Source organism: Cyprinus carpio, chromosome A7, assembly GCF_018340385.1.
Source record: "Cyprinus carpio isolate SPL01 chromosome A7, ASM1834038v1, whole genome shotgun sequence".
NCBI lineage: Eukaryota > Metazoa > Chordata > Actinopteri > Cypriniformes > Cyprinidae > Cyprinus > Cyprinus carpio.
Genome location: NC_056578.1, coordinates 37,442,890 through 37,587,068, shown reverse-complemented (window position 1 = coordinate 37,587,068; position 144,179 = coordinate 37,442,890). Strand labels below are relative to the sequence as shown.

Genomic DNA, 144,179 nt, shown 5'->3' with positions numbered 1-144,179 from the left:
TATTATTGTCTTGCTGCATGACCCAGATGTCCTGACATTTTCTTCAGAATTTGCTGGTATAATTCAGAATTAATTAATTTTTCCATCAATGATGGCAAGCCATCCTGAACCAGATGCAGCAAAAAAGGGCCCAAACCATGATATTACCACCACCATGTTTTACAGATGGTATAAGGTTCTTATGCTGGAATGCAGTGTTTTCTTTCTCCAAACATAACGCTGCTTATTTAAACCAAATCCATCCACAAAACATTTCTCCAGTATTCCTCTGGCTTGTCCACATGATCTTTAGCAAACTGCAGATGGGCAGCAGCTCTTTTTGGAGAGCAGTGGCTTACTTCTTGCGACTCTGCCATGGACTTGTTCAGTGTTCTTCTGATGATGGGCTCATAAACATTAACATTAGCCAATGTGAGAAAGGCCTTTAGTTGCTTACAAGTTAGCCTGCAGTCCTTTGAAACCTAGTGGACTTTTGCACGTCTTGCTTTTAGAGTGATCTTTGTTGGTGGACCACTCCTGGGAGGTTAAAGTGTTAGGTCACCCAAAAATGAAAATTAGCCCATAAATTACTCACCCTCAAGTCAACCTAGATGTATATGACTTTATCTTTCAGACAAATCCAGTCAGAGTTAAATTAAAAATGGTCTTTGATCTTTCAAGCTGTTTAATGGCACTCAGCAGGTGTTGCAGTACATCAGTCCAAAAGAAGTGAAATAAAAAGTGTCCATCTATAAAAAAAAAGTATCTCACACGGCTCGGGGGGGGGGGGGGGGGGATGTATGGGTGGATGGGGGGGATGGGGTGGATGGGGTGAACAAAGGCCTCCTATAGCAAATCAATGTGTTTATGTAAGAAAAAAATCCATATTCAAAACGTAATAATCATTTTAATGTAGCTTGCACTCACTGTTGTACACGGAAGCAGTTGTGGGAGCATTACGTTGCGCATGCGCCGGTGAGTCTCGTGAAAACCAATGTTTGTTTACAGGAGCAAAGGAAGCAAAGTTTCCTTACTTTAGCAAAGGAAAACCAGTCTCCTCTTGGCTTATATCGAAATCTTCAGACATTCTTCTTTACAAATTCTTGTTTTGTACTTCTAATTAGTGACCGTTGTTTAGTTTTGATCTCTTCCCTGCGTTTCCTTGTGCATCACTTCTGAGCAGCGCATGAGCAAAGCCGACCTCGTACGTCATGCTCCCGGAACTGCTTCCATGTACAACAGTGAGCGCAAGCTAGATTAAATTGATTATTATGCTTTAAATATGATTATTTTTCTTACAAAAATGCATTAAAATTAAAATGATTATTGCGTTTTGAATATGGATTTTTTTATTACATGAACACATCAGTTCGCTACAGGAGGCCTTTGTTCACCCCCGGAGCCATGTGAGACCCTTTTTTTATATACTGATGGGTGCTTTTTATTTAACTTCTTTTGGACTGATGCATGCAACACCCACTGAGTGCCATTAAACAACTTAAAAATCAAAGACTATTTTTAATATAACTCCGACTGGATTCGTCTGAAAGAAGAAAGTCATATACACCTAGGATGACTTGAGGGTGAGTAATGTATGGGCTAATTTTTATTTTTGGGTGAACTAACCCTTTAACAGTGGTCTTGAATTTCCTCCATTTGTACACAGTCTGTTTGACTGTGGATTGGTGGAGTCCAAACTCTTTAGAGATGGCTTTGTAACCTTTTCAAGCCTGATGAACAACATCAACTCTTTTTCTGAGGTCCTCAGAGATCTCATTTGTTTGTGCCATGATACACTTCCACAAACATGACCAAACATTTATAGACCCCTGTTCTTTAAATAAAACAGGGCACACACTGACACCTCTGAACAGATGGACTCTAATTTCACCTTCAAATGAACAGCTTATCCTGGAGATTCACATACTTTTGCCGCTCATAGATATGCAATATTGGATCATTTTCCTGAATAAATAAACGACAAAGTATATATTTTCATCTCATTTGTTTGATTGGGTTCTCTTTACCAACTTTCAGGACTTGCATGAAAATCTGATGATTTTGGGGGTTATATTTATGCAGAAATATAAACAAATTTAAAGGGTTCACAAACTTTCAAGCAGCGCTGTATATATATATAATACTGTCATCATCATTTGTGTCAGAAAGTTACATTTAAAAAATGTATTTCATAATGTTGTTTTAGATTTTATTTTAAGAACAGCAGCGACATGATGCATGAACTCCGGTTGGTGTAAAACCTGATGCTACAGTTAAACAGAGCACAATACTTCTTATTCATGTTAGGTCATAATTTCTTTCAAAAGAGATTTTTAAAAATCCTTTAAAAAGCCAAACACAAAAAATGTTATACTTTTGTCACAAAATGTATCCGCACACTCTCATACTACGTGCACTGTCTAAAGCGTAAGCAAACACATGAATTGCCTAAGATTTTACAGTTTCCCCATAAATCTCCTGTAAAACAGGTTTGTGTTTTCCGCAGATAACAGCCATAGCCACAAAATCTGTGGGTGTGCTGCTTGTTCAAAGAAATTAGCAGCTTGCTTAATGTTCACAGATGTTTAGATAGCCACATCTAACTGTACTGTGTAAAACGTCCTGCAATCAAATATTTCCAATTATTTCATTAAGGCAAAGAGCCATTTTGAAAAGATACTTTTGATAATTGTTTTGGGGTATATCCAGGTGAAACAGGAAATTCGAAGAAAAAATATATAGGACACGACTTGTTTAAATAAGTGTTTATGAAAATGGAAATTTGTTTCAAAGGAAGAGCAAGTTATTTTACGTAATTTCAAATGCAGATAAAAAAAAAATGGAATAACATGCTCTTTAAAGGCAAAGAACATGCAAAAAAAAAAAATGACAAAATAACACAGTAACGTGCAAGAAAGTCTTGTAAATATTTAGATTTTTTTAAGTTATTAGTTAAAGTTATTAAAATGGTATAAAAACCTATACTCACATAACATCTCAGATGTTCTCCTTTCAGAAGTGGATTAAATTATGTCTCTGATTCTGCGTCTGACCTGAAACATCATTAGGTCCAGGGAAGCTGTGTTCACACTAAAGTTAAGTAAATCTCAAGCTTAAATAATTGCCACTTGTCACATTAAAACAAAAGGAGTCATGGTGTCTCATTTTCAGGAAGACGAAAATTGGATGCATTAGATCAAGCAAGATAACTTGGCTCATTTGATTGTCATGCATGTGGGTAACAATAGTTAAAAACAGTATTAGTTAATAAATGAATTCCATGCTGTCTTGAATCGTAAGAGATATAAATCTAGAGAGCATCCGTCCAAACCTCAAAATCACCTCCATAGGCTCAGAAACTATAAGATAGAAGATACAGTTATAGATCCACGGAGCCTATATGCTCCTAAATCTGTGCATGGAGAATCTACATCAGTATTTGTATTATCTGGACTGTTTCAGCTTTAGAGGGGAGATCTGGCAATGTAGGGTAAATGTGGAAGTGCATCATTAAAACCCTACAATCTGAATGAAACCCGCTGGAATATGTACATGAAAGTGCCCTACACAGAATGGAATTGAGCTCATTTCAATCCATAGTTGGAGTTAAACTTGAGCAAAACATTGGAATAACGCATTAAACATTTTCAGGTTTTCATACTATGAGTTTAGGAGAACAATATCTTAAGTTTTGGGGAAACTGGTGCAAAGTATAATAAATAATAAAAAGTTAATGCTTCTGGGGAAGCCTGTGAATCCTTTTCCTGTTTAAATTATTTGCACTTCAGAACACGCAGAAGAAATGCAATAAAAAACACTGTCATGTTATCTTGTGTTCAGAGACAGATGCCTGATATTTGTAAATGTAATTGCATGAGACAGTTCTGGTAAGAAATTATAACAAATTATTTGGATGACAGAAGCTCAGACATTCTATAAATTAAATATAAATCTATTGTTTTTTCAATTAAATAAAAATATCTGCCTCAATTATTTATGTGTGCATGTTAAGATTTTATGCAGATCTTGGCTTTTCTATTCAGCATTTTTATGCAATATCACAAAATGTGTATAAAAATAAGTGGACAGTGACAAAGTTAGGCCATTAAGGCAAAGTCACATGAGTTTTTCGTTGTGTATCCAGGGATTTATTCAGTAAATGTGTTCCCATAAGAGTTTATTCACGTTTTCTTATAAAAAAATAAATAAATAAAATAAATAAAAATCTGCCTTGAATGAGTGCTAAATTTTTTATGCACATTTTACTGTATGTGCATCTTGGTGTTTCCAGTTTTTTTAAAGGGGTCATATGATTGCTAAAAAGAACATTATTTTGTGTATTTGGTGTAATGAAATGGGTTTATGCGATTTAAGTTTCAAAAAACATTATTTTCCACATACTGTACATACTGACGCATTACTAAAACACGTTGATTTTTACAAGTCTCATCGTTCTGAAAAGCGAGGTGTGCTGTGATTGGCCAGCTATCCAGCGCTTTGTGATTGGCCGAATACCTCAAGCGTGTGATGGAAATGTTACGTCCTTTACTATACTGTGATGCTGTGTGTCCTGGAGTGCCGAGACAAAATCAATAAAACCTATTACAAACGAGGTATTTGTTCTATCTAGTGGGGACATAATTACTGATTACTGATCACGCCACGTAAACATAAAACCATGTCTGCATTTTTGATCGGAGAAACGACAAACAACAAGCGCTACTCTACACAAGTGGTTCTCAATTTCAGTCCTCGCGCCCCCCAGCTCTGCATATTTAGCATGTCTTTCTTTGTTAACACACCTGATTCAGATAATCAGCTCGTCAGAAGTGAGCTCCGTGTATGAACTGTGTTCCCATTGACATGGTCCCTACACAGTGTTCATTGCTCCCTACTCTCCATTACTCAGTGCTCCCTACTCCCTAAACAGGGGAAATCTGTTGAAGTTTACTTAACTTCGGAACATTCATTCACGGATATGTGCTGCACAACGTATTCACACACGGACAAGTGTGACATCATATACCACTGTAAATAAATACAATTTAAACTGACATCTCGCACACTTCAATGCACTTTGAATGGAACATATATATGTTTGCATCAAACTGGAATCATGGCAGAATATCCCTGTGATGTCCACTTTGCAGGGCACTTATGTTCGAATAGAACAAATGTCTGAAGCCATAAGAGAAACATACAAAATGTGCAGAGCACGGGGGCGTGAGGACTGGAATTGAGAACTGCTGACTTATACTGTCTTTTTACATGTTGCGTTGCATCACGCCGCGTAAACACTACACTACACTGCTCAAAACTCACGTTTGAATCATCACTGTGAGTCAGAACAGCCGGCATTGTAGTCTTCTCTCCCAGGATCAGGAAACAGTGCTCCATAAAATGTGCTGCACACATCTGAATATTTGGATTGAACTGTTCTGGAACAGTGTTGTAAATACAACTGATTTCTAGTCATGTCCTCTTTTTGGAAGTAGTTTCGCTTTCACAAGGAAACACACAGTGTTTCCACAACATGGCGGCGGCGGCAACGGTGAGAATAATAGTTACGCCTTCTTTCTTTGTGTGAACATTTGGGGCAGTGTTAGGCAAATCTTCCCACATTGTGACATAAACATGTGGGGACGTGTTAGAATGAGCTGTTTTAGGAGGACGTGGTTGACTCTTAACTTTAATAAAGAATATCTCTTTGGATTTGAGACTTTAGTCTGTGCAACTTTACAGATCTTTTTTATGTACCAAGAGTTTGTTATACTCCAAAGAGAAAGGAAAAGTTGAAATCGCATCATATGACCCCTTTAATGCAATATTGCAAAATTTGCATAAAAATATGTGGATGCTAACTATATGTGGATGGTCATTAGTCATTATGACAACTGCATGGATGGTAATTAATGTGATTATGTAACCAGTTTTCAGAGAAGCCTTTATTTTACACTTGTTGCGTTAACGCTGGGAGGAATAAAGTAGTTATCCACCTTGAGTTTTACAAGGTAACACCCATTTAGTGCAAACAAAGCCTGGAACATTAAGAATGTCAACCAACAGCCCCAAACTGATTTTTCTAGTTTCTGATATCAAACTGAAGCTATAAATCACACAAGAACAAATAAAAGAAAAAACCACAGCCTTGTGCAGTTCATCGGGTGGAGTGAGGTTGTTGAATTTTTTTTTTTTTAAAGGCCATTGTGTGTTTTCTGTTTTGCTGTGTTTACTTTGAGTTTAAGAGCTAACTGACATGATAAAACACACACCTGATTCACCTGATTCAATCAATTGATATATGAAAAATCTAATGCAATATATGAAAGGAGCTCTTAACTGTGTTATACAACAGGCAGCTGGAGAGATGGGACATACATTTTGTGTATATGTCAAACATCTCTTAGTTTAGCAGACTGTTTATTGTGCTGCTGCAGTCTCTGATTCTGACAGGATCATCTGATTGTGTTTCTCTGATCAAAGCCCTGTGCTCTTATCACAGAGCAGTCAGGCTTCAGCTGAGGGCTGGATAAAGTGAGAAGGATCTTTCATCACTGGCTGTTGGGCATGTCTTGTACTCTCTTTGAAATTCTAGAGAGCAATGTGGTTTTGGTCCAGTGCTCTAAGGCATGACATGCATGCCTCCTAAAAAAAAAAAAAAAAAAAAAAAAAACCTGCAGAATTTTTACTTTATCTCATTTTAAATGGCCCCAAAATCAGCTGTTACAATAATTCGCTAAGTAGAGGTGCAGAGTGACAATTCACTTAATGACTGTTACAAGTTTCTTTGTATGATTAGAAAATGACCAGATGCAATATCTTGAATGGCCCTTCTCTTAGTTTTGAGAAGTTATTATATTGAATAGTACACTACCATTCAAAAGTTTGTAGTCAATGTCACATGTTGTGTTGAACTTTTATGTTGAAGCGCTGATCTTTTATTTTCCTGTTCTAGACTTGTAGTCTATTGTAGTTTCTATTAGCTCCTTGATTGTTCCTGTGTCTTGTTTCCCTGAAACAAAAAAATTAAAAGCAAATTAAACTAAAGAAAAGCAAACTAACTCTATGACAATAGATGGTGCTAATAGAAAAGCTAATTATCAAATAACACCAAACACAAGATTAAAGAGACGAGAAAGTCAGTTCCAGATTCTTCCTCTGCTGTTCACTGCTGCTTTGCAAATTGCTCTGTTCGTGAATGCCACCAAGTCATAGTTTTATGTAACATCAATGACTCTGGTCATGTGACATAAAGCACAAATCGTATTGGGTTATTCGCAAACATTGACAAAAGAGATGAGTTTTCAGCTGTCACTTAAAAATTGTCAGGGATTCAGTTCAGGAATATAAAGACAGGGGTAATGTGGGCCCTTTTGGGTTTTTTGAAGATCAGTCGTGCTGCTGCATTCTGAATCTTTTGAAGAGGTTTAATTGCACATGATGGAAGTCCAGCCAGAAGAGCATTGCAATACTCCAGCATGGCCTGGACAAGATGTTTTGCATCATGCTCAGTTGAGAAGAGCCTGATATTTCTGATGTTGTGCAATGCCGACCTGCAAGATCGAGTGGTTTTTGCAATGTGGTCTTTGAAAGTCATCTGGATGGTGAAATCATGCTGTAGAGTTGAAGAAAGATGAGAAGCTTTTTTTTGCCAGTTTGAGCTGTAGGTGATATTCTTTCATCCATGCCGAAATGTCTGCCAGGCAACCTGAGATCCATGCAGCTACCGTTGGATCATCTGGTTGAAATGAAAGATAGAGCTGTGTTTCGTCAGCATAGCAATGGTAGGAGAAACCATGTGCCTGTATGATGGATCCAAGTGATGAAGTGTATATGGAGAAGAGGAGGGGTCCAAGAACTGATCCCTGAGGAACCCCAGTCACCAGTTTTAATGTGCTTTGGATACCTCCCCTCCCCAGACTACCCTGAAAGTCCTACTTGTGAGATAGTATTCAAACCAGCGAAGTGGAATGTGATGCCCAGTGATGAGAGGGTGGACAGAAGGATCTGATGATTCACAGTGTCAAAAGCGTCAGATAGATCCTGCAGAATGAGAACTAATTATTTGGAATCAGCTTTTGGAATTTGCATGGCTGTGAGAGAAGCTTAAAAAAAATCTAATTTCCCTTTAAATAACTATTATGCCCCACACCTAGGGATAGTAAAAAGAAACTCTTAACAGGGCATTATAAAACTGGGTTGTGGTAATGGAATCCCAAGTATGAAACACTCCGGTCGATAATCAAACAAATACACAATGTTAATCAGGAAAAAAATTATTAGATTTATTTTAAAATAAACAAGTGGAATAAAAGGGCATTTCTTCAGGGTGTCACAAAGGCCAAAATAATGAACAAAACAAATCTAGAAAGCAAAAAGGGGAAATAAATAACCTAATCCAATAACAAAATAAAAGTACATTTTACTTCCATAACTGCCTAACGCAAAACAAAAACCAAACAAAGTAGCTAAAATAAACAGGCAGAACACCCCTACGCTTCACGTTCTTAAAACACGACATTGAGAGTGAATAAACGTGATCAACAGGTTTAGCACTTCACTTGAATTTAACAAACTTTGATCATCGGCCGAAGGAGGGATCCAGGAGCTCTCAACCCACAGACCGAACAAACAATGAGCTCTTCGCTAAATGCTGGCGATTTCGTTATAAAGACCACACCTCATCTACACCACCAATGGTGATCGTAACACCCCATCAGTGAACATACTATCAGAGATCAGACAGAACAAGAGGGAGAAGAAAGAACATAACACAGCAAATACAAGAAACGTAGGTTGTAACAATAACTTTTCCCGAAGATGGTTTCTGTCATTTTAGGTCATTTTTGCTTTTAGTTAGCTATTTGATGCTATAAAAAAAGTGTGTGGCATCAGGATTGTGTGCTTGTGATTGGGTCTGCGGGTGTTTGGGCGGGACTTTGATACCGTGACTCCACCTCATGATCACAACTGTACAGACTCAGGCTCCAAATGACATAATCAGCACAAGATGACAGTGGCCATTTCTGGGACATTTTGGCTTCACTTTTTTTCTCTTTTAACAGTGTAAGGAAATGCATCATCCATCTTTTTTACAGTTGCATGAGCAGCATGCAAATGTTCATGTTTGTCTGAACAGAAACATTATCAGTTCAATTAAATTTAAATATTTATTACACTGACATTTACTTGCTTATTTTGAATTTAAATGTTTATTGTTTTTAATTTGTACAGCTCTGCATGCAGTCAGCCACAGCCTCTCAAACATTCAGAAGACTTTACTTGCGCATGAGTACTAAGTGAAAATGGCTCATCATTCCAAAATATCACTGACAGTAGTAAGGTCTGGATATTGACATGGTAAAAAAAGGATACAGTATTTTTTAACACATTTTATTTTTCATATCATGAGCAAAAAATAAATATTCTTTTAAAGCACTTATTTAATCCATGCAATTAATAAATACACTACTGTTCACTGATAATTCCTTACTAACTCTTTATTGTGATTATAGATCTTTAAAGGGTTAGTTCACCCAAAAAGCATGAGTAATTACAGAATTTTCATTTTTGGGTGAACTAACCCTTTAACAATTGAAAGTCAAGGCCCATTCTTATCTTTATTCCTGGTCCTCTTAGTTATTACGGAGTGCAAGGTCAGTTCCAGCATCGGCTGAAGTGTTGAGGAGTAATTTTTAAAGTTGCATTTTTCAGCAGTACTGTAGAGGTGCAGTGTGACAAATTGCTAAATGACTCACATTTTGTGCCATACTGCTCTGATTGTGAAAATAAATTCTCTAATACTTTATTGGTTAAAATGTACATATTTAAATTATACTGGATAGTACACCATTCAAAGGTTTGGAGTCAAAATTATTATTATTATTATTATTATTATTATTATTACTTAGATAAATTAATACAAATATTCAGCAAATGGATTATTAGTGAAAGTAGAGACATTGCTAATAAATGCTGTTCTTGTCGACTTTCGATTCATTCATGATTTCTAAAGGATCATGTGACGCTGAAGACTGGAGTTTAAATTTAGCTTTGCCATAACATGAGTAAAATGCTTATTAAAATAGAAAATATTCATTTTAAATTGCAATATGTCTTGGTTAGTAATAACAAACTTTTCTTTCAAAATATATATATAAAAACAAAATCTTTCTTATTTCAAAAATTTGAATGGTATTGTATAAATCTACATAAAAGCTACTGCCCTGCTGAATAGCTTCAGTTTCAGCCACATTTCCTTCGGACAGAATGCTGGATCAAATTAGGTTTTTAGTAACATTTCCTTTTTTCACCAATGCCTGACTATAAACCTAGTGAGGAAGAGAAAGCTAAATTCAGAAAAAGCTTCAGTCTGGTTTCCTGATCTGACAGAGGAACACCTGACAGTACCCAAACCTGAGAAAAAATAACTCTACCTTTCCATTTATATATTTTTTCTTTCTATCCTGTATTGTATCATTTCTGTTATTTTACCATATTACGCTTTCATGTGTTTATAACACACTGAAGTACAGTTTTACTTTAAACATACATTTTAAGTCATTCTTTTAATATTCTTTTTCATACTTTAAAGAAGCATACATACTTGATTATAATTTTACTTGTATTGTGCTATTCACTATTACATTTTAAATTATTAGATTTTATAATATATAGTCCTCCTGAACTGGGTCAAAAAACATTCTAAAGTTCAAATGAGTGAAATTAAAATAAATTTAAATATAACATTTTTATTTATTTTCAATTAACATGCAATTAAGTTTTGTTCAGTTAACGCTTAAGCATATTTTTAAAGCATATTATTTTTGTAGTAATACCTTTTTTTTAATCATATTTCCCTGTCCAAGGAATACAAAATAAATAAATAATAATAAATAAAGTGAATAAATACTTTTTACTTTTTACATTTCTATCCTATGTCCGCTTTTCCATGAATTGACAATGCTTTGTGGGTTCCATTCAATATGACTATACAACAACAACAATAAAAATAATAAAATCTTTTGGAAATATGGATGAGGTGCTGCTGTGTTCCTGGGGGAATTTCTGTGACTTTTAGTCCAATAAACTTTATAATGTTTTCAACATCTTTTCTCTGCAGTTCTGCTATTTCCTTTAACTGTGCCATTATGTAGAAGTTTTGAGGTGAGCAGATGGATCCACGTGCAGTATGGAAAGCTGATGGAAAGCATCCATATACAGCATGCCCAATTTAAACTCAAGTGGACTTTCCTTTGTTTCAATGACGTTTCACAATTTGCCAACATAACATTAACATGATTTTCCCAAACTCTGCTCAATAGCCTCTTACAAGTGTTTAATTTACTAGCCAAACCAGGCACGCTTAATGAAAGTCTGTTGAGTCCACAGTCATTTCTGAGACACAAGAGGCCAGTATTGCCTCAAGGGCACCACATCCTTCAGTTGCAGTGTTTAGACCTCACTTTTCAGTATTAGGCATTGGTCCATGACCTTCCTGACACCATCCTTTGTTATAGCATCTCTATTCAGCCTCCTAGTTTGAGTGGGATTAGGTCTAATGAAGGTCCTCTCCCATTGGCCACAGGTCAAATCAGCAGCCTGTTGTCCTACAGCCTACAGAGAACTTAAAAACAGTATAATGATTTTTTTTTTTTCTTAGTGGTTTTGTTATGTTTAGTTTTCATTATAGATATAATTAATTAAGATACTTCAGATTCAAAGGCTGCTTTCTTAAAATTAGATTTTAGGGTATATTCAGTAAGGAAATATATTGGGTGAGATGGGGTAAGATGCCCCTGGGGCAAGATGACCTCCCCACCTACATTTTTTCTGTTGACCACAGACCACACAAAATCTCATCTCAACACTTCAGATGAATGACTAAGCTATTCCATCTGAATATCAACATTTGTGTTGTCAGTCAGTTAAAGCAGTTTTGAGGTTGATTTATTTATTTATTTGAATACTTATTGTAATTAATGGGGTTATAATTGAATATTTCCATGAATTAGATGTACATTTCAGACATCTTCACTTTCATTAAAACCTATAGGTTAAATGAGTGAAATCATTAAATTTGCTTTCATATGGTTGTTATTATCACATATCTTCAATTAAAATATGGGCAATTAAATATGTAAATATTCATATGCCTGTATATCAGTCATAGAATAAGTTTACCTTTCAGATAAACCTGTTTTACTGGGATTTTTGCTTTGTCTATCATCAGTTATTCAATTACTCAACTAAACTGTCAAGATACAATTTTAAATAGATAAGTTGATTTAATAGTTTACATTAATGACACTTATATTTAAAAAAATATAAATATTAATAAGAATTATTATCAGGGTGGGGGGAGAGGCTTCTTGCATATGCATCATGCATACCTAAGATTAATAAATGCTGTATAAATATATATATTTTTTTCATTTCGAAGCTTGAAATCTCTAAATCATGCAGTTTATTGTAACCATGTGGAAAAGAGTGACAAGTACAATCCTCAAAATTTCTTGTTTTGCATTCCACAAAAAAAAAAAAAAAAAAAAAAAAAAAAAAAAAAAAAAAATTGGAATTATAGTGAGTAAATGCTGACAGAATTATCAGTTTGGAGTGAGTAAATTAAGTTAGAATCACTAGTTTAGTATATATATATATATATATATATATATATATATATATATATATAAAATGTGTTTAAGATTGAGTCTTAAATGAATAGCTGCATCACTGCAGACAACACACCAAAAACTGTGGGGGAAAAAATTAAATATTATTGTCCCTCCCCTTGCCAGAATAAACCTCTTCATATGCTATATAATTTTTATATTTATCTTAAGAGCAGCAAATCTTGAATCAGACTGGGTCTGAGTAGGAGGCATGTTCATTTGATGCATTACTGCATCAGAATGGCTCTCCATGCCCTCCAGATACAAACATACAGACAATACTGAGGCTGACTCACTGTGTGCTTAGAGCCAATCAGATGAGAAAGCTTTCTTTGCGGTTTTTCTGCAGTGTGGGTCCCACATACTCCTTACACATTGTGTCAAGCCCAAGTGTGATTATTTTCATTTCAGAGATGGGATGCACAGACGGTGTGTGTATAGGCGTGTGCTTAACAATTAAGTGTCTGTGTAAGTAAGGGAGTCTATTCTATGACAGAGGAGTGGTGGATTATCTATTGAGAAAACTGAGATAGTCTAGACAGATAAATGTGAATTCATACCACAAATCATAACACAAACCTTTGTTATACACAAATAACATACTATATGATGTTTCCTTAGATCTTAAAACTTTTTTAAAGCATTTTTAAATGTAATGTTTTCCTCACTGTTTTCTATGGAAGCTTGTTTCTACCATTAAATTAAATTAAATTAAATGGGTGATTGTTAAGTTTTTATTTCACAATTTTGACTTTTTCTCATAATTATGAGTTTATATTTCACAATTTGAACTTCTTTCTTACATTTGTAAATTTATATATCTTACCATGTGGACTTTTTTTCTCTCAAAGTTATAAGGTCAGTTATAAAGTTTATTATTTATAATAAGAAGAGTTATAAAGTCAGAATCACAAAATCTTAACTTGATATTTCACACTTTTGGCGGAAAAAAGTTGGAATTTTGAAACATAAACTCACAATTGAGAGAAAAAAATCTGAATTGTTAGATAAAAAGTCACAATTATTATTATTATTATTATTATTATTATTATTATTACTTATTCCATGGTGGAATGATGTAAACTCTGAATTTTGAGGAATAAATGTCAGAATTGCGACACACACACACACACACACACACACACACACACACACACATATATATATACATATATATATAAACTCGAAATTGTGAGAAGAAAAGGGCAGAGTTCTATGTTTATTTTTTTTAACTTATAGTATCATAAAAGTCTGAATTGTGAGATGAAAAGTCACACTTAATTTTTTTTTTCTTGGGTGGAAACAGGCTTCCATAGTTGTGACTCTCTCCATTTTTTGTCTTGCCAAGATTCTAAAAGCATATCCTGTGGAAGCAGAACAATGTGTGAGCACTGATGCTATCTGAGTAACGGAGGGATGCAGCTCTAGGCAGATGAAAGCCAGTATTGTGCGTGTTGTCCACAGGTCTGCTGCAGTGAAAAGCAGCTCTCAGAGGCTGAGAAAGTGAGCAGGCACTTGAGGCTGCCAAAGCCACCATGATTCCAGCACTCCGAGCACTGTCTTTCAACACTCAAGTTTCTCATGGAAGTAAAGTTGAAAGAAGAAGAAGAAGAAAATTCAAAACATCGAGGCCATTGTGTCAAGTTCAGAAGTCTATGAGAGCTCTAGACTACCTGTATTATCTAGATAAAAAAATCTAAGAAAACTGTGTAATAGATCTCATATTTGGATGAATCCTTCTCAAAATACATAAAAACAGTCAAATTTCATTGAACTGGTGCTTTGAGGTTTGAGCTTTTTGCATACAAATGCAAACATAGAGGCAGCTTTGTGCATCCCTCCCGTGAGAGCATGTCCAAAAGGCATTGACAACTCTCTAAGAGAATTTAGCCATCTAAAGCACTGAATAGAGTTTATTGAATGTCCTGCTTGACTCTGTGGACATCTACTAAAGGATGAGGCGTGGACGACAGACAACGTCTCCCATTACACATGTCAGACATTAACACTTGACCCTCAATCTGCTACACATGGATCTCATTTCACTCACTGTGGTGTTTGTGTGTGCAACACAACCTGCTGTGAGCTTGCAGAGCAATACAGGCCTCAGATAACTACTACCTGAGCAGATTAACTTACCCTCCATTCACCATGACACCGGATAGTGTTCACACATACAAAGTATGTGGCTACATGCAGTTTGCATGAACATTCTACATTTGTGGTTTAATCAGTGGAAGTAGTGCAGTATGTGCCAAAATTAATTTCATCTTTAAAGTTTTTCTGCTCAAGTAATAGTTTAAAAATGTACCACCTTAATCAAAGGTCAGCAGGTCCAGCAGATGAATTAAAAGGTTCAAATCAATAAGAATTTTATTTTATGATCTGTGAAATTCATGTTAATTTAAACAAGGTCCTTGATTATTTCAGTCTGACCTTTAAAGTTTGATTAGTGGATTTCAAGTCGGCATGAAGTAAAAATTCACCCTATTTTTATTTCCCAAATACATGCTATAGATCTTAGTGTGAATGATTCAACCTAAAATATGTTTAATTTCCAAAATAACTTTAGGAACTGGATCTGCCAGTTGGGCCAATTAATAGAACCAGATCCCCACCTTTTTTGCTCTGTTCTGTTTTGTTTTGTTTTGTTTTGTAAGCCCAAAATACAGAATATTAGCCGAATACTTTAAGACAGTGTAACCCATTAAACAGTGGCAAAAGGAGCCTGCATGTAATGGTAAAGACCAGGATCAAAACCAAAACTGTATTTCAATCATGACAACTCTCTGAATAGTTTTAGCACAAAGCATACATAACATACATAGCACATCTAGACAGGTGGAGCTGGGGAAGATGGAGGGTCTCAGAGGAACTCTGAGATTACAGCAAACAATGAACCAGACTATTTCAATGTTGAGCAAGCAATCTCATTGGGTGCAGAATCAGAGGCCAGTGAGCATGTGTCATGTAGTAAATAATGTGATTCCTTGCAGACCACATGTAAAGGATTAGTGTGTGCTATGACTGAACTCAGCAGATAGATATTTTCTGTTTAGAGTGTTAAAACACAGTAGACTCCTTTTTAATGGCAGTATTATTGTACTGTACAGTATTTGAATATATCACATTGGCAGAAATCCTGATTCTATCAGGATTTTTATTATAGAGACAGTGACGAATTTAGTAATAGTAAAGCTTCTCTGTGGATCTTAAGTTTTTTAACCAGTTAAACCAAGTCAATATACAAAATAGTAGGTTGCACTTTAATTTTGCCTAATGTGTCTGGAGACTACACTTTCAGAGATTTGAGCATATGGACAATAGTCTTTTGATCCACTTTATTTAATGTGCCTTAGTCTGACTGAATAAGACAATAAGTGATAGTGCACTAGTGAAATACAAGACCATCATCTGCTGAAAATATGGCATCTGAATTTAAAGAACTTTTCCACTTCAAATCCCTATGAACTCCCTGACCTGATTCCATACAAAAGGTAAGGTAAAAAGGTAATCTCAGCTATCATCTCTGCTGATCCAGTATGGCTGGCACATTTATTAGTTTTTATGCCCTGGTTGCCTTTAGAAATATCAATCAAGAAAGGAGATTCACTCCGTGTGTGGGTGTTTGAAGAGAAATATGGCCACTTTAGCTCGCAGGTTTGAAATTGAATCCCATGTTTTAAAAGGGGGAATCCATTTAGCCATTATATTTCTGACTGCTATTTCTCTGAAGTACTGCCAGAATTCCCATTCCTAGTCACTTCTGTATGTCGGAACAACAGAAGTACGCTTCGAGGTGACATACATGGACATTCCATCCATACAGCCTGAAGAAAGCTATAAATGAGATACACAGTGTTATGAAAACACGACAATCTGTGCTGCTGTAAGCTGAACTAATTCAGAAACACTCAGAGCTCTTACAGCAAATGGTGCAAGTGAAGAGATATGTCAACAAGAACACATTTAATAGTCATTGTTGAAGGCTTAGTACACTCAGGAAAAGAGACAGAGTTCATTAACGTGCAGTTCAAGTTGTCACAATGTCATTTATTGACACTAATTACCATTTTGTATAATATTAGTATATTAATTAATGCAAAAAAAGTATAGTACTACCACTACCACTAATAATAATAATAATTTACAATTAATGGAATTAATTTGACATTGGACTCAAATCCTGTAAACATACAATGCCTTGTTACTGACATTTAGTCCTTGTGACAACTTTCCCATGTGGCTTAAACCAAAAGGTGAAATTATGTGTCTCTAGAGATTTAAATTTTTTTGCATAAAACCCATGACATGGACTATAATCATGCAGAGACAGGTACACATTAAATAAACATGATTCATGGTTTACTACCATTGTACTCGGTGACTGAGATAAGTACTGCTACAATTTCACTCAAGTTTTACAGCACAGGAAACTAACAAGGCATAAGCTAATGAATGTTGGATAACATCCCTTACGAAAAAGAAGTTTATTCAAGTGTGCTATTAGTATACTTATTTTAAACTAAAAAAAAGGAAAGTATACTTTTAGTTTACTTTTTATGTACTTCTCAGAAATGGGCTTTATGTACTTCTAATATATATACTTATAATGACAATTAAGTATACTTGACTTATACTTACAAAAAGTCAAAATATACTTGAACTTTACTTAAGTATACTTAATAAAATAAACTTGAAGTATACTACTTTTTGGTAAGGGATTGCATTTGGAACGGTAATCATTTCGACTGTGCACCCACCCAAGTGGTCTGATCACAAAACTGGAACCTAACATGGACATCTGCAGTAGAAAAGGTAGAAACAACGTAAGAGCAATTGTGAGGGTGAAGACCACTAACTTCGTTAGAGACCCCTGAATGATCTATGTTAGCATTTGGTTCAGTGAAGCATGACTGACATGCTTGGTTGTGCAGCCTTTGTTCTAAATCAATTTAAGGTGGCTCAGTGGCTTTCAGCTGGGGGTGACCAAATTAGCTGCCTGAGACACATTAGCAGAACACAGTATTTTCTTTCAACAAAGAATATTAGAGAGCCATGTCCTGACTGTGACCAAAAAAAAAAAAAGGGAGTTGGGGATGGAGGAGGGTATTTTGGTCCTGAGCAAGCAATAAAGCTGCTGAATAATACTGAATAGACCTAAATGCCGTGATAGGTGTCATATTCCTTTAGGTAGATGTGAATCAGCTTTTGCTTTTTACATTTTCTAAAATAAATGTTCAGGCTCAGGTTGTACTTAGAAAATGATAGTTTTACAGATACGTCCCAGCAATCAATTATGTACTAAGACATCTTTTGTTAACATTTTTGATAACATTCCAGTTAGATTATGAGCATGTTCTCTGAACATTCAAAATGTCAATTTTTTTTAAATGGTAAGTATCATCAAATTGGTTCCACAGGTCATGTAAACTATTTATTTTTTTTGTTAAGTTTTTTAACTTGACTTACTAAATTTTTATATAACTTAAGATGTGATTCTAAAAAAATTACACTCTATTAATGTTAATGGTCATGGGAAAAATTTGAGAGAACCTTCCCAGAATATTAGCAAAAGTTCGGAGAATGTTCCCATGATTATGCACGTGATATGATCTATCATCATGTCCAGAGTAGGACTGGTATGATAAGCTACACACCAAAGTTTAATACTAAGTGTAAGGAGTGTTTCAGGATGAGAAATGACAGTGGGTGTGGTGTCAGGCCTGGGTGAGGCTTTTTATTAAACATAAAATGCCCAAAAAAGTGTTCATGGGGATACAAGTGTCCAAAAGAACAGGGTGTCTGGTGTCATCACCGTGATGTGAAATTGTGAATGCAAGGAGTGTTGAGAGGATTCAGACCAGGTAAAAGAGGGCAAGGTCCTGGTGGCTGCACAAGCTTCAGTCTGGGGTCGGTGGTGTGGTGTCTTATTTGTAGTGGTTGTGCTTCTCTGGGACTGTGGCATATGAGGGGCAGCTCGTCAATTCCAGCCTAAAGGTGTGCTGCAGAGGGCTACAGGTCTGCCAACTTGCGGATTGGCCCATTATGGATCTAAGAGGACATCAGCATTCATGCACGTGGGAAAGAAACCAGTCTCTTGAGGAGAGGCATACTCAGGGGCGGACTTACCCATTAGGCAAAGATAGGCGACCGCCTTGGGCCCTCAAAAACCAAGGGCCCCCCTAAAATGCTTTTCATATAGGAGATGCGCATTGAGTGCTGACACGCGAATGGTTGCTGTTTACGGTGTTTATTACCATGATAACTGTCCAAGTCAGTTGCGCCTGCAGGTGTACGGCTGTATGCACTGTGTGTACCATGAGCACTCAGACTGACCTGAGTTTTGCCCCGCAAACATTTCAGTAGTTATTATAGGCCTGTGTGTCCCGTATTTCTGTCGACTGAACCAGCCATTCCATTAATTATGAATTTATCAGTCTTTTGCATGCCAAAGTCAATTTTTTCATAGAAATATTAAGCCAAATAGAATATACACACTTTCATGAGATCGGGTTAGCCTACAACAATTCATTTGTAGGCTATTTTACAAATGGGAATACAATGAATGACAATGTTTACATTCAAGCTAACCGTAAAATTTATAGTGAAAAGTACTTTAAAAGCATCTGGAATGCAATAAAGTAATTTTTAAAACTGTTTTTAAAGCATTTGCTGCATGGGTAAAAAAAAATGAAATAAAAAGAAATAGACTAATGTATTCAGAACAGAGCAACATAAAAGTCAGAAAAAGCAGCTATACAATTATAGGACAAAGTTTTAAATATATGCCATTACAATTTTTGTCTTATTTTTTAATTGTAGGGAATTATAAAATAAAACATAAATTATAATCGGGCCTATTTTAGGCTTTTCCTTATTTTTATATTTTAGATAATAATCCATCAATTATGGTGATGAAAAAAATGACTTGCCATCTCCTGGATGTGCTGAAATGCACAGATTACATAATTAAAGAGTTTCTATTTTTGATTTTAATTATTTAGGTTAACTAGGTTAAACATTTAAACTAACATTGTAATATGCTTGTACTGTTTTATATCTATAGATTTTATTTTAGGTCGTGATGATTTGAAGGCTAAATTGATCAAACATATAGGCTATGATCAATTCACTGTCTGCTGCTGACCGTTACTTTAAAAAAAAAAAACTAAAAAAAAAAAATAATAACAATAGCTGAAACAGTAGTATAAGCTTTTTTTGGGAAAAGGGGAAAAAGACGGGCTAGGGCCTATTTGAGCCCCGTGCAGGGCTAAAATCCACTTCATCCAACGCTGTTTTGTTCTTATCTGTGAGCATGCTCTTGATATATGTATTTTACCACTTTTTTTTTAGTTTAAAACATGTGACACATTGGTTCTGCTCTCACTGATCACGTGGTCCCCCCTACAACATGAAAGAAAGCTATTATAACATGTACATGAAAAATGTTGAAACATTGGACACAACTATGGGGAACCATTGTGCAGCAACAAGCATCACAACAAAAAAGGAACCTCAAGGTTGATCTAAGAAAATGTGTCCAAATGTATAGGGCCCCATTCCTATATTTTGCCCGGGGCCCCCAATTCACTAAATCTGCGCCTGGGCATGCTCTCCATAAACAGCAAGGGTGAGGAGTTCTAACTCTTGCACTGGGCCAGAGCAGGTACAGAGAATCATGGTTTTAATTGACAGCCTCAACAAAACCACAGGGTAATGATAATATAAGAAACATCACCTCCCCCTAGTGTGGTCAGGAGGCCTTCTCCTTTGATTCTCCATCCAAGTTTACGTTTTTATGAATATCTATGAGCAAACATCCTACAAACATCCATGTCATAAGCTGGTGCCCAACTGCACTGTCTAAGCTCTGCGTTTGCCCGCATTCTCCACCACTGTGGTGGACTGAGTAACAGCAGTCACAGTGGGTGTGGCATCAATCCTTCCCTGCTCCCCTCTTGGACCTACGAGGACACCACCATGCATGCATGGGAGAAAGAGACCAGTCTCTCAATGAGAGGTGTGCTCAGCATTTAACAGTGACTGTGACAAGGCTTTATTCACTTCAGGTGTGCCTCATCACACATTGTCAGTTCTGTTTGTTACTGCGCCCCTCCTCTCTCACACCTGCTACCATTGGGAACCTGGCGAAGGGGATGATCCAAGGGACTCATGTCACAGGAGTTTGTTCTAACCCCAAGTACAGAATGAGCAATATAGCAACAGTGATGCTTGCCATAGCAAACACCACTAATGAGGGTGCTGTGGGTTAGAGTATAATTTAAGGAGATGATAAAGCACAGCCACATTAATTAATCTCAAGGAAAGGAGTGATGATAAATTAGTAATTTCTCATTACATTTCTGCTTCGTCATGAGGTTCTTATTCCTTGACAAGACAGAACTTGTCGTTTAGCTCGGCATCAGTGGAGATACTGCATACTGCACAATGGGAGTAAAAACTAATCGCAAACAGTCTTATCTCTGCCTCATCGGCCAAGAAAATAAGGGTCTGGCGGTTTCATTTGAGCAGCACGTCATATGTATCTCAACATTCATAATCATCCATTATGATTTGTTTACCTAATGTGCATGGAGATCTCACTGAGTGGAACCAGGTATGCAGCAGGCTCACAGTTAGTGTGTTTGTGTAAGAGTGTGTGTGTGTGTGTGTGTGTGTGTGTGTGTATAGTGACCACAGCTGGCCCCCACTCTCCTCTTCCGCTCCACTTCCTCCGACTCATCCATACAATACGGCCCACCTCAAATACCCTCCCCACACACACACACACAAACACACACACACTCCAACTACAGCTGTCCTGCAGAGAGAAGGCCACAAGGCACAATGAATGACAGCTTGACCTGCCGTCTCCTCTACCTTTACAGCCTGACCCACGAAATTTCATTTGAATGCTGCTCTCCCCTTCACGGCTCGTCATTAATAACAATTCACATAGAGGAATGCTGGGTAATTGAGCGAGAGTGTTTGCATATGCCAATTTTACAAATAACTGTGTAAAAGATTCATCAATTCAGTATTGCCTGCATGCTAGTGTTTCCTGAACTGATGTTCACCATCACCACTGCTGTAGTGACATCAAAAGAAATAATTTAATTTATATTTTTAGTTGTGAGAATTGAATGTGATGAGATAAAAAAGAGCTGAAGTCTAAATCGAATGTGATGAGAAAGAAAGAAAGACATCACATTATCTTTGCTGGCACAGAAAGCATGACCGCTATGTCTGATTTGCAAACTAATGAGTCTTCATGTTCCTTTAAATGAGTCATCAGATTGAATCAGTCAAACAAATCCTTCACTGAATGAATCATTGAATCTGTCTAGCTAGTTACTGAATTAACTTCTGACTCATTTGAGCATGAACTGAAAGTATTGTCATTTCAGTTATGTCTGCCTCAAAATAAAATGAGACGTGTTTTGACTGGTTGTTCATATAAGAATGTGTAGTTGTAAGAAACACATTTTTTTTGTTTGTTTTTAACCTCTTAAGACCAGACCCTGTGGCCTCATATGAGGACAATATATGTTTGTGAATTTCTCTGAGACTCTACATGCCACAGTCTTAAGTCTGGATGTCCTGTACAGAGCACATGCAGGGCATTTCAGAGATACCAAATGATTGGATGTTTCACTATGACCACTCTCTCTCCTTGGTCATCAAAAATGTCTGAAATTAATTTTGTGACACTCTTATGGAAATATGATAATATTTTGTAATTATTATTTAAATCTGTAAAAAAAAAAAAAAATTCTGTGTCATAAATCAACATCTCAGGAAAATGTTATGGGGTTTTAAATCAAAATATGACTTTCTGTTATGAAACAGGACGTTGATTTCATACAGTGCATGTCCTCATATAAGGACACCGGGAAACTATTCTATGAAATAGTATATATTATTATGAAAATCTTGTAAATTATTACTCCCATTATTACACTTCTTTTTTCATTACATGTTGCCCCAAAAACATATTAATATGCAAATTAGATTTGGTTTATAGATACATTGTATATAATGAGAAAACCCGTTTATGGTCATTTTTACACACATTTTGCAGAAAGAAAAATGGTATATTGAATCTTTCTGTTATAACATAGTCGAGTATCATCTTTATAAAAATTCTGGTAAAAAAAAAATTTTTTTCCTAAAACTTTTTTCTTCGGTCTTAAGAGTTTTGAGATTAATGTTATTTTAAATTAAAAGAAAATATAAACCCAAAAATTAATCACTAACATTAAAATGTTACAAAAATGATCAATTAAGGGGGAGCACTTCAGTAAGAGTAAAGTTAAAATTTCTGGCTCAGATCATTTTTAAAATTAATTTGATGATAAATATTTGTGTTTATGTCTTTTGTAAAAGTTTGAAAATTTATTGAGATCTCTTCTTAAACTGTGAAACTGGTGAGACCAGTAAGATTACTGGGCTCTTTTTCTCTGGATTTTAAATTAAAGAAATATACAATTAAAAAAAATAGCACATGAGACACAACAGATATTAAAGAGATCACCTTTGTGATTTCTCTTTCCTACAGGTCCCAGCATTTAGCACTTTAAGGGTGTAAATGTGCAAGTGATGATGTTCTTGCTCTCTCACTCACACCACCATTCCTTTCCACTTCATTACACTCACACAACCTGTGTGGGCATCTTTAAATCTTGCACCCCTTATTTAAGATGTGTAAATACTCTAGTGTCCTCTGAAAGCAAGATTACTCAAAGTTGAAAAGAGCAGAAAAACAATCTTTGATTTAACACCTATGATTCATCAGATGATTAGCAAAGTGGAATGTAACAACAATGAACACAAACACAAAAACAAACAAACTCTTCAGAAAACATGTGTGTGTGTGTGTGTGTGTGTGTGTGTGTGTGTGTGTGTGTGTGTGTGTGTGTGTGTGTGTGTGTGTGTGTGTGTGTGTGTGTGTGTGTGTGTGTGTGTGTTTCTTATATAAAGCTGTGTTTCAATACAATCTGACTGAATATAAATTTTGTGGGGAGAAGCATAGACCCTTGAGCACAGACCTACTGTATGTACCATAGGTACTATATGTACATTTTTGGTATTAAAAGGCACCCTTTAGTGGCACATAAGGTACAAAGGTATGCCTTCTGAAAGATCACTGTCCCCGTGACAGCGTTCGTACTGTTTTTTTTTTTTTTTTTTTTTTTTTTTTTTTTTTTTCTGAGAGTGTACATAAGTATTGCACAATTTGTCAGCAAAACTTAGCAGTGACAAATGTTTAGCTGGCACAAACACTATGTAATTATGTCAACTGTAATAGAGTAATTAAAGTGTTTTGTGAAATTGGAATGTACTGTTTATATGGGAAACTGATGCTAGTCACACTTTTTACTCCAGTAAACATTTATTTCTGAAAGTCAGTTTTTTTGTATAGGCACAGTCTAAAAGTTCTGACTACAAAAAGCCATTTGACATTTTGTCCTACACATGACACAATATTTATATTCACAATAGTCACAAAAACTTGTTTGTAAATACTTCCGCGGCAGTTACACTGACAATACAATTTTCTTTAGTTATGTCACCAAGCAGATTTACTACAACCTAATCGTATTGCATAAAGGTGAAGCACAAAGGCCTCCAGCAACACACAGTGAATGAATGTGCCCTCAGGTTTATGTTTCAGGGAGAAAACCACTGGTACTTGAAGCTGCGGGAACACAGAACTGGTTGAGCAGTGTGTGCTCAAGTGTATGTTGGCATGACATGTTTCTACCCTCACGCACCACAGGTCGAATCAACATTTAACATTTAAATTGACACTATTACAAATTGCACTTCTTTCAGAGGTACCTAAGTGTTAAAAGATTTCATTGTTTATATTTCAGGATTCTTTGATGAATAAAAAGTTCAAAAGAACAGCATTTATTCAAATTAGAAATCTTTTGTTATATATATATATATATATATATATATATATATATATACACACACACACACACACACACACACACATACACTACCATTCAAAAATTTGTGGTCGGTAGTTTTTTTTTTCTTTCTTTTTTAATTGCTTATTGTTTTGTGAGACGATGATGTGTTTCAAAAAACAATAAATGAAGCATTCCTCCGTATTTTAGATTATATGACAACATTTTTTATGATAGAGTCTCATATTACACATATGTTACACCTGTTCAATTCTAAGTACATTGATTCTCTATTAAAAACAGTATAATAATAATAATAATAATAATAACAGTAAATTCTGTAACATTAAGCTCTTCAGATCACCACTTGCTAAGGTTTACTGAAAAAAGGTCTCTTGCAGTCATTCAAATTTGTTTACCCAGATACATAACTATACTGTACCTTTCTTGGGCTTAAGCAATACCATAATGCAACTTAAAGCTGAAGTGTGCTTCATTAATGTTAAAATTCTGTCAAGTAAATCTATAATACTTTTATGTTAATAAATTATCTGTTATTATCCATTCACCCAATCATCTCAAAAAGGCTATTGTTTGGCTGGCCACCATTTCCCCAGAAGTGTATAATGTAATTTCAAACTGGCCATCAATTCTGCTCATGGGTTCTGCAATCAGGTTTTTTTAGCCAATCACTTGAGGAGTAAGCACCATGTGACTAAGCACTCTGGAGCTCGATGAAAATGTCACGACAATGCAGATTGGCAACAGACAAAGCCATTTTTATTTCATGCTCATTTCATGATTTTGCACGGCCAAAACATCTATTAAAATATGATTAAATATTTGGAAAAAATCAGTCTGAAAACATTTAGATTATTTCAAAAAATTCATTTGATGATGCACAGAAATCACACACTCAGCTTTAAACAGCTAATCGTTATCCATAAACCATAATGTAATGTAAAATTGATCTGTAAAGCACAGCCTTCGTAATGTTGGAGTGCCTCCATCATACTGCCTCATGCAGAAAAATCCAACCACAGAGATTTCAATCCTGCATGATTTTTTTTTCTCAAAATATCAGTGCTATAACCACAAATACATGTATGAAGTTAACACTGATTCTTGGAAGCTTATTTCTGTCACAATTCTGGCTTCCTCACAATTGAGTTTACATCTCTTTGACTTTTTTGCTTAGAATTCTGAATTTGCATTTCAAAATTCTATTTTTTTTTTCAACATGAAAAAAACGGTAATTGTGACTTTTTATATTCAAATTAGTTTCAAAGTTGATCAAAGTTTACATCCTGCAATTCTGACTTTTATCTCAGTTTACTGTACATCTCAAAATTCAGTTTTTTGTTTCCGCCAGACTTTTTTGTTGCAATTTTTATTTTTTTATTCAGTTGCAGAAATAAGCTACTGTATATTCTTATAGACATCAACATGAAAAAAAAGAAATGACTAAGAATGCTCAACAAGTGCATAGTTATGTTCTTAATGTGATTTGATAATGTAATTCATTTTGATTTGCAGCAAAGTACCATTCTACATTCCCAGCACTCCTGTTCGCTTCCGCTTTATGCTTGTTTACTGTATGCAAATGTAAAATTTGTTATATTAAGAGTTACATTGTTCATTTCAACTATCCAGCAACAGATAATATTAGGCTGTGTTTTTTTTTTACACTAAAGATTCGCAGATGGGTGTGATATCTGAGTCTTGACTATGCATTGAGCTGAGTCCTGTATCTGAGTCGTCATCATTCACGTCACATGTTTTTGAAAGCCCTCTTGCCTGCTCCACCCACACACTGTCCCCCTGGAGCGGCATCAATCTGTCTGTTTCTATTGTGTTTTCCTCTTTCAGCTCAGCATCGGCCTCACCGTCCTCCTCAAAATCCACAGAGTTGACTTTCTCCATTAAATCCCTCAGTTCTTTCTCTTTCGCTCCCCATATCTCCTGGGTCAAGTCCAAATCATTCCTTATGGCCTCCAAATCAGTGTTCAGCCGCAGACCGATGTACAAACTGGTGTCAAGTTGGGTTCTGATCCTCTCTTCTTCCAGAAGCAACTCGTTGTCAGACGACACATCCACCGCTGAAGGTCCATCATCTTTTTCTCGAGTTGTGACTCTGAGAGACGTCTCGCCAGAAGTGGTTTCAGACTCTTTATTCGCGAGTTCCTCGTGTCTTCTTTTCATCCACCTCTGGTTGAGTTCCTCTTGAATCTCAGTTGTAATGCTCTCCATGAGGGCCTCGTGTTTAGACAGTTCTTCCTGCAGTTTGATGACCTCCTCGCATCTCTGAACATATTCCTCAAACTGGGCGAGATCTGCTTCTGGGCTCGTTTTGTCCCCCTCACTAACTTTATCAGGGTTGGCGTCCACTAAATACGTATCCTGGACGTAGTTGATCCCATGCATCTTCATTCTATCAAAATGAACTTTGGCCTCATACCTTTCTATTTCCCTGTCGAGCTCTTTTATCCTCTCAATCTGCTGGCGGATGGTGTGATCTTGAGAAACGACCAGGTGCACAAGGGTCTCCATCTTCTCCATGGATGAGGAATCTTTAGGCGCAGCCTGCGCCCTTTTCTTATTGATTTTATCCAACTTTCTGAACGCTTTCCTGACTATCCGTCTCTGTTTCTCCTGTGACAGAGCCATGGTCACTCTGGCGGTCCCCTTGTAGACACACGGGCTCTCTTTGCTGAGAACGACGCGCGCCTCTGCGCTCCGCGGCCCGTTGCTGGGTAAAGACGCCTCGTTTTTCACCAACACGAACCGGACGTTTTCTTGTTCCTCTCCCCACGCGCTCCACAGTCGCAATATCTTGGTTTTGTTTGGTAAAATCCGTTCAAATCCTCTCCATTTTTCCACGATGCAGTAGGACTGAGGAGAGCCCGAGAGGGACACGCGCTGCTCCAGGTTCTGCTCCCCCAGTAACACCCGGATCACATCCGCGCAGCTCGTGCGCTTCGACAAGCCCGAGACGAGCTTCTCCTCGCGACAAACCCACACTGAAATTTTATTCTCCTCTGCCTCCATCTCTCAGAGCGATAGTCACTGTCCCGGCAAGTCTCTAAAAGTTTCCCGGTGCAGGAAATTATTCAGGTGACGTGAAAACTATTATAAAAATAGAAATATTCTATTAAATCTTAAGGGTTAATCCTCAGTAATGAAACAATAAAACAGTCGGAATGCTGTTGATTCGGCCCGTAAAAGAATCAAGGAGTTCGTCATAGTCCAGTGTTGGCAGGTTTGGCAGTCCTCATGTGTTTCTCTGTCTCTGTAAGTGAATGAGCGCAGACGGGACAGCGCTGCTGCTGCGGGTGCACTACACTGATCATGTGACCTACAACGCCGCCACATTCCTATATATCACAACTTATATGATGTTCCTACCTCTTGTGTGCACTTGCATTTTGATTAGATCAAATACAATACAATAAAAATATCTCTATTTAAAGTGTTTAATAAATAATAAAAAAATGTAAAAAAGTCAAACAAACAAAACTGCTCTGATGTTGTTTTGGTTGTTTACACACACACACACACACACACACACACACACACACACACACACACACACACACAACAAAAAAAAAAAAAAAAAACAACAAAAAACACATCCATCCATCCATCCATGAAAACATACAACAAAAAAAAAATGAATTCTTGACATACAGAAATTAATCTCACATGATAATATTAATTTATTACATACATAATATTGTCTTTTACAAAATTTCAAATTTTTAAAAGAAATTTCTGATTATCACGTGTATTATTTATTTATTTACAGCTTCAAAAATGTACAAACAAACAAGACATAAAACAAACAAGAATTAAATTACTAATCTCTCTCTCTCTCTCTCTATATATAAATAAATAATAAATTACTATTAATATTATTATATTTTAATTTTAGATTATATTGGGGGGGGGGGTGTAAAATAAACAGATACATTTTTAAAAAATCTGAATACAGTTCCAGATTTTTATTATTATTACTATTATTATTATTATTTTTATTTTTTTTTTATTTTTTTTTATTTTTTTACGTTGGCGATGACCAATATTGTTTTGGACTTTAAACTATAGTGGAGTGGAAGAATTACTCTAAAGAAAAACTGTTCAGTTACTTATGATAGCCTACTGTAGAGATGTGTTATACAGTCTGACATCATTCATTTATTCTGTCAGCAAATGTGGTAAACAGGACGTTTACAGAGACAAAATCAGTAGTATTTGGCTGGTCATGTGATATCAGTATGTCAGCCCCCATAAGGCACCCCTCCATGTACAATAAATCATCTTTTATCAGGCGACTGATATGACTGGAATCATCTCATGTGAGTGGACTTGATTTAAAGCATGTTTTTCAAAAGCACTTCTCACCTTTAACCTGAGTGCATCTTTAACCTGGTGTTTCCAAGACAATAGAGATCAGCCTCTCCCAACTCCAGAGTCCACCTCTCAACATGCCTGAAACAGACCTTGCGATGGACACAGCTTGTCCGCTAAGTTATTTTAATGCCAGCATTTGTGTGTTGTTTTAGTTTTGAAGGCCAAAATTAATTTAGTTTAATTGCTTCTTCAATCTTGAGTTAGGTGAAAGGTGCTTCATCAAGATTATTACACGTTATTAAGAAATTGTGCATCACAAAAACAAACACTGCCATAATCATGTATCTAGAGTTTATATGCTATTTTATGATAAAAGAAATCCGAATTTCAGGGCCAAACCAGATCCAATTAAGGTTAAAACGCCACAGTCCTTTAAATTATTAAAATTACATTTTCAGTATAAAAGCATGGTTTGAAACTTCATCAGTCACTAAAACAAAGGCATATGTAATGACACAACACTCTCTCTGTTAAAATTGTAATATATTTTATTTGACTTTTTAACCATTTTATATGTCTTTGAGTAATACAAAGTTTTAAATCAATTTAGAAAGCAATTATTTGTTCACTGCTTAAGAATAATCTTGCAGTGACCCCTGCTGTTTACGTTTATTAATGCAACATTCACAAATAATAGCGGAACAATCCCGTCCTCTAGGGTTCAATGCTATTACTGTAACTACATGTAGTGTACGAGAAGTTCTGCATCTCCAATAAACCATAAATATTAAAGGAATAGTTCACCCAAAATGAAAATTCGCAGAACATTTACTCACCATCAGTTTGTGAGTTTGATGAGTTTGTTTCTTCAATCAAACAGATTTGGAGAAATACATCATTTGTTCACCAGTGGAGCCTCTGCAGTGAATGGGTGCCGTCAGAATGAGAGTCCAAAATCTAACAATATCTTTGTTTTGAACAGTTTTGGTGCTTGCAAACAGTGCTTGATCTGTGTATATTTTCTCAGTTGTTTGGACTCTCATTCTTCAATATTCTTATGGCACCCATTCACTGTAGAGCAGGGTTATTCAAATCTTACCCTCGAGGGCAAGTGTACAGCAGAGTTTAGCTCCAACCCTGATCAAACACACCTGAGCATGCTAATCAGTGTCTTAAGGATCATTAGAAAATCACAGGTAGGTGAGTTTGATCACGGTTGGAGATAAACTCTGCAGTGCACTGGCCCTCGAGGGTAAGATTTGAATAACCCTGTAGAATATCCACTGGTGAACAAGTGATGTAAAATATGTTATTTAAATTTCCATAAATCTGTCCCAATGAATAAACACACTCATATACATCTTTGATGGCCTGAGGGTGAATATATTGCCTTTTTTTTTTTTTTTGGACTATTCCTGTAATGTACATCTTATGACCAAATTGTGTTACACACAGCTGTACTAGAGTAAATGGTAATTATATGGACAAACCATTTACTTTCAATAAACATTAAAAAAAATGTCATAAATAAATGCAAAAAAAAAAACAAAAAAAATGCATTATGGGCAAAAAAATTCTGATTCAACTATTTGATTAAACTTTTTTTGAAGTATGTTACTAGAATTGACAATAGAGGGCGCTGCAGACTTGAAGATACTTTCAGTACTACAATTCATCCCTACCAGAACATGTCACAAAAAAAACATTCTTACAGATGTTTTATTTAATAAATATATATAGGCTATATATTTGTCACGTTGTCCTAATTTATTCACCCACATGTTGTTTCAAAACTGTACGGCTTTCTTGTATGAAAAAAATAAATAAATAAATAAATAAATAAAAATGTAAATATATATATATATATATATATATATATAATATATAATATATATATATATCTATATATATATATATACTATATATATATATATATTTTTTTTTTTTTTTTTTTTTTTTTTTTTTTTTTTTACCAAAACTGTTTGGTTATCATCATTCAGGTGTTCTCAAGAAGAAAGTCAGTTGGTTATACAGGTTTGTAAATGAGCTTGAACTATCCTTTTAAATGAAACACCACATAACAAAACAAGCTGTTTTAATTACTTATTTTATTCAATATTGTATACATACAAAGTATCTAGAAAGCTACAAAATATCTACCACTTTATCAAGAAGGCATCAAAATGTTACGGAGCAAAGACAAGACCATATGCGATAAAGAACACACACATAATAGATTTTCTTTTCTCTCTCTCAGCCTTGCTCCAATGCTTTTTTTCCATCATCAGGTATATTAAAAGATATCACACCTTTGTACCAAGAAAAGCCAGAATATATAATTTTATACAAAGCACCTTTTTACAAAAAAATCTCTGCACACAAACCCAATATCTTTTTATGATACTATCCGAACTAGAGAAAAGTTCACTTTAAAGCCAACATCTTAAATGGTAATGAACATAGGAGGTACCAGTACCTACACATAGACAAAATACAAACATAGATCAAAAAACAGAAGTTAAACTGCTGACATACTGTAGTCCGGATTCTGCACAAATCCTTGCTTAGTGTCCGTTACTAGCAAAATAATGTCCGTTTAACATTCATCATATTAAAGGCATTAGTTCTCAGATCCCTAGAGAAGTAAAGGGGACTGTTAAGGAGGAACTGATGTCGCAGATGCACCAGCAGTAACAGTATCACCACCCGAACGGGCTCCGAATATACTGACATCATCACAAAACCATCCATGTAGAACAATACAGGAAGATCTCCATATGAAACGAGAACAAGAACGAAGGGCGAAGGTACGGCAAACACAAAACAATCAACACCGTTTGCCGTTTTGATATCGCGTGTACTTAATAACTCCACAGTTTACTTGAAGCGATACAACATAGCCTACAACAGCTGGAAATCTAACTCAGTCTCTCACGCTTTGAGGATTCGATCCACTTAAATGAACAGCATGAATAAATTATGCAGTGAAGATGATATGGTTTGGTGAAGCCAGCTTTGTCCATAAAGAACGTACACGTGACTCTGCGGTCAATATCCTTGACTATCTTTAAGGTCTGAGGAGCAACACACCTTGACGTCACTTAATATAGTGTTTACTAAAAGAAAAATAAGACATTGAAATGGCTTGAAACAAGAAGAAAGGGAAAAGCAAACAGCATTCAGCGATCATAATCTCCATGGTGCTGTGAGGTTTTCCACTTTCACAATTTGATTATGCACTAGAAAAGTAGCTAAAGCTCTATGTCAAATAAATCTCTCATAGAATGGAACCGAAGTTTACAGTTCAAAAAAAAAAAAAAAAAAAAAAAGGAAGAAAAAGAGTTTGCCACATCCTCCAAATCAAATGTTGATAGAAATTTGTTATTAATAACTATTACATAACTTTATTTCAGAACATATCCACTCACTAGCCCATGTTGTTTTTCTATAAAATTCTTATGAAGGCAATGTGGTGAATATTTTACCTACATCCACTTTTTTCTTTTTTTTTTTTTGGTTTTATATATCAGTCTTTTCTAAGCTGGAAAAATGGAACCAAAGGCACTTTCATGCTACAGTGCAGGAAATAAAGAGGAGCTCAATGCATCTCCTTCAACTTTTTGGTCTTTTCCGATAAGAAAGGCAAAATCTGTATGTCTAAATATGTCTTCCGTCTCTGAGAGTGAAAGGTCAACCAAATGGCAAGTGCTCTTTTATAAAGATGACTCGGAGGATCTTAAAGTGTGGTCACATTTGCTAAACTGCAGCGGAATTTTGCGGATGAAAAGTCCATTGTGTATTCTCTCAGCGATGTATAAAGCACAGTTCACACAGAAGTCACTTTCAAACCAAGCATCTGGTCAGTTCAGCAAACTCCCATGAAAATAACTTGAAAATGAGCAAAATCTGCATGGGAAAATTTTTCCGCCTCAACGTGAAACTCCCAACCACACAGATTCCTATGGGAATGACTGATTTCATCCGCAAATTTCGCCTAGCAACAGTAAATGTGACCGCACCTCCAGTGTTACTTTTTCCCAAAAAACGACTGCGCTCATCCACATTCGCTTCATACACTAAGGCACTGTGCTGTATATTGTTACACTTTGGCAGGTTTGTACTGTACAACTCCTACAACATGTGACGATAACAAGAAAGTCTTCCAGCTTAGGAAAGAGATCACAGTTTTAGTGGCATCTTTTGGAGTTCACACAACCATTATTAAGGCTTGCAGTCGTAGAAATCGATTAGGCCACAGAGACATGGGCTGTGTGGGGATGTCAAAGGCAGCGAGGAACTCTGGGACAGATTCTTACAGAAGATGAAGGAGCGCTCTGTGACGTACGGGTGAAGTACAGCACATTCAGGGATGGGCTTCATAAAACGTGTGGCTCTTCCAGTGGCAAACACACTCCAAGTGCTCGGGTCAGTCTGATGGATAATCCATCAGCCCCTGGTAGTTAATGCAGTGCTTCTTGTTTCTAGAGTTACCTTTTACACAAGCGTGTCGGCAGGAGGCGTTTAGCTGTACAGTAAGGGGTCAATTCTCTGCATTTTCTTATTGCAGGTGATGACACATGAAAACAGACACAGGTTGGTAGAAACTTCTCGTATCACAGTGCAGTAATTCCTCAACGAAGGAGAAAAAGTAGTGTGTACAAAGTAATTATTTTCAAGGGCTGGGCTTCTGAATTCCCTGAATGTTCGGAATGCATGAACATTTTGTTTACCGATGGCCACAATCTTTTTTTTTTCTTTTTTCTCTTTTCAATAAATCAATGTTACAGGATGAAATTTCTCAAATACTTTTTCTTTGGGAAAAATACCTACGTATCTGAGAATGTATATTCATCTGTACACCTACATCCTACTCACACACTTTTATGGCTGCACCCATATGTGTACGCTTTCAAGATATTAAAAAAAAAAAAAATCTATATGAGGTTGTTTTCAGATTCATTCTAACTCAACCTAACCCTTAAGTTGAATGATACTGTCATTTAATATGTATAATCTACGAATGAATGTTGAATCGTATTCTTTGACATTCTTTCCTGTATTAAAACATAATACAACTGTACCGCGATTCACAGCTGCAGTTAAACGTCAAACACATATTAATAAAGAAAAAATAGATTTATATATATATATGTATATATATAATTATAAGCATCACCCAAATGTGACGGAAAATCATCTTGAGTGAGTGTTGAGCTAGAGGCACTGCCACTGTACTGAGGTCCAGAGTCTTTGTGAAAGAGCTGCTTCATTCCTTCACTAGTCTGTAGATGTGATGCTGGGCTCCGTGCTCACTGTTTGATACTTCGAACACACAGGCCATGCACAGCAGGGTCTCCTGTGTGTCTCTGTTTGTTACCACCTGAAACAGGGAAAGACAGAGAGAGTACACTTTTACACAGTAAAAATTATTGTACTGTAGCAGCAATAGAAATGTAATAAGAATCACCAGAAAAAAACACAAATACAAATTCTTTAAAGTTCTTTAATGCTCTAAAATAAATATCAAAAAAATCTACACAACATTTGATGTGGGTAACTGTCTCAAAAATTAAGGGACAAAGCAAACAATATTTACAGTTAAAGGGCAGATTTTCATTGGCATTCATATTTTTTCTTTTGATTTTTGAGTTTTGGACATGTTTTTTTGTGACATTCACCTGTGCACTGAATCGATCTGATCCAGTAAATGGTAAGATTGGATCATTTTTTATATATTGGATCCTGTTTAATTTTTTTTAAATCCGATATTAAATGTTTAGGCCCTGTGTCCACCAATGCTTTTTTCCCCACGGCTAACGTATTTTTTCAGTTGTTCTCGATGGGAGCGCCACGTTTTTTAAAACGCCAGGTGTGTGCCGAGCGCTGAGCGTCTTTTTCACGCTGAGCGCAGAGGGTTCAGGCGTTTTTTTCTCGCACCAAGAGTTGAAGAATGTTCAATGTTGGATAAAACGCTGCACTTATCACTTTCTAGTCAGCTAACCAATCAGAGTGCAGGAGGGGTGGGGCAAATACTCCTTGAACTGGCTTCCGTCCAACTTCAGTTCTTGGACCAAATGATGACACTCACCAAGCTGTTCTCGCGCGCCCAAAATCTCATGAACCCACACAGTCATCCTTTCTTTCTACATGGTTTAACCACCCCTCCAAACAAAGCAAGGACTAGAGCAAGTACTCTACATTGTGTCAACATTTTAGTTATAAACAAATTATCTACTAAATCAGATACAAGTAACAGTTTAGCGGATATTCCATATCATAGCAACCAAAGCGTCTCAACTGAAAAAAAAAAAAAACGCTGCACCACAAAAAGCGCTCGTAGCTGGGCGTTTTCAGCAGTGCACCTGGCGTTTTCAGCTGGCTAAAAAGGCTTTGGTGGACACAGGGCCTTAGTGCGCTATGTGATTGGCTCACCTGAGATGGATGTTAATAACAATGCCACCACCTTTCAACAACATACACTGTACACAAGCATTCACTATAAACACACACCCTCCCTCAGTCTCTCTATAATAACAACTAAAACCTCCATGGCAGGTGAGAGTTACAACCCAGGAGAGCAGGTTCACAGATGCACAGCACCAGGATGTGAGGGATTTGAAGGAAGAGAGCTGGGAAAGTGCATTAATAAGACCCTCACTATAGGAAAGAATAGGGCTCTAATCCTGGTGTGTATTAAGGTTAGAGAAAGGGGTTCCTCCCCCTTTGCTGGAGATTATCAGGCTTTGCACAGTGCCACAGGAATGCCAGGAATGCTGGGCCGTCTCTGCTCTGAGGCCACAGGCTCCGCCCAGCACTGAGAGCTCTCACTGATTGGTTTAAACATCACTGACTGACATGCAGACTCACCAATAAGATGGTGAAGTTCTCCAGGACGCTGTTCATCATGTACTTCTCAGGCAGGTGTTTGAGTTTGTGGATGAAGTTGATCATGTATTCACACATGGGAGACCGACTTATCCGGTAAACAAAGCGTCCGTTCTCAAAGCGAGCGTACTCCGTCTGAGAGAAGAGAGAGATATGTAAAAATACACAACAGAAAGTACCATTGCATATACACTACCAGTCAAAAACGTGAAATAATATATTTAAATGTTTTTAAAAAGAAATTTCGGTAACACTTTACAATAAGATTCCATTAGTTAATATTAGTTAATGTATTAACTAACATGAACAAACAATGAACAATACATCTATTACAGTATTTATTCATCTTTGTTAATGTTAGTTGATGAAAATACAGTCGTTTATTCACAATTATGCTAATTCACAGTGCATTAACTAATGTTAACAAGCACAACTTTTGATTTTAATAATGCATTAGTAAATGTTAAAATTAACATGAACTAATATTAATAAAGGCTGCAGAAGTATTGTTCATTCTTAGTTCATTTTAACTAAAGGAGTTAACTAATGTTAACTCATGATCCATATTGTAAATTTTTACCGAAATCTCTAATGTTCACCAACACCACATTTATTATGCACTGTAAAAACGGCATTATATTATATTAAAAATTACAATTTAAAATATCTGTTTTCTATTTTTTAAGAAGTAATTTATTCCTGTGATTTTCATCATCATTACTCCAGTCTTCAGTGACACATGATCCTTCAGAAATTATTCTAATATACTGATTTGCGGCTCAATTAATAATAATGATTCTTATTCTTACTTTTGAAAACAGGTAATAAAACTGCTTAATATTTTTGTATAAACAGTGATATCAATGTTTTTCAGGATTCTGATACAGAACAGAACTTATTTGAAACAGACATAATGTTGTAACATTATAAATGTCTTTACTAACACTTATGATCAATTTAACCGGTCCTTGCTGAATAAAAGAAAGTCTTTCTTTCTTTCTTTCTTTCTTATACTTACCCCAAACTTCTAAGTGCTAGTGTATCAGTGTTTCCTCAAAAATATTGAGCAGCACAACACTTTTCAACATTGATAATAATTAATGTTTCTCAAGCACCAAATTAGCATATCAGAATGATCTCTGAAGGATCATGCGACACTGAAGACTGTAATATCAGCATTAACATCACTATAATATTTTTTTTCTATAATACTTTATTTTATTTATTTTTATAATATTTAACAAATACAAATACAGTTATTTTAAACTGTAATAATAGTTCACACTATTACTGTTTTTACTGTATTTAAGATAAAAAATGCAGCCTTGATGAACATGACATGAGTCTTACAAAAACATTTAAATATGAATTATTCCAAACTTGTGACCAGTAATGCAGACTTTTTTTTGTCTTTTTTGTACGACTAAACAATTTAAAAGTTGTACAATCACATTACCGATCACAAAATCTCAATGTCTCAAATTGTGCTTAGATTAAGAGTTCATGGTCTTCAATTAAAATCCTGAGATTTCTCATAAAAATTCTCCCAAAACAATGCGTATCTTTTTTTTTCTACTACGAAATTACAGACTGAGAACTGAGAAGTCCATTAAGCTCCCTAAGTAATGAAAGAGCGATTATATTTTCCTCTGGGAAACTCATATTGGAAGAAGAACATTTATTGCTCCATTAGGATGTTGGAGCGGATATTTAGTCTCAGAAGCGGATATTTGAAATTTACCTCCACTTTCTCAACGACCTGTTTGCCAAACGAGCAAACCTTTGTGGAGCAGGTGATGGTCATGTTCTCCGGGCTCTCGTACTGACTGCTCACGCCATAGAAAGCCCCAGTTTCATCCTGAATGTTGCAGTTCAAGTCAGCCTATGAACCAATGAGACTGAAGCTTTACTTTTCAATTTAATAAGCTACACTGTCAAATACTTCAATTACAAAGAAATCTACAGCAGAAAAAATAAATGGATAGATTTACCAACATATAACATTCAATACAAAACTGCCATCTAGTGGAGAATGTATGCACAGCTTAACACTTTCAGTTTGTTCCTTGAATAGACATAGAGCACAGAACACAACTTGTATTGAGCTTTTAAAATACTTTTATGGTGCTTTTTTGATTTCCATTCACATTATGAAAAGACCGATATGGACCTTCTGCAATATGTTAGTGTTACATGGAAGAAACGGGTCAGTTTTGGAAGAACATGAGATGTTCATTTTTGGATGAACTATCCCTTTAAGAATTCATTATTCCTATACTAAACTACCAATTATGGCTATTTCTCCATATTAGTCTATTCAAGTATTAAAGAAAAAGGCTGTGTCTAAGGTTAGAAAGACTAGATTAAATAACTTTGAGTAAAAAGCCACTCAAAAAAAATTCTGAAAAAGAGCGGAAAAAAAGAACAGCTCGCTCCCTGCTCTTTCAGTAAGCTAACACGATGTTCATTACGGAGAAAGCTCAAATATTCATTTCTGGCATACTCTCTTTTCATTAAGACAAGCCTGTTACATTTTCACATCATATTCAAGAGAGGCATTATTGTGCAGATCCAGAATTTAATTTGAAATTCAGATCCCTGTCACTTCAAACGGAATTCGAGCAGCCTCGCTCCAACCACGACGAGGCCCACTTTGTTGGTTGCCGCTAGTTAGCATTTCACAAAATGCATGTAATGTTTGAATAGCTATTAGAGGAGCAACCAGGTCATCCAATTGTTTTGCGATATTAAACAGAATAAGTGCGAGCTTTGATCATGGACACTTCAGCTATGCCGTGCCAAATACAACAGAGACGGCTGTCTTTAAAACTAAAGTGGCCCAGTGTCTTTAGGGAAATGCACAATTATTCATGCATGTAATCACTTGGTGGATAAATATTTGCGTTAAATAGGCAGTTGTATGGGTGGTAAACATGAACTGTTATAATTTCACTCTAATTAGTGTAGAAACCTTGGCACAGGCATACATTACACATACATGTTTCTTTTTAAGCCTAAATAAAAAAAGAAATACAAAGTTTTTCTCGGACTAATTGTGTGTTTTACGATGTCTTCTATTGTGGATAATTGTCCCGTGCATGTTTGGGGTGGGGGGTGCAAGGGGGAGGTCTGTGAATCACTAAACAGATGCTCGTTCTTTGCAGAGATTCACTCACCCAGAACTTTATGAGAAAGAATGAATTCTGGGGACCCTTGCCAAACAATTCCTTTAGCCCTCCTTTCTTCTCAGGAAATTTGTCGTAAATCTGACGAATGTCCACTGACTCAAGCAAGGCATCATTGTAAGAGTAATTAGTCTGACCAATGTGCACGAAAAGATGCTTGTTATACTGCACAGAAAAACAACAACAACAAAAAAAAAAAAGTTAGAAACAGGAAACCTTGCCAAAATGACTTGAACAAGGACTATCCATCTATTCACTACTGTAAATTAATTAATTTCTTCATGTGCTGATTAATAATGCTAATTATTTACAATTAATCACAATAATTAATCAACATTATATATTGTTACTTCATGTTTGCTATATATATATATGTATGTATATGTATGTATGAAAAAAAATAAATAAATAAATATATATACATACAGGTCCACAACTATTTCCTTTACAATTAGTTTTTTTTTAGGTATACTTCAGAGAGTACTTTTATATGATATGATACAGAAACAATACTTTTTTGTTAGTGTGATAACATCTGAATTTTGTTAAAAATGTAAAAATGAAAATAAAACAGGACATTGTTTTTTGACAGTCCTCAACATCAACATGAAATGGTATTCACAACTCTCTTTCATTGTATTACAGTCATATTATGGTATGATCATATTTCTGACTAAAACATTTATCTAAGATATTCAAAGAGCCAAAAATGTAGGGCGTCTATTTTTCCCCATTGGGAATAGACTGGACTGTGAAAAGTACACGTTGCATACTAGAATGTGCGTTTTCAGTCAGTTGTGGAGAACTTCTATCTAAAAACACTCAAGTGGTTTTCTGTCTAGGAGGCTAAAGCTTGATGAATCATGTGCAATAAGAGCAGGACTGTGTATTAAGAAGTAAACTGACTCTGTTTTAATTTCACTTTGACTCATAGTGACATAAAGAAGCTACTCACAGAATCTGGATCTCTCTGGTGCTCAAGAAAAGCAGAGAACTCCACCAGTCTGAGTTTAGATGTGCCGATAGATCGGCCCTGCCAGGCGGGCATCGTGGGCGCCGGTACTGTCGGGGGCTCATAACCTACACACACATACACAAACTGAATATTTAGCTCTTCTAAACAAACAGAATGTTACATCTGAATGTGAAATAATCAGGAAAGCGTGGCAAACGATGACAGACATACTTGAGATTGTAGTTGTGACTGCTGGCTGGATGGGGTACGCTTGCTGAGCAAATGGCTTGATGCTAAAACATAGACAAAGGAGAATTAAGAACAGGAAAACGAGCAGCCTGGAGTTTAGCGGCACTACATACTGAAGAGATTAAGAGGGTTATACAGCAAAGAAGAAACAAAGCTGCACAAAGTATTCAAACTTGGATTCAACCCATCTCTATTTCTGGAAAGGCTTCCTCTGTCTCTGATCTCTCTGAGGAAAAGAGAGAAAGCTGGAAGGATCGGGGAAAATACAGACATCAAGAGATTGACAATAAAGCAGACAAAACAGAGACAGGGGGAATAAAGAAGATTTGCATTTCCTGAAGGAAATACCAGTGCTTGCAAGGCAGCAATAGAGCCATATTAAAGTTTTAGGCTATACATTTGGTTCTGCTTAAATGAAATGCTGAATCAGATAAAAGTCATGATACTCAGTAAAAAAAAAATGTATTAGAAATAGCTTTCCCCGCTCCTGCTCTCACATTCTCTTAATTTCATTGGATATTGCAACTTTGTTGCTAGTCAGGGCTGTGTGCACACTTGGCAACTGGCTGACTAAATTTCAAACAAGCGTACTACTTTACAAGTGTTCATACTATACAGCACTGGCAGCATGCATTCACTATAAGTTGGCCATAATCTATGGCTTTTTGCGGCACACTAGTGGTGAAATTAAAGGATTTGTTTTGTAGTGTGCATTTGTCTTTTGATAAAAAATTTTTTCATCCTAATAATACTAATAAATAAGTATAAAAATGTATATATATATATATAAATATAAATATATATATAAAATATATATATAAAATATATAAATATATATATATATATAAAAAAACACAAAATAATAATAATAAATTAAATTAGACAACACAATTAGACAGCAATATGAGCAAGTTTGAGTCTAACATTATGGCAAGTGTAAGCAGTAAATTAATTGCAGAAAACGACGTTGCAAAAGAATAAGATGATAAAGAAGGTAAAGACAGTGGAGAAGAAGTAGAAGGAAAGATGAAGAAGTAAAAGGTGCAGAAGAAGGAGAAAGTGAAGAAAAAGAAGGTGCAGAAGAAAGTGAGGAAGGTAAAGATAGTGGTGAAAAAGAAAGTGCAGATTTTGAAGATGATGGTGGTGAAGAACAAGAAGGAAGAGGTGCAGAAGAAGGTGAAGATGGTGGTGAAGAAGAAAAAGAAGGTGGAGAAGAAGGTGAAGAACAATATGGGAAGAGGTGCAGAAAAAGAAGGTAAAAATGGTGGCGAAGAGGAAAAAGGAGGAGAAGAAAGTGAAGATGATCAGGAAGAAAGTGACGATAGTGGTGGTGAAAAAAAGTGAAGACAGCAATGGTGAAGAAGATGCAGAAGAAGGTGCTGAAAAAGAAGGTGAATACAGTGATGAAGGTACAGAAGGTGCAGCAGCAGAAGAAGAAGAATGTCTGATGTGCTTTTCAAGCACTGCAATAAGAAGAAAAGCTTTAGTAAGCCATTGGGAGCAGATCTTCTAGTAGAGATACTCACTCTTGTGAGGATCCAGGCTGGCCCGTGGATATCATGCCCTGCCAAAACTAGAGAATTAGATAAATAAATAGACAACAAAACACAGCCTATCCACAGGCACACACACATCTGTACACTCTTGATACATCAGTTATCACATGTCCATTGAAAATGAGGTGGACTATGTGCCATGCTGTCTAGTTATCTTGAGTGGGCTTATCTGATGAAGGCAGGTAATGTGGGCACGGCTCTGAGGGTGTGTAATGGGATTGGAGCTGATGCAGGCGGCCCGGTGGCCAGCCGTGTGGCTGAAGTAAGTGTACTGATAGGTGGTTGCCAGAGGGAGGTCTTACCCCTGCTGCTCCGGGGAAGGCAGGACGCGGGATGCCCGGAAGACCCAGCTTGTTGTGGATGGCAGTGGCAGAAACAATCTGGGCCGAGGACATGGAGGCCATACTCTGAAGAGCTTTGTCCTTCACACTCTGATCTTCAATAACATTTCCAAAAGAAATTAGAATCCAGAAAGGGTACAAACAAAGTGAGGAAGGAGTTAAATGGTTTCTGCAACAACACGGTTCAATATACACGTTTGTAGCACGGTTTTATCTCATGTCTTACAATACCAAAAGTCTGACACCACTAATGTAAATGCCTCTTGAATTGTTCTCTGATTACTCTATTTATAACAAATTATAATAAATTATCTAATTATAACAAAAATGTACACTACCAGTCATAAGTTAGGAATAGACAGAGTAATTTAGTGAAATATTATTACAATTTAAAAGAACTGTTTTCCATTTTCAAAGCAGAATTCTTAGCAGCCATTACTCCAGTCTTCAGTGTCACATGATCATTCAGGAATCATTCTAATGTGCTGATTGGGTGATCAATAAACACCTTACAATTAATGGTGAAAACAGATTTAGCTGCTTTTTAGAAATGGTGATACAGTACACTACCATTCAAAATTTGGGGGAAAGATTAAAAAAATACAAAAAAATTATAAATTAAAAAAATAATTAAAAATAGATAGATAAATAAATAAATTAAAAAAAAAAAATAATACTTTTATTCAGCAATTTTGATCTCAAGTGATGGTAAATACAGTTGTGTCAAAATTTTACATACACTTTGCAGTATCTGCAAAATGTTAATTATTTTACCAAAATAAAAAATAAATAAAAAATGCATGTTATTTTATTTAGTACAGATCTGAATGCGATATTTCACATAAAAGACATTTACTTATTCGAGTTAGAGATACTAATTAGAGATACACCGAAATGAAAATTCTGGCCAATACCGATAACCGATAATCCTTTATATATGAAAGTCAATATGCTGGCCGATAAATTTTAATCCAAATTTTTATATAATTTTTGAGAGCCTGATTACAAAAAAAGTCTCACCATTAAAAGCCATTAAACACTTCAACATAAATCAAACATAAAGCAGCCTTACAAATAAATAAAATAATGCAAACAAGTCCCTAGACAACATTACTTATGTGTAAAAAAAAAAAAAAAGAATCATGTGCAATGGATAAATTAAACGGAATAGACTCCGCACAAACAATAATTCAATTATTTTAATTAAACCATATTGTTGATTAAAAAAAAAAAAAAACTTCTGAATGGTAGTGAACATTATCTCCTCAACAGCTGGAGTAAAAGCTACATTTATTTAAACTTTTCACTTAAATTGTTAGGTTAATTGTGTAAACTGGTTGCAATAATGACACTGATTAGTGGCTTTCATTAATAGTCATCACAAACATGGTGGAAAAACCGAATTGAAACTGAATACAGAACCGTGATACAGACCATCACCCCCTGCAGTGAATACAGAACACAAGACAATAAAGCAGCCTGAGCCCACACCCTCACACACAAAAATCCACAGACAGAAAGCATGTTAAAAGATTTTTAAGAGCTATAAAGTCATTGATCTTAAGAGGAATGTGCTAGCATTAAAGAGGAAAAGACTGAAAAGAACGAAAGCCTCCAGCACAGAGTACGGGAGATGATGCTGTTTAATATCGAGCGCAAAGCTGAAAGAGAACTTAATCCAATGAGAAGTGACATTGATGTTATATATTATCCCACAGCTCCTACATGTCTAATAAAATGCATTGTGTCTGTCGGGAACAAGGGTTAAGTAATACTAACTTTTCTTTTCTGCTGTGTGTAATGTTCTATTCTAAAAGCTCCTATCAAGGTCATCAAACCGAGCCGAAACAGTACAGATGAATGCATCAAAGAAAAGGGCCTGTAAGACATCACTTTCTCCTTTACACAACCTCCTTGTTATTTTCACAAGAAAGGCTAAAGATGATCTCTCAGTATAGACTTTTAATAACACAAGGAATGCCCATGCATTAATGGGTTTCTAAAACTGGTAATTTAATTAATCGAGCTAAAGTGTGTAAGCCTAAACATTACAAAGGCAAACATTCCACATGCAAACTGTATAGCGTGCACGACCATAACAGGATGGAAGTCCTGCCTCTAAACACGTGAAACAGCCAGTGAACAGCATTGAAAAGCGGGCACAGGTTGAGGATAAACATGCTGGGAGTAGTGGCTAACGTATGGCTTAGAGAGAGGCAGAGAGGCTCAGAGCTCAAGCAGGTGTTTAGCAGCTGCTATACTGCGACGGCAACACGTCGATGCACAGTCAAGAGCACTGAGAACTGGTACTTACCATGCTTGTCACCTAAACGCAAACAAACAAGGTTTCATTGTCAGTGTTCAATTTGCACTTTTTGGCAAGTTTAATTCAAACAATCTACATGAATGAATGAATGAGATTTGGGTCAAGTCCACACATTTATAGATCTGATTTACAGATTTATTCCTGCTGAAAAGAACAGCATATGTTGTGTTTTGGATGCTGGTGTAGCACCAGGCTTTTTAACTAATTTAACTTAGTCAGATAGATTCCACCAGAAAGACTGGAAAATCTTCACAAGCTAACACCATGTTCACACCAGCTGCGTGTGACGTCACGACACGCCAAAACAAGATTGTGTCTATTAAAATCAATGCTGCCATCTACACTGCGAGTGCGTGATGTAGTGCGTCACAATTCAGTTGACGGATGTCACATTTCTAATTTTGACTTGGTGCACAGCTACAATAGTGATTTTATTTATTTTATATTAAGTTCTCTTAACATTTATTTAACAGTCATATATTGATGACTATTAAACATATTAATTATATGTAAAAAAAAAAAAAAAGGCTTTTTGGCTGTCTCCATATGCAAAATTATTATTATTATTTTTTAATTCAGTAAGAAAACAAAGTTTTAGTGTCATTTTATTCAAAAGTCTCAAGTTGATGTGTTTCTCAAAAGCATCATAAGCCAACTATGGCAAGCATGTCCTGAAACCATAGTTCCAACAAACTTTTGCAAACATGTTGGAACTACAGCTCTCGACATGTGGTTTGAAGCAATGTTTCTTGTTAGTATGATGCAGATTTAGATAATTCTCTTAAGCACATTAAGATGCTAACATGCAGCACATTCTACACAGTTCATTTAATTTTAAATAAAAAAATATGTACACATTTCAAACAATATATTTTAGCACATCAACAATCAGCACCATTTTTAAAGAGTGCATATGTGTAGAAATGCATAAGGGAACCCATGAGTACAACACAAGAGGGAACCCGCAATGAATCAAACATCAAATAAAGCAAAACTACAGGGATAAATAGTGAAGTAGTCCTCAGATGCCATGTTCGTTACAGCAGCATTTTGGAGAAATTACATTCTGGAGAAAGCTGCTGAATAAATCAAGTAAAGCCATTTACATACAGTATGTTAAAAGATGAACAAGCTTTCTTTTTTTAAATGAAAGAACTATATACATTAATTACGAATCGTTGAATTAGCAGAAGGCGACCAATATATTATACAGTTTCAGGAAACAGTCACAACTAGTTAGTTAAAGGCAGGGTAGGTAATTTGGTTCAAAAAATGTTTTGGTTATGCTGGTTGAAAGTCTCTTCACATTCGATAGCAATCACTAAGTTAATTGGTCTAAATGTATTTATATGTATTGATATCATTTGCGGAAGGTGTAGGAACATAAAATGTTCATCCAATCATTTCCCACAGACAGAGGGCTGTCCTACCTGCCTGTCAACATTTGTATTTGCACACCTCCATGCACGATTCATTATGCTATTGCTGACTGAGCAAGAATGGAAGGCGTTATTATTGTAATATTATGAGCTTTGTACTGTAGTATTTTCTCACCAGTGAATAAGACATGAGGTGATCTGACAGCACTGAATTCAACCCTCCAACAACGCTGTCTCTGATCATGTCACTGGTTAGCCTCTGGTCTACCTGTGTGTGTTCATGTGTTTTGGAGGAGGCGTGGCTTTGGAGAGTGATTATGCAGGGAGGGTGGAATCTTATGCTTTCAAAGCTAGCTTGCTATTGCTAACCTCTCCAAAATCGCTAACCCTGTCTTTTATTTCTTCAACAATGCATTGTAGTATCAGCGAGTGAACAGGGTGCTCACCAGTACTAGTCCTATCCAGCATAAACTAAAATTGAAATATTGTTCCATGCTGGTCTTTTCAGCAGTGATATAACACAGTGACTGAAATGTTGGTTTTAGATAACACTGCTTTCAAGGACTTCCTAAATATTGCAAATTTTGAATATGACTAAATTGTGAATTCAATAATGAAAAAGTTTTTTTTTCTCTATGATTTTAATCACATACTTCCCATGATATGCTAAGCTCTCTGAAGTCACACCGCACATGCTAATAGTAAAACCAAGATTAAGGACTCGGTGTGAGCGCTGGTCAAGCAGATGAACTGCAGAAAGCATCTTTAGGGGAAGATTTATAGCTGATAATATGGCAGTTTGAGATCACTGTGGCTAGGGTTTCATTACAGACCAGCTCAAAGAGTGGCACCATAATGACAGTCATTTCAGTCAACATGTCTCAGATAAGAGCACACTGGGCAGGTTTACTATAATGCTACGCTGCAAATGGCAGGAGGGAGCTCAAATTCTTCCCCGTTCCTGATTTCTAATTTGCTTTAGATGAGAATAGACAGAGACCCATACAAAAGCTGGCTGTTTTTACTCAGGCAGCCGCCAGTGTCCCTGAAAGACCAGCCATTCATGGCGGAAATGCACACAGATGCTCCACTAGGCACACACACACACTTACACACGCACACAAATGGGGGAGTCATTAATCTATCTGAGTAAACTGGGAACTGTGGAAAAGTGTGCTGGTCAAAAGGAGTTAGTCATCACCTCACAAAAAGAAAGAGAAAGAAACAGAAGGAGACAGAGAAGTCAGACCAACCTCGAGGTCTTTTCAGTAAACACAGACATTAGGAAACGACCCTTGCAGATGTATCTTAAATGACAGGTCAATTTATTATCAGATTATCCCTTCCACAAAAGGCCCCTTTTTTGTAAGCCACAGCCTTTGTGGATGAGATGCATTTGATGTAAGGTGATTATATGCAGCACACTTTGGTGTTTATATGACTGAATCACACAGTGGGGTGACGATTGGAAATGGTGGGAGAGAAATGGGGGGGGGGTGATTTCAATAGTTTCATTAATGCAGCATGAGGAAAGCGTTTGATGGCCAGTGGGTTATTGAAAAAAAAAGCCAAGAGAAAGAGCGAGAAGAGAGGGGAACGCCACAAAAAGCATCTGAGCGACGGCCCTAATGGGCCTCTTTGGTCCAGACTTCTTGTGCAGAGCGTTTGGGAAGAACAGATGACCTCATTAAACTCCAGGAGAGATAAAGGCAAAGCAGCGCTGGTTTTACTCTAGACTGTGCTCTTCTTGTAGTCATGTGGCCGCTTGTGTTGTTTAAGCAGTGACCAGAATCCCGCTGAACTCTGACCTCCGGCTCTAAGCCACTCTCACCAGCTAAAGCATACTGCCAGCACGAGACAACACTCCACACGACACACACATGCAAACACGACACACAGAAATGCATTCATGTAACCAGCAAAGTGCATTGTGCTTCTGAGGCTTTGTTTCGTCATATAATGGTTTTCACATTTTTATATCACACATCTTAAAAGGACTTTTTTATGGTCTCATGATAGTTGCATTTGCAGAGGCAACTCTCAAAGGTTGATTTACCTAGGGTATAAACACTGTGTCTGTCACTATCAAAACATACACCGGTTTTTATTTATGTATTTATTAATTTTTTTGAGATCCTGACATAGTAACACTGAATGAACCAACAGTGTCGGTTTGGGCGCATGCATATTTGTTTGCCTAACCAATGGCAGACAAAGGGACTATTTAGGAAAACTAATAATTTTACAATTCTGCAGTTATTTTATTGCATGCATAAGTCAGATCTCACAATTAATTTGGTGAAGACAGTGGCATAGAAATTAGACTTCACCTTTCATATTAAAGTTTTACTATAATTGGAATCAAAATTAATTGCAAAGATTATACTTAAATAAAACTTAAATTTACTAAAAAGAAATTAAATTAAAATTAAAACTAAAAAAAAATAGCTGCTACTTGAAATATATATATATATATATATATATATAACATATAAACTAACTAAAATTGAAACATTAATACAAATATAGAGAGAGACATGACACAAACTATTAAATAAATGACAAGAAAACACAACAAAAATATTAAAACTTTTACTAAAAAAAAAAGAAAAAAGAAAAAGAAATACACAAATAAAAACTAATTCAAAATATTAGTAAAAATTATAATGGTTGCTCAATAATACTAAAACACCACCACTACAAATGTTAAAACATATTTAAAAATGGATTTATAACTGAGCAGTATACTTTATTTAATTTATCTGTACTATTTATAAAAACAAAAATTGTATAGATGAGGGTTTTTTTTGTTTGTTTGTTTTTTTTTTTTTTTTTTTTTGCCTGTATCAGAATGTATGTGGAACTTTTATTATGTAACAAATGCTTATTTATTAATAAAGTCCATTTATTAATTTATTAACTTTTATAAATTAAATTATAATTAAACACATTTTATAGAATATTTCTGTACACCACAAAGATGGAACCTACAGATTTAGTTTGTGAACTTCTAAAAATACTGTCCCCGAAATTACAGGGAAAGAAAACTGGGATTTATAAAACCTCAGTTCCAATTCGGTGAGCAGCAAAACTGTGCTGCATTATGGAACAAACTTAATAGATGCCTTTGCTCTCCAGAGCGATTGAATTTCACATCCATATTAATTTCCAAAGCATATGCTGCTTTTCAGGTTTGCGGCATGTGCCGACAGTTCCTGCACTCCTGCTATATTTAACTAGAAGCCGCCATGGGACCTATAGCGTTAGACTCAGAGCACACGCACTTAGTGGTCAATGAGAGACAGAGGCCAAAACAGTCAGGAAAACAGACATTCACTGACAAGCGTAAAAGAGGATGCACATTGGGGACGGAGTAGAGGCACTGAATTATGTATGCTAAACAGGCCGTCGCATGCGAGGGATCTAGGTTACAGGAATTAGAGCAACAAGGCATTCACAGGAAACAGGAAGTGAGACGCATGGCAACCACAAGCCCAAAAGCAGAAAAGCGCATACCTTTAGCTTGGAATGAAATTCACGAGATTTCCTTCTGGCAAGAACCTGAATGTGACTAGACACCTGCGGGGTAGGGGAGGGGAGGAAAACAAAGGAACAGCCTGTAACCATGGCGATGAAAAGCCCCCCTGCAACTGGGCAGAGCCAGACGTACCTTGATGGCAGCTTGGATTTCTCGAACTTTCTTTCTTGCTAAGACCTGTATGTGACTAGACACCTCCGTTTTTCAAAACGAAACAAGAAAAGCAAAAAGAAAAAGCAATAAAGAATTACAGACATTTTTAACAAGCATAACATTTGAGGAGGGCCTTCGTAAAAAGGAAAGCGTAGCCAAGCCGACGGCCGCCCAGCGCACCGGCCCGCTCAACTCCTCTCTTAAGTGAGCTGATTAAGGAGAATGCAGGCTTCTTAAGCACATTAAGAGAGCGCAGATGTGATCTTCTGTGTACTGAATGAGAATGGCCACGTCTAGTATTCTTCAGGGAGGAGAGCGAGAGGGGCTGCGCGGGCCCCGGGGCCCTTTAACCGCCGCTCTGCATATTCCACCAAGTCAGAGTTCTGTTTGTGAATTATGTACTAATGGTGCATTAATAGTCATGTGAGGTGGAAGGTTGTGTGATGTTGTAGCGAGGCTCTGCTGTTCCTCGTCTTAATCAGGCCAATCACGCACAAGTGGCTGTTGAGCGGGCCTCGTGCTCTACGCCGTGTGTTAATGAGGTCGGTGGTCTCCGGAGGCTCGCCACTCTCGACTCTCCAGCCTGGCAAAGTCACATTTACACATATCTCAGCAGCACAAGTGGCCCTTTAACCTTTCCAAATTAATTACAACAATCACTTCAATGGTTAAGGCTCAGCCAAATGAATTTACAATGGGATTGTTGTGATGTTTCAGCGTTTGGGTCGATTTCTGGACTTTTCACTTTGCTGCGAGTTTAACAGGTGTCAATCTTTTATAATATCATACACATAGATACATGTCAGTTTTTTCTATAATAGATAGGTTCTGGGTTAAACACAATTTACACACTGTCAACAGAATCTGTGGCGTGCTGCCAATTACAAAACCTATTAAGTAAAATCCAGGCCTTTGTGTATCAAATTTCATAAAGTGTTTACTGCACTTTGCAATTTTTAATTGGAAGTTCTGAATTCAAATGGAGAAAAGTTTCTGCACTAACACTAACTAGTTGTAGCGAATATGAATGGTCATTTATATAATCCTAGACAATGGTCATTATTCAAAAATATATGACTACTTCACAGTATGGATCCATTAGTTAACATCAACTTTAACTAATAATAAGCAATGCATGTGTTACAGTGTTTATTAATCTTTGCTAGCATTATTTAATAACAATAAAAATGTTATTGTGTAGTTTATGTTAGCTCAGGTCCAATAAGATTTCAACTTTTGATTTTAATAGTGTATTAGTAAATACTGACATTAACACTAATATTAAGTACTTTTTTAGTACATTGTTAGTTCATGCATGGTCCATTAAAATTATCAACAGGTACAATTTTGATTTTAATGATGTATTACTAAATAATGAAATTAACACTATTTCATTGTTAGTGAAACCTTATTGTACAGTGTTACCAATATTTGTTTGTTGAATGCAGTAACTGACCAATCAGAATTTATTATTTTAGACAGTGAGTATCAAAATCTTATTCTAACATGTAAAGTTTAATTCTGCTATTCAACACACTTAAATTAGCGTGATCATTTAGATATTGTGCTGTTAAATCACTTAAGGGGATTCACTCTTAACTCCCTTCTTGTTTTTTTTGAGGGATCAGAAAGTGGCCTGGATACTATATAACCCGGAATATTCATATATCTAATTTAAAACAAAAGAACATGTATTGTATTACATTCCCTGTCTGCTGTAGTAAATCTAGCTGATAAAAGCTTTGAGACAGAGCCATCTAAGCACAGCCCACTGAAGTGTTAGAGCTTCACCAGCACATACAGATCAACATTACAAATTACATTACAATCAAATAAAAAAAAAAAAAAAACAGATTCATGGATTTAAACAGACATTTCAGTTCTGAACAGGTCATTTATGTGAAAACATGTCGATTTGAATTTATTTATTTATTTATTTTTTAATAATAAGGCTTTTAAAATAGTGATGCTTTGTGTTTGCTAATGTGTGAGTGAGTGTCTTGGCCATAACTGTTCAGCGGCGTGTTCTCATACAGCTGAATGAAACATCTGCCGACTGAGCCCAGCGTTCAGGGTCTGTCTCTTCTACAACCGCATTAGCGTTTTTGCACCCAGCCTGAACATGCTGCAAAGCTCCATGCTCCTGCATGAGTGGCTATGTGTGTGTGTGTGTGTGTGTGTGTGTGTGTGTGTGTGTGTTTTTAAAAGTATGTGTGTGTGTGTGTGTGTGTGTGTGTGTGTGCATCAATGATTTCTTTATAGCATGTCCATTTTTATCACATTAAGTGTGTGCGTGCGTGCGTGCGTGCGTGCATTGTACTAACCTATGTTTATGTGTGTGTATGAGCTGGGGTGGGCGATATACCAATAAACAATAACACATTAGAAATTAGTCAAGAGAATTGGTTTTCCAATCACTTCAGCCGCCTAAATGCACAGTAAAAGATGGAAGATGAAGGTTGTCTCAAATGCCCCACTTGTTAATTTATTCTATTTCCAACACATCTGTTAGGTTTTTCTGAATAGGTTTTTCTTTGAATTCAAAAAAGTGATTCTGAGCAGAAAATGTATTTAAAAAATTGCAATTTAGATGACTGAAAAAAATATATAATATTTTTTTTTTTTTCTGTAAAAATATATGAAGTATGTAAAGAACATGATAAAAAAACGAATTTTAAGAACACTGTCTAACTGTCTATCGCCCACCCCTAAGTGGAAGTATCTCTTTATTTCTGCTGGTCATTGTGTGAGCTGTAAGATTTCTTCCTGCAAAAGCTCAGATAGCAGGTGCATTCGCCAGTACTGGCCTTCCCGTTTAGTGGCATGCATGCAAGAACAAGGATTCTCTTACCTGTTTCCGTGTCCTTGTCTTCCCAGTTCTGAGTTTAATGTATCTGGCAATCAGCTCATTCCGACCTACGGAAAGACAATAGATGAGATGTGTTAATGTAAAAACTTTGGAAATGTAATACTTTAAATTTAAATAACCTAATCAAAGCAGGAATGCATGGCCTTGAGTTTGTATGCATGAGCCAAAATTTCTATAGCCTCAGTTGTTCCCACCATGTTAGCAACATGTAGCAATCTTAACCCCATTGAATCAACAAACACGCCTAATTTAAATGAAAACTTGGCCGTGCGTGCTATTACCATTAAAATAGCCCGACAACTCTACAGCCTTTCAATTAAATCTAATTGAATCCCAATTTTTCCAAAGCCTCACGCTATGAAAAGAAACAGATCCAGTCTTTTATATGGTTACAGCACGTAATGGCATAGGAAACATACCTATTCATTTAACACACTACTGTTCTCACTAAATAATAATTAAAGCATGGTTTTGTAGTGGTCTCCAATTGATGGCAGCTCTACACATTCTTGCGCCCTCGGCACTGCTCTAATTACTGATGCTAGGCACAATGACCCCTGCTTAGCCTTTTCATATGTTAATAACATACCGCCACCCCAAAACTATTACGCAAATTACAGGTAAGGAGCCACTCTAATTATGTGTCCAGCTGTACCCAACGGTTGCCATAGAGCTCTTGTTATTTTTTTTATTTTTTTCAAACTAGCTTTTTAAACAGCAGCCGCAAAAATGATTTAGCTACAATTTACCACGTGTCCACCTAATTTACATTGGAACAACATTAAACCGTATTTACTGCAAAATATAATTTGCATAAAGTAAAAAGAATACTAAATAGAAACACATGAGATAGAAACACATGTCAGTTTGTGTACATATGTATGTATATGAAAAATACTGAGAGATTGATTTTGTTGGTCAAAAGAGAGAAAGATGTCATATTTGCCATAAGGGTGCATTTATGTGCTCAGAATACAGTAAAGACACTAATATTGTGAAATAGTATTACAATTTAAAATAAATTGTTTTCTATTGTAATATATTTTAAAATGTGATTTATTTCTGTGATGCAAAGTTTAATTTTCAGCATCATTACTACAGTCTTCTGTGTCACATGATTCTTCAGAAATCATTCTAATATGCTGACTTGCTGCTTAAGAAACATTTCTTATTATTATCAAAGGTGAAAACAGTTGTGCTGCTTCATATTGTTGCAGAAATCATGATATACTAGCATTCAAATGTTTGGGGCAGGGGTGGCAAATATGCATTAAAATTTACCAAAAGTTAGAGTAAAAACATATATAATGCTACAAAATATTCTATTTCAAATAAATGCTGTTCTTTTGAACTTTCTATTCCTCAAAGAATCTTGAATTTTTTTTCCAAAAAAGTTTTATTGTATTTTTCAATATCACTGTTTTTTGTGTATTTTGAAAACCTTTTATTAAAACCTGATATTATATAAATAAATCAAATCTGCTTTAGGGGGTTTCTGCTTTTCCCTACACCCACATAAATGCAACCTTTGTGAGCATAGACCTCATTAAAAACTTTTAAAAATTACAAATCTTTGACAAGTACTGTTTATTTAAAAAGAAATTACCTGAACTCAGCAAGACTTGATATTTAAATTCCCATATAAACACCTAACAAATCACACATTAAAAGTAAAGGTAGATTTGTCGATAAAAGAAAAAAAAGGGGGGAAGAACGGCAGCAGATGTGTTCTGGGTGAGGAGTGGTGTGACTGGCCATGGCAGTGGCTGGGCTGAGGTCTGTTGTTTGTGAAATGGGCACACACTGAGATGGCAAAGGCCCATCATCAACCTGCTGTGCACTGGGCTCGCTGTGTTCAGGTGGGATGGGTAATCTCCTGAGCTTCTGCTATTAGGCACACCTGTCGTGTGAAAGGGAATCTCTTTCTCGCTCACTTCCTATCTCTTACGTACCAGTCATTTTCCAGTCATTTTCCATTTTTCATGTACCATATGTTTTAGCTCTCAAACGAATTATGCAAATGAGGTAATGATGCAAACACACCCACAAAATCAGTGCTGAACACAATTTGTATAAAACTATTCCCTATATGGTTGTGAAGTAATTATTTAGTAATTACAAAGTATTCAAAATAAGTATTACAGACTTTTAAGTCGTGATATAATGTTACAACAGATTTTTTTCTTCTATTGTTATCTGCATCCAAGTGTAACATCATCCAAAAATAAAATATTTGGTTATATTCATCAGTTGTTAACTGGATTTGGGTATGTGGGTGTTGCACTCAAAAGTGTAGGAAGATAAGCATGAGTTTGCAAGTTCAAGTGGATTAGCTAAATGATTGGAGAAGACCTGCATCCTTAATAAGATCTATAGCATGCATTTAGAAAACAGATAGGGTGAATTTTCATTCAATGCCTTTAACTTTGTGGTCATCAGCAGTGTCAAAGTGTCCACATAACTCTGAAAAGCCCCAACTGAGCACTGAATCCTTTGAAGAACAAATTCTGGAAATACCCACAAACACATACACATGTGGCAATATTGAGATGTCTATATGAAACAGTACAGTACAAACTCCCTCTATGAAGACCCTGTACTAACAATTGGTAGTGCTCCCCAACACAGCCTGAGGCTAATGAGCATACGATTCCAATATGCGTGCTTGATGCATGTGTGGGCTGAATGGAGGGGCAGCTCTCTTTCTTCACGTAGGGCATTCTGATAAGGCTATAACAACGGCGGGAGATCATGTGACCTCCAGGACAAATAAATAGCATCTGGGGATTTTTAGCTCCAGCCCACCTCCCCAGCATGCCAACACTGTAATCTCTCCCAGATGAAGCCAATGCCTTGCCACTTTCAATAATTCACACACTGTGTACACAAAACATGACAATAAGGGCATTCATGCAGAAGCCTGATTCCTAGATCAAAGCTCACAAACGGCCAGCTGTAAGCATGCTTACTGCTGAATAATTCATTCTTTTCACCGCCTTGAAAAAACCCCTGCTCAGCAGGACTTGGCCAGCATGCTTTCTTTCCTGTGTTTCCCGTGCAAAACAAGGTTGGCAAAGTCAAAAAAGAGGGTAAGGACACACTGGAGGTCCTGAAACCCCAGGAAAGAAGCTGCCCCCCCAATGACAGTAATAAGAGAAAATACTTTTTAAAGTAATAATTGTTCCTGTTTAATTCTAAAAGAGTGTGACCAGGTGCCCTGTATGTAGCGGGACTGTGAAGCCCTGAATCTGGATCAATCGTATACAAAAATTCATATTCAGATTCTAAATTAAAATATTAATAGTTCTGGTTACCGAAACTCATATCGAGTAGGGCTGCACACATTTCAAATATCCAAAAAATCAAACTGTGTTTTTTTTGTTATATATTGCATTAATGAGTCATGTCAATAAGAATATTAATGAATAATAATAATAATAATAAAATAATGAAGTAAAAAAAGGAATCTGGCATTTTTCGCTTTGTGTGAACAGGTCCATAGGAATACACCAATTCCATTTTAAAATCTCGTTTGTGGTGGATATTCATGGCGAATATATTCATTCAGAAATATGGTGTACATGAGAAGGACGGCAGAGCAGTGGGTGGGAATTGGAGAGGATGTGAACTCTAGCAAGAGTTCTCCAGTTGTCAGTCAAAACAGCAGGGAAAGGATTAGGTATTTATGGCCTGCTTAAAAAGCAGAGCACCGGGCAAAGAAGAAATATGTTCTCTTGAGTAGGAAAAGGCTTCCCTTAATTTCAAAGACACCAGAGTCCATATCAATAGCTCCTAAAACAGCAGAAGCCATGCAGTGGGGCCTGCCGGCACCCCTCTTTCAAGGGTTGTCCCCCACCTGACTCTTCATTCAATTAGGAATGCATCTCCGCCCTTTGCACCAACTCCCTCAGAGGAAAGAGGAGCGGATTCCCTCCCCGATCCCTACTGAGAGCTGTCAGCACTCACACCTTCATTTAGACAGTAACTCATCCTCCCCTGCTCAGACTTCACAGATATGCACTGACAGACTATGGCCGTTGAATAGGGTGTGTCTTTGATAATTTCGCAGTCTGGAGCCAAAGCGTGACTGTAGCTGGAGGTTGGTTAAGCCGGAGAGCAATTAACAGTCCTGGAACAAGAGTTCACCCTCTTCTTACATCCGTCCATTCCTTGGTTGCTGCCTAGCCTCCTTGAACTGAGGAGGTTTACACAGCTGCTGCATTGGCCTCTACTCCCCCTACGACCCCCCGCAGTGGCCCACTTTACCACACATTAACTCTCACCTCACAATGCTGCATCACACTTTTTAATTAGGATGAGGTTTCATTGCCTCAACTGGGCTGCTCTCAAAAGGCTCCGCACAGCAAGCATTTTCTCTGTGTTTTATAGCTGTTTCTCAGAGTTGCCAAAACACCCTAGCAGCAGTGGACTTTCAAATTACTAATCACCATTAATATGCCAAGACTCAATATATTTTCTCAACGCGGCTGTTTCATTGGTGAGCGCGCTGTGCTTATTACATTTATTAATTTCATATCATAACCTAAGGTTTAAATCATTGCCTTTTAAATATATACAAATAATAGAACGTGTATGATGTATTATTTTATAGGTGATATTACTCTTGCCAAGCTCTGATTTCTGAGAGATGTACGGAGAGGCAACAGCAATGCGGTGTTTGATTTGCGCTCTTTTCGTTCATAAAGTTTACATTCATTCACTTCACACTCTATTGTGTGACTTTAGAGTCCTGTGTATAATATTGCGCTGATCACCTGGCTCAACTGTTATCTAGCAAACAACAGATTGTGCCAGCTTCAGCCGAATATTCAGGCAGAATTATTCCTTGTCCATTATTCGTTTTTGAAGCCATTATCCGTGCCTTTCCAAATAAGGTATTCGGCTTCGGGCACACCTCTAATCATTACATTATTTATTTTAATTTTACATGGATCGTAGATAAAGTCATAGAAAGTTACAGCTACCTGCAATATTGTAATTCTAAAATTCACGTCATACTTGCAAACTCTGTGCATGCATTATGGTTAACGCATGCTTGAGTAGTCGATTGTGTCCGACAGCGCCGACTAGTGTTTGAAGTAGTCGTAATCATCATCAAGCCTTACATTAGCATCCTCTGAGCCCTACGGTAGGTTCAAGCAGGTCAAGATTACTGATTAACTGGACTATCATTTGGTGGACCTGATTTCAACCTGGTAGACCACCCTGGTCAATCTGAATAAGGCTGGTAGACCACATTGGAACAGCAATACATCAGCTACTATGTTCCAAAAACCTGCTTGACCATCTTGTACTGCAACCTTCTACGTTGCGAGTAAATCACTCGCATATGCGACTAAATAATGTCTATCGTTAGCCATTGGCTAACAAATTCTTAGATTTTACTCGCCAGTATGTGTGGGCTAATTAAGTTTAGCATAGATATATTTTCCCTCGCTGAACACTCTGAGCACTTGAGAGTTTCGCTTTCCATCAAGCGATCTGTACTATTTCAGTTCATCTCAATGGATGCACAGTGAACCTGTATTTAATGTACCGAAAACTCTAGTGTGAAAGCGCGCGACTCTTTGCTGATAGCGCTGTTTCTCACACAAGCAAAAAGAGACAGCGAGTCTTACATACGACACTGTATCGACACGCAACATGTAAACAATATTCTTTGCTGTATTTTTCTGTCAAAATAACGGAGTTCATATAGAATTATTCAGGTTTTAAGAACAAGCAGAAGATATGCCAGTTTCTCCTGTTATAGGCGTTCTAATAGATATTTAAGAAGCTGTGCCATTTTACAAAGGTAAGCTGATTTGGAATTATATGTGTGTGTGTGTGTGTGTGTGTGTGTGTGTGTGTGTGTGTGTGTGTGTGTGTGTGTGTGTGTGTGTGTGTGTGTGTGTGTGTGTGTGTAAAATAGTATATCAGTCTGGCGAGTAAACTAAAATATTTACTCGCCAATGGCAATTATTTTGCCAAGGTGTGCGCAGAGGTTTGTACTGATATGACCCGATTTCTTTAACAGGGTAATGCAACACATGGCAGCTCCCTTTTTCTCCTCCTCGCAGTTTAAATGGGATAAAACCATCAATGGCAGTCTTTACATTATCACCCAATCAACCCTACAGCAGATTCAGTCTGGTCAAGATGGATGATGAACTGGACTATCATTTGGTGGACCAGTTTTAGACCTGGTGAAAACCTTGATCAAGCTGGTTTGAGTTGGTATAACACCTTGGAGTAGCAACAAACCAGCTATCAAGCCCCTAAAATAAGCCTGACCACCTTAAGCTACCATGAGCTATTTTTTCTAGCAAAACATGTCCTCCTCCTTACAGGTCTAGCTAGAATGAAACCATCATCTTCAGTCCTCTCATTAAGGCCTTTTGCACAGCGGGAACCTTTTCATAGTACCAGAACTAATTGTGGAACTACCAAATTTTCGGCATTTTCGCACCACCGGAATTGGGTACGGTTTTAGTACTGGACTGCCTTTTTCGAGAACCAGATTAGCTCCTACAGCAGGGTCTAACCAGCACAACTGGTACTACCCGTGACGTAAGTATACATTGATTGGCCAGACGCGTTAGAAAAGCCCTCACCCGCCATGATTTAAAACACCATGTAAACATACTGTAAACATTGTGTCAACTTATTTCGCAAGTACTGTATGATGAACAGCGATAGATGGTCAGACGCTGAAGTGCAGGCACTTGAAGCAAACGTAGCCCTGCCAGTTGTCGTTGGAGATTCTTAGTTCTCCTTTCCGTTCTTTCAATCGCTTTACATATATGTTGACATTCCATGTCCATTATTGTGAAACCTGCAAGACACAACAAAAACACAGCTCCGATCACATCGTCCTCCGTCCTCCTGTTGTTAAAGTTGTTCTTCTTAGTTTCCGTTGTTGAACGCCGTGCACAAATGACGTCCCTGTCGACTGGCTTATGTCATTTACTAATACACACTTTAAATAGTACTGGGAAATAGTTTGCGCAAAATCGTCTCAGTACTTTAGTACTGTACATTTAGTTCTGGAACTAAAGTGGTGCGAAAGGCCCTTAAAGGATCCTCCCAGTCCTAAAGAAATTTCAGTCTGGTCAATATGGTAATTAACTGGACAATGATTTGATGAACCTGTTTTCAACCTGTTAGATTATATTGATCAAGCTTGATTAGAGATACTAACCAGCATCTAAACAGGATTTCAAGCCCCAAAAATGAGCTTGACCACCTTAAGCTGGTATGAGTTGTTTTTTTCTAGCAACTTTTGGCAGTGTCCTCCTCCTTACAGGTCTAACTGTGATGAAACCATTAACACCAGCCCTTCCATTAGCATCGTCCCAGCCCCTCACAGATAACACTCCACAGGAGCCAAAGAGCCTGTACAGCAGGAGTGTGTTATATCATTTAAAAAGACAGCATAAAATTGCCATTGATTCCACACCGAGGGGGTGAAGCAAATAAAGCCCCATCATCCTTCCTGCCAGCATGTCATAGCAAAGATGATTTAATCAAAGCAAAATCCTGCAGCTCGGCTCAAACCCCATGCCATAAACATTGTCCTCATTTATAGTTATAGCATATTAAATCCTTTTAATGGCTTTGGTTATGTTCTTTGATTGCTAAAAACACATCACTTTTTTTTTCTCATAGCTTTTTAAAGGATTCATTTCCTGTTGTACCACATTTGTTTAACGCAGGCCTGACCGCACTCACATCTGGCCGGTTGGTCAACTATGATGTCAGTGGATGCTGGATCGTGGCCATACAGCCAGTAAGCAGTGAGAGATTTCTGACATAAAGGCTCACTTCAACCCATCCAAATCTAGCATTAATCCTCAATAGGCCACAAACTGAATCTGTCAGTTGTCACAGCAGAAAGGAACTAAAATAAGAAGTTTGATCATTCTTAAAATTTGTTGCTATGAGATTTCAAACTTTCAAATCTTGTTCGTCTTCTGAACAAATGACTTTCATCAGCCACTTTTTTTCATCAACTGGTCAAAAAATGCAAACTAACTGAGAAATGTTATCAAATCTATTGCTAGTTAAAATACCAAAAGACAAACTGTTAATGTTGAATGTTATGAATTGCATATGAGCATATATGTTTTTTTGGGGAGTACATTTTTATAAAGATGAACATGTTTAGTTGCTCGTAATTAGGGGTAGTGCAATTATTGAGTAGTACTTCCACAGTCACTATGGACAATCTATTCACAAAAGCATGAATTCTTAGGGTTTGATATTCTCCTGGTGAGACCTGTGGAGACAGCAGCCCTTCTTCCGTGTGCAGTACAAGACACAATGCCCCTGCTTCCCTGTCACGCGTGATAGATGACTCGAGGGTCTCTGGCCTCCATTAGCATCACAATAGAGTAAACCAACAATATGGAGGCATTCACTCCAAGGGTCCCTGGCTCGGCTGGGGGAAGGGCCAGCGCGGGGCAAAGGGAGGCAGGCAGGAAGCCTTTTACTCCCAAGAACAACAGCATTCAAGGAACACTGCTTGCTAAGAGGGGAACCCACATAGACAGGAGACAAAAAGCGAGATTTGTGCCTTGGAAGTTGAGCAGGTGACACAGAACTAGATTCAAGTGCACAAACTGAGGCACAAAAAAGGAAGTTCATGCAAAAGTTTCTCAGGCAAAACAATTTTCAGGATGTGACTAACTTCAACCACTAATTTCCAAGTTCATTCACAACTGAAAATAATTGTGCATTCAAATTACAAAATTTTCTTGTAACTATTCTGCTTCAAGTGAAATCAGTAAATGTGACAAGATATCTAAACTATAACTTGCATCAGGACAAAAGGGCAAAATCTTACAAGAGAAAGCACCTAACCTTAATCTAGCTTCTTAAATCTATATATAAAGACTTTTTATAAACATCTCACTCATGCAAGCCAGCTGCCTATTTCAGGGAGCTTCCGTTTCCTCATTACATGGCCCCTCACTGTAGAGAGAAGGATCATAAGATAAACGTTTCTTTACTGGCATTATTGTTTCATGAAGAACTTTTTACATCAATTACACAAAAAGTCTGTAAGAATTGTAAGTTCTTAGGATTTATAAAATGTTCTTCACACTAACAAAATATTAAGTACCTTTCACTGAATGGTTCTTTGGAGAACCAAATAAAGTGGTCTCAGCACCTTTAAGTCGACCAAATTTGTCATGCACTTAGTGGTAGCCTGGCCTTTTTAGGGTCAAAACACTGGCCTCTAACCCACCCTTTGGCTTGAACAAGCTTAGAGTTCAAGATTATGCATTTTGCCCCGTGACCTAATGAATGTGTGTGTGCACATGTCTGGGGTTGGCCATTCGGACAGGTCCTCTGTGCCATTTGCCACCTGCTGAGAAGGCAAGACCTCACTCACACACACACAATCACATACATTACTGCATCGCACACTTACCACACTCAGAAAGCCCATTCATGGGAGAATGGAACAAGAAACAAGCTTCTCCTACCACATGTCATGTCCATTTATTAGTGATGTTTGCCAAGACAGGATTCACTATTATTATTGCTCAGATATGAACAAACCACTAACCCAAATAATTAAAATTTGGCTATTTTCTAAAATCGTATAAAATCTTCTAGACTTAGATTGAATGTAGGACTATAGGCAGAACTAAGGATCAAAATATCATAGAGACTTGCCTAAGGGCTCTTTGACTTGGGCAAGTGATGGACCGCCTAGCAACCACAGTGAACACCCTAGCAAATTAACCACTGAAGACCCAAGTATGCTTCATTTTCTGCATTCAGCTCTGTCTTGAGCAAAATTAAGTGATCAAGGCTTTCAACGCATACTTCATTGTCCATGAGCATGAAAAGATGCGTTTGGTGCGTATACATCTAGAGAACCTCTTTTCACTCAGATCACTTGCACTTGCGCTGGTGTCCATGTAGACAGAGAAATATAGCTGTGCGTAAATGGTATGCATTAAAAAATGTGCTGCTAATGAAAATTACATCATGTGGACTGTCCACAAACCAGAGAAGAAAGTGAAGAAGTATAGCAGACTTTAGTCTACACACTTTCAGAAAGCTGTCACAAGCGCAATACGCTTTCAAAAGGTACTAATATGAACCTTTAAGGTACTTATTAGTGCTGTCAATGTTAATGCGTTAATGCATGCAATTAATTTTACAATCCTTAACGTGTTAAAATAATATAACACAATTAACGTAAAATTACTGAAACACAATTTATATTCTAACCCTTTAACCCAATTTTTTCTTCTCTGCTTGCGATCAGATCATTTTAAGCCACTAAACTCCGGGAAAGTTTTCAGTCCAATGATCCATGAATCGAATGCATTCAAACAATCCGTCCAAAACAGCACTAATATAAAGGAAACCAGGCTGATTACATCAGAGATTGCAGAGAGAACAGAGCCCTCACACGTTGCGCTGTGTGAAGTACAGACTGAACGGATTGTCAACATCCCACCGTTGTATGGCCAGATGAGACGCAAACTACGTTTTCTCGACTGGATAACCGGTCTCGCTAGTAAAGTTTTGATGGATGAAGACTGCAATCAAGGTAAAGACAATTGTAGTGGAATACAGGAGTCATACAGTAAGCACACGTGAGTCCGTTAATACGTGTATGAGTGCTCTTGAGGTGCTGATCGCACAATGTATCTATGCACAGGCACAGATATTTCTGTACATTCACGTTGTTTCCACACACATTCACAATAATGTTTTGATTTGTCATGTGTAAGTCGCTGTGTTTACTGAATGGATCAGTGTACTGTAGTAGATGTATGCAGTCAGCAGGCGGTTGGTTTAGGATTTTTTGGGCATCTCCATGTGGTCCTGTTCGGTATCACAACTTGGCTTCTCTAAAATGTAAAAGAGCTCTTTGCTGTTGCGCTGTACACATACTATACAATTCTGATTTTGTACTTATGTGCTTATATGGGCTCCTTATATTATTTGGTTCTTTGGTGTCCATTTGGAGTTTCTAAGTGTCCTTTTTTGGAAAGACAAATTTATCTTGAAAAAAGCTTGCAGAAAATACAGATTTTTGGGAATCACCGTTCAATCTTTTGGTTTACTTTGCTGGATATAGCAAATGATGACAAAATTAACATTTGAAACAAGATGAATGGTCTATGCTTCATTTCATGAAGTGTGCGATTAATCGTGATTTATCACAAAAAGGGTGTGATTAATCAGATTAAAAATTTTAATCGATTGACAGCCCTAGAACTAATATACCCTTTTGGGGTAAATGAGGTACAAAGGTCTACCTTTTAAAAGGTAGCTTTTTCCTGAGAGTGTAGCAAAGCTCTGATAATGACACCTTAACATTATGAAAGCTAGTTTTGCATGAGCGATACTTACATCTTCCCAAAAAAAGTACTTGTCCTGATATCCGACCTGTACACATTATTAGAGCTCAATAACAATACTGAACAACAAATATAACTAATGCCATATAATATTATTTATACAATAATATTATATTACATGAACATACTGAGAAATCCTTTGAATAGACCAGATAATACAGTTTTGGAAAAGCATTTAAACCCATCTTATAAGGAGGCATTCATTTTGTCAATAACGCATGATATCTCTCACAGGACACAGGTACACTGATGGTACGTCTTTAATCTTTCAGATAATCATTAAATCTAATCATCGTAGGCTTTTATTTATTCAAATCCACACTTGAGCCAGGGATTTCTGGCTTTGTCTCACAGCCTTCATATCTATACTCCTATACTTTATGAGCTGTTTCTCAATACACATAAAAATCGTTAAAAGCATTTAACCTTAATGTACGAAAAGCAGCTTCCGTTTGAGCCAATCACTTATCAGAAGCTCATGGGTGATGACAAAAAAGGATAGATTAGTGTGCATCCTCAGGAGACTGGAATACACGACTGCATTCAATAGACACACTTGTTTTTGTGGTCTGCAAAGGACAAAAAAAAAACCATCTGCTGCCCTGAAAACTGCTTCATGTTTCTTATTGAGCTATTACGTCTTTGTGAAAATTCCCCCACTCCATTACTGTCATGAAATGCACTGCTGATCTGAAGTGAGTGGGAATTTTGTGTGTAACCATGATCTACAAGCATACGTTGGTAATAGACCATAACTTCCATCCAAAGGACTGCCAGAGACTGGAGCACACCTGAGAAATTCTGTAGTTAGCACAATTTATTAAGGGGCAAAGTATCAAAAGAAGTCTCTGAGAGTATATGATAAATGACAAAAAAACATTTTTAGCTAAATTTGTTTAAACAGTAAATGTTTTGCTTATAGCGATAGATCTGTTGGCCAGTACATTTGACTATTTTGAGAAGTTTATAACTTGGCCAATTATGTCAGCCTCAACATTGTCTATAGTGCATATACTGTATCTGTTTTGATACAAAAAAAAGAGAGAGAGAAAAAATTAGAATATAGTTTATCTGCATTTTTAAAAACTGATTGTAATGGCCCATTTTGGCTATGTAATGGTTTCTGGTTGGGGAGAAGATTTAGATTATCAAAATGTTTGTGATCATCTTAAATGGGTGCAGACTGATTATTTCAAAGATTTAATTTAATTGAACTCTAAATTCTCTTCTCCTGAAGACAGTTATTTGCATTTGTGCATAAAATTAGTTAATGTTTATGTTACTTTCAAATGTACAGTAAATCATGTAACTAATATTCAGATACATTGGTATATATATATATATATATATATATATATATATATATATATATATATATATATATATATATATATATATATATATATATATATATATATATATATATATACACATACACACACAAACACACACATGTACATTAGTGCTGGGCAACGAATACATTTTTTTAAAACCACGAATAATTGCATGATTTCTGCAATTAATCGCGATTAAACACATTGTTATACACAAAATGCAATAATGAATTCAAAAGTAGTTTATTATGCACTTTTGTCATTTAAAAGTACTGCTATATGAACAAAAGTGCAATAAAATTTGGTGTGCAAACACGTTAAACAAATAAGGTGCTTTTTTACAGCAGTATTCCTTTTACACAGTAGCAGTTAAAAATATTTATTGTAAATCTCAGCTTATAACATTTAAGTAATAAAATAAAATATAAAACCAAAGCTATTTGCCACTGCCAGTGCATTAACGTTTTTTGTGGAAAATATTTAATAGTTTGTTATAGAAAAACAAGTTATGCTCACAGTCCAGAGCCTCATTCATAACATTACCACAGGCACCTTCCAAGTAGAGACCTGCATCGCGGGACCCAAACGCAACAGAGTGCGGCACAGGACAACAGTTGATGGGAACCAGTAGAGACTCAAGTGTGGAGGCGGGAGAATAAGAGTGTATTCACACTAGGCAATCTTAACCGTGCCTGAGCATGTATGACCCCTAAAGCACGTTCGTTTGACTAGTGTGATCACTCTGTGCCGCGCTCGATTTGAAGAGGTGGGCCAGAGCGCAGTTCAGTTATATATAGATCAGTGAGTGTGAGCGCTAACCACGCCGGAGCGCAGAACTTCTGATACATGCAGCATGATTGCATGAACATTTCTGAGCAGCAAGAGTGATAGATCTGTAAAGCAATATATTGTGAGAGAGCCGTGTGTTACCGCGTCCCAAACTAATCAAAATAATAAACCACAAAGTAAACAAAACGATGCACTCCACTGTGCTGAGCGAGAGCGCTTCTCTACTGTCTTCACGTGCTATTGGAAACTTCCTGTTTCCCACTTATGAAGTCGTGAGTGCTTCATGTGAGCGCTGCTGCAGTCTTAGGCCCACCCCAAATGCTCTCACTGATTAAAATGCATGATGACACCCATCCCAAGCCAGTACTGTTAAACATCCCACCCCTCCTGTGACCCATGGTTTCTCTGTATGTGTATTCAGAGCTAGAGAGCAATGGACTTTCATAATAATAAAAAAACTCCATTAACGTGCAATAAAATAATTGTCAGCGTTAATCAATTAATGCATGCGACAATAATGTGTTAACTTGTTCAGCCCTAATATATATATATATATATATATATATATATATATATATATATATATATATATATATATATACACACAAACAAACACACATAAACAACATCTAACATTTTACTTTCCCTCTCCCTCTCAAAAAGATCTAAAAAAATAAGTAATATAATCCAACAACAATGTTATTACAAAGAACCAGTTCCAAACAGCGATTCATTCACAAAACTGATCACCAGGTCAAAGTGCACCAGAAATCGGTCAGTATGACTTAAGAATAGAATTTGGTAATGCAGTATTTAACGCTGACTAATAGATGATCAGTCTTACCACAAGTACATCGACTTGACAGCCAATCAATTAATTCCTCATAATACTGTCTTTAAATATAATAAATACCACTTTAAAAATCAATTTAAAGTGTATGAACACAAAATGAAATCGATAGATAACTCCTGATGACCTGTGAGAAGTCTAAAAGCTCTGGTCGGGGCTTTAGGTCACGAGTCAGAAAACCGCGGAAGGATTAACAGTGGGCATCCATTGTAGGAACAGACAAGCCACCGGCAGAAAGCGGTGGGTCACAACCTCGAGGCTTCACTGAGACAGAAAGGATTACACTTGATGACCCCTCGTAAATCCTCATGGCAAGGCGGCAGGTGAGGAGGAAGAGGAGGCCTGGGCATCTTTCCTCTATTCAGTCCTCTGTGTTTCCCAGCAGGCAGAGAAACGCCCTCCCTCCCAGGATATGCTTGTGCTCCCACAGGACCAATTATTAAAGCAAGTCCTCCACTGAATCACTCTATCAAGTAGGAGGTGGTGAGCACATCATCACATATATTACTGCTGAGGCAGGCCTGGCTGTGGGGGTTAGGAGGGAGAAAGCGTTGGAGATGGATGGATGGACAGTGGACTGATATGCTAGAGCCAGTCGCCGTCATCAGGGCTCCCCAGAGGTGTGGGACAACTCCACCTCCAGCCCTGCGGAAGTGTGAACACACTGGTGGCTGGCACCTCCCAGTGAGCACACGTTCAGAGCAAGAAAGAGGGTTAAATCAATATTTTCAATCTCTCAGGATCAATCCCGCATCTGAACATGAGGAAAACCCTGTTAGCAGTCACCAATATGTGTAAATGAAAAGCCAAACTTCATGACCTTGATAGTTCTCGTCTTTAAGTTCCCTGCTCCGTCTCCTGCAATGCAGCTTTCTAACAAGCCCAAACTCAGCTGAAATGTTTCAAGTGAACTGGGCTCCTGTACCACACCACCTTCTAGAAACTTCCATCAAAATATAAAGACAGAAGTTAGCAAAGCTCCTTAATATTTTATATTTGCATTTTATACAATAATATTTATTTTTAGAATAAATTATGCATTTATGTATGTAATTATTTATTCAGTTATTTATTTAATTAGAACACATAAATAATTTAATAAAGGCATGTATGTATTTACTTTATTATTATTAATATTATTATTATTATTATTTATTTTGAACTATAACATTTATGAGCAAGAAAAAAAAATTGTAGGATGGGGCTAAATCTAGATTTAATTGGTTATGACTGAGATGAAACATTATATTATTTTTCCCACCCATGCAGTCTGTCAGAACAGTTACTTCAAGGCAGAGTTAAAAAATGACAACTGATGCACCAAACAAGGCAAGAGACATTTGGTAAGACATTAGATAAGAATTATTTCATGTTGCATAACCAGAAATGGGAAATGTCTACATCACAACATGATTTCAGGCTTCGCCAAGAACAGTATCCTACCATATGACTCTTACTACGTCTCCTCTATACAGTATGCAAACTGTGAATGAGAGCATTCCCTTCATTTTCCAAAATGTGCAGTATGGGATGAAACATGCTGCATGCATCCCAAAATGCAAACCGCTCTTCCAACATGACAAAGGAATACTAAGTAATCACAATTTTAATTTCTGTTTAAAAATGTCTTTCTTGACCCATTATTAGATCAGTTTTAACCACAAAATGGGACCATAACATAAGTCTTTACATTTCTGAGATGGAATTAAAACAGTCAATGTAATAAGGTCATGTGATAAAGCACTATACTAAAGAATTTGTCACTGCATAAAAAGTTTGAAATACTACTTTTTTTTAAAAAACAAAACAGGATTCAGTATAAGCAGTACACGTATGCCATTACGAGAATAGCCACAATATGTTAACAAGTGAATGCTGCTGCTTCTTTAAATGGAGCACAGTATCCTGCTTCACTCAGACAAAAACAGCCAATTGGAGAGTTGAAATATGAGACCAGCCTCAGCACTGGCTGATACTGCTCGATCTGCTCTTCAGCAGTGAAGAAGACAGCTCACATGATCACCGCAAATCTCTGCAGTCAACGTCCAAAAAATGCTGTTAAATCTGTTGGGCCAGCACATTCATTCTTTCTAGGACATTCATGGCACATTCATTCTTTACAAGACACTTCAAATACCTTAATAACTGGTATGACGTTAAACTTAAGAACTAAATGGTAGCTGACCTGAAAAAAAAGTGAATTTTTTTGACATTCCAGACTTATTCTTCTGATTCTGACATCCTTCTGAATCACAAAGTCATTTCCTTTCACACTAAAGATGAAATTGCTTAAAAATTGACCACAACATTTAACATGCTCTCAGAACTTTAAAACAGGCTCTTTGTGCAATCAGCGAAGCTGTCAATAGTATCATGTCACATTGTGGTCAACAAATAGCAAACATGAAATGCCTAAGGCGTTTCGCTTTTTAGACTTGGCCAGCCAAGCATGGGATAGACTAGACAACCCAAAGCACTCTGGGTCACACTTCTTTTCACCTGGCAGGCCTGGAGAATGTATGACCAGTGGGGACATGCAGCATGGGACCCAGGTTCATTTAAACAACTCAGAAGGTCAACACTGTGGCACATCCTGGCCATGAACACTAAAGATAAGCGAAGAAATCTGAAACCTCCATTGAAAACCAGCCTGTGTCAATACAAACAAAATGATATTGGTTCTCTGACAGGTCCATATGTTTACAACGTCTAGGTCCAAAAGAACTATAAATTCCTCTTCATTCATTGTTGGCAAAAACCATCAGGTGCTGACAAGCCCTAACAAGGCTTGTCAAGAATAAGCTTTGTTAAGTGTGACATAACCAGGAAGCGTAAGATAAAGTCCACGTCCATCACTCTGAAAACATGGCTAAATAGCTTCTGATCTGACTGATTTTGCTGCTGCTTTTGTGTTTTCACGGTCAAACACATACATATTTTTGTCACTAAACTGCAAAGCCCCTCTCTCTTATTTTGCAGTCAGACGGGCTACAGTAATATGAATTTTAGGGCACACAATCAATGACAATTCAAAAAACTAAAAAAAAAAAAAAAAAAAAAAAAAAAACAAAATGAAAAAAAAAAAAAAAAAAAAAAAAAAAAATCCCACAAGGCACATAGAAAAAGGCACAGCTAGTTTGCTGGTTTGTATTATCCATACAGAAAATCAATGCAGCTGTTCCCCAAAAAAAAACAAGATTTAAAACAACAAAAAAAAAAAAAAAAAAAATAAGACAGCAAAAAAAAAAAAAAAAAAAAAAGACTAATTGTTACACTAATATGTTAGGATCAATCCCGCATCTGAACATGAGGAAAACCCTGTTAGCAGTCACCAATATGTGTAAATGAAAAGCCAAACTTCATGACCTTGATAGTTCTCGTCTTTAAGTTCCCTGCTCCGTCTCCTGCAATGCAGCTTTCTAACAAGCCCAAACTCAGCTGAAATGTTTCAAGTGAACTGGGCTCCTGTATTATCCATACAGAAAATCAATGCAGCTGTTCCCCTCAGGAACACGTGATGGGAAAGCATTCAGCAGATTTTTACACAAATAAGACAGCAAAAAAAAAAAAAAAAAAAGACTAATTGTTACACTAATATGTTAACGATGATGATAGGCAGTCTTTAATAAATCCACAGAAGGTAAATCCAAACAGAGGGAAGCCTTGCAACACATGTAGCATCAACAGCAACTTAAATACACAACCAGACAAGACTAATTAATGACACACCTAAACAGAATAATACAATTAACTCAATGAACAGAAATGGTGCAAGAGGAAAACAATGTCCCAACTGACTGAGTGACATTACGCCCCCTCCCAGAAAGGTGCAACCTCACACCAGCAGATAAATGGAGGAGGAGGAGGCTCAGATGGAGATTGAGAGTCCGGGAGAGGGATCGAACGAAAAGTCCAGGGTGGTGAAGGTGGTATGATCCAATGAATGGCCTTGAACAGGGACAGGTAGGTGATGACCCAGGCCACAGCCAGGACTGTGCTCCATGGTTGCGGCGCTGGAGGGAGGAGCCTATGGCGTGATGGGAACACACACCACCATGGTGTTGACAGGAGGCAACGACAACGATGGAGGGGGAGCCCATGGCACAGACAGAGAGGCGAGGAGGTAAAGCGATGCTGAGGATCAAGGAAGTCACACTGGATCCGTAGTGGCCATTGCCCGAGATGTAGGTGGGGATCCAAAGGCCAGAGGGAAAGCTGGAGCGACTGAGGAAGGAGGCAGAGTGGGATGTAGCCGAAGGGGTGGAGAGCCGGAAAGCAGCGGACAGCCCGGAAGTCCACAGCGAAGGCATGGTGAAGTCTGACGCAGTTGAAGCCGACTGACCGAGGGAGTCCAGCATGGACCATTAGCCATTCAGCCTTGCCGGACTCCCTCGGTCAGTCGTCCCCAACTAGCTCAGACTTCACCACGCCTCCGCTGTGGACTTGCGGGCTGTCCGCTGGAATCGAGGGTGGGAGGAGCGCAGGATGAGGTGTAGCGGAGCCATCCGAGATCGGAGGTGGAGCCACAGGCTTCTCAAGTCCAGGAGACGAAGACTCCTGGCTGGCCCAGTATGGAGCCCCACCACTGAGAGATGGGTACATAGAACGACTGATGAGGAACAAAGATGAATGGACAGCAGGAGTGGCTGAGGACTGAGGAGAATGAAGAAATGCACAAATCCAAACAAAAGTAAGAAGTCTCTTAAAGCAGCTTGGAGAGAAGGTGGCTCTTGTTTTCACTCGCAGCGGGAGGGTTTCTGGCTGGACACTGGGCTAGGAGTGGGGCTGGTGTCATCATCAGCTGGTCCAACAGTCAGAGATGATCCACAGGATACCAGCATGCATTTAACGTAGTCAGCAAAGGTCCCTCAAGGTCCCTCCCTGAACAACTGCTCCTTGGTGGCAGTGTTCAGGCTGGCGTATATGAATGAGCGTAAGCAGTTGTCAGGGTAGTGGATGAGATGGGCTAGAAACAGGAAATCCTCCACATGTTCCTTGAGGGAGCGAGTTCCCTGCTCAAGGCATAACATTAAAACGGATGGATTATCCATGGTGGGGAAAAAGTGAATCCAAAAACAAAAAGAAATCTTCAATCACACTACTGTGTTGATAAGCACACACGAACAAAATAAAAAATAACACCTAATCACCTCCACTTTGGGCCTTCTGTCACACTACTGTGTCGATGAACTCACACGATGATGATGGGCAGTCTTTAATAAATACACAGAAGGTAAATCCATACAGAGAGAGGGCCTGCAACACACTTAACATCAACGAGACCCAACAACAATGAACAGAAAGAGACCAACTTAAATAGACAAGCAGACAAGACTAATTAATGACACACACCTGAACAGAATGACACAATTAACTCAGTACACAGAAATGCTGCAAAAGGAAAACAAAGTCCAAACTGAATGATACATAATCATCATTATGTTTCAAGCAAAGGCTGCAAACGGTTTCACACTCTGTTTACTGCATGAGAACAACCTTGGTGGTATTTCTGACTCATTTTGCCGGTGTAAAATGTAATCGTTTTGTAATCGGAAATGTGTTTCTTGCAGGTGTTAAATCACAGCGGCGTGTCAAAGCTACAATTGCGCACAAACAAAAGCGAGGGATTATATTGGAGGTGTGTGTTAGACTAAAGTTCTCCAGACTCCATTCTGAGCGAATGCAGGAAGCAGGGGCCTGAGCGGATCCCAGAATTCCTCATTATCCTCACAGCGGGTAGCTAGGGTGCGCCAGCGATGCAAGCGAGAAGCGGGCCGCCGCTGAGGCAGGTCTGGGAACAGAGCTCTGGCAGCCCCACGGGGGAGGCCAGGCTCGCTCATTAGACCTAAATGATCCACGGGAGCCCTGCAAACCAAGTGCCACTTAGTGCTAGTCTGAGACACCAGTCTGGCCCTGATGAGATTGCTGAGCACACTGCATATCTGTAATAACACAGCGAACAAAAAAGGCCTCACAATGGCGACAGTAACTCCAGCGAACGTTTGGGTGATAACGTGGCAGAGCACTCCCTGGAAATGTCTTTCATCCTTTGGTCAGGGTTGAAATGACACAATATGATAAATGTTTGCTACCTTCAAAGCAAACAGATGCACTGTGGGAACCACTCTGGTGGCGAAAACCTGATATCGGCAAGTGCAACTGCCACTAAAAGCAGCTCGTTGCTCCTGAGACAGATGGTCGTTTCACACGTAATAATTACAGCAGCCTCATGTATTCTCACGCTCCTGTCACATTGTGATATTTACACTGCTTTACGGTAATAATCTGACTGATTATACTAATAAATGTCATGAAAACTTTCACAACACGCATGTCTGAAATCCAGTGCATTCTACTTCTATTTCTTAACCAGCTGTTTTGTCTCCTTTTCAGGCAAAAATATCTAAACATCCTTAAAGCAATACAATAAACTTGAAAACCTTGAACATATATCTTAAATTCTATTTTATTTTAATTTACCTTGTTTTAAATATATTTTTCATTTAATAGAAACAAAGCAATACTACTGTTTTAGAAAATTAATTATTGCATCAGACTGCTGGATTGACCAGAATCTAAAGATTTTTCTCATACTTATGTTGTTCCATGACACAAAGGATGATATTTGGAAGAATTTTAGTAACCAAACACTGACATTTTTCATAATATTTCTTCTTTTTATGCCCCACAGAATAAAGACATTTAAGCTTGGAATGACATGTGGGTGAGTAAATAAAGACAGAATTTTAATTTTTTGGGGTGAACTATCCTTTAAATATGGTCTACTTCTGTCCAGTGAGACTTTGGGGCGAGGCTACCCAGTGCAAATGTTGCGGCCATGGCTCATTAGAACAAAAACTCATGCAACATGCAAGATATAAATGTTATCATTTGATGCTTTATGCATTTAATTAAATTTTTTCCAAAAATCTGTTTGAAACACAGATGAAGTTTTGGAAAACGAAACTCAGAGTTTCTACATATTATGCATTACAGTCAGCATCGTGCTGTGGCGCATTATTCCTAACAATTTGACTTAAGGCTCCGGTGCGTGCACAATAACACCCATTAAATGCAATTTCTGGGAACTGAATGTCCCATTGTGCATTTCTTGCCATATTTCACATCTTGTCATGTGTTCATTTATATACTCCGGAGGGTATGCAATCACGCAGGGTGTGCTGAATGGAGGCTCGCAAAACAGGTGAATTATGTAAGTGCTGCGTCTTCGCTTCTTTCTGAAGAGGACCGCCACTTTCTTCCACCCCTTTTCATGCTCCTCTCATCACAAAGCAGCTGTTGTGATGTTTTTCACCACAGTCACAATTAACCTCTGAGGCTGGGCAGGGAGCCAGCCCCGGCACAACTCAGGGCGCTAGAGAGCCCATCAGGTAAACAGTATGATAAGCTTTGCTGCAAAAATTAGACATTGTTTTGAAGTGAGAGGCAGTTGCTATAGTGACTGTTGCTAATTAACTGCATTCAGCCAGGGGAACAAAGGGCTTAAGGGTACTCAGGACGGTGTCTCTCGCAGAGAGCTATGTGCAGCGAATATGTGCAATCCCGCAGGTCTCTCTGCACCAAAATACCTGCGCCTCTGCTTCTCTCCTCCTCGTGCGAGCCAGGAGACAAGCGGTGGTCATTTTATCAAGGCAAAAAGCTGCTGGACACCAGTTAGAGAACTGTGTGAATCTCGATGCCATCAGGTTCGAAACGGCCCTAAAACAACAATAATCACTGAATCCCCAGCCAATCAGGGTGCTTCATCAGCATGGAGGACCTCTCGAAGGAGATCTCATCAGCTCCTGTGGCATTCTGGAGAGTGGCCTGCCAGCCAGTGCATTTCATTAAAGCGGTCTTACACAATGGAGAAGTAACATAGAGACACGAGTCATGTTGTAAGGTCACTGTTCCTATTTGTGTGACCTCACAGGTTTAAGAAAGGTTTACTTGATTATCATTAGATAAAAAAAAAAAAAAAAGATTTGCAGAAAGACTAAAAGATCAATGGGTGCTCACTACTGGAAAAACTATATATTTTCAAGATTTGGCCAAACAACTAATTTACAAATCAGGAAACCTGGATTTGTTTAATGGGGATATATGTACACATGCAACTCTCCTGAGAATGTTTTACCATGATAATTGTCTAACAGTTATAAACAGCTTGCTAGAACTGCTATAAAAATATATAAATATATATATATATATATATATATATATATATATATATATATATATATATATATATATATAAAACATAAAAAAAATGAGAAAAAAAATCTACTCAACATCACTAATCACTAGTCAGTTGTCAGATGACTAGATCATTGAATATGTTGTGTTTTACAAAAATCATTGTAATTTTCATTGTAAAATACTGTAAAAATGAAACAGAAAAAAATGCTAGTTGGTTAATGGCAAGTTTCCTTACTAACTACAGGGACTCTAAAAGAGCACAAAACACAAAATGTAATGCAATTAAGCATATACATAAAATAAATGCAAATTATTTATTAGTTGGTCATTTTGCAGAATGACATCAAAAGAATTTCAGCTGATCAAATTTCTAGATTTCAAGGGTAAAGCCTGTTATGTCTATTTTGTATATGGGCCACAACAGACACGCACAACAACCCAGGAGTCAAAATAACCGTGTATAGAAAAACGGCCCATTAACCACAATCAATTCACCGAAAATGCATATCAAGTCTGTTTCTCTAATTTGTCCCGGAACCCCACTGACAGACGCACCCACTTGTTTTGACAGTTGTAACGGCCCTTGTTAATGGTTGAGTGAGTGAGCAGGTCACAGTTCACGGTGTGATGGCTTTGGCACTAGGACCCAGTGACAGCTGCAGAGCTGAAAGACGAGACTATACAACGACTCTGCGCTCAAAGAGAGGGCAGCCGCAATCTGCTGCCTTTAGTGTCCCGCCAAACTTTGTAAAAGCACAAACACTGCCTTTCAGAGCTCTACTCTAGATACTACACTTAAATAAAAAAAAAAGGTTTACATTGCCAAATCATGTACCATATTTTCCTGATTACAAGACCTGTTTTTTTTATCATCTTAAAAATGCTGTGACTTGTATTCCAAAACAACTTACATAATGCACTTAATGACAAGTACACAAAACATAAGCAAAATTCATACATTTGGATGAACTTGTGAAGACCATTGCAGACATCTTGGTGAGCTTCTCCAAGTTTTTAAATTTTCTCAATCTACAAATTTGGTAAGTAAATATTTTTATTTATTGGTTTAATATGTGTAAAATTATGTATGTTGTCTAAGAGTATATGGTTAAAAGCGTCATATTTTCTAGTTATATGTATATGCCAGTGTTTCGCGGCACTCTGAAGCCTCAAAATATACATGGTTCCACAGTATTTTCCACATAAATATTATAATAAATATTCTCCCATGTGGTACTGAGCTGAACTTATCTACTGTAGAGAATGATAAATATACAGTTTGATATTATTTGAGCCCAGAAAATTCATATTTTCTTATAATAACTTCACTGTTCTGTAACAGATTATGAGCACAACCAAAAACCTCCCAAACAAACAATCTTGAGGTCTTCATTTGAGGAGTAACTGAATCAATGTGCTTTTATAGCATCAAGTCTAAACTTTGCTGTCAGTGATTTGTGTACAAATCTGATTTGTCTACAGTATGTGATCATCAGCTTGTAATACGTATTACATGTGTAACAATGTGGCCCTTGACACTGTGCTGTTTTTTTGTTGTCTCTGCCTGTGGTCTGGAGGACTGTGAAACATTACTCCTTAGGCTATGATGGACTTCGCTGTTGAGTAAACATGCAACCGGACACCCTGAACAGCTGCCAAAGCTGACCTCTAGTCAATCTCTGCACTCTCAGACAGGTCAGCAACCCCAGCGCTGCACACCAGCTCTCTGCTGGTTACACTCTCAGGTGATTTTGTCATTACAATTTCCTGTTGGATCTATATTGGCTCACATATTACTTCCTCTGTACAAATCATAGCAAGCCTTAATAGAAAATTCAGGATTGTTTGGGCGACTGTACAGAATTCTATTCATGAATGCAAAAATTCCTGTTCTTAGTTCTGTTTTGAGTTAAAATACCTGCAATATTATTTTATGTGAGGCAAAATTGTATGTTAGGATTCCTTTTCAAAGAATTATCTTAAATATAAGTTATAAAAAAAGTATGCAGTTCCATCAACGGTTTAAAGCATTTACCTTGAAAAAATTAATTTTATTTCTATGGTTTAGGCCAGGGGTGGCGAACGTCGGTCCTGGAGAGTTTTGCTTCAGTCCTAATCAAACACACCTGAACAAGCTAATCAAGGTCTGAACGGTTACTAGAAGCTACAGGCAGGTGAGTTTAAATTTGGGTTGGAGCTGAACTCTGCAGGGCTGCGGCTCTCCAGGACCGGAGTTCGCCACCTCTGCTTTAGGCTAAAAGAGCAGTCAGTGACAAATCAGCTAATGCAACAAAAATGTAAGATACATTTGAATAATTCAAATGGTCAAATAAAAAGTTTTTTTTTACTTTATACATACTCCAAAAACAAGCAGCAAAACATTTTTTTTAACATTTTTTTTAACATTAAAGGGATGCTCCACCCCAAAATTAAAATTTTGTCATTAATCACTTACCCCCAGGTAGGATAAAAGGGATCTAAAATATGCAGAATAAGGCATTAATATGTGTTTTATATATACTATTAAACATCCAATATGCTAGTAATATGCATGCTAATATGCAACTAGAATTGGTCCTTAAAATAAAGTGTGACCAAAGAAATATTTCTTGAGAACTAAATCAGCATATTAGAATGATTTCTGAAGGATAATTCAGATTTGCCATAAAAGAAACCAGGTATTTTATCTAGTAATAATATTTCACAGTATTAGGGTTTTTTAAGGGTTTCATTAAAAACATTTAAAAACCTTAAAGATTCCTAACTTTTGAATGGTAGTGTAAATCGTTTGTTGTTTCTGCATTTACTTATATAATGTAATGCAGAAAACCACAAAATAAGCCCTCTTTATAACAGTGAGCACTACTGAATCTTGCACTTGGACTTGATCATTAAAAACTGGTCATCCAAACCCTTTTTTCATGCTTTAATCCTGAACAGAGTGAATGAATGAAAGCAAGTTTGAGAGGAGAGGCTGCAAAGAGTGTTTCAGTGGCAGTGTGGCCCGAAATGCTCTTTGTAGTAGCAGCTTGAGAGGCTTTGCTGCCACTCCTAAACTTTACATTTGATTTGGCCGGAGGGGTCACATGACAGCTGCAAACGAATGCCCCTAGGGCCTTCTGCTTTCACTTGACACTGACAAGCTGTGAGAGACTCCAACACTGCGGAAAGAAAATATTCCCTCTTTCCATGACATCACCCAACCTGGAATGGACGAAAGGGGGAGGAAGGCAGGAGAGGAGGAGGAGGGGGTGGCACAGCTGGTGACAGCCGCAGTACCATCTGCTCCTGACTAATAGTTCATGCTGCTTTACTTACACTCCCACTACTCAACAACAAGCGAACGAATGGGAAGCCTGCTGCAGAGGCCCGCGAAGACTTCGGAGAGTCCTGATTGACAATTATTCTCATCTTCTCCACCACTTCACTCTCATGTGATTCCTCAGAGCCCTCAGTTTCACTTCTCACCTCCAGCGATCACCTCTGGGACAATCCACGCACGCTGAGTGCTGAGGCTACATCGTAGGGAATTTGTCTTGTTACTTTGTCATGTGACACTGACAATGTGTCTTAACCAGAGGCAACTTGACAAGTTACCAGCGACAAGTAATATCTCTGTCCACAGTAAAAATTACACATTTCTACAGTACGTATTTAACACGAAAACAGTGTTGCCAATTCATTTTACTTTAATAATGGAGTATGAAACAGGATATTCAGTAAGAAAAAAAAATCTAGGTCCTGATTTTATGCACCAGGAATGGATTGGTTCTTATAAAGAGGTCAGGTGGCTGAAGGAGTGAAAAATAAGAGGGCTTGATGACGTCAGTTGAAAAGAACAGTTGTTTCAGAAATAAAGCACATACTATAATTTGATAAGAGATTACGAAAGAAACAATGCATGTACCAATAATAACATTTTGTCCACTACCAACAAGGTAATAATTATTCATTTGGGATGTTAAAATGTGACACTATTTTGTAGAAATAAATTAAATTAAATATGTAAACTGTTATTGTTAAAAGTCTCTTTTATTGTAACAATATACACATTATATACAAATTATACAAATTACTACAATATACACTTATTAGGTCTGCACGAAATATGCAGATTTTTTTGGAAAATCAAATTGATTTCAAACTGACTTCAAATCAAATTGAAAGGATTTTTCTCATAAAAATAAAAATTGCGATTTAAAATGCGGGGAAAAAAATCATATTTGCTGTGCTTATTTGTAGGGCACATAACTTCATGATTATATCAATATGGCTATATAATAACAATAATAATACTAATTTTACATTACTACTGTAAAATTATAATACCAATATTTATGCCTGACATAATTTCTTTATTTTTTATTTTTTATTTTTTTTGAATGACCTGAATTGTGGCCAACAGTACCAGGAACATGTATTACAAAACTGGGTCAATATTGATTTCCTGTTGATTTAACAAACAGCCACTGAGCAAGATTTTGGACCAACTAGATGTCACTGTGTCTGGGGCCACCCAGTTCAACAAAAATTGGAAACCAAGTGATCCTAAGTGACAAACTGTTGTGATGGTTGTGACTGCTTCGGACAAAACCTCAGATGACCATTCAAGAGATATAGCATGTGCAGCTTGTAAGGGCAATGTGTTATTTGCCATTTTATAAATGCCAAATATAAATGACACCTTGCATTTCTCTCTCTACTGTTGAAACAGATAAACTGATTTTGCCCGTATCTTATAGGGAACAGTCTGAAAGAGCTCTTACCATACATCTTGCCCTCATCCGAGAGGATAATTTTGCGGCGTCCACAGGGCGGGTAGATGGCCAGTGCCTCCTGGAAACTCTGCTCTATGTCAGGACTCCACACTCCCTCAGCATCGTTGTCAATGGGCTTGTCTGCCGAGTCACTCATCCTCTCAATATCCTCGGCAGAGCTTTCACTGCCACTCCAGCTGCTGGGATCAATGGTGGCGGTTGGGACCTCCAAGCCGAAGCCTGGAGCAGACTAGGGTGAATCCTGGAAGTGACAATAAACAAAAACAGAGTTGTGGTTACTCTCTCTGGAACAGATATCTGTCACTGAGATATCAGGTGATACAACTGTTTGGTGTTAGGATCATTTTCAGTTCATGGCACTGGTTGAGCCTGAGCATTTCCAACCATTCATAAAAATAGAGCCAAGTTTAAAAGTGGTTGCCCTCTTTGGTGAATTCAGTGAATGGCTTACTCATAGTTGTCTCTACACATTAAATTGGCATTTGACAAAAAGTACTTTAACAATGAAAAAATTACACACATTCAACTACATAGCACCGTAACACTGAATTTGTTATTTTCCTTAAAATGACAGTCAAAGTGGGAATACAAAAATGAAGGTAGTGGTCCTTAAATTACTTTCAATTTTGGTTTTTGTTTTTGTTTTTTGGTATGGAGAATTATGACTATGAATTTTGAAGACATCCATCTGTAACTGAAATCCAATTGCTTGAGGAAAAAGTTTCTGACTAGAAGGTTTAACCTTCAAACATTTCCTAAAACCACCTGGCATCTCCATGAAATTGCATAAAATTGCATAAAAACCATAAAACTCCTCTGCTGAAAGAAGAACAATATCAAACCCAGCTGCCTGGTCTCGAGTTGCCCCTTCTTGTCAACATCTAGGGCAATACTGCCATCATATTCCTATGAATTTAAATAATGACCTAACATCTATTCTGCAATGTACAGTGTGCTGTGATGTGCTGTAACTTGAGCAACATACAATAGTGAAATCTAATTAAAAATAAATACACAAAAATCACACAGGAAGTAGAAAAACATAAATGGCCTTCCAAAAACTTTATGTTAATGAAAAAAACTAATGTATGTAGTCATTTGGTCAAGTGTGCCTTTCTTAAGGGCACTTTTTTATAAAGTCAGCAAGTCAGAAAGTGACTGAACAAGTGACTAATCTGACATATTTTTAAATGAAAATAAGTAAATATTCAAGACAAAAAAAAAAAAAAAACTTGATATGTGATTTTATAGTAGTTGGAGTAGAGGGATTCAAAAAGGGATTTGTGATGCGAGCTGAAAAGGAAAGTTATGATTATATAGGGAATAACATGATGGACCATTAAGCTTGGTTAATATAGTTAACTAAAACTGAAACCATAAGAAAATCGTAATTTGAAATAAAACAAGTGTTAACAGAAATAAAATAAAAACGAATAGAAAAAAAAAAAATATATATATATATATATATATATATATATATATATACTTAAAAGACTTTTCTCATTTCTTAACATTTCTCATTTTAAATCTAAAAAAAACTAGAAAAATAAATTAAAAATGTTAGACATAAAAAAAATACAAAAAATTACTTAAACACAACAAAACTAAAATTAAAATGAAAACACAAAAAAACTCATTCAAAATAATAATAAAAACTACAATAGTATCTTGAAGATACTAAAATAACTGCCAATGTCATGTAGGAACATGTATTAAGAAACTAAATAGTCCATTTTAATATTGTTTTGACTTTAGAAGGCTCGAACAAGCGATTTTCCGGTTATCAGCCCTGAGTTTTGGCCACTACTCCAAATCACCCCATAAACCGGGGTCATAAACCATGAGAATGCAATTTCCTTCTGAAAATGTTAAATTCTCCACCCAGCTTCACATGAACTGCCAAGGATGTCCAACATACAACACCTCCGAGGACTTTCATTCTTAGAGACTTTCCCCGTTACTCAGTGTGCCACTCCACCCCTTCCCCCACCCTCCCGACAGCTTCCTCTCTCCGTGCCTGCTTCCATTCAGCCAGCACAAGCTGTTGTGATGTGGGACTAGCAGCATATGTTTCTTCTAGAATGTCAGTTCACGAGGGGGGAAGGGAGCAGGCTGTAGGAAAAAAGGGGGAAAAACGCTCTGGGAGAGTGGAGGGAGCTTTTACTGAATTCTGTGTTTGTGTGCTGAATGCTGACACTGCAGAACAGACTCACAGACTGATGAGAGAGGAAAAAAGCCTCCCCTTTCTGACCACTAAATGGTTTGCCCCCCCACCCCCACCCCAACCTAACTGAATAATGAACTACACTGGTAAACACTTCCAGCACTGCTGCAAACGTAATGTGGTTGTTCGGTGCAGTACCTCATCTTGGAACCGCTTTCTCCCCCCACTGTCAGATATACAAACTGTTTAAAGATGGCCAGTTTGAGGGGAATGCTCAGGAGCTCAGCGTAGATAAACATGTTTACTTCGGCTATCCTGGCAGTGCTGACTCCCATATGCTAACAGAAAGCCTTCTTGAAAAATGACTGCCATGGATCCCTTGGTCAAGTATGGCCTACTTGAGAGAGGGAGTTAAGGCCAATGTCTCAACACGTCTGTTTCGCCTGATGGAGTCTGATTTCCCTATAGAAAAATACCAGCGACAATAGGGTGTGGTTTCAAAGTGACATCAGCAATCCCATTTCAACGGGTAGATTTAGTTTAGCATTAGTTAAACATTAAACTCTGGTAAGAAGATAAAGTCCTTTTTGCAAAATCATAGACATTTATTTACAAATCAAGTATGATAATGGGAATACAGAATGATCTTGGAGAGAACTTTACTGAGCTGACTGTCATATCCGAATGTGACCAGGGATTAAAGGCTGATTGAATGACTGACATCCACAGCGGAGAAAAGTTGAACCACTGATGGCAGATGAACTATTCTGACAATGTCTTTTATACTTTTTTGGACCTTGACAGTGTAATTTACTTGGCAGTCAATGGGACAGTCACAACCCTTTCATGTTTTCTTCCAAAATATCTTAAATTCTGTTAAATTCCTTTCCTCATGTTTGTTTTCCATTTTTTGAAAGTGTTTTCTTTTGTTTTCCGGCCTCTCCGAAGACAAGCCCACTGGCCACGGCTCCCATGAGCCCACCGGCCACTCCTGAGTCAAGTTTGCCGGCCACTCTGAAGTCAAACCCACCAACTGCCCCAGAGTTCGCTCCAGTGTGGGCTCCAGACCCATAGCTCGCTCCAGTATCAGCTCTATCCTCTGACCAGAGTTGAGAGATGGTTCTATCCCCAGACCAGCGTCAAGATAGGGCTGCAATTCCCACTTTCAGCCCTGTGAGGGCTTCTGTTCCTGAGTTTGGCCCAAGGAGGGCTCCTGTCCTGAATTAGGCCGGGAGAGGGTAGTGGTCCCTCTGTCTGGCCCATGGATGGCCTCGGAGCCCGTAATCTTCCCCAAGTATTTTTTTGGGGGGTGGGGGGGTTTAAAGGGCTCCAGCCATAGAGGCCAGGGCGGTAGCCGGGGCCACGGACTCAGAGGCTGCTCTGCCATGGCGCCCCAAGCTGCCTGATCCCCCTTAGGTCCCAGAACGGGTATCGCTCTGGAGGCCTGCTGTCCTGTATCTGTCCTGAGGGACCTCCAGAGCACCCACCCCCCTCCCCATTTGATGTTGTGTGGCGCGAGGACGCACCTTCCGAGAGGTAGGAGTAATGTCAGACTCTGTTTCGTGTGTGTTTTTTTTCTCCCCCCACGTGCTCATGTTGTTTTTATGCCCTTATTTGGTCCTTCCTGTTTCCTGTTCCCTGATTAGTTGTATTAGTTCCAGCTGTGTCATTAATTATCTTAATTTGCTCCTGTGTATTTAAAGTGTGTTCTGCCCCTCGTTTCCCGTCAGGTATTGTATTGGTCAATGTGCTACGTGTGTGTCGGCCTTCCCTGTGTTTCCCCCGAATTAGAAGATTAAAGACTGTGTTTTTGAGTTAACTGCTGTGTCTCCTCGTTCCTCCACAGTAGTGGAACCATAACAGTTAGCTGGACTAGCCTGAAATTTTTGTGTGTATGTGTGTGTGTGTGTGTGTGTGTGTGGGATTTGAGATAAAGTAGCACCATTTTTGATCAAAATCTAATTTTATTCCCGATTAGCAATACCAAGGAGATTTATTTCCATGACTGGAAATATCTGCCTTTTTGAGTTTCCTTAAAAGGGACACTGACTTTTATATGATGTTTTCCTATTTTTATGCTATCCATCCTTTAGTATGCTAGATAAAATGTATTAGTGCATTGAAAGTAGTATACCCAAGTTTGGTGAATTATATACTTTTAGTTTATATATGTGTGTGTGTGTGTGTGTGTGTGTGTGTGTGTGTGTGTGTGTGTGTGTGTGTGTGTGTGTGTGTGTGTGTGTGTGTGTGTGTGTGTGTGTGTGTGTGTGTGTGTGTGTGTGTGTGTGCATTTTTTTTAAGTTGTACTAAAACAAAGATTATTAGAGTATGTGGTCATACTTTAGTTTGAGGACCAATTCTCACTCTTAACTAACTGTTAACTTTGACTTTTGCCTCAAAGAACTCCTAATTTACAGCTTATTAATAGTTAGTAAGGTAGTTGTAAAGTTTAAGTATGGGATATGTGAATATGGTCATGCACATTAAGGCATTAATATTTGCTTTATAATTACTAATAAACAGCCAATATGCTAGTAATATGCATGTGGTTAGTTAATAGTGAGATTTACTGAGTATGTTTTCTAGGTAACACTTTAGTATAGAGTCCAATTCTCAATATTAATTAGTTGCTTATTAGCATGCCTATTAGTATCATAATGGCTGTTTATTAATGCTTATATAGTACATATTCTGCTTGACCACATTCTACATCACTAATCCTACCCAATACCTAAACTTAACAACTACCTTATAAACTGTTAATAATAAACAAATTATAAGTTAAAATAGTCAAAATTAATAATTAATGTTTTCATAAAACTAATAAATTAACAAATAAATAAAGTGTGACTGTTTTCTAATACTATTTCTGTCTTCCTGTTTAATTCGTTACTTGATGTTTCTTTCTAATAATTTGTGAACTTTACTAGCAAATTCTGAGTGAATTTTTTTTCAGCTAATAATGCCAACAAACCATTGTGCAATGGAAGAGGCAGCATCAGTGATGGTTCACTTTTGGCATTTTCTAATCTTACTTAATTCCATGGTTCATATTTGTAATACCTGCAATGGCAGCTTCAGCTTATCTCATCACTCATCACAGAGAATTTAGAAAGATGCTAACATGTAACGTTAACAGTACAAGACTGATTGCAAGATTTAATTTTATGATGTGGCAATATATCCCAATGCTGTATTACAAAAAATGTATTACTACATTCTCACAGGCCAGAATAAAAGTACATACCGTACTTTTACAGAACACTAAGCAAGCAAATTGTTATTTGTGGAAACATGAGCACCTGTAACAATGACACAAAGACACATACTTATTAGCGACCAACATTACAGTAACTTGCCAACCTGTGGCGAATCATTGTGCATTACATGCTTTAATATAACATATGGGAAAAAATTAGGGTGTAAAATGATTATTTGAAAAACAGACGGTCAAGATTCACAATAAAGCATTGTTGATAATATTACAAACCCTACTGATAAAGCACAGTCATTTGTCTATTTTAAATGACACATCATTTAGGGAATGACCATATTTTCAATAGATTATTTAAGACTTGGTAGTAAAATGTGATAGCAATTAAAGCTTAATTTGCACATGATGAATGCCAAGCTTAAACTGCACGAGATGGATGCTCAGAATAAAACTAGACCAAGGCAATTTCTAACCACTCATTGCTCTGAGTTCTATCATCAGACCAAATGGATCTACTTTGAATTTACATTTCCACTTACATTAATTGGAGGTTATTCTGCCTTTGATGGTAATGGAAAGTGTAGTAGCTGGTTCTAGATAGGCAGGCGCTCTTTATTGAAGAGAAAGAGTCGACCTGATGCAGCGGATCTTTTCTGCTGGACTGGGTCATGCGGTTGGGTTAAATGTTAGAGATTAGGCCATGGGTTGTATCTTTTAAATGTACTATTTGCATTCACGATTAAAAAATAGCAATGTTTGCTGTAGCAGATAAATTTTGAAATGGACATGCATTTACAAAAATGAGTGTTAAAGAAAAAAATCAATAGCCTTAAAAACAGCCTAATCACGCTACATGGCTAAAGTCCCTCGATGATCATTTAGCCTTCGATACATCATCGTAACTGATTCACCTCTGCCACTATTTCATGCAACATCTCTCATGGGAGGCCCAGATCAATGCCGCCTAAAAGATAATGATAATTTCCGCCTAGTTCGAGAGCGCTGCATTATTGGATTACTTCAACATGCACAAAAAATGGGAGTATGATTAAAGCAGGATTTTATCTTTTAGCCTTTTCCCCTGCAATTGATAATAAAGCATTCATTCATCAGATGGGACCAAGAAAATCCATTGCAAGTCTTACAGCGATGTAAGAGGAAAACAAAATGCTTGCCATAAAAGTTAACAACATTTAAGAAGACAACTCTATCAGGTCTGCGTCTTATTGTGGGTGCTCTCAGAAAAATTTCGCAGCAAACTGTCAGTTCTTACATGTCTTGTCTAAATAGAGACAAACAGTAGTTAAATGTTTGCTGGGACCATTTCTCTACTTCTAGGAGGGAGCTTATTAAATTTACACGAGAGAAACAGACATACATTTCAAAAGAATTATGAACAAAGAAAGTAATTCTTACACTTTAATATTATCTAAACGAATGTTGTCACAATACCAAAATCTGAGAAGTTGATACTACTAATACCAGTTAAATTTCACAATACTAGACACCAAAAAAAAAAATTAATATGCTATTGAAGAAGCTGCTTCATTAAAAAAAGTTAAATACTGATTTAAAAAAAAAAAAACAATTAAATGAAAACAATGTAGCCTTCAAGTATTGCACTTAAATTTTTGCCATCATTTTAAATTAACGGCACGCATGATTATTAGATATACTACTTTAAAACAGACTTAATAGTGTTGGAATTTGTAATTTAAATTAGTTTCACAGTTTTTTTTTTCTGTACTTCTATCACTAATTTTTTTTGGCAATAATGTTTTTTATCAGCTTTAAGGATGTACCAATATTAAATCTGGTGATATTAATAAACATTTTTAATGCTTTGGCCAATAACCAATAAATATTGCAATATTATAACTCTAAACAAAATAATAATAATAATAATCATTAAAAACTAAAATGCATTTATTGTATGCTACAAATGAGTTTAAATATATGAAAAAGAATAAATATTTATTTTGAAATGTATATGAAGCATTATTATACTGTATAATGTATATATACTGTATTAACAACTCAGCAAGAGCACATTTCGACCATGAAGTTCATTTAATTCGCACATGCAGCCGTTACGACGAAACCTACATACAAATGAGTGACAGGTATAGTTACATTTTTAATATAGACTTAGAACTAACACTTGCAAAATGCAAAATTCTGCGTACAAAATGAAACAACTAACTACCACAAAGATTACAGAAAGACAGACAAAGTAAGATTTCCTTATGCCACAGCAGCTCAAAGACACACACACAGCCAAAAAGCCTTGACAAATGCATTTTGGCAAGAGTGAATAAGGATGTAGCTGGAAGCCTCTCCATTTTGATTCATTAAAAATTACACTATAATGGAGAAACAAGTGCTACTCTGTGCTCAAACAATGTGAGCACCTGCAAGTTGCTCAGAGGGCGTGCTTACACATAATACCTAAAGGGAAAAACCTTTTCACTCATTTTCCTTTGAATATCTTAAAAACCAAATTTTGTTCCCCAGCCCAAAATTAATTCACAGAACAAAGTATATCGCATATTAAAATATTTAAAATAAAATTTCAACATATCTTTCATTTGAATGTCTACATTTTGTATTCATCTTGCTTGAAGTATGTGAAACTATTGAATAAACAACAGATAGGCTATATAAAAAAATCTTTTGAATATTATTATTGTACTGGGAAGCAGAAGATTGAAGCCAGAACTGCATCAGGCCTGGCCTGGTTGTGTTTAGATATGAAAACACTGCTTCTTATAATCATCATATTGCCTGACTTCAGGAAACAATACAATATTCTTTTATTCTGTTGTTCAAAACTTGTGTGATATGAATAATCATGACTGTGATCATACGAGCCCAAAGTTTCCTACAGGATTGACTGTTATTTTTAATTCTTCATACATTATACAGCAGCTGCCAGTCAAGCTGTAATTCCCTGTACTGGCCTGAGGCACTAAACCAAACACTGTTAACCTTCTGCACACATTAGAGACTTGTTCACTTCTATACCTCTCTATGCGTGCATATGTGTGTGTATGCGTGCAAGCTTTTGTGTCTGTGTGCTCAAGTGTGTCAGCACATTTGTGTTGCATTATATGTGTGTGATGCTGATAATACACCAGCAGACCTGAGCCAGGATGTGCCTGAACATGCCTCCCTCACAACTCGATGCCATTATTTAGTCTCTCCCACAACGGGATACGGAAGAGAGGAAACGTATGAGAGGTGACACGGAGAGTTTTGAACATGTCTGTGGGGGCGTTTCATCATTGTCATTAAAGTGAACACATGCCTGCATGGTCCAATTATTCTGATTATTTAAAACCAGGCAAAGTGAGTCACGTGTAGGTGAACAAGTTATTAGAGAAGTACTGTATAAATATTCACAGTAACTACTGTGAGTACATAGATTTGATGCTTTTCTGCTTTGGTATAATTAATATATTACATTATTAACATAATTCTTATGCTAATTCATATATCGGTTAGGAATCTCAAATAAGGTTTATGAATGTGCTCATTAAGGGGATACTCTTTTGTGGTGGGAATTTGCATTTCAATAGCATATTTGTGCTTGCACATCTCTTGTTGTAGTGGTGTGTGCTCTGCTCCAAGTCTCATAAGGCATCATGCTTCATGTGCTATGTCCATTTTAATCATTTCAAAACACACATTTGCATGTTCATTAACTTGTCATTATTATATCAAACTATTCTGAATAATTGTAATATACAGGGGAATTGTGTAAAGCTTTATAAGTAGAGAAAATTTCTTCTGCAGAAGAAATTTAAATATAGTAAAATGCATTGAATGAGGTTTAGAGGACTACACTATTATTAGAAAAAGCATTATATAGCCATCTAAAATATTTTTTTAACATGCAAGGGGTAATGCTACAACAGAACATAATATTACAATTACTGGACTATTTATTTTTTTTTTTACATATTAGGAAATACATTTTTAATAAAAAGAAATTGAAATCGCTGACATATAGTAATCAGTCATTTTGCTTTGAACTTAGGCGAAAGCAACAGCACAGAACATTCATAGGTGCAAGATAAGTGGCTCTCCACTAACTTTAGTGAGAATGGCTTCCTATATCTCTGGCTCTGGTCACAAGTCTGTCAAAGTCAAAGTCTAGTGTGCCACAGCCTGTTAGAACACTAATTATCACAGCTTCTAAGAGGCAGGAATGTCACCTGTAGAAACAGTTGCAGCCTTAACAAATAATTGCATGTTCCTATCTGCCCGTCTCCAGCACCATGGAAATGGTCTTATTAGCGAGATAAAGGAGGAAGCAGGCAACAAGTGAATGCCATGGTGAGAGCGGCCCGTGGCTGTGACATGGCATGATGGGAGATGACACTTATCGACAGATTACATAAACCACTCAGGTTCTAGCTAAGCAGGAATTTGGCTCCCTAAATGAAGAGAACCAATTTCAGCCATCACACAGGGCCGAGGTAATGAAATAGAAGATGAGAGGTCTGAAATGTAATTTTCCGTGCGGACTCCTTTTGTGCTGTTATCTCTGAAGGTGCAATAATGGCTCAGTGAACGACTTTCACTGACCCCATAATGACCCACGGTGGTTAAGGTCTCTGAATAAAGAACTATAATTACCATATAATTACTAAATACCTCATGTTGTCAATTATTTGCTTTGGGGAATTATTTCAGTAATGTCTGAAGTATTTCAAAGTACGCTTGTTTGGAACAAGCAGCATCAAATTATGCATATTCATAGCAGCGAGACATAACTGAGATTCCACGCGCTGCATCCGTCCTCCTAACAAATTCATTATCGCTGGAATGTTTGAAACAACTTTAGTACAACACATGAACCTTGAGAGGCAATTTTACTAATTTTTAAGTCGGAATTGAAAAGGACCATTCAAATTTCATTAACATTGTTTGCATTATAACATATTTTCATTGGAACCAAAGTCTACAATGACTGAAATGAAATCAAAATGCTTCATCAAAATGCCTTGTCAGCCAATTATCAGTTTTCTTGTTGCATATAACTTAGTAGGTCTTGCGATATTTCTTTCTTTGAATATTTGTTTTTAAAATATTTTTTGAAATTAAACAGATACATTAAGTATCTAAACATCATTAGGAATGCTTTTCTAGTTTTTCACAAGTCTATGAACTCTCCAAGAATCTCTGGTTGTGCGGAGAGAAAATCAATTGATCTGTTTTGTACTGGATCTTTCTGCTGGTTCCATGAATAAATCTAAAGTCCCAGAGCGCTGATGAATCAATGATTGAGTCTCTCACGACCAATCTCCTAAAGCAGACAGCAAAGGTCCAGTGGAGTGGACGGCTACTGGCGCTCTCCTGCTGGCAAGACCCAAGCGTTTATTTCATGCCTCTTTAAACTAAGGGGGTTAGATGCAGTGAAACCATCTGATAGTATCCAACTCAAACCTAAGGCCCGAAGCTTACCGCCCGGTGCTGCAACTACAGGCCGCTCTGGGATCAATTTCTGCTGGCCAGAGTGCTGGATTGATTTACAGGGCCTGTCGAAACAACTTTCTCCACCTGCCTCCAATGCACCACAATCATGTGCAATGTTTGGCCCATCACACCGATGGCACACGGAAGGGCAGAAACATTAGTCCCATTTCCTGCCTGGGGCTCAAAGTAATATTTTACACAGACATGAATATTTTGTAATCATTTACTCACCCTCATGTCATTCCAAGCCCATATGATTTTTGTTGTTCCATTGTTTTAAAGAATATTAATTCATGCTCAATTCCATACAAAGTGAAAGGTGACCAAAAAAATGATACTGAAAAGTAGCCCAACCACTCGTACATTCTAAGTCTTCTGAAGCCTTACAAAAGCTTAGTGTGAGGAACATACAGAAATGTAAGCTTTAATCTTATTTGTGCAACTTGAATATGCACATATTACGAGAAAAAAATCATAAATAGAATTATCAAAAATAAACAAATAAAATTTGATTGCATGGAAAATGTAAATTTGATTGCATGGAACTGACCGAATTCTGCTCTTTGTGTTCCAAAATAGAAAACAATCAGGGCTGTGTTTCCCAAAAGCCTAAGAAGTTTGTAAAAACGATCGTACGATTGATATTAATATTACGCTCTGTTTCCCAAAAGCATCATAACTTAAGTAACACTTGAAAATCATCGTAGATCTACGAGTGCTCTGAAGTAATCGTAAAGCCATAAGTGCATCGTAAGAAGACAGATTTATGTGGTCACCTGCAGGACAATCGGCAGATTGCACCTATAACTTTATTCAAGTACAATGTGATTATAATACAAGGATTTGATTGTACTTTATTGTACACTTTATTACTTGTTTTTTTGTTGTTGTTGTTTGAAAAGAATTTATAAATGAAAATAATTAAAATGGGAAAATAATAGAAATACACATCTAAATTAAATGACTGAAAAAAAAATGAATACCAGCAATGCATTGGACCCGGAAATAATGTCTCTATATAGATATTATATACATATATATATATATATATATATATATATAATATATATATATATATATATATATATATATATATATTCTTATATAATTTAAAAATATATAATTAGCTCAAAAACAGGAGTTTTATTATGTAAAGTATAATATTGTACGTATAATACTATAATAGGCTATTATATTATATTATATTATATTATATTATATTATATTATATTATATTATATCCGAGTTGTCTGGAACACGGCATTAGGTTAACATTTCAATAAACTAGTGTGTACTACAATTACAAACCATTCTTACATACGATGCAGAATTGATGAGCTACATTTAAACGTTATTCTTTGTTGTATTTTCCTGTCAAAATAACGGAGTTCCTTTGATATTCTTCAGCTTTTAAGAACTGCCGGTTTCTCCAGTAGTGGGTGGAACTAATGCGCAAACGGCAATCTCATTGGCTGGTGCTCACGTATAATCTTCCATGTTTTGATTTCAGCAAATCAATTCGAGCAAATTCTATTGCCAAGGTGTGCGTAGAGGGTTAAAGAGTTCAATTATACTTCAGTATTGTTGACCTTATCCATGCTTCTTTAGAATGCATATAAATGCATATATATCACAATATGAATCAAATTCCACCATCCCAACTTGCGTAGATGTTAAGCAAGTGTGGAAATAGTGCATATAAACCAAGTAATAAAAGCAGTGAGTAAATCCTGCTCGTGATAAGAGATTTCCCAGCCAGAGCCGAGAACACGGGCCGAGCGACATGCGGTGAGGCATGAGGAATGAAATGGCAGTGATGAGCAGAGAAGCCATCTGCATTTCACAAGTCCCAGCATGTCAAAGACAGCGTCTGTTTGGAGTGCACCTCGATCTGTCATAAATCACTTCTTCCCACCACAGCACTAATGGCGGAAAGGTCACATGGAATTTTCTGATACTCTGTTTGTTTGTCATCCATCGGCAAAGGGATGCGCCTGTGTTTATTGGTGCTTCATGAGCAGCGGAGACCAGATGAGACCCATCCACAGGGCTCTGCACTAACATGCTAGTAAAACCACCCAGCTGGTCAGGTTGAGCAAAGCTAATTAAAAATATTGTTTTGAAAGAGTATCGCTTCAAAAAGTTCACTGACAATCAATCGTGACAGTATTACAAAATGTGAAAGTTTCTTAAACCTCTAATACAAGTTTACAATTACAACAGTTTCCTTAAAGGGATAGTTCACCTAAAAATGAAATTCTGTCATCATTTACTCACCCTCATGCTGCAAACTTATATGAATTTCTTTAGTCTGTTGTACACAAAAGATATTTTGAAGAATGTTCAAAACACGTTGACTTCCATAGTATTTTTCCTTACTGCAGAAGTCAACGGCTCCCAGCAACTGTTTGGTTACCAAAATTCTTCAAAATATCTTAATTTATGTTCCACACTAGAAACAAACTCATACAGGTTTGGAACAACTTGAGGGTGAGTAAATAATGACAATATTCATTTTTGGGTGATTTCTTTAAGAAGCCATTAAAATCAATTTCATTTTGTTGTATTTAGGTTGATTCAGTAATGTTTAGCAATATTTTTTCAGGTTAATATTTTTCAGAATAATTTCTATAATGTAAATGTTTAAATCATTAAATCACCCTTGCAAATTAGGTTAGACCATCAAAAGCAATTTTGTCAGTCAAATAGAAAATAGATCCTTACTTGACTGTTTTTAGATTAAAGTTTAAAGTATAAACCATATAAATTGAAGTGTGTAATTTGTTTGCTAGTGGTGAGCCACTAACTGTACTGCAAAAACTAATTCAGTCTGCCATTGTTCGCAAAACAGGGAGTCCCACCCCACACTCATGCCACTGGCTGAGCCAGAAGTAGAAATGCTGACCAGCTCAAACAAACAGTTTAAAAAGCACCACAAGGTCAGTTTTTACACAAATGCTTAATTTAAAGGTGTCACTATGTTAAAGGGATAATTTACCCAAATAAAGGAAATACTGTCGTCATTTACTCCCCCCGTGTAGTTACAAACTTGTATGCCTTTCTTTTTTTTCTTAGAACACAAAAGAAGTAATTTGAAGAATATTGGGAACCAAACAACATTGAGCCCCAATGGCTTGTGACACTGAGCCATTTCTCAAAATATCTTCTTTTATGTTCCAAAGAAGAAAACCGTTTTGGATGGAGTATCCCTTTAATATAAAAAAGATGCACTTCACCTTTAAATCAATGGATGAATACCATAGTAAATGTTTCCAGCAACTGTAAGCTTTAGTATTTAGTATTTGCAGTAGGCATTGGAGAGGTTAAGTGGTGTTTACAAAGCTTAAGGCCGCACTGTAGCAAGATTTCAAACTCATTGAACATGCCCACTTTGCATACTAATGTCCAGAGGTAGCTTAAAGTCTGTATTTTCCCCCTGTAAATCCAGGCCAGCTCCAGGGCAGAGGGAATCTGCCCGGGCCCCGCCGCTCATGATAACAATACAGCAGCAATTAATGAAAGGCCTGCTAGGGATTTATTACTACGGAGGAGACCAGAATACGGTGCCAGAGATCCTGGACGCTCGACATTTGAATACAGGCCACAAATTATACAGTTTCAGTAAATGAAGTGACTAAGTGTCTTTGTTCCACAGACGTACATCTTCCTATTGCTAGCAAGGAACAGGGCGCTCTAACCACTAGCGTGGCCAGCTCTGGGAAAGGAAGTTATTGAAGCCTGGATTTCCTGCTTTCAGCTGTGGCCAAGAACTTGGAGGTTTATGGCGGTTTCAGGAACTGACTCATCTAATGATTCATGGATCAGAGATTGCTTTTCACATGTGTCTGGTCATGGAAAAACTTGCTTGAATAAGAATATACAACATTTTGGTATGCCAAAGATGGCTGAATGGCACAATATCATTAGATATAAACCATACGTTCTTCAGAATAACTGTTGTTCGGATGCCATTTCTATCGACATTAATTTCTTCCTCTGAACTGACTAAGCCCTCCATCTGGTTTGAATTACAAGGCTATAACTTTGAAGTGTTGGAACTGGTCTTGCTCGTCTTTTCAGTTTTAACAACAAGCAAAAATGCTCTTGAATTCACAGAAAATCTCTTCTACTAGGATTGTTTACTTGGAGAACACTCCAAAATCATGCAACAATTAAACTTCAAACTAAAGTGGTCTCAGTGTTTTAAATGTACAAATCACTCCAAAGCATATAAGTGCATCATAATCACTACCACAGCTGATAAGCCAAGTCCGAATTAATAAAAAAATTGTTTTTTTTTTTTTTATTATTACCAGCGGGGGGCAAAACACAAACAGTGCTCACAGAAATGGTTGTCAGGACCAAAGTGTGCTCCGAAGCTGGCAGTCATTTTATGGCAGTTGTCCTGAAGCACATTTACTTACATGACGTCAGCGGCTAAGAGCCAGCTTTTCATTTTGGTGGCAATTTACCTCAGCTTCTTTAAGGGCTTGTTGTTACAACTAAACAGCAGACACACTCAGTTATTCCCTTGGAGAATCAATTTACCACGGGTCGTGCTCAGACTCCAGGCTACCAGTTTCTGTTCGTAACGCAATATTAAACAACCACATTTTTTTTAAAAGTAGCAAATGATCATTCACTCTAACCTGCGTTAGATCAGTAAACCTAAAAACAGCGAGTGATACACTGTATTAAAATTTGACTTTTTGAACTTTAAATATATATAGATTTTTTGTTGTTGTTTTAAAGTACTAAATGTTTACTTGAATAATTTCTTTAAGAATGGTTTATTATGAGAACATGTACTATACATGTACTATCATTTTTAGAATAATTTATAAAAAAAAAAATGTATATACCATTTCATTGTTATTATACCATTGCGTTTTTTTATTTTTATTTATTAAGTGCTATATTAATATTTAACGTGTTTTTAGCATAAATTTTTGTGTGGTATCAAATTATTAAGAAATATGAAATATTGGTATCAGTTACTCAAACTGTAGTTTTTGGTATTGTGGTATTTAGTATTTCCGTTTTTGTGGGTTCTTTTAGTGAGGTGGTGTTTAACTTTACGCTTCTCGCTGATAACAGATACGGCTCCCTACAAAAACACAAAAAAGTATTTGTGATAAAACTGATGGAAAAGTAAACCAGACTGATTGTTAAAAATACTTCCAAGTATAGTCTGAGAAAACCAGGCAAAGGCAGTTGATTTTACACAAATGCAACTTAAATCAGTTCATGTGAATGAATATAAACAATTCCAGCACTGAAACATTAAAAACAGAGTGGCAGTAATTTGCATCCCCTAAATTCATAACTCAATTAAAACATTAGTGTGAAAGTGAATGGAGTGAACAGTGAACGATACATGATGGGCGTTGATTCCTTTTAAAATGTCACTGTAGCAGCTGCGGTTTTGATGCTTGCGGTAGCGAGCTGCTAAAGAGTCAATCTTTGGCAAGTTTGATGTTAATAACCAACGTTCAACCATTATGACATATTTCCTTTTTTCTCCGTCCAACATATGTGATTCATTTTCTTCAAAACATTGCATTGTGTTACAAACAAAAACGGAGGGTCCATCCAGAGATCATAAATACATCTACTGAGCTCATCAATCAGGAAAAAGTGACTAATACTTGGGTTTGTACAAAACAGCATCTGATCGGTTCAGCTCTTCATTTAAAACAGCTGTTTTCATTACTTGAAGAAAGCACTTGTGAATAGAACAAAAATATTGCCGCAAAATACAACATCCTTGTAGTCACTAAATATAATACGGAATACAGAATTCCTTCTTAATGTTCGCCTGCTATTATGTAAAATAAATCATTAAAAGCAGGACCTTTCCAAGGACCTCATATTTTCCATGGCTTTAATTTTTCCCCCTCCCGGCGATAATCTTAATTCCTGCTCGACCACAGATAGATTTTAATAGGAAATGATGCCTATGAAGAGTAAAACACACAGGACGTGGCTGTTTGTGTTGGTCTGTCTCCCAGCAGAGTTTAGTAGTTCACATTACCCCTGACCACAGAGCACAGCAAAGTGAGTTAGCTGCTTCTAGAAGTGGCAAAGGCACTTTTGTGCGGTTCATTCATATCTGTTGTAGCCTTGTTGAGGTAAGCCCTATTTCATAGTGTATCGCCATTATAAACCTATTTGTTCCCCGTTGCCCACCGAGTGAATATAAATCACATGCAGTCAATAAAACATCAATATATGCCTAGCAAGGCCGAGCGCATTTCTGAATACCTATTGCTTGTTTTTAATGTGCCAGGTTTTAATTCAAGAAAACCGCTGATTTGGACATTATTCAAAACAACTCTTTAAATGATTCACTAGAATGATGCAATGTTTCAAGCAGGGGGTCTTGTCCGTACAAAAGTGGATCGACCATAAGCTTTTGGCAACCTTAAATAGATTTTAATTGTAGTACTACTAAAAATATTGAACTTGCATATACTACATACTCCTATTCCATCTGATTTCCATCAGTCATTTGTACACAAACGGACTGTTAGCAAACATCCCACACGGGAACATAAGAAATACACACAGAGGAAATGCTATTGTTCAGCATCCAGGATGTCAGTGAGACTAAGATAGTCTCCGACTTTTTGATCATTCATCCTTTTCAAAGAAACTTCTTACAAACAATTTGATTGCAGTCAACAGAAATATTGACTCAAATATGAAACGATTAAAAAAAAATATTGATAAGCTAAGTGAACAGATAACTTATCTGAAGCATACATGAGCCATATGGTGCCACGGCAGCCGCCGCCTGTTGCTGGCATATCAATAGCCCGGCACGGACAACAAATAACGGGCACAGTATTAGCTTGGATTCCCTGAGCAGTAAACGTGAGAGCAAACGTTCATAATTGCATTTATTTCTCTTACAGGTGCAGAAAGGGTCTAAACCAGATGTCTGCTTGAGTACAACACTGTTTGCCTTCTACAATTCAACAGCCTCACACACACTCCTCCCCGGCTCACAACAGGAAAAACAATAGGTTCTCTCTGTGCACTCCCGTTCCCCCACAATCCTCCATTCCCAGAGGTAACTCAATCCACTATGTCTGAGCAAAGCACCTATTCTCTTCTCATTTCACAACTGAAAGACTGCTTTCTTCCTGAGCCACGCCGCAGAGCACCACTGAAACAGAAAGTATTGAAATTAATGTTTTTTCCCTCCTGATTCAAATTCATTATTTATGGTCAGAGACATGCGATTTTCCTTAACAGAGATTGCAGCCCTTCTTCCGAAAAGGGCGATTCGCTACTTTTAGAAGCTAAACGAACAGCTTCATTGAAAGGGAAACAGTAGGAAAATCAGCTTCAAAACTCCTTTAAGTTTTCTCAGTTGTGTTTTGAGCAATAAGTAACTATTTAAACCTCCACTATATGTAACACATACTCAATTCACATTTTAGATCTACACTAAATGTGAAAGATTTATGCAGTACTGTTTGTGATATGAAGATCACCGGCAGCCTGCATTTATCTATCAATGCTGTTCATAGACAACTGATTTCATAAAAAATAATATATTAATAACACAAACTAACAACACATAACTTACAATAAAAACTACACTCAGGCAACCCAGTTAACAAACAAATTAGCAATATACTAACAAAGGGCACATTAAGTAAAGGTTAAGTTTGAAACTATTTATTCATAGCATCAAAAAATATTTCTACTCTGAATGTTCGCTTTCTTTTTTTATACATAGCTAATGAGTACTTTGATAAGGTTCCTCTATTTTCGAACCATCTGATCAAGAGTCAGATGTCTGACATTAAGTGATGGATTCAATGTGAGACAATGTTTCATTCTCTCACTGGAAAATGTCAAGCAAGCATGTGTTCAACAGGTCTACGTGTGCACTGCATAACACTGAGCACTAAGCACTTATTGCTATGCCAGTTTTACACAACAAGCAGATTTGCTTCTCATGACTGTGATACTGTATGTCAGAGGTTACATCTGATAGAAGTCAATCTGTTTACTGTAGTACATGATAATGGCCCAGTTAGAGGACACAAACAACACATTGTGTCGCTCGGACCCTTCTTTATAAAAGGGCCAATGTGAAATATAAGACAATAATTAACTGCAAGGAAAGAGGTCTTTTCCCAAAAAGACACAATAGAGGAACTTGCTTCCTGTTAAGTGTTGAAGTCCAGAACAGGCTAAGGGGCTGCGGTTTTAAAGGGGATTGCACTGTAATCAGTTTGTAACCATCCATGGTTACAATCATTTCTGTCATTTTTTGTAAGTATGTTGTGAACTCAATTTTCATTAAAGATGACATTTGAATTGGTCCAAAAAAGTAAAATGACCTGCAGATTGTGACTCGGGCATCGCTGATTTACTTAGCACATTTTTAGTGCTATAAAATTTGCTCAACTGTTTTCTAGTTTCCACTAAAATGCGTTTAAAGCTGTAATAAATCATTAGGGCTCTAATTTCAAGAAGCTTTCACAAGCTTTCTGGTGACTAATACTAAGTTACAGTTTTATTACAATATTAATAACAGTACGGTTGTATAATGGATGAATCATAATCAGCTTGATTATATAGAATTTATAACCTAAAAGTGTAACTCACAGCTCGTTTTATTTTGGGGTTTGAGCAGATGGAGGTGTGAATGAGGAACAGAGGCATGTGTGATTTCACAACGAATGAATTCACAAAAGGACAGTGAAATTGTTAAAAACGTCAAACACTGTAGAATAACAACCTATGCGCCATTAGGTAAAAGCCTGGATAGTTAGTGGAGTTGGTAAAGCCTAGTTCTGATGAATTGCTAAGCTAAGCTACGCCGTCCCGTTGTTATACTGTCGTTAACGTTCATAGTTTCGTTCCTTGTGATGAAACAGCGCTTCTAAATAAGTGGCTTTAAAACACATAAGCTTGTGTTTTAACTGGCATTGTCGTTTATAAAGTCCAAATACAACGCAAAGAGGCACGACGTTGCTCCATAAGAAACAGGGCGGGCAAATCCCAACAAAGGAAATGACAGAGGAATAGCAGCCAGATTCTCCCATGTAATCTTTATGTAACAAGCTGATACATTAAAACAATGTCAGCAACTGCTACAAATGTATCTAGCAGCTCTGGACAAACAAATGGGCTACTTTTACAATTGCACAAGCGTGAAGTAAAGTTTCTCCAGAGTAACTGGAAAGTTCAGTGCGAGGACACAGGTTGCTGTTGTTGGTTTAAAAATAAAAGACACAAATCTTAAAGCTTAGGGACGTGGTGTATTGTCCGTGTCGTTCTGCGTATGTTAAATAACGAGACGACCACTGTGATATAACTAAATAAAGACGCCAAGAGTTGACGTAAGTCAGATAAGTAAAGAGGAGAAAAGTCAAATGCGTACTTACGGGTGAGATGTGAACCGAAGCTGGTGAATAAACGCCAAAGATACGCGAGCAACAAGTCTCCTCGCGCTATATTTGTGCTCCGCTCCGAAATGTGCGGCGTAGCCAACTATGGAGGAGAAAACAGCAACATTTGGATCCGTCATCTTGTCCAAAATTCTTTTCATGCAATAATCAATGTCCAAAAAAAAAAAATGTTCCCCCAAAACGACGCGTATTGTTTCTGGGTGTAAATGTACAGGACTTACTGCAGAGCACGAGCGCGCGAGGTCAGCTTCTTTAGCAAAAATGTGAAAAATGTCAAAGATTTTCGTGCTATGTCAGACTGAGTCAGTGGACAAAGTGAAAGCACCCTGTTGCTGCTGCAGCGTCGAATTAAATCCCATTGAAAATATACTTTCTGAGCCCGACCCCTCTTGATACATGTCTATCAATAGTAATAATGGCGCAAAACAGTTTTGTATTTGCTCGTCTGCTTTAACTTAATCCATAAAATCGTTTGCTCTTAAGCCGTTAATTGCCTTAAAACTTACCTTAACGTCCGCTTTATTTATATCAACATTTAAGTTCGGCCCCTTTGTTTTGTTCTAGTGTGGGTTTGTATAGTTTGTTGCAAACTGTGTAAAGTTATTCTTGTGTTTTGGGGCCGGCCGGGAATGTGAACGGGAATCTCCGCCGCACCGATAGAGATGCGAAGAATGCTCGGAATGAGAGCAGGAATGAAATGAACGCGAGCCGCGTCGCGTTTGCAGCAGGGCGGAGCCAGAGGGTGGCGTCATCCCGCAGCTTCTCCCACATCCATGGGGATGACCTCACAGGACACGTCCAAGCCGTCCTCCAATGGGAGAGAGCGCTGGCTTGTTTATACTTTCTTACCCACTTGTTTGTAACCTATCGATTCGGATGAATGCAGTAATAGCGCTTTCGAGGTTTTAATGGCTCGCTGTCTTTATTGTAGGCATGCCTTTATTTAGATTAGGTAAGTGTAATCAAATATTTAATCATATTTAAAGAATTAAAAACATTATTCTGCATGCATTATCATTGTAAAAATGTTTAATATTTATCACAGTATGTGGCTCATTCGCCAATCGGAGTGGCAGAATTTTGTAAGCATGTAAATAAATAAATGCATCACATTTAAAATTGTTTAATGTGCTATACTCAGTAAAATGGAAGCTTGAGGACCTTTTCATTTTTAATTAATTTTAATCAAATATGTGCTTATGCTTATAAGTGCCATCTACTTACAGCACGTCTTTAAGACCACAGACAAGTTACAGACTACATTTTTCAAAAGATTACCTTAAAATAAATGAACTCTGTAAATTATCAGCATAACAACATAACATGAAATTGCCAAAAAATTTCCATTGACATCCATTATGCACTAAAAGTCAGGAAGGATTAAGATTTTCTAATGTATTTGAAAGAAGTCTTTTAAAGCTCACCAAGGCTGCATTTATTGGAAACATTATTTGATTTTATATATATATATATATTCTATTTGAATATATTATTTAAAGTAATATATATATATATATATATATATATATATATATATATATATATATATATAAATATATGAAATGTAGTAATACTGTTATATTATATTTATATATATTCCAATATATTCAAATATATATAAATACAATCATATATTCAAATATATGAATTTGTCATTTATTTCTGTGATAGTAAAGTCATTACTCCAGTCTTCAGTGTTATATGATGCACAATTGTGCTCAATTAGTATTGGTGCTGAATTAATAATATTTTTTCTTATTATTATCATCAATGTTAAAAAGAGTTTTTCCCGCTTAAAATTTATGTGGAAACTGTGATATATTTTTTCAGATTTCTTTGTTGAATAAAAAGCTTTGAAGAAAAGCATTAAAAAAAAATAGAAATCTTTTGTATCGTTATAAATGTCTTTACCCTCACTTTTGATTGATTTAAAGTGTCCTTTCTGAATTTCTGAGTAATTAATTTCTTCTTCTTTTAAACTTTAAATACTTCAGACTTTTGAATAGTAGTTTATTGCAGCATCCACTAAAATAATTAGCAGCACTATTGTTGCCAACATTGATAATAATAATAAATTTGCCTTGTGCACCAAATCAGCATATTATAGAATAATTTCAGATGGATCATGTGAGTTAAAAATGGATTCATGAATTACTTTTTAAAATAAATAAAAATAGACCACAGCTACTTTTATATAACTGTAATAATACATATTTCACTATATTACTGTTTTTACTGTATTTTTGATCAAATAAACGCAGCCTTGGTGAGCATAAGAGACTTCTTTCAAAAACGTGAAAAAAGTCATGACTAAAAGTCTTAATTGTCCTTCACAATATATGCGTTTACTGTTCATGCCATTCACGCCTTTTTAAATGTCACTGTAGATCTTGACAGCAATGCATTCGATCGAGTTAACGTAACACTATAAAAGTACAACATACATAAAATAGCCTCACTGAAGCCCCTAAAGTTTAATTACTAGTGAATAATGACTTTTGCTTAAGTGCAGCACTTCCCTTTCCCACTATATCTCTAATATCAGCATCCCATCTGCTTTCCAAGGCTTTGTAATCTTATCTGCTGCTTCTCATCCTTGCGAAAAGTGTCTGTTCCTTCAATACTGAACTATTAAGCATCAAAAGGGAAGGCTTATCTATGCAAATACAGCAAGCCCTGGAGGAGCCAGCCTTTCCCTTCAGCTAGGCACAGAGCTCCAGCACCTGAGTGCAGTCACAGCAGTGATTCATTCACCTTCATGGGTCATCTGCCAGAAGGGTTTCACAAGCTCCTTGTTAAACATTAGCTCTGTGTATCCAGGAAGCCTTAGCGAAGGATCCCGGCATAATAGAGGACTGTAAATGGCTTCATAGCCTTACATCAGAGCCTGTTTTCATTGCCTTATCTAAGAGCTGAGCTGCCCTAACAGATTGGATTGGTGGAAAGCAGCCATATGAAAATCCCTCCATGTCTGTGAACCCAGGTGGAAATGTCGTTCGTGAAAAACAATGCCAAAGCAAATGGCTACCGTTAAACACAGAAGGCATACTGTATATCTTTGAGCCGCCATGCTCAGCTTAGCAACATTACAGGCCACGTTTGGCTCTTTGAGGAACAAGTTCATCAGTCAATAATGCATTTACAGATTTTTGGCAGCACAAAATCCAAGTAAATCAATGCTGCTGTTGGCTAAAGTAGCTTTAAATCATCTCAGTGTAGTGCAGAACGTGGATCTGTTCATGTCACAGACAATTTAAGAATCGCACACAGCCTGTAAACATATGGATGAGCTTACATTTTTCATGATGGCACGGTTGAGGTGCACACAGATAAAATGATAAAGTGCCTCATTTGAGAAACCAATAAGCATTCCAGCTTCATGCAGCATTCTGCACTCTGATTCAATCAATTTCATACAAGGTACAATTGAGAAATATTCTCGCAATCCCTACCAATGCTCGAGGCTGATCATTCAACTGCAGTTTGATGTATTACAAACAATATGAGAACTTACACAATTTGGTGGAGCCTTGGCCTAGTTAAGAAACTACATTACGCATATGATGACTCACTGTAACACTGAGTTTGTAAACGCACACCTGTTTATAACACATTTGTTATAAAAAGACACGTTTATACAGTAGCTCAACCAAAGAATATTATTAGATAAACAATTATCAAATATTTTGGTACCGGCAGAGACCCTCAGGCAAAAAAGAAGGAGCTGCGGACAAATCAGAAGCTGTATGATGCTTACTCTAAAACACACTCTCAGGTGTCTACCTCAATGTGTCACGCACACACACACACACACACACACACACACACACACACACACACACACACAGGCCTCTCCATATGCTCAAACAGCCAGTGCACACAAGCAGAGCTCACCTGAATTAACACTGGGTGTGGCTAGAGAACAAAGCGCCTGATGCACAGCGGAAACCTGAGAGTGGCTGTGTCAGAGAGGGGCTGCTGGTAAAGCAGGGGTAAATAACATGTTAAACTCATGGAGTTTCAATGCAGACTGCCTCTGTTTTTCACAAAAAAAAATGATATATTGTTGATATATTATATCTTTTTTTACAACTTGTTTTCACCATAAACAAAAGCTAAATTAGCTAAAATATAAAAGTATAATTATCAATTAAAGATTTTGTAAGTCAATGTTTCAATTTGTTTACATATAAAGACAGTTTAAAATTTGAATATATGCATCATATTTTCTATGTAAAAAAAATGTATACAACCCACAATAAGTTCTGCACATCAACACAAAAATACTGTTTTTATTAAAAAATACACTTTTAAAAATGCACTTAAAATAAATTACATGATTATTTACTTTTTGTCAATGTAGTTTGAGCTTACATGTACACGCACACACACACACACACACACACACACACACACATACATATATATATATATATATATATATATATATATATATATATATATATATATATATATATATATATATATACATATATATATATATATATTTTTTTTTTTTTACAATGTCAGTTAATGGTCACAACATGGAATTAAAACTACAAATAATTTAATAGTTAATTTTAATTAATTAAAATAAAATATAGTAGGTGTATTATTTTAGTTATTTTAGATTTGAGATGATTGATTTATTCATTTTTAGCTTTTCATCAATCATAAACCCCAATTTGGAAAAACCTGGTCCGAAATACAGAGGTGACACACGACATGTGTTTAATCTTTCAGATATTTGATTATGCATTGTGTATACTTGGACAGAGGAATAAAGACTGTAGCTCAGCTGTAACTTTATGATAATGGTGAGTAACAAACTATAAAGGTTAAGGGGTGTGTTCATATAATAAAGCAAGCTTATTTACAAAGATACTTTTTAGTTAATTAGACATAAGGAAAAATGTTCAGCTGCAGGGGCTTAAATGGACATTAACAAACAAGTGAAACAAGCTGTAGCTCTTTTGCTTGATTGAACGTCTTTTCCATGTCCATTATCAGCAGTGTAATCTGATGTCAGCAGATAAAGCCCCAAAGGCCTCGTTTGTGTGTGTGCGCGCACTTTGAAGACTGGAGTGTGTCAACCTTTTTTGCTCCAGGGGGCTAGAGGTGGAGCAAGGTGGTACGGCTCTGGATTAGTTTACTCCGCTGTTGCCCTGTGACCTCACATAATCGGGGCCCCTGCGAGGCCAGGTGCAGAGCAGACCCAGCCACAGAGCTCTACTCTGCCTATTCAGAGCCTCTCTACAGAGCTTTACTAAGAGATAAGGGCCGCGTCAGCCAGAGCCATTCACTGATAACAACACAGAGCTTCATTTCAATCAAAGCATGGAGCAACAGGGGGGAAAGAGGTCCTAGCTAAATCAAAGCCACCACATAGGGCTTTTTCATCAGATTTTGGTGTTTGTCTTTAATGGTAAAGACTTTGAAATTAAGCACTTTCAATTAAATGAAAACACAGCAGCAACTTAAAGAAGATGCCAGTGTGGAAAATTCGTTTTAAACTGTGTCCTGCTGGGCACGAATTTCACATTGAATTAAAATGTGTTTTGATAACATGCCTGCGTGGACAAAAGAGCTTCAGTATGATGCTGGACGCATTCCAGTTGTAGTTAAAATATGAGACTGAATATTGTATATATGGAGTCGCCACCTTGTGGTCAGTGCTGGGGCCTCAGGTCACACTGTCCTCAAAAACACTTCTTGAAAGGAAATCATTTTATCAAAATTAAATTAAAATCATTTTGATGACAAACAAAAGAAGCAAATATTTTGATGCCTGAGAGCTTATTTAAATGATGTGGTATGGGAATTCATATTCATCTATTCATAAACAAATATTCACTCAAGAAACCAGATTTTTTATATTTACTGAAGTAAATGTGAGAAAGTCGGCCTTGATATTGTTCATTTGCTCTTTTTTGGCTGCTGAATCCTTTTCGCCCAAAATATTTAATTGAAGTACCTGAGATGACTGAGATTTGAAGTTAATATTTTAATAACAAATCATTTTTACACACACACAAACACACACACACACACTCACATGTTCATGGTTTTCTGATGTCAGTTAATGGTCTTGACAAAAAACTTTTTTTTCCAATTTGAAATGTATATTATTATAATATTAAAAAATTGTGTTTCTTTTAGAGTGACTATTTGTTTATGAATAGGTTCTATTATTCTGTGTAACACTGAATTCCCATACCGCAAAATTTAAATAAGCTGTCAGGCATCAAGATATTTGCTGCTTTTGTTTGTCACCAAAATTATTTTAATTAAATTTTGATGACATTATATCCACAGCAATTTTGCATGTCAGTTATTACTCTGGCGTTCAACAGAGGAATCTGATGAAAAGCAACATCAACAATATTTAATCAACATTTCTCAGTAATGAACTTTTTGTTAGAAGTATCGGCATGTGTACACAGCTTCCTGTCCCTCTGATTAATTATTTTACTCGTTGACCAGTGCCAAACACATTACCCCAGTGATTTCAAATATTTTCACTCCTTCTGCCTTTTTATTTTTAGTTTGTTATTCTCAGAAATAGTTTATTATTTTGTTTTTATTTTAAAATTATTCATTTTAATTTTACATTTTTAATTTATTAATTATTGGCTTTTCATCAACTCACGAACCCCAGTTTGGAAAAAAGTAGCAAGTCACCTTATTTCAATTTTACAGTATGGGAAAGCATTGTTACATAGAATAGAATCTATTCACAAATAATCTCTCTAGATCTTTACATTTTCTAAATTAAACGTGGGCAGTCCTTTAAAAAACTTGCCACCACAATGTTTGGATGTTCAGGATGGTTGCCAAAGCCTTGCAATGTGGTTGTTAGGATGTACTGGTTGGTTGCTAGGGAGCTCTGGGTGGTTTCTGGAAGATTGCATACTGGTCCAAGTAAAAACAGCTCATCAGCCAGCACTTGAGTCCTCCCTTTAATATAAGTCTATGGAAATTCTGCAATACCTTAGTTGGAAAATTAATAGCACACCTCTCCTCAACAAGTCACTCTTTGCTGTATAATATACGTCGATAACAGAGCATTTAGTAGTGCATATGCACTGTGACAGCTGTATAAGAAATCCATCTGAATATGTACTCTGAGGTTTTGAGATGTCACTGTGTTACAGTAACACTAGCTGCTGTGCTCTGGCTGAGTACCAGGAAGAGCAGCAGTCTCCAGGCAACAGCTGAGGTTTTTGATGTCCAAATGTTTGTGGACTAAATGTCTCTTTAATTCAATTCTGTAATGCAGTGTTTGAAGATATGGATCAATGGCTACTGCCTTTGATGGTCCTCCTGGTACTCAGAGGCATGTCATTGTGACAATCCCACACTGCAGGGACGCAACAAATAAAGCTATGATCATATTCTGCTGCTGATGTTGCTCTAAGAGAGAAAGGAGGGGGGTTAATAGCCAATCCTTGCCAGAAAAGGATTAGCCACACATGCTATATGACAGACCAGCACGCTGAAAGGGGCACATCATATTGTTCTTTTGTGTCCTCCCTATTTCTGAGAGCATGCTATTAGGTTAATGTAAGAGGAGCACAGTGAAATGTGGAAGAGTGAGATTTCCACCTAATGACAGTCCATTCATCAATGTCACTTTAAAGTTATTTAAACATCGCAAGTCTCTATTAAGACACGATGTTGGCAAGAAATGATTTAATTAAGCAACTTATTTCCATTTTATACTAGCAAAAGCCCTGAATGGTGAGGCTCAGCATGAGTTTTCAGGAACAAACAAGACCTGTCAAAGCTATCTTAAACTTGAAATAGCTTCTGGCATGACTTATCCATTAAATATGATTAAAACCAGATGTGAGGGATGATTAGATCAGTGACACAGGGCTACAAAATTGGCAGAAAATGGGTTTTAGCAGCTAATTTAACCACGGTGTGGGCAAAATGATTCAAATGTTTTTCTATGTGTGTATTTAACAGTATTTCATTTACATATTTGAGAAGGAACATATAAACATGAAAGTACCGATCGTTTGTTATTGTATGGTCGTCTGTTATTGTAGTGAGATTTAACCGCCCCTAAACATTATGTTAAGCAATGTTGATGATAAGCAACATAAACTGTGACTAGACAATTAAGATGTCAGTCAGATGGCCTATTCCTGTCTAACTGGGCAGTTCTCAGCAAATCGCAGCAGCTCTGCAGCAGTGACGTATTTTTGTAGGCCAACCGAGGAAGTGTGGAATCGTTTTGGATTATTGCAGAAAATAAGCTCTGTGACTAATAAAAGTTAGATTCTTACATGTTTTGTTCATTATGACATAAGTCATAAATATAACTGCCAGAAGTAAAAAGCTAAATGTAGGCTATCAAGGGACTATACTATGATCACATGACTTCAAAGTCACCACCAGACAACTGCTTAAGTCTTTATTTAAAAAAATGTTTTCTCTTAAAGCTTGAGTTAGAATCATAGACTGTATAAAAACATGTGTGTAGTGTCCGTGACGTCACCCGTAGTTTTCTGAAGAGCGTTTTTGAAGCTCAAAGTGGACAGAGCTGGCCGTTGCCATTTTGGCAGCGCGTCACCGTGCATCACTCCCGGATCATCAAAAATGGGCAAAAAGGCGGGAGCTGGTTGCTGAAGCCACGCCCACCTAGCTCGAAAGGTGGTGACAGCAGCAGCAATCTACCTAAGTTGGGCATTTTAACATGGTGAGTCTATGGGATTGACTCCCTTTTGCAGCCAGCCTCAAGCGGCCAGTCGATGAATTCCAGTTTTAGTCACTTCCTTGTTGGCTTCAGGAGAGAGAGCGGGAGGTTGCCACTTAGTTAGAATAGATAGCAAGAGTGCAATTATAAACACAACAAGGCTGTAAATGCAGATGAGTTTACCTGTTCGGAGTGATGATGTTTAATGTCCCTGACAACCTCTGTAGTCGCATTTAGTCACTTGAAATCAACCATATGTGTAAAAGGTTTTTTTTTTTTTAAATCACATAGGGGTTTTAATGGTACATTTTATGTCATAGGCTTAAACATGGAAATATCTTGACCTTGTTTCAGGCATTTAAAACCTATTAAAACACACACACACACACACACACACACACACACACACACACACACACACACACACACACACACACACACAGCTGACTCAGGGACGACGGAACCAGAAGCTAAAATGCTAATTTGTTTAACATATGTCAGTACATCATGCCTACAGACCTTCATCAGACAAATGTCTTGCTACACAAGTCTACCTAAACCTTGACTTTATGATTTTTAGCTTTAAGATTTCATAGCTATTTTGCTAATAAAATTGAGAAATACATGAGAAAAGCTTCAAAAGCACTCTCTGGTGGGAATGAATGCTAGAGGCCTTCTAATAATTCTCTAAAGACACTGCTTAGATGCTGGAATCAATTACTCGTAATGACCAGGATCTTTAGTACAAATCAATAGAAGCTCAGATCAGATGCTTGGCCACCAAGAGTCAAGCATTTAGCAGCTATTTCAGTGGCTCCTCGCCTCACCCTTTTGTATTTGTGAGTAAACAGCAGTTCTGGCTCGGTGAAGCTGAAACAAGCTTGTGGTCTTGTTTGATATTATGAAGTGAGGGATCAGAAGGAACTCAGGGGAAGGTAATTGCAGCGGGCTGCTAATGGTGGGGACACCACTATTCAGGACACCTTCGTGCAGGACGCTCGATTGCACAGGTGTTCTTCTCTGTTATTCATGCTCTCAAAGGCGCTTCTCTGATGAAGACATACTTGCCACTTAATCCCCTACCTCTAGTGATAATGGGGCGGCAGAAAATGCGTCAGAACAAAGGTTTATCGAAAGGCAATTGTTGCAGACTCTCCTAAACACGTTTCGTATTTAACACCGGCACTTAACACCAGCCAAAGTGTATGATAGGAGTACACTGTTTTTCAAAACACTTCATATGCCGGACAGGCTGCAGTGCGGGTCTGCAATTTAAAAGCTTCAAGGGAAAGAAGAAAAAAAAAGATTAAGAGACAGACAACCTACAATTTTTTAGGATTGTTATGATACTTCTGTGCTTCTCAGTATGAGACTTTCTGTGGAATTACTACAGAAAACATCTTTCTATACTTGACTAACCTGTTCTTTTTTGTCTCACCACTCCACATACACTTTAGAAAGCAGTAACTTTAAACAACTACCAACTCTTAAATTAATTTAGTTTTGGTGAAATAGTCACTAATGCAGATTTTGCTCATGCCTGAATTTGCTGCACTTAACAACAGAAAGTGACTTCTGGGTGAGCTTTGATTTATACATCGCTGCACTATTGACAACGGACCTTTTTTCCTTGCGAAATATCTCTGAAATATTGCTAAATGTGACCTTTAGACTGAATGTATAGCTGAATACCTATATACTGTATACGAAAACCTTGAAATGAGTGAAATGTGTCTAAATAAACAGAATAGACCTCAAACATGCATTCATGAAACCTGAGCAAATTGTGTAGACCCTAATACCATTCTTGAGTAAATCGTTGCATTCAGTACAATATGTAGGAATGACATACAACTTTCAGCTTTTGTTTTATGAATGAGGTCCAATGTCACTATAACCTAGTCAGCTATACCATCAGCCCATAGAGGTGCCTGCAGGATTTAATCTAAAGGAACCTGACTAGGAAGTGTAGGCCTACCCTTATTGTGTACAGTAGAAGGATCAGGAGGATTATTTAACACCTTCAGAAGAAAATGTTTGAAAAGGCAACATCAAAAAGTTCAGTTCAACTTTGAATGAACCAATATGGTATATATGAGTTTTGAATGCATGTACTTTGACTACTTCTGTTCGGATTTGTCACACTCTATATCTCTTTTGCAGGAGTGCCAAGCACGGCCATTTGTCAGATCTTCACCAAACTTTGCATATGTCAGCTATAGACCTGGTAAGTTAAATTGGTAAGTTAAAATGTTTTAATGTTTAACCTATTAAACGGTGTAGCTGATATATATATATATATAGTCTTTTGTGGCCCATTATTAGTAACATGCCCAAATTTTGTGTGCACAAAGGTGAAACTTTTCAAACTTTGTACATGTGGAGAAACTTGCTTAGTTTCATGAATTTGTGATGTTCACAGTGCAAACAGTAAATTCTAAACTATCAGTCATTTCAGCCGGAAGATGAAGACTGTAATACTGATCACGTGGGTCATTGGTGCTAGAACTCTGATGATTGCCACTTGTGGCTGTATTTACAACTTATTATATACAACTTTTAGAAATGGAAGCAACACTATATTTAGAATATGTAAAGCAATTAAACACCTATTACAAACACTACAAATATTCCATGTAAACATTGATAATCAACTGAGAATTTGTTTTGCTGTGTGTGTGACATTCCTCTTTTTTGGATGGTTTTCCATTTATGGTACACAGGAAATAGTAACGTGTTGAATTCATACGGAGTTAATTTTCCAATCATGCTGACTTAAGACTTCACATTGAAAAAACTAAGTGACTTTCAAATTAAAACATTTAACAAAATCTCTTTAAATTGAATGTACATGTTACTTTCATAATCTAGAAACCATCTTCTGTATTGATAGGCTATAATTCTCCCACAGCCTGATTGTTCTCAATCCACTTTAAGACTGATAGGACAGCATTAAATTTTTTTATTAGATGAACATTTCTGCTATCATGAAAATATTTTATATAAATTTATGCATTTGGTAGACAAATCCAAAGAATCCAAGTGACTTACACTGCATTTGGGTAGACAATTTTTTAGTTCATGCATTCCGTGGGACTTAAAGTGCTGATCAAAAACAATGTTTAACACCATTGTAGCAAAAATAGCAAAGAGTGACCAAAGTGATCTGGAAAAATTTACATGAAATAGCTGTTTTTATTTATTTATTTATTTATTTATTTTTAAGAAAATCTAGCCAGCAAACAAACAACACTGATATCACAATACATTCCATATATTTCCATAAATAATAATAAAAAGATAAATAAAATAAAAAAGCTGCAAAATACTGATAAGGATGTGATGTCTCTGTGTTGAACTGTGATTAAATGGTGACATTTCAGCTTCTCTGTCACTCCACATTCCTGTACTTGGTGAAGAGGTTGTAGAGGACCCTCAGCGTGGACTTGAGGTCACAGTTGACAATGTCTGAGGAGACACATAAATGATCTCACCATGATCATGGTACTGTATGTAATGAGGTGGCGTACACTTTTATCTTTATCATTATCTTTCCTCTCTCAACATACCTACCTCTTCATTCAGATGAATACAAATGGAGTTGTATTAAAACATGTCCTGGTTCTTCCAAGCTTTACAATAGCAGTGAATGACTGTTAAGATTTAGAAGTCCTTTAGTGCATCCTTCCATCATAAGAAATCTTCCACATGGCTCCCGAGGGTTAATAAAACCTTCTGAAGAGATATGTTGCATTTTTGTAAGAAAAATATCCATATTTAAAACTTTAGAAACCGTAATCTCTAGCTTCCACTAACTGTCGTATGCACGTTCACTAAAGAGTGGCGTTCCAGCGGATATCACCGTATGCTGTGTATGCTGTTCTGTATCATCCGCGCCACAAGGATGCACTGTTTTATTTCAAATCAAAGCTAAATACACGTAGAAACAGTGCATCCTTGTGGCGTGGATGATACAGAAGAGCATACACAGCATACAGTGATATGGAGAGACACAGAGGAGACCGTTGACAAAGGAATTATTGAATAAAGTTGTTATTTTTGTTTTCTTTGCTCACAAAAAGTGTTTTCATTGCTTCATATAACCCAGATTGCACGTCTGATGGCAGATGGAACGACATGGGGGTAATTATTAATGACAAAATTTTCATTTTGGGGTGGAGTATCCCTTTTATATCATCTAGTCTCTAGCTATATTAAAATCGTTCACCGTTCAATGAGCAATAATTGTGATGCTTGCCTTAGCAATCACCACTAATAACAGGAACACATTTTATGGTATCAGTGTATTTTGCCTATTCTGAGGTAGGGCACATCAGTGGCATAGGCAGAATTTTATTTTTGGTTGGGTCTGGGCAAAAGTGAGCGGGTACTAGTTACTAACGGATAGAGTCAAGACTCAATATTCAGGTCATTTCAATCTTTCCTTTGATCCTATTAAAAAAATAAACTGTATAGAGCACATTGGAAGACATGCATAGTAAAAATACCACATCACAGTCATAAACGTGCCCATTGTCAACATAACCTAAAATCATTCACAATAAGCCCAATCCCTAAATACTGTTGCAGATTACATTAGTGTGTTTAGGCATGCCTAGACACCATGGACCGCGATTTCTTCTGAGAGGGGCCCCACCGGGATCACTTGCAGTGGGCCCCCAGCACACTAAACATGCCCCAGGCAGATTACAATAGGCTGGATATAGATATAATTAAAGTGTATAAAATTATTTTATTCACAAATGTCATGTTTCTAATTTTTTTTATTAGTTAATTCGTTTTTTAAATTAATAGGTCTACATTCGGAAACAGGTGCAGTTAGTTGCCAGAGTCAGTTGCAAATCCTATTATAAAAGTAATCTTTGTGAGGATGACTGGCAAAAGCTGGTATTAAATTCTTTAGACACTGCACACTAAACACAGACTGAAAACAGTGACTGAGCCTAAATTGCATTCATAATCTGCCTGACAGTAGTGTGTTCATGGCTTTACAGAATGAACCAGATCAGCCTGTGCTTGGAACTGAAAAGTCTTATTGTTACTTCTGGGCTGATAGACGGGATCTCTCCTGTGTCAGTGCATGTTTTTAAGAATTATGTATTGCGGCTGTTTTTCTTACATTTTCTTACACACAACTGCAAATTATAGGGTAACTGAATAGGTGAACACACACAAATTTATAGGCACGACCTGACTGAGACAGCTTGGATAACACCTAATTGCTTAGCACAATTGTCAATCAAACTACAAATCTATTTAAGTATTTGAGATGTTATTAATAGTTTTGTAATTGTGTTTAAATAGATTAAACAAAAATTATTTAACAAATATTATATTTAAACTGGGGGAGAGGAGGGTGCTATTCATCATAATGGGTGGGCCTATGCCCGTCAGGGCCATCCACTGGCTTCGCCTCTGGGCCACACTAACAAGACAGGAGGCAATGAAGAGATCAACTACACTGACACAAAAGGCAACTCCTCTCAACTACAATAAAATACTGTAATCAGGCAACATGCCATGACTATTCCTTAGAAATCAAGCACTGTCAAACTTACTACACAAAACACAAGCACACTGTTCATTACATGGATCACTAGATGATCTCCAGTCATAGTAGAGCAAGAATGTTTACCTTCTGGCCTGGGCTTTGCCTTCTCCAAATTGCCATCTTGCATCAGTTCAAAGGAAAACAAAACATTGTGCACCTAATGCATACAATGCAAAACAACACTTTGATTAAGTGACAATGAGAAATTAACTATTTTAATACAAATAAAATTTAATGTATGTATAATATATTGGTCCATGAACCTCCCAGGAGTCTGTGAAGGTCCATGGATTTTCTTTAGAAAATATTTACATTAATGATATATTAAGTCTGCATTAAATCTAAATTTCCCCTTTTTTAATGTATGTTAGGAGTCTTACTGTCATCCAAAAATGAATAAGAAAATTCTAGATTTTTTTCTTGTTCAAGACATTTTACTCAGAAATAAGTCACAATATAAAGTTGGTAAAAGTAAAGTTGGTAGCAATTTCTGTTTGAAGAAGTTATAGAGGGGCACAAAGTATCCTTCTAGGAGTCCCATCAGTAAGACCAGGTACATGCCATCAGCAAACTGGAGGAGAACACTGACATTTCAGTTTTTGGATATCTCTCTCTACTGATTCAAGTCTGATATTCAAGTCAAGTTGAGTCATGATCATGTTACCTGAGTTTCCAGCTCTGATACCTCCAGATTCAACTTGTTTAAGTGCTTGTTCACAAATGTGATAAGAGTCTGAAAAAAAAACAAGCTATCAGTGTCAAAGAGTCAAAGCTCTCCATTTGTAAAACCTCTCAAGAAATAGTGTGTAATCTGCACTTGCCTTTTTCACCACATTCAGTTTATCTGGTGCATGGTCAAAAAGTGTATCAAAGGCATCTCGCTCTGTGAAATAAGACATGATTTCTCATAAGGCAGCACTACATAATTTAAGTCAAACTGTATTTTTATCACTTTACAAAGCATGTTAAGATGTACAGTGGCCCCAAAAAGTATTTGGACACTAAAGCAAAAAAATGTCAGAAAGTATTAGATATTAAAAAATGATAGTAAACCTTTTCTCAAAACCAGTTAATTAATTAACCTAATAAATATTACCAACTGGTCTCAAGGTGACTTTAGTGAATGTATGAAGTCAGTTCTCAGCAAGTCTCAACTCTCAGTTTGACAACCATATAGTGTCTGTATACTGTTTGTCTCCATTTTGAGAAGCATATCCATTAGTTTATCATTTAAAACCAGTATTTCTGGTGCAGCTTTTAATAATAATTTAAATGTATTTATTTCTAATTTATAACTACTTATTTTTCCTGTCCATGTTTGTTTTATATTTTTTCATAAAATTGTATAACTATATATTACTTAAATCTTTTATTTATATTAAATAATTATTTTGTCATATTATATGGTTATTATATTTTATCATTATTATTAAAATATATTATTATTATTATTTTATTCATCATATATTTGAAATCATTTATTGAAGTAATCATATATATATATATATATATATATATATATATATATATATATACATATAATTTTTATTTTTAGAAATAAATGAAAATAAATCTAAATATATATTTATCTTTTTAAAATTTCTATCTAAATATCTAATATAGTGGTATTAGTGCGGCTTAATTGTGAAAATATTTTTTGGGCCGCTGTAAATTAATTTAAGATTTCAAATTATATATAATACACACCATATCTTCCAGACAATGCCCCATGGGGAAGGGGAAAAAAAAGCATTATTATTTCAGTATCAATTTGAGAAATAAAAGAGATCAACAATCTATTTATGTTTGAATTAAAGTGTTTTATAAACAGCCTGAATGGCAAAATAATAACCTAATTCAAAGGGACATATCAAGAGTGCCAGGATGAAAGGCAAACAAAAAGATTAGAGGAAGGGGATGCTCCGATTCCAAAAGTGGGCCGATCAAACAGAACTGGGTTCCAGAATAATGGCCTAGTGGAAGTCTGCCCAGCAGTGGCTCGTCTCCACACAGTCAATTCTGCCCCGGCAGAGGCATGTCTCAGCAGCTGCTGCCCGAGTCCACATCAGCAACCAAGGAGCTGCTCTCTGCCTTATCTCCCAAGCTAATTTGAGCCCGCTGGACCGCTGTTAATCAGCAGCAGCAGTGAAGAGATGGCAGAGCAAGAGCTCTGGTGCTCAACCTCTAGAACCACTGCAAATCTGCTCAGAAGCAGGAGGATCCAGCTCACAACCCACCCACACAAACACCATGCACACCACAGCTCCATGACTGGCATGTCACTGCATGTTCCTGCCTCTGTATCCCTGTTTACTTCATACTTTACTAAAAAAAACAAATATATACTTTAATATTAAACAATACAATATCTGCAGTAATTAGTTTGCCTTAGGAGTTTTTTTTTTTGTTTTGTTTGACCCACTAAACTAGGACTTAAGTACATTATTATATGTAATTACATACTTACTTGTATTTATATCTTTGAAATATGCCAAATGTACTGACAAGTATTTATGGTAAACGTCTTATGTACAGTATGTAACCCTTGTTCCCTGAAGGAGGGAATGGAGACGTTATGTCTACACTGATGTTTGGGGTTTCCCTTGGGAGCCCCACTCACCTCTGAGTAGTAAAAAACAGGTCAATGAGATATGGCGAGTGGAATTTGCATGCCCAGCCACTCATCTGTGCCCACTGGTATAAGGAGGCCGCGTGCATCCTGGAGCCGAGACTGCTTCCCTGGCCATTGAGTGGTGGGGTTCAGGATTGTGGCATGTGGGACGTAACATCTCTATTCCCTCCTTCAGGGATTAAGGGTCACATACGTAACCAAGATGCTCTCTTTCAGTCAGCCACGTTCAACCATATTGTGAGCCAGAGGAACTTTCATCTGGTTGGGAGCGCAAAAAGCAGGACTCACAATGAGGAGGGCCACTGTTCTTATTTCCAACAGGAAAAAGAGCTTCCGCTCTTTGAGAATAGTTGTTGGTACAGCCATTGCCAGATGTATTACACTGGGGGAGCATACCTAGTCCAAGTGGAGCAGGACACTACGGAGGCCACATCCTGCCCGAAGGGATCTAGCATGTGGAGAATACACATATGGACTGACCGATAAGCAGTGCTACATATGGGGAAGAGACTAACACAAAAGCTGGACAGAAGCAACTCTGTCAAGATAGATGGCGCATGCACCCCCAATTGAGGGAGAATGGCGCTGCAAGCGAGACAGTCCGCATCATTTACCTGTTAGTACCCAACACACTGGAAGAGACTAGCTCAATGTGGAGATTATAGAAGCTCGCAAAGGTGTTTGGTGTCGCCCAGCCCTAAATAATGTGTCAAATTGTGCCCTGCCCTGAAGGAAGAAGGACTTCCTCAGAGGAACTCGCCAGGAAGGAGCTGTCGCAAGGAGCATCAGGTCCAAAAACCAGGTCCAGGTGGGTCAGCAAGGTGCAACCATCAAAACCTGCTCTTCATCCTCCCTGGTCTTCCACAGGGTCTGTGCAAGGTAATGGGGGTAATGCTTACTTGTGTAGTAGTGTGTCCATGCCGAGGGTCCCTTCAATCAGAGAGTAAAAGAGCGGGCAGTGGAAGGACTTCTGGGAGGCAAACAGGTCTACCCGAGCATCCCTGAATCGGCTCCATATCAACTGGACCACCTAGGGATGGAGTCTCCATTCTCCAGGGAATGTGAGCTCCCTCAGAATATGAATGACACGCATCAGTTTGAGCCACGTCTGACTTCAAAGGAGTAGATGCCGTTGCAATATGCAATAGGAGTATAGACCTCCTTGATGTCTGATATACCCAACGGTCACAGTGTTGTCCATACAGACGAGTGCTTGCCCTGAAGCAACAGTCGAAACCAGCGCAGGGCCAGGAGATGTCCCACTGTAGTTGAGGTCTGGTCCAGGAGCTGGAGGTTGCATGCCCATTGCACATAGCACCCCCACCCCGTTCTGAAGGCATCTTTTGTAACTACAACATGCCTGGACACTTGTTCTATGCGCACTCCCACCCCGTAGGAAAGCAAGGTCCGACCAAGGGCTGAAATTCTGGTGACTTGGTGTGATATAAACACAGAGTGTGCTATGGCACCACGCCCATCTCGGGACATGTAGCCAGTGTTGAAGCAGTCTCATATGGATCAATCTGAGCAGTGTCACCGGGGCTGCAAATGCCATATGCCCCAGACGCCTCTGAAATTGTTTCAGTGAATGAATTCAGACAGTTCAGCACTGACTGGTTGCGCTTATTCGTGAGCCGAGCCATCATGTCGACCGAGTCCAACCCCATTCCAAGAAAAGACATGCTCTGCATAGAGGAGAGTTTGCTCTTTTCCCAGTTGATCCAAAGTCCCAACTTGCTGAAGTGCATGAGCACTAGGTCCCTGTGTTTGCACAACAGAGCTTGAGAGTGAGCTAGAATGAGCCAGGTATTGATATAGTTGAGGATACGGATATGCACCTCCCTTAGAGGAGCATGGGCAGCCTCCACTTTGGTAAAGATGTGGGGAGACAGGGATAGCGCGAAGAGGAGGACTTTGTACTGCCGACCCTCAAAAGCAAACTGAAGAAATGGTCTGTGTTGAGGCAAAATCAAGACATGGAACTATGCATCCTACAGGTCGATCTCTGCAAACCAATTTTGGGACTGTACGCACGTATGATTGTGCTTCTGCATCAACATCTTAAACTGGAGCTTGTGCAGGGTCCAATTCAAGGCTTGCAGATCTAAGATTGGCCATAACCCACTTCCTTTCTTGGGTACGATGAAGTAGGGGCTGTAAAACCCACAGGACAGAAGCATCTTTGGCTGCCTCTGAGGTTAAGAGGACACTGCTGAAATTGGGGGGATGCCTGCTGAACTGAATCTCATAGCTGAGTATGACTGTCTGAATAAGCCAAACATGACGGGCTAGGAAGTGCCAGTCAGGCTCCCAGACTCTGCACAAGTGGCACACCCATGGAGGGGCAGCAAGGGGGAACTGTGGGACCCAATCCAGAAGGCAGTGTGTCCCGGAGTAGGGGGGTGAGTGTGGAGTAGCATCACTACCTCCTAGGAAAGAGCAGTACCCTCCATCACCTGTGTCAGTGCCGCTTCATTGTCTGCTTGGATGACTTAGTGGCTTTCTGGAGCACGGGCTGCATCGCTGTCCTGCGGGAGGTTCTATGTTGCGGCTGAGGTGTAATGGCAGCTTGCACCCGAGCAGGTGTAGACGCCACAGTGGGACATGCTCAACAATGAGCAGACTGGAGGCCAGCCCGCGGCAGCTTGGTGGCAGCGGTATCACGCCAGGGCAAGATATGCTTGATGGCCTCCGTCTGCTTCTGGTCTACTGAGAACTGCTGGGCAAAGTCCTAAACAGTGTCGCCAAAGAGGCCAGCCTGCGAGATGGGAGTGACATGAAAGCGAGCCTTGTCGGCATCTGGCATCTCAGCGTGGCTGAGCCATAGATGTCGCTCCTGGACTACCAAGGGTCTCCCATAGAGCGAAGTTGGTCACCTTGCGCAGTTCCTGCATCAACCGCAGCCCACAATTACCATCATGCAGCTCCTCTAGTGCTTTGGCCTGATGGACTTGCAGGATGTCCATTGCATGCAAGGTAGAGGCCACCTGTTCAGTGGCACTATAAGCCTTAGCAGCCAGAGCCAAATCCCTCCAGTGGTGCACAGCAATTTTTACGTTCTGCTTGAGGGATTTCCATGTAACCATTGGCGGCCCCACCATCAAGGGTAGTAAGGGAGGAGGAGGCAGCAAAGTGGTTTCAGGCAGAAAAAGGTGCCCTCCATAATTTCATGACCTCCTCATGCACCTCCAGGAAAAATGGCACTGAGGCAGGTTGCGGCTGCAAGTCGCGCCCCACGCCCAGGAACCAAGCATCCAACTGAGAATGCTCTGGGTTGGGTGGAGGCTTCCACTCAAGCCCAATGTTTTTGGCTGCCTGAGAAAGCATAGCAGAAAGACTTTGCAGTCCTCTCAGAAGGAGGAAGCTCAGCAGAGTCCTCAAGCTTTGAAGCACCTGATCTCTCAGATGCCCTGATCAACATCTGATCCTCCTCCTGAGCCCCAAATGAAATTGTTGGACCACTGCGAGATGGCCTAGCAATCTCCTTCAGGAACTTGATTGCACACAATGGAGGTGTGGGAGGTCCGTGAGGACTGGACTGGCAGAAGAGCTCCCACTGTAACCCTCAGATCTCCCTGAGTGCTAACCAGCAAGGACTTCTACTTTCCAGAAGTCAGAGGCCAAGGAGCAGCTGAGGGGACTTCTTCCTTCACAAGGAGGGAAAATTGCAGTCTCAATGTTGCAATGGACATGTGCTCACAATGAGGGAATGAACCATCCACAAACAAAATCTTAGCATGCTTACAGCCCAGACACATGAGACAATGATCGTGACTGTCAGAGGGGGTCAGGAAATGACCACATCCAGAAATGCACGGATGAAAAGACATCTTTAAAAAAATGCTCTCATCCATGTAGCTCTTCTAGGCAAACTGCTCTTTTATGCCAACGCGCCCAAGGGGGAATCACCCCACTTAACTGTGTTAATATCGACAAAACACTGCTGAATGTGCAGTAAACATAAGTGTCCAATGAAGAAAATTTCCCGCAGGTGATTGTAGAAAATGAGAAAGACATAGCAGCAACCATTAGGCTCTGAATAAAAAATCTGAATGAGTGGATGCATGCTGCCTTCTTAAGCCTGTGTTCTACTTTCCGCTTAAGCAAACCGGACACGTACATGGACAGCGTGGACACGGACTACTTGTATTTATACTACCGAAAGCATATGTGGGTGGTCTGATCTGCAGACGTGTTCCATACATGCACAGTAGATCGGCTTGAACAGTAAACAAACATGTAAACAAACAAATGCCCAGAGTTATTGCACATCTGGCTGTCTTTATATTGTTTTATTGATGGATTGTACAGGTTTGAGTAGCAACGGGCTTCTTCACACAGCACGTACTTCTCTGCGTGGTCACAAAAAATGGGAGGCATGCGGATGTCCGCTCAGAGCCTCCGCATACATTCTCCGATGATGATTTTTAGGTCATGCATACCATAGCGGAACCTAGCGGACTCGCAGACACGGAAAGTATAACACAGGCTTTACACACCCATGGGCACGGAGGAGTGGCTGGGCATGCAAATTCCACTCGCAAATGTCTTTTTGGCCTGTTTTTTACTACTTAGAGGTGATTAGGGAAACCCCAAATGTCACTAATGATGAAATGTAGAATGTGACTGACTGAAAGGGAACTAAAATATACTATAACTATATAAATTTACATGTACTATCAAATAGGACACTACAGTTCAAATTAATTATAATTTTATTTTACAAGTACTTTACATGTGCTTTAGGATGTTAGCCAACACATCACAATAAGTGTATTTCTTTAAAGTGCAACAAAATATTAAAACATAATGATTTAAGATGAACTTTAAAGTAAAACATTTGATTTGACATTTTTACAAAGTGCACTTTTCAAAAGTGTACTTAAAGGTGTTAAGAAACAGTCATGAAAGTATACACTCTGTAAGTACACTTAAGGTGACCTTTTCATTAATATTATATTATATTACAGTTTTTAAAAAATATATACTTTTAAGGTTTGAAATACACTACAAGGGTTCAGCATCATGAACTAACAATGAAGAGACTTTTTTTACAGAATTAATCTTGGTTTATCTAAATGTAATGTTTATTTATATAATATTGTTGGTCATTGTTAGTTAACAATAGTGCATCAACTAGTGCTATTTATTTGCAATACTGTTATTAATTTAAAAACTGAATCTGCTGAGACTGAAGTATTCCTTCTCGTTTCTGTTGGGCTAGAGTAACATTTGACTAAATAATGTGAAAATAGCAAGAAAAAGTTTATAATCTTTTATAATTGTATTTTTATAATCTAATATCAGAAAATTACCATGATAAAGTTTCTGCATTTGTAATTACTGAATACAAGCAGAACTATAAATTATGAACAGAAAATAAAAGCACCTGAACCACTACAACTTGAATGGACACATGGTCTGGCAGTCTGATAGGGGCCCGGAAATGCTGATAAAGAGCCACCAGCAGGTGAAGAATGGCCACAATGTTCTTAGCATAAACAGCTGAGAAATACACAAAAGAATAAACACCAGGAGAAAACAACAGAAATGCCTTCTGAATGTACGAAAATTTAAAATATAATCTACATTCATCACAATGAAAAGAAAGGTCAACAATGAAACATGCTAAAATGTATGGTATATCCATCAGTGATTCTCTGCTGGTTGATTGCATCCCAAAAATTACATTGTCAGTAATTATTGGCAGCAAGGAAAAGTATTCCTAAATGCAATTTATAACACAAACATAAATAATATTAATAAAAATAACCATGCAATCATTCACAACAAATTCACAAGTGGATCCTGTTGTTAAAGGAATAATTCACCCAAAAATGAACATTTGTGAAAATTTACTCACCCTCAGGCCATCTAAGATGTAGATGAGTTTGTCTCTTCATCAGAACAGATTTGGAGAAATTTAGCAATATTTCAGATGCTCACCAATGGATCCTCTGCAGTGAATGGGTGCCGTCAGAATGAGAGTCCGAACAGCTGATAAAACATCACAATAATCCACAAGTAATCCACACAACTCCAGTCCATCAATTAATGTCTTGTGAAATGAAAAGCTGTATATGGTGCTTGATCTGTGCATATTTCTCTCCTAAATTAAGACAAGGCTACATTTTTTACTGGAGAAAGGTTTTTGCATCACAAAACTTTTGTGATGTTGTATTGTGATGCTTTTATCAGCTGTTGGACTCTCATTTTGACAGCAGAGGATCCATTGTGAGCAAGTGACGTAATCATAAATTTGTTCAGAAGAAGACACAAACTCATCTACATCTTGGATGACCTGAAGATAAGTAAATTTTCATCAAATTTTCATTTTTGAGTGAATTATTCTTTTAATGAATTGTCAAAATTATAAGTAACACATTTGGCATGTTCCTATTTATTACTTCATATTTTGCATATTCTATGCAATTCATGAAAAATATTAAATATTGATTTTAAAATAATTTGTATTTTTACTTTGTACAATAAACTGTATTGGGTCTTCATTTCTAATGAAAAATCTGAACCTTTGATCAACCCACTAACCACAATTGGCATTAAAAAATAAAAATGAACTTTTGTAAAAGGGAGAGAAGGCTGGCAATGTACAGTCTATAATATAAAATACATTCTATAAAATATATCATGCAAAGAACGCTAAAACATACAGTCAACATTCCATTTAGTGTTCCTGGAGGAAATTTTGAGAGTGTCATTGATCTTTTCTAGAACTGTCTGCAGCTTCTGTTTCTGAGTGATCTCAGACTAAGTCACCTCCACCACATTCAGTTTCTCTCCCTCCAGGTTCTCTGGGAATAAATACTCAATTTATAGGTTACACAATATAGTACTGGGTCTTACTGGAACAACAATATAGGCTCTTTTCCTGAACAGATTCCTCACCAAAGAGTTTTTGAAGAACCTGACCATCATAGAGGTCTTCAACTAGATCCTTAACAATGATTCGCTCTCTCACCAACACATCACTGATCCAGTCAATAAGCACCTGTCATTAAAGACAGAAGAAGTGAAGATGCTTGAAAAGTTGAAAAATTACTAATTGAAAATGCATGTTAAAAAACTTTTGTACTGCAAAACTTACAAGTTACTCATCATCAAGTAATCATAATTGCTTGCTTGAATCACTCTATGCCCCACCTTTCTGAAACGTGTTGTTTTTTACAAAGCTCATCGGTCTGAAAAGCAAAGGGTGTTCTGATTGGCCAGCTATCTATTGCGTTGTGATTGGCCGAATGCCTCAAGCATGTGAATGTGATGTCTGTGATACTGTGATGCGTGTCCCGGTCAGAACACCGGCGTGACAAGAGAAAAACAACAAAACCCATTACAAACGAGGCATTTGTTGCATCCAGTGGGGACATAATTGCAGATTAAAATGACTTATACTGTGTTTTTACGCGTTGCGTTGCATCGCGCCTTGTAAACATAAAACCATGTCTAAATTTTTGATCTGAGAAATGACTAACAACAAGCGCTACTCTACACCAGTGGTTCTCAATTCCAGTCCTCGCGCCCCCCAGCCCTGCATATTTAGCATGTCTCTCTTTGTTAACACATCTGATTCAGATAATCAGCTCATCACAAGTGAGCTCCGTGCATGAACTTTGCTCCCATTGACATGTTCCCTACACAGTGTTCATTGCTCCCTAATCCCTGACCAGGGGAAATCTGTTGAAGTTTACCTCACTTCAGAACATTCATTCACGGATTTGCGCTGCGCAACGTCTTCACACACGGACAAGTGTGACATCAAATACCTCTGTACATAAATACAATTTAAATTCCCATTCCGCACATTTCTACGGCGCCCCACACATGGCATGCAGGAAAAAATAGTAGGCTAAATCGTGCGCATGATTTACTAATTCGTTCCCTCAATGTACTAAAACATGCACATGATTACTATTACTATCACTCGATTTATAAATTGTGCGCACGATTTACTAATTCGTTCCCTCGATTTGCTAAATTGTGTGCACGATTTAGCAAATCGAGGGAACGCAATAGTAAATCGAGGGAATGCAATAGTAGGCTAATCGTGTGCACGTTTTAGTACATTGAGGGAATGAATTAGCAAATTGTGCGCACAATTTTTTTTTTTTTCTTGCATGTCATGTGCGGGGCTCCGTACATTTCAGTGCACTTTGAATGAAACATATACATTCGCTTCGAACTGGAATCATGGTGGAATATCCTGTGATGTCCACTGCACAGGGCACTTACGTTTGAATAGAACAAACGTCTGAAGTCATAAGAGAAAGATACAAAATGTGCAGAGCAGGGGGACGCGAGGACTGGAATTGAGAACCGCTGCTCTACACTGCTCAAAACTTTGAATCGTCAGTGGCAAATCCTTTACATTTGTACCGTACTTTTGTGAGTCAGAACATTGTAGTCTTCTCTCCCAGGATCAGGAAACAGTCCTCCATAAAATGTGCTGCACACATCTGAATATTTGGGTGGAACAGTGTTGTAAATACAACCTAACCACTGATTTCTAGTTGTGTCCTCCTTTGGAAGGCCAAACAAAGTATTTTTGCTTTCACAACAAAACAGCGCCTACACAATAAGGTGCCGGTGGCAGCAGTGAGAATCAAAGGTTACACCTTCTTTCTTTGTGTGAACATTTGGGCGGCATTATGCAAATCTTCCCACATCGGGACGTAGACATGTGAGGGCGTGTTTAAACGAGGCATTTTAGGAGGGCGTGGACTAGTCTTAACTTTCAGAAAGAATATCTTTGAGACTTTAGTCTTTGCAACTTTACAGATCTTCTTTATGCACCAAGAGCTTGTAACAGTGTGTCCTGTAACACTCCAAAGAGAAAGGAAAACTTGGATCATCAGTCAATCAGAACACTGCGCGTTTACACTTGGCAACATCAGCTGGGTTTTCTATCTGGATAACCGATCAGATCTGTCTTTCCCACACAATATTTAAATAATGCAGTGAATGGCCCAATGCAAAGTCAACCTGAAGTGGTGGGTTTTCTTTTGAAAAGCATTTTCAGTCGCGGGACATTTTACAAATCGAAGATAACTGTAGGTGTTCTCCGTCTTTTTTGTTGACAGTTTGTGAGAGAAGGGGGCGGCGTTTTGTGTGATGTCAACCTGCAAATGTAGACATGATGGCTGGAATGTGTTTCATTACACTGAGATCCGATGATATATCACAATGCATCATCGACTACCTCTGGACCAGGACACGCTGATCGAATAACATTCCGATCAGAACCGCATTTACACTTGTCTTTTCAATGTGTATGAATGTGAAAGTCGTGACATTTGCCAAGTATGGTAACCCATACTCGGAATTGGTGCTCCAGCGCCTGGGGAGCGATTGGGAGTTCAGAGCCTTGCTCAAGGGCACTTCAGTCATGGGTATTGAGGGTGGAAGAGCGCTTTTCATTCACTCCCCCCACCTACAACTCCGGCCGCAACTGAGACTCGAAACTGTGACCTTCGGGTTACAAGTCCTCATTCTCTAACCATTAGGCCACAGCTGCCCTTGGACATCATCTGGATACAGGTCGCATGTTAAAGGGATACTCCACCCAAAAATGAAAATTTTGTCATTAATCACTTACCCCCATGTCGTTCAAACTCGTAAAAGCTTCGTTCGTCTTCGGAACACAATTTAATATATTTTGGATGAAAACTGGGAGGATTGTGACTGTCCCATAGACTGCCAAGTAAAATGCACTGTCAAGGTTGTAAGGGAAACAGGTCAATTTAGCTCAAAGGGAATAATTTATAATTTTATAGGGAATTAGAACATAATCACTGTTTTACGGCTGATCACTGAGTCGGCCAGCGATTCATTAAAAGAGCCGTACAACATCAACTCTGCATGGATATTAATATCCAAAACATAGTGAAAACATTATTTATTAGCACAGAAACAAGATCGGCAGTTTAAGACATTAACTTGTAAGCACAAAACACAAGATACTTCTTTTTTCAATATCAATAAGACTTTATTGGATAAATCTAATCAATTTAAACTAATCTAACACATAAACACATGCACTCACAAATTCATACAAATTCATTCAAAGTTGCATGAAGAGAGAAAGTAAGGAACAAATTAGTTTAAGAGAAAGAAAATGTGAAATCCCAAGTTTATAGCAATATGTGCAATTGCATAGACATGAACAACCATCAATCACTTAATTAAACCTAGCACTGAGTTCCTCAATGAGGTTAAAATTATATTAAATGCACCAGTTCAGCTAGAATCTGGAGGTACTTGCATTGCCTGTGTAAGGAGTTCCCTTCATTGTCTGGTTGTCGAAAAGGGGGTTTCCTGAGGTTGCTGATTGGCTGGAAGTTCAGTAATCGTTGAAGTGATGTCTTGGGAAGCCAGTGGGTTGGCGTTGGCTGAAGATGCAGAGTTGTGGGCTGGTTGAAGTTTCGAGGTGGTCACAGACTCGAGGTGAACTCAGAGACACAGAGTTGCAAAACTTAACTCAGAACACGAAACTCTCAATGGAAAAGAAAAGAAACTAAAATAAAAGAAAGAAAATAATAAAGTTTGACGAGACTAAGTGGCGTTTCTCCTCATGGTTTTGGAGTAGCATCTGGCATGTAAGCCAGAGCATGCTCAAAGAGCGCTAAAAAGAAAAGACTAAAAAAAGCATGACAAAAAAGCATGGCTAAAATCCATGACTAAAAAGCGAAAAGCTATGAGTAAAGCATGACTAAAAAGCATGGCTAAAAGCCATGACTAAAAAGCGAAATTTGATGGTGTCCTTAGTATTTAAACTGGGTTGTTGGCCACATCCCAACTGGTGTTTTGACCAGTTAGACACTGTCTTAGCTCGGGGTGTTGCTATATTTCTCCTCCCAATACATAAATCAAATGTAATCTTATCAATCACATTTTCCTGCTCTTTCAGAGTATGATTTAGACATGATTTCTATAACCAGAATATGAAACATTTGACAAAGAATTGATTGGAAGAAACGTTTAAAGTAGGGTCATAAACCTACTAAAATCCCAAACCATACCAATCACAACAATTCTCAGTGTGTCACAGCCACACCATCTACACTCCCTGAATCGGACACTTACGCCACGCCCACTCGTTCCCAATCACCAGAATTCTGAACACCTGTGCATCATCACCAGTGCCACATATAAAGCCCTCCGTCACCATCACCCATTGTCTGGTCTTGCACCGATCTCCTCACTTACCTGAACGCCTTTCGTCGAACCTACCTGATCTGCTGAACCCTCTTCATCCTCATCTGTATTCCTGGTTCCCATCGTCTTCGTCTGAGTCGCCATCTGTATCACCATCACCCAAAGGAAAGTTGTGTCACCACTGTGTCATCTGCGTGTCAAGATTCACCTGTGTCTGAAACCTCTGATTCACAATAAACACTATTGCACTGAATCCTCTGTGTCCTCGTCTGTGTCTGACAGAAGACCAGACCAAATGCAGAGCTCTTCAGATACAGGCGAGGACCGCACAGCGGATCCCTTCACTGAACTGGTTCACGCTGTACGGTCCTCACTCATGCAACTTCCCTCACCTGCTGTCAACAGCTCACCGCCATCAAACACTGCTACAACTCCGGTCACTTCTTCAGTTGCCCCTGCGAGTCCCATGGCCACACCAGCGACATACAGCGGCGCGGCGGAGGATTGCAGCGGGTTTCTGCTACACTCTACCTGGAGTCCAACGCTCACTTATTCACCACCGAACGCAGCCGAGTTGCATTTATCATCAATCTGCTCACAGGTAAAGCTCTCCAATGGGCTCAATCTCTCTGGGAGTCGAATTCATCTGCTACTGGATCTGTTACTGATTTCTGTTCTCAGTTAAAATCTGTCTTTGGTCAACAAGCTTCTGAATTATCTGTCCATGATCAGCTGTTTACGATTCGCCAACAGAGAAAGGAGTCCGTGAGTGATTATGCTGTTCGCTTCCGTACACTCGCTTACATCAACGGTTGGAATGAAACTGCCTTAATTACCGCATATTGCCACGGTTTATGTGAAAAGATACAAAGTTTGATTGTTGTATATGAAGATTCACTGGGACTTGAGTGTCTTATTCAGAAATCCATCAGAGTCGCCCAGAGACTCACTGCATGTCATCGACTCACTCCCGCTGTACTTCCTCCGCCCGCTCTACCATCTGTCGCTCCTCCAGCACCTGAACCCATGCAAGTAGATTCACACCACCTATCTACATCGGAACGTCAGCGGAGGATTAACACCGGGCTGTGTCTCTACTGTGGGGGAGATGGACACCTATTACCATCATGTCCAGTACGACCTCCACGCCCAGCGGTGAGTACCATCCATATACCACCTCAAACTGCTCATTTGACTCAAACCTGGGTTACTCTAAGACATCTCCACTCTTCTATTTCAGTACAAGCCCTCATCGACTCCGGTTCGGCGGGGAATTTCATCAACCAGCAAACATTAAATCGTCTAAGTGTAAAGCGTCATCGAAGCCCCGTCGAACTCAAAATAACAACTATACAAGGAAAGCCGCTGGGCAGAGGCCATGTCCGCTATTTCTCCCCCACAGTCATCCTCCGCGTGGGTTTCCTGCATGAGGAAGACATCACGTTCATGGTGCTGGAGGAATCCACCGCAGACATCATCCTGGGATGCCCATGGCTTAACCAACATCAACCACACATCCATTGGCCCACAGGTGAGATCCTGAAATGGGGAAAATCCTGTCTTTCTACCTGCATCACTCCACCAGTTAAAGTTCCCAAGGTCATTCCTTCCATCAAGAAGTCATCCCTACCGGTCCAGTCCACATCAGTGGAAAGCCCCGAAACTAAGGTGGAACATACCATCCCTCCAGAATATCGGGCGTTCCAGGATGTGTTCAGCAAGCGGTTGGCAACGAAACTTCCACCTCATCGACCATGGGACTGCGCTATCGACCTCCTGCCTGGAGCAACCCTTCCCAAGGGACGAGTCTATCCTCTGTCCATTCCGGAGCAGAAGGCCATGGAGGAGTACGTACAGGAAGCTCTCGCTCAAGAATTCATCTGACCATCTACTTCCCCTGCCGCTTCCAGCTTTTTCTTCGTGGCCAAGAAGGACGGAGGCTTGAGGCCGTGTATAGATTATCGCCATCTCAACTCTCAAACCGTCAAATTCAGTTATCCTCTTCCCCTGGTCCCAGCTGCATTAGAACAACTACGCGGAGCCAAAATCTTCACAAAACTGGACTTGCGGAGCGCCTATAACTTAATCCGCATCCGGAAGGGGGACGAGTGGAAGACTGCTTTCATCACTCCTTCCGGGCACTATGAATACAGGGTCATGCCGTATGGGTTATCCAACAGTCCTTCCGTCTTTCAAAACTACATGAACGAAGTCTTCAGAGAATACCTTAACCAGTTCGTAATTGTCCTACATCGACGATATCCTCATTTACTCCACATCCAAGGAGGAACACATCCAACACGTCATACTCGTACTCCGAAAACTCCGGGAACACCATCTGTACCTCAAGTTGGAAAAATGTGAGTTCCACACGCCCTCAGTCCAGTTCCTGGGATACATCATCGACCCACGTGGCGTGAAGATGGACCAGGGGAAGGTGGAAGCCATCACACACTGGCCCCAACCTGGTTCCATAAAAGAACTCCAATGCTTCCTGGGCTTTGCCAACTTTTATAGGAGATTCATCAAGAACTACAGTTTACTCAGCTCACCTCTAACCTCACTCCTCCGGAACCGGCCCAAGTCTCTGTCCTGGAACCCCATGGCCACTGAAGCTTTCCACCATCTAAAACAAGCCTTCAAGACCGCTCCGATCCTAGCTCACCCTGATCCCAACCGACAGTTCATCGTGGAAATGGACGCCTCATCAACCGGGGTCGGAGCTGTACTCTCCCAGCGGCAGGGGGATCCTCCACGACTCCATCCATGTGCCTTCTTCTCGAGGAAGCTATCCCCGGGCGGAGCAGAATTACGACATTGGTAACCGTGAACTACTGGCTATCAAGCTGGCTCTGGAAGAGTGGCGTCATTGGCTGGAGGGAGCCAAGGTCCCTTTCGAGGTAATAACTGACCACCGGAACCTGGAATACCTCTGTGAAGCTAAGAGACTGAATCATCGCCAAGCTAGATGGGCCTTATTCTTCACGAGATTCGACTTTAAAGTCACGTATCGCCCTGACTCCCAGAACAATAGAGCTGATGCTCTCTCCCGCCTTCATCAGGCAGACATCAGAACGCAGAACCTCCTGAACCAATCCTCCCTCCAGCCATGATTGTAAGTCCCATTCAATGGGATATTAATCGTCTGATTGAACAAGAAAACCTGCAACACCCTGCTCCGCCGGGAGGTCCAGAAGGGAAACTCTTCGTCCCTCCTCAACATCGGATTACCCTTCTGGACTTAGCTCATACCTCTCCGGGATCTGGACATCCAGGCAGGAGGCGGACCCTCTCGCTCCTGCAACAACGTTACTGGTGGCCCTCGATGAATCAGGATACCTCCCGTTACCTCAAAGGATGCTCAGTCTGCGCCATAGCGAACACCCCTAGGAGACTCCCGGAAGGTAAACTGGTGCCTCTGCCCATTCCAGAACGTCCATGGACCCATATAGGTGTGGATTTCATGACTGACCTCCCCCTTTCTCAAGGCAATACTTGTGTGCTGGTAGTAGTCGACAGGTTTTCGAAATCATGCAAACTCATACCTCTCAAAGGACTTCCCACTGCGTTTGAAGCGGCAGAGGCACTATTCCACAATGTGTTCCGTCACTTTAGCATTCCAGAAGACATCATCTCCGACAGGGGTCCCCAATTCATCTCCAGGGTCTGGTCAGCTTTCTTCCGCCTCCTAGGAGTATCCGTCAGCCTCTCTTCAGGATACCATCCACAGACCAACGGCCAGACTGAACGTAAGATATAAGAGATTGGGAGGTTCCTGAGGGTCTACTGCCACCGTAATCAGGACTGTTGGAGCCAGTACCTACCCTGGGCAGAATACGCACAGAACTCCCTCCAGCAATCTACCACCGGGCTCACCCCCTTCCAATGTGTCCTCGGATACCAGCCTCCACTCTTCCCATGGTCGGGTGAGCCCTCGGAGGTCCCAGCGGTAGATCACTGGTTCCGACAGAGCGAGAGGGTCTGGGACTCGGCTCACGTGCATCTCCAGCGGGCAGTTCGGAGGCATAAGGAGCAAGCGGACGCTCGTCGAAGACCTACGCCGCAATACCAACCTGGACAGCTGGTCTGGCTCTCGACGAGGGACATCCGCCTCCGGCTGCCCTGCCGTAAGCTGAGTCCCTGATACATCGGACCATTCACGATTGAACGGCAACTGAACGAAGTGACCTATAGACTCCAGCTGCCTGCACAGTACCGTATCTCACCTTCATTCCATGTTTCACTCCTCTCAAACCATTCACTGAACCTTTGTCTCCTCCATCCACAGAGCCTGGTGATGATGCCGTACCTCCTCCTCCCGCCATCGAAGAAGACAACAACATCTTCCGGGTGAGAGGTATCCTCGACTCTCGACGACGGGGTCCTCAACTTGAGTACCTTGTAGACTGGGAGAACTACGGCCCGGAGGAGCGTTGCTGGGTAAATCGTAACGACATCCTGGACCCCAGCCTTCTCACCGACTTTCACCGAGACCATCCAGACCGCCCCGCTCCCCGTGGCCGTGGTAGACCCCGTCATCGCTCAAGATCCCAGCCGTCAGGAGCCGCCCGTGGGGGGGGGGTACTGTCACAGCCACACCATCTACACTCCCTGAATCGGACACTTACGCCACGCCCACTCGTTCCCAATCACCAGAATTCTGAACACCTGTGCATCATCACCAGTGCCACATATAAAGCCCTCCGTCACCATCACCCATTGTCTGGTCTTGCACCGATCTCCTCACTTACCTGAACGCCTTTCGTCGAACCTACCTGAACCCTCTTCATCCTCATCTGTATTCCTGTTCCCATCGTCTTCATCTGAGTCGCCATCTGTATCACCATCACCCAAAGGAAAGTTGTGTCACCACTGTGTCATCTGCGTGTCAAGATTCACCTGTGTCTGAAACCTCTGATTCACAATAAACACTATTGCACTGAATCCTCTGTGTCCTCGTCTGTGTCTGACACTGTGATTAATCGCGATTAATCGCACACTTCATGAAATTAAGCATAGACCATATATCTTGTTTCAAATGTTTATTTTGTCATCATTTGCTGTATCCAACAAAGTAAACCAAAAGATTAAAGGGTGATTCTCGAAAATCTGTTTTTTCTGCAAGCTTTTTTCGAGATAAATTTAGGTGTCTTTCCAAAAAAAGACATTTATAAACTCTAAATGCACACCAAAGGAGCCCATATAAGCACATATGAAAGAAAAAAATCTGAATTGTATAGTATGTGTACAGTGCAACAGCAAAGATCCTTTTTAAATTTTAGAGAAGTCAATTTGCAACACCGAACAGGACCACATGGAGATACCAAAAAAAACCTAAAAAAAAACTAAACCAACCGCCTGCTGACTTCATACATCTACTACTGTAGACAGATCCATTCATTATCGTCAATGTTTGAAACAACGTGAATGGACAGAAATGTCTGTGCTGTGCATAAATACAATGTGAGATCAGTGCGTCAAGAGCACTCATACATGCATTATTATAACGGACTCGCGTTTGCTTACTGTACGACTCCTGTACACCGCAATCGTCTTCAATCGAAGATTGAAACTTTACTTCAAAACTTTACTAGCGCGACTGGTTATCCAGTCGAGAAACAGTAGTTTGCGTCTCATCTGGCCATACAGCAGTGGGATGTGTTGACAATATGTTCAGATTGTACTTTACACAGCGCATGTGACGTCTGAGGGCTCGTGCTCTTCAGAGAATCACAGAATATGACAGAGTTCTGCAATCTCTGATGTAATCAGCCTGGTTTCCTTTATATTAGCGCTGTTCTGGACAGATTGTTTTAACACAATCGTTTTCTGGATCATTGGACTGAAAACTTTCCTGTAGCTTAGTGGCTTAAAATGATCTGAAATGATTCTGTTAAAAGATTAAAATAGAAATAGTGCTTCAGTAATTTTGCATTACCTGCGTTAAATTATTTTAAAGCGTTTTTGTTTTAATTTATTCTCAAAATTGTTCAATTATTTTAAATTTAATCGCATGCATTAATGCGTTAACGATGACAGCACTAGTTTAAAGCATGAATTTTCAAACTCATACATACCCAACATGAATATAATCCTATTAACTATTCAATGGGAATTCAATATATATCGGTTGAACCACTGATGGCAGATGGATTATTCTGACGATGCTTTTCATACTTTTCTGGACCTTGGCAGTGCATTTTACTTGGCAGTCTATGGGACAGTCGCAAGCCTCCCGGTTTTCATCCAAAATATCTTAAATTGTGTTCCGAAGACGAATGAAGCTTTTACGGATTTGGAATGACATGGGGATAAGTGATTAATGACAAAATTTTCATTTTGGGGTGGAGTATCCCTTTAATGCCAAGTGTAAACACAGCCATAGATGACAACAGTAACACTCAACTAACTTGTATTGTTGCAAGTTGAAGCTCTCAATGAACGTCTTAGCTTAAAAATACCAAAACTTGTGAAGAAGATCAAAGAAGGAGTTGTATTACAATCAATTTGGAGTTGATTTACCTTCATTAGCTCTTGGAGTTTGGGATCATTCCTTGAATAGGGATCAACCATGGTACGGACTTCATTCTTATCTTTTGAGAGATAAATGGGAAATACAGCAGATTTTAGTACAACAGAGGATGTGTAGTTCATGTATGAATCATCAGGTATGTTGAGAATTTTTACCAAGCACAATGTCTTCAGGGTCCAGCTCAAACGGTGTGGAACTGAGTGGCAGGTTAATCGCATTCATTCCTTCCTCCTGGCGCTCTGACACTATGAAAAGAAATGCATCACTACATCAATAAAATATGATACAAATGTAACTAAAAAGGGTTTCTCTTGAACCACTTTATGCTTCATGTCATGAAAAACTGAATTCTCCTACATAAGATTTCAAAGCACTATAAAAATATGCTGTAAATTTCAGAATTCTGAACTTAAGACCCTTTAATGACCCTAAGACGAACCTCTGCGATGGGGAATTTCTGTCTCCCAGAGAGAGTCAAAAATCATCACTGATGCAAGAAACCTTGATTAATATTATCAGCCAATCAGAGGAATATAATATTAAAAATATACACTTTATGCTATGACCTCATAAAATGTAGCGTCATCTAGCAGCAATTCTCAAACAACTGGCAGAGCTGAACACATAGCTCTTTTGAAGCTGTGCCTCTCATCGCTGGAGGTCAGTTATGCAGTATTGGCCTCACTGGGGAGGGGGCTACTCAAAGCCTCTCATTTAATGCTATGCATTCATCCCTGAACACGTTCAGCTTAACAAAAGAACTACAACTCAGACCTTCAATCGATAGATTGTGCAATATTCTTCAAAATAGAGAATGTTTAGAAACCGCTATAAAAACACATTTCAACATTGTTGAAGGTGAAGAGTGTAGTTTTAGACTTTAAAAAATATTATTTTCATATTTTATATTCAAATAATTAATACTTAAAATACTAAATACTTATATGTGTTTTAAGTATTACATAATATACTTTACATACTTAATTACATAATTGCTATTCACTCTGTTGACATGAATATGCTGTCAGTGGCAAATGTATCATTAGTTGGCTTTCTACTGCTATAGTTGACATGTAACTCTCAAACCTGTTAACAGATTAGTGATAGTTAATGCTTATAGATTAAGCCTCTAAATCTTGCTATTCCATTGAATCTCTCATTTACTTGACTCTGTCTGCCATCCTGTGAATGACACAGACACGGGACATCTCAACTAGCCCTAATGCAGGTGATCTTCTAAACACCCCCTCGGTCTCCATCTGCCCAGTGGCCCCATCAATATTGGCCAATCAGTAAAGCAATGCTACAGCACATCCCTGTGAGGTACAGATCCCTAGAGATATCGACATCCTGTTTTTAATCAGCACTGTATCCTGCTATAGCTGCTTCTAACATGTTTTAAACACAGTCAGTTGAGGGCAAGGGAAGCAACTTCCCAGCTTCCCCATGAACTAGGTTTAGAACATATGCATAACAGCTTATTAACAGTTTGTAGAATAACTTCCCAACAAAACAAAACTAACTAAATAAATGAATGTTAATTGTTGTTGTTATTCCATCTTGTTACACTTGTGGTGGTCAAAATTGACCAATATTGCTTGTGAATCTCTTATTATGTGCCTCAGATTTTGAGTGAACATTGCCAAAATTATCCACAAATAATTATTTTTTGCACTGAAAACCTGAGATCCATAAGATCAAATCAATCAGTCATTTCCAACCTGTGATAATTGAAATAAATAAATAAATAAATTGCCAAAAAGTCTGATTTTGATGATAATATAGCATAATAAGAGATTTACAAGCAATTTCTTAAAATTTTAAATTAGGTAAAGGATTTTCAGCACAGCACAGGGTTAAATCTTTAAATATTTGAATTGCATTACTGATAAAGAAAACTGAATGCAAGGAAACTCTGAAATATCATTATCTCCAGTAGAAATAAATGAAATGATGAAACATTTCTCACAGTATACTGTAGGGATATATTCATAATTATAATGTGAAAATATGGAATAATATTTTCTTATTACATATTACATACCCAACCTCTCACAATGAGTAACAACCACTTCTCTTCCTTAATATGGTCACAGCAGAGACTCGCAGCCCTTTGTAAACACTCACATTGAGTCTACTGTATATCAACAACAGTGCAACGGTACTCAAACTTTACATTATCAGAATAAACAAAACCATTATTAAAATAAAAAAGAAAGAAAGAAAGAAAAGGGAAGAAAGAAAGAAAGAAAGAAAGAAAGAAAGAAAGAAAGAAAGAAAGAAAGAAAGAAAGAAAGAAAGAAAGAAAGAACGTTTTTCTGAAATTAAAAGCATGTTTCAAAATTTCATAGCATAATTTACAGTAATTACTATCCAGTACTGCATGTTAATTTTTTTATATATATGTATATAATGAGATTGCATGTGTATCACACACTACACTGTAAAAATAAAATGAAACACAAATATACAGTACATGTGTTCAGAACTATAGCTAGTAATCTGACAGATACATGCCTAAACATCAGTGAGTTTAAATTTGTTTGACATGCATACGATCAAATATAAGATAGTATCAGAGAGACATCAGCTATCCATGGATTCACACCTTCTTTTGCCTTTTTCCTTCTTGCTAAAGTTCCACCAAGTTTTCCAAGAAAAGAGTCATCTTTTTTCCTAGAGGAAGGCGACTTCTCAGGGGGAGATTTCAGTGAGGACGGTGATTTCTGCGGTGAAGAAGCCATTTGATTAGCAACACAATAAATGCGCCTCTTATCTTGACTCTTATCTCCATTATACTGTAAATGTTAAACTCATAACAGTTAGTTGTAATGAATAAAGTTGAAGCCTTACCAGATCATATTTATGAATTTCTTTGTATGCTATTTTATGGATATTTTAAAACATCTACTGTAAATTGCAGCAATTTCTATAATTAATTTTTCAACCAGGCTTATTTTATTCTGTTTATTTCTGTGACATTTGTCGATAGCAGGACAAAAATAGCAATGACTCGAGTCTATGCATTGAAAAAAACAAGATGACTATACAGAAACTAGCCTATATTTTAGGTTTTTCATTGCCGCAGCAACAGTTTGCAAATTGTTTATTTCTTTCTTATAATTTAATCACTACTTTTGCAAATATTACTTTTATATGTGAGTACCATGGTATCCAAGGAAGCAAGCTGAAATGAAACACTAAAACACTCTGAAATAAAACATTAAAATTCAGGACCTTCAGCAAGATTGTTAAGAAAGTTGCAAAAGCTGTTTTCAGCAACTGTCCGTGACCTGTGCTGCTTAATAATGGATTTACACTGATTAACCACCAGGCATGTTATTTATTTATTTACCGTCTTACTGAAGTGCTATATTTGTTGCTGTTACTTTGTATTAGACCTTTTGTTTCTTTATAACTGCATGTGGTTCTATAACACCTTAAAGGAAGTAATCATTACGCTGGCTTTTCGATCATCATTTAGCCACGACTTGCTACTAACTTCTCTAAAACTCATTTAGTACAATGAGAAGCTTGGCTTAACAAAGACCCCATTCAGTTTGTAAGCCTTTTCTCCTTCCCTCTGATACAATTATCTCCTCAAAGCCATGTAAACAAGCAGCACAATGGAAACAGCCTGGCCCTGGGCTGTCATCAGAGCAGATTTCCCATGCAGTTATGCTCTAAAATCTCATGCACAGTCCGGTATAACTCTCTCACTGCAAACAAGGTCACCGCTCTGCCTTGACACATAGTCGGACCTTTCTTCCTAGCTTTTATCACAAAGCCATGCACACAGACATGAATTTTAATACATAATAAAGTCTGATATGAATGCACAATAAAATATCTGTAGAGTTGTATTATGTTTTCCAAAGATTTCTGGGGTGAGCAAATGTAGTGTTCTTATTCAGTGTTTCAGTGCTAAAATAAACTGTGGTGCTGTTTTAAGGACCAGCAGAAAAAAAAAAAAAATTCTGGCCCATCTTTAAGTCATTATCTCTGCCTTATCATTCAATGCAATTTCCATTTCATTTCATTTTTGAATGCTATAGTTCTGTTGTGCATGTCAGAATACATTTTTTTCAGCTAAGACTATTCAAATGAAAACATGAAATCTCCCAGGTTCCATCTTCAGCTGTAACGTACTATACAAGAGAGGACAAAAGCAAAGAAACAACCAGGACTATTGACCTGTAGAACAGCTTTTAGTTTACGCTACACAACAAGCCCCCCTCTGTATTTTCAATTTGCCGAATGACAGCGTGGGGTCAGACTGTGAGTTCTTGACACCTTCGCTGTGAGGTCAATACTTCACTCTTCCAAATACCATTTTCTGCCACAGTGAAGAGCCTGAAAGAAACCTTATGAACACTTTCACATCATACATAATCCATATGTCATGAGTCACACTTGTCTCTGAGGATGTGAAGTTGTTGCACAAACAAACTCATGGAGGATGCCATAACTATAGATATGGAATCCACACCTGGACAAACACAACACAGATGTCAGGATGTTGTTCTCATTTAACATTAATTCCAACCAAGCAGGCCTTAATGCTGTTTTATCCTTCAACTGGAGTTGGGGATATTATTTTACATACTGGTAAAAAAAAAAAAAAAATGTATAGCCTGAATGCACTAAAAGTCGCTTTGGATAAAGCGTCTCCTAAATGCATAAATGTAATAATGTATAAATGTATTAAGTGGAGATATGATACTGAAACTTGTTGAGCATCATAAACTAAAAGCTGTTCCAGAGGTCAATAGTGCTGGTTGTTTCATTGCTTTTGTCCTCTCTTGTATAGTACATATAGCTTTCATGTTTTCATTTGAATAGTCTTAGCCGAAAAAAAAAATGTATTCCGACAACACAACTATTAGCATTCAAAATGAAGTGGAAATTGCATTGAACGATACAGAAAACAAATTACTGACTGAATAGGCACCTTGATTATATAAAATTCTTCTGTTTATAGATCTACCATTTTTGTTTATAGCTGCACTGCATATGGGTTTCAAACCAAAGATGCAAGATGTTAGAATATTTTTTTGATGCACATTAATAATCAATAAACATAAAAAACAGCTACTCAGCACAGAGAACATCAGATATGGTAAACGTAAACTCAAATTAGTTTCTTTGACGTGTGACAACCAATGAGGTTTGTTCTCGTAAATCACACTAACACGTTTGAGCTTCTGCAAGAACAAATGGGGTCTGTTATTGTGCGTCAAGCAATATGGTTGAGCTTCTATTTACCATATTTGATGTTCTATGTACACTGGGAAAAAATGGTATCCTAAAAATAGTAGCATTGAAATGAACTGTTCTTATTTAAGTCTGAATCAACCTAAATACATTAATTTATATCAACAAAACTAAATTGTATAGTTTAAATAAGATAGAAATAGCTCTTTAAGGAAAATTGCAGGCTACCATTTTTTTACAGTGTATATGAGTTGGTCAATGTTTACACAGTATAAAAGCCTAAATGAAATCTGTTCGTAATATAAAGCAATTGTGCCTTGGGAGTTGGATTAAATGACTCTTTTCATATGGATTTCTTTTTTTACAATATCTTTAAAAACTTTTTGAAGTGTCAGTGTTTCGGGGAATGGACTTTGAGAGACAGGAATCTCTGTGATTTCATTAATATCTTTGTTTGTGCTTCAAAGATGAACAGAAGTCTTATAGGCTTGAAATGACATGACAGTAAGTAAATGATGAAAGAGTTCAAATTTTTGGTTGAACTTAACATTAACTGACAACAAACAATAGTATATTTATACTTCGACTTAGACTTGCATGGGCCACCCAAAACCCTCAGAAACCACCAAGCAACCACTCTAATACAACATTTGATAACATAGTTTAGCATAATACATTTATAAATAACCTTACCAGTTTTTCACAGACACCTTTCACAAAGATGATTGTTGATCTTTCAATAAGGCGAAACGCACCTGAAAGAGCAAGGTTAGCCCACTGAAAAGTCCAGTCTTTGAGAGTGCTGTAGGATATGATTGGTATGTTTGAAACACTGTATTTTTGTTCCTCTAGAGGCCTTTGTAGATGTGTTTGATCTGTTATTTTCTCCCTCCACTTCAGTGGGACCCTGCAGAGGTGCGCAGTCAGAGCAGCACACCAAAGAGAGGAGGGTTAGCTCTCTCGCCGCCCCACTCTCATCTGCCTCCACTCACATCCTGGCCTATGGCTTCCGGCCGCCGCAGAGCCTTTCACAGCATCCCTGCTGAGGTCACTCTGGCCCAGGTCAGGAACAGAAAAATACCCCTCTACTTTACCTCCTGACACTACAGCCTCTCTCTCTTTCTCTTTGGGTCTGTGCCATCTACGCCTGCTGTGGAAAAACAACACATCTCATTTGTGTTCATGATGAAAATGCAAAGATGTAAATGATATTTGAAAGCCATTGCATATATATACAGTGGGTACGGAAAGTATTCAGATGCCCTTAAATTTTTCACTCTTTGTTATATTGCAGCCATTTGATAAAATCATTTAAGTTAATTTTTTTTCCTCATTAATGTACACACAGCAACCCATTTTGACAGAAAAACACAGAATTGTTGACATTTTTGCACAATTATTAAAAAAGAAAAACTGAAATATCACATGGTCCTAAGTATTCAGACCCTTTGCTGTGACACTCATATATTTAACTCAGGTGCTGTCCATTTCTTCTGATCATCCTTGAGATGGTTCTACACCGTCACTTGAGTCCAGCTGTGTTTGATTATACTGCTTGGACTTAATTAGGAAAGCCACACACCTGTCTATATAAGACCTTACAGCTCACAGTGCATGTCAGAGCAAATGAGAATCATGAGGTCAAAGGAACTGCCTGAAGGGCTCAGAGACAGAATTGTGGCAAGGCACAGATCTGGCCAAGGTTGCAAAAAAAATTCTGCGCCACTTAAGGTTCCTAAGAGTGCAGTGGCCTTCATAATCCTTAAATGGAAGATGTTTGGGACGACCAGAACCCTTGCTAGAGCTGGCCGTCTGGCCAAACTGAGCTATCGGGGGAGAAGAGCCTTGGTGAGAGATGTAAAGAAGAACCCAAAGATCACTGTGGCTGAGCTCCAGAGATGCAGTCCGGAGATGGGAGAAAGTTGTAGAAAGTCAACCATCACTGCAGCCCTCCACAAGTCGGGGCTTTATGGCAGAGTGGCCCGACGGAAGCCTCTCCTCAGTGCAAGACACATGAAAGCCCCAATGGAGTTTGCTAAAAAACACCTGAAGGATTCTCTGGTCTGATGAGACCAAGATAGAACTTTTTGGCTTTAATTCTAAGCAGTATGTATGGAGAAAATCAGGCACTGCTCATCACCTGTCCAATACAGTCCCAACAGTGAAGCATGGTGGTGGCAGCATCATGCTGTGGGGGTGTTTTTCAGCTGCAGGGACAGGACGACTGGTTGCAGTCGAGGGAAAGATGAATGTGGCCAAGTACAGGGATATCCTGGACGAAAACCTTCTCCACAGTGCTCAGGACCTCAGACTGGGCCGAAGGTTCACCTTCCAACAAGACAATGACCCTAAGCACGCAGCTAAAATAACAAAGGAGTGGCTTCACAACAACTCCGTGACTATTCTTGAATGGCCCAGCCAGAGCCCTGACTTAAACCCAATTGAGCATCTCTGGAGAGACCTGAAAATAGCTGTCCACCAACGTTTACCATCCAACCTGACAGAACTGGAGAGGATCTACAAGGAGGAATGGCAGAGGATCCCCAAATCCAGGTGTAAAAAACTTGTTGCATCTCTCCCAAAAAGACTCATGGCTGTATTAAATCAAAAGGGTGCTTCTACTAAATACTGAGCAAAGGGTCTGAATACTTAGGACCATGTGATATTTCAGTTTTTATTTTTTAATAAATGTGCAAAAATGTCAACAATTCTGACAATTCAAAACAATTGTTTTTCTGTCAATATGGGGTGTTGTGTGTACATTAATGAGGAAAAAAAAATGAACTTAAATGATTTTAGCAAATGGCTGCAATATAACAAAGAGTGAAAAATTTTAAGGGGGTCTGAATACTTTCCGTACCCACTGTGTATATATATATATATATATATATATATATATATATATATATATATATACAAACCCGATTACAAAAAAGTTGGGACACTCTACAAATTGTGAGTAAAAAGGGAATGGAATAATTTACAAATCTTATACATTTATATTTTATTCACAATAGAATATAGATAACATATCAAATGTTGAAAGTGACACATTTTGAAATGTCATGCCAAAGATTGACTCATTTTTGATTTCATGAGAGCTACACATTCCAAAAAAGTTGGGACAGGTAGCAATAAGAGGCCGGAAAAGTTAAATGTACATATAAGGAATAGCTGGAGGACCAATTTGCAACTTATTAGGTCAATTGGCAACATGATTGGGTTTGAAAAGAGCCTCTCAGAGTGGCAGTGTCTCTCAGAAGTCAAGATGGGCAGAGGATCACCAATTCCCCCAATGCTGTGGTGAAAAATAGTGGAGCAATATCAGAAAGGAGTTTCTCAGAGAAAAATTGCAAAGAGTTTGAAGTTATCATCATCTACAGTGCATAATATCATCCAAAGATTCAGAGAATCTGGAACAATCTCTGTGTGTAAGGATCAAGGCCGGAAAATCATACTGGATGCCCGTGATCTTCGGGCCCTTAGACGGCACTGCATCACATACAGGAATGCTACTGTAATGGAAATCACAACATGGGCTCAGGAATACTTCCAGAAAACATTGTCGGTGAATACAATCCACCGTGCCATTCGCCTTTGCCGGCTAAAACTCTATAGGTCAAAAAAGAAGCCATATCTAAACATGATCCATAAGCGCAGGCGTTTTCTCAGGGCCAAGGCTCGTTTGAAATAAACTGTGGCAAAGTGGAAAACTGTTCTGTGGTCAGACGAATCAAAATTTGAAGTTCTTTTTGGAAAACTGGGATGCCATGTCATCCAACTAAAGAGGACAAGGACAACCCAAGTTGTTATCAGTGCTCAGTTCAAAAGCCTGCATCTCTGATGGTATGGGGTTGCATGAGTGCATGTGGCATGGGCAGCTTACACATCTGGAAAGGCACCATCAATGCTGAAAGGTATATCCAAATTCTAGAACAACAAATGCTCCCATCCAGATGTCGTCTCTTTCAGGGAAGACCTTGCATTTTCCAACATGACAATGCCAGACCACATACTGCATCAATCACAACATCATGGCTGCGTAGAAGAAGGATCCGGGTACTGAAATGGCCAGCCTGCAATCCAGATCTTTCACCCATAGAAAACATTTGGCGCATCATAAAGAGGAAGATGCGAATAAGAAGACCTAAGACAGTTGAGCAACTAGAAGCCTGTATTAGACAAGAATGTGACAACATTCCTATTCCTAAACTTGAGCAACTTGTCTCCTCAGTCCTCAGACGTTTGCAGACTGTTATAAAAAGAAGAGGGGATGCCACACAGTGGTAAACACGCCTTGTCCCAACTTTTTTGAGATGTGTTGATGCCATGAAATTTAAAATCAACTTATTTTTCCCTTAAATGA

At 37.9% G+C, this 144,179-nt stretch overlaps 2 protein-coding genes across 9 annotated transcripts; both read right to left on the bottom strand.

Moving 5' to 3' along the window:
- Positions 1 to 24,652: 24,652 nt before the first annotated feature.
- LOC109093777 (ras association domain-containing protein 10-like) lies at positions 24,653 to 27,941 on the bottom strand. Its single transcript, XM_042761053.1, has one exon. The coding sequence runs from the start codon at positions 27,617 to 27,619 to the stop codon at positions 26,255 to 26,257; it is 1,365 nt and encodes a 454-aa protein (XP_042616987.1). The 5' UTR covers positions 27,620 to 27,941; the 3' UTR covers positions 24,653 to 26,254.
- A 3,070-nt stretch (positions 27,942 to 31,011) lies between these two features.
- LOC109094182 (transcriptional enhancer factor TEF-1) lies at positions 31,012 to 100,702 on the bottom strand. Of its 8 annotated transcripts, none has more exons than XM_042761047.1 (15): positions 100,497 to 100,702; positions 99,967 to 100,072; positions 79,686 to 79,938; positions 52,340 to 52,404; positions 49,468 to 49,530; positions 49,314 to 49,376; positions 44,407 to 44,418; positions 42,054 to 42,188; positions 41,722 to 41,759; positions 40,178 to 40,239; positions 39,947 to 40,071; positions 38,983 to 39,156; positions 37,548 to 37,688; positions 35,789 to 35,941; positions 31,012 to 34,301 (listed from the first exon to the last, which is right to left on the bottom strand). In XM_042761047.1, the coding sequence occupies exons 3-15, from the start codon at positions 79,831 to 79,833 to the stop codon at positions 34,188 to 34,190; spliced, it is 1,293 nt and encodes a 430-aa protein (XP_042616981.1). In that variant the 5' UTR covers positions 79,834 to 79,938; positions 99,967 to 100,072; positions 100,497 to 100,702; the 3' UTR covers positions 31,012 to 34,187. The 8 variants fall into 8 exon arrangements, with proteins under 8 accessions (XP_042616981.1, XP_042616978.1, XP_042616979.1 ...); XM_042761044.1 differs by having other exon boundaries at positions 41,722 to 41,768; positions 100,497 to 100,701; XM_042761045.1 differs by lacking the exon at positions 100,497 to 100,702 and adding an exon at positions 100,212 to 100,481 and having other exon boundaries at positions 41,722 to 41,768.
- Positions 100,703 to 144,179: the final 43,477 nt, after the last annotated feature.

Coding starts and splice junctions, on each gene's coding strand:
- LOC109094182 (XM_042761046.1), bottom strand. CDS start 79,833: ATGAGTGACTCGGCAGACAAGCCCATTGACAACGATGCTGAGGGAGTG. Junction 40,240..41,721: donor CAGCCTGGATCCTCACAAGA/GTGAGTATCTCT, acceptor TCTATGTTTTAG/CATCAAGCCATTTGCTCAGC. Junction 35,942..37,547: donor AGGTCGTTGAGAAAGTGGAG/GTAAATTTCAAA, acceptor CTCTTCTCTCAG/ACGGAGTACGCTCGCTTTGA.
- LOC109093777 (XM_042761053.1), bottom strand. CDS start 27,619: ATGGAGGCAGAGGAGAATAAAATTTCAGTGTGGGTTTGTCGCGAGGAG.